Genomic DNA, 130,705 nt, shown 5'->3' with positions numbered 1-130,705 from the left:
ACAGTTATCTGCATTAGTTGGGAGTATCAGACAGATACTACCATTTTGCGAATCCTTCATGACCATCTGGGTATGATAAAAGTCAGTGCAAGATGGGTACCGAGAATGCCCACGCCGCTTCAGAAACGGCGAGTCGATGCGTCAAGCCATTTTTTGTAATTGTGTGGAGGCGAACTGCACAGATTTTGGAGCGGATTGATACCGGAGATGAAACATGGGTTTCAACTCTGAGCTTGAGCCCAAACAAGAGTCCATGCAATGGCACAAAAAGAGAACACCAACGCCTAAGAAATTGAAAGTGTCGGAGTCGGTGAGAAAGTTGATGGCTACTTTTTATTGAGATTGTGGGGGAATAATACTAATTAATTACAAGGAAAAGGGAAGGACCATAACCGGGGAATACTACGCAATGATATTAGGAAAATTAAATGAAAAACGTTGAGAAAAATTTACCAATTTTAGTCGCTCGTGGTTACGGGGTCGCTTAACAATCAACGCAGGTGTTGAGCTAATACAAAACATATATAAGGCCTGGGAGGAGTCACGTGACGCACTAGGCGTGTTCTGTGATTTGTCCAAGGCGTTTGATTGTGTTCAACACGAAACGTTAGTTAGGAAACTACACCACTATGGAATTCAGGGTATAGCTCTAGACTTAATGTGTTACTATCTACGCGATGGATTTCAGAAAGTGGATGTCAATGGAAAACGGTCTAATGGATCTGTTGTGAAAATAGGTCACAGGACACCTCATAGACCTCAGGACAGAACATATTAGGACCATTTCTGTTCCTTATTTACATTAATGACCTTCGTTACCTTGCCAAGGACAAAAACGGGATAGTTCTGTTTGCCAATGATACATCACTGACTTTTAAAATAAATCGACGTGAATTAGCTTTTGACGACGTAAACGACTCTCGCTGAAGTTGTACAGTGGTTTGAAGCTAATAATTTGGTTCTTAACGGAAAAAACAGAGTGTATAAAATTCATTTTACCTAATGTTAAACACGTGAAAACCACTACTACTTAATAATGAGGAACTGAAACTGGAGGATACGACAGTTTTTCTAGGAATAACGTTAGATTCTAAATTTCAATGGGGCCCTCATGTAAATAATTTATCGAACAGGCTTCTGCTGCCTATGCGGTAAAGATACAAGACAACGCGCCGGTTCACAAGAGCAGAGTTGCAATGGCTGCTCTGCAAACGCATGGCTTCGAATCACTTGTCCTATAGTCCAGATTTGGCCCCATGTGGTTTTTATTTGTTCCCCAATTTTAAAAAGACTTAAGGGGACGGAACTGGCTAATTTGGAGGCAATAGTTAAAAAATATTTCTACGATGGTTTAGAAAAAATAAATTCATAACTCTAATAAATAAGATATGCAGCTTACTATAAGAAGTAATGTTATGCTTGCGCAAATGTGAAGAGAATATGTCTGACAGTCAACTTATATTAGAATATAATTAATGTTTAGGGGTAATTTCACTAAATAATCCTTAAAGAGCATCAATCGAGCATAAATAACAGTGCTGTTATAGTAGATGATGCATCAAGTATGGTTATATTGCACCTTAAAGGCGAGGCGGTGAGCTAAAGGCGAACGCGCTAAGAAAGCTGTAACAAGTAATGTACCATCAATTTTAATAGCGTACTTTACTCGCTTTAATGACGTTCGCGTTGCACTAGGTAAACCTAATATAAATAAAAATCTTACGTTTGTTTCTGGTCGTTCCGGAGTCTAGTTCAGAACCTACTGCAATAAACGTAAGGATGAATGAATGAATACGCTTCGATTGCACACCAAACAAAAATTACAAAAAATATTTAAATACAACAACACAGAGTACAAAATTTGGCGGCCTTAACGCTACATATCGATCGATCTTTTCCAGGCAATCAATGGCGTATAGATCCCCAGTGCGGAAAAAAGGTAGGTGGTGCATATATATGCAATAGTTTAAATATATAGTATATTATACAATAAAATAGGAATACATATTATCACATAAATATTACATATATTATATCATAAGATAGTAAGTACATAAAGAATTGTAAATCCTCAAGACATCTACAGGTCCATAGACGACTGAGACAAAAAGTGATTTTCAACAAGTCTTCCAAACATTTTAACTGATTATGCCTCCCTGATAGTTAAAGGCAAGGCATTCCATACCTAAACAGCCTGCGCCAGCCAACCTGAGCGTACAGGTTATTCACTTTCGATTCGTACCTCAATATTTATTACTGGCGGAATAAAAGTCTGCCGTCCTCTATTAGCAATTCCAGAGCTTCCCAAGATCGTGCACAATCTTCCATGGTATTGCAGAAAGTCTTGCTGTAACAATTGATTTCGCCACGATAGCTTCGCGCTGCTCGGTATTCCTGCATATCTATACTTATAATAAAACTAACTGGAAGATTTCTGTACATTTAATATATTTTGAAAATTTTGATCGGAGGATGCTTTATAATCTATACTAAGTCCAAAACAGATTTTTATTTAATTTTTGTCTGTCTGTCTGTCTGTCTGTCTGTCTGTCCGGGCATCACGTGAAAACTACTGAACGGATTTAAATAAAATTTGCTGTAATGGTGTATATTCCGGGTCAACATAAAGGATACTTTTTATCTCGATAACCAATAAGTTTCCTCCGGGAAACGGGATGAAAATTTTTAATGATTTTACTTCATAGCTGCGTTTATCTAGCCTTTTTATCTGAAAGTGTAGACTATTAAGCATGTATTGTCTAATTTCAATGGAGATCTGATAAATATTGTCGGAGATAAAGGACATAACTCTTCACAGATAATAGCAAGTCGCAACGCATATGGGACAGCGATCGAATGCATGGGTACCATCCTACTAATATTATAAGAGCCATGAAAAGACATGTTGCCGGAATTTCAAGTCTGGGCTGAAGTGTACTTCGATATAACTTATTTCACCATCCAACTGGTATTGGTGATGAATGGAGCATTTGGATGCATTAAAATAAAGTTTATTCTGGTGGCTCCATTCGCTGACTGAATCTATGTCTGCCTGCAATTGGGTTCGCAGTGCAATTGCTAAATTGATGCAGCAACGGCTCCACCACGAGACAATCCATAAAGATAAACGGCGGTATTCCATCCGGTCCTACTGAGCGCTTTGACGGAAGTCAAGAACCTAGCAAATTCTTCCGACCATTCTTGATCTGATAGTCCTTTAATAATCTTTGTCGGTTTGAGTTACCTGTCTTTGTCCTCATGTTACTCCAAAACACTCTCACGCAAACAGCATCGCAGTTTACGATTTGACTGACTCTGGCGTAAGTAACATAGATTCTGGGACTTAGTTCTTTTGAATTGTAACTGGTACTTCCATTTTATTTCTTTTATAAATTCGGAACTATACCAAACCGGTTACATGTATCTTCCATTTGATATTTCTAGCCCGTTGCTTTTTTAGGGGTACACACGAGTCAATTATTAGTTATGCTATAAAAAAAATTAAAACAGATTCCGAGTTGTCGAGACTGTAAATTTCAGTCCTCTCATTCATTCAGCAAAATCAATTCAATTAATGAATCAAATCAATCAATTCAGCGGAAATCAGATTTGTTGAAGTTCTACTGTTTAAAAACCACTTGAATGTGTTAGTCAGGGTCCCTGAGGATATCAGGGTAGGTCGGTTTCAATATTTTTATTTATTTAAAAAACTCAATTGTGTTTTAAAACAACGGTCGATAAATCGCAAAATGCTAGAAGTACATACTACTAATTAATTAATAAAGATGTATATATTTAAATAGATATACATAAAAACAAATTAAAAAAAAAAAAACATTTATAACAACAACGTGTTTGCTAATTCTTCTTTCTGTTTTTCTGCATTACAAATTGTTGTTTGACCAAAGATTTAATTTGAAAATGAAATCTTTTCTATAGTTAAAAAATCAGAAGGTTACAATATTTTTATAACGTTTCTTGTTTTTTTAAGACAAAAAAGCAAAAGAAGAATATTTTTGTATGCATTTTTCTTTCTTTATTTTTCCCGTAGGGAATAGGCAATAGGGAATATCACCGTACAGCCACTGGTCATTATCCTAGTGGGTACGAATAATACGATAATTTTAATTCATGTACGATATTGCACGACTCATGATGCGAAGCATCAGAGAGTGCTTTACGATGTAAAAATTTTTTTGGCCTCATTTCGGCGGCTATTTTTATTATTATAGTCTTGTTAGTTCACGGAATCAAGATATTTTGCATACTATCGTCGAGATAATTTAATGGAGATTAATTCCATACTTTTAAAAAATTGATTTACTGCAATAGAATTGGAAAAAAACACCAAAATAGGTCAAAAAATTTTCCTGTCCGTCATGTGTGAAACCCGAAAACACTCTAACTTGTGATAAAATCCATTATATGAGTTAAATTTAAAAAAAAAAATTCTAATCGACGATTGTATGTCACTGAATGCGAATGATTAATTAATTCAGTGTAGTTTAATTGCAATTAATAAAAAACGAAAACTGCAAGACTGTATATCCATATATGGATGGTGATATATCTATATCTATAGATATTATGTACATTTTATTCCACCAGGGGCGCCTGTGCATCACTTTCCTAGTACAGCTGTTTTAAATTTTTTTGATTTTTTGAATTTTTTTTTTGTTTTTTTTTTTTCAATATTTGATAATTAAATGAGCATTATGAGTCGTGCACTTTTGGATTTTCCAATTTTACGGTTGTGAACACTGGTTGTGACTATGCCTATTACTCAAGCCAGCCAACGGCAATACCTATCTTAATGAAACAAGACTGTGGAAAGAAATCTTCTCCGTCGTCTAATTTTTTATGTTCCGGCATGGGAAACAAGTCATTGATATGTAGAATTTCATAATCTGTTTCTTTGAACGAACTCCGTTGAAATGTTAAAAATAAGTACCTTTTAGCCTCTCAAAAAAAAAAAAATCACCTCGCACCCTAATGATGTTCATTAAAAAAACTATACGTAGTAAATAGTGACTATGATGTTTACTAAACATTCGCCATGTTGGATTTAGACCAAAGATAAATAAATTGTCTAGAGTTTTACCACAGATTGGCAATGACGACGATGGAATATGCAGTTTATTAGGATGGATGTTTACGTAAAAGAGACCGTAGTCAAAAGTTACACCATTCATAATCTATACAGGTTTTTTTGCCTTATTTCACTTTTAAACCTCGAACTATTCTCACGTTTTATTTGTATCTTCTATGCCTCAATCTCAAGATTTATTCAATATTTAGCGGTGTTTTCTTTAGTACACAGCGGTTGTCAATAGGTTGCCTTCACACAAAACAATGACCAAGACAGTAGATTCCCTATAATATAATTATTGTTGGCAATTTCGTATAGAAATAACATGTCTGACGCAACTGTCAAGAAAAGTATTCATAAAAAAAGTATAAAAGGGATTGATCGTGACTAAAAATACGTCCCAATAGGCACGTACACTATAAGCTCGCAGATGTTTTATTTAAACTAGAACATTAAGGAACAAAACATCATATCTTAGCAGCGTACTAGGTTACTCGCTTAGGTGACGTTCGCGTTGTAATAACCTTCTAATATAAATAATAATCTTGCATTTGTTTCTTGTCGTTCCAGATTCTACTGCAGAACCTACTGCAATAAACTTAAGGATGAATGAATGAAAACACTTCAATTACTTACCAAACAACAATTACAAAAAAATATTTAAACACAACGTCACAGAGTATTAAATTTGGCGGCCTAAACGCTAAATATCGATCTTTTCCAGGCAACCAATGGCGTATAGAACCCTAGTGCGGAAAAAAGTAGGTGGTGCATATATACAAACGTATAAATAAATTTATAAATATACTAGCGGACCCCAGCGCCATCTGTCGGGCTGATTTGTGAATCTAAACATAATTTAAATCGGTCCAGCCATTAAGGAGGAGTTCAGTGACGTACACACGCACACAAGAAATATATATATAAGATATAAATGTACAAAATATATAGTATATACAATAAAATAAGAATACATATTATAACATAAATATTACATTTAATATATATTGGATCATAAGATAGTACATAAAGAATGGTAAATTCTCAAGACATCTACTGGTCCACAGACGACTTAGACAATAAGTGATTTTAAACAAGTCTTTTAAAAATTTTAACGGATTATGTCTCCCTGATAGTTAAAGGCACACTCAAAACACTCAAAGCTAAACAGCCTGAATATTGCAGGATTTGTGCAAGAAAGAAGAATTATGGGAAGGCACCTTCAGGATCAGTTCACAAAATAAAAATTAAAAATAACCTTAACATCGGGCCGCGGACATGTAAAGTGAAACGACGACTTGACTTCGGCTAGTGATACTCAATTAGATAATGGCGCAAACACACAAGTAGTGTTCACTGTTTACATTCTCTTTGGTAGCAAGGAGCATTAGGGGTATAGTCTGTGGTGCATGGCGATGAAGCTTTAAGCGTGACCAATTATTTTACGCTTTTATAAAACTACCAGTGATCATTTTTAAATAATAAAGCTGTTGCCTTGAAAAAAGTATCAAATGTAACTCAACGATACATAAAAGTGTTTTCTCAAAACTGCAGAAGTGATGAAAATGGATTTAAAAATTACCTGAACAGATATGAACAACGGCCATCTTATATTATCACGTGATAAACATTTTCCATATTTTTTAACAGACTGCACTTGATCACTTACCTTGATTATAAATGTAAGTACATTTGTAATTATTCGTAGGTTGTGAGATTAAGTAGCATGGAGTGATTTTTAAATACCTAAAATAATTTAAGACTACAGTTTCTGCGCAATTAAATGACGTGACGCGTGGTCGATACTGACATCTGTCAGTTCTTAACACAGTTTACACTTCACAGCAGCTGTTGGTTTGCTGGCGTACCTATTTTAGCTGTGCTTCACTATGCTACGGCACAATTTTTTTTTCATAGACAGATACATCTAAAAGTAAAAATATTCAATTCTACGCGAGTACAAGGAGTTTTTATACAAAAATAAAATGATAAAGTGGTTTATTTTTTCCAAACAAAACTGATTAAGGTTGATGTAACAACGTAGTTTAACTTTAAAGACTTTAAAGTGACAACCATTTTGAATTCAATTTTTTTTTCATCTTACCTGAAATTTGAGATTCTTTGTAGCGAGTGGAGCGACCAAGTTTTTCATAATCTTCATTTGGTAGGTGTTGCTTTCAACTTTTTCTAAAATTAAATTACGTAAATTAAGAAATGTTGGCTTAATGCACGAAATAGAAAAACCAGTGGAAGTGTTTTGTAGGCGTGGCGGTTGTGCGCTTTGCGTAGTTACCTACTTTTAGTCGGTGTCAGAATAGGCAGTATCTATTAGTAAGCTGTCGTGTCAGTTATATCCTATACGCTTTTCGACTAGGTTGTGTTTTTGTATTTAACGAAAAAAATAATATAATGTATATTGACTAGGGAGTGTAATCAATAAGATCAAAACAAAAAAATAATTTGAATGCCGAGGATTAATTCCCTAGGTAAGTACATGCATGAAGCGGATTATTCTAATATTCTCAGTAAAATATTATTTTAATAATAAATTTTATTAATAATAAATGAATAACATATATATATTTTTTTTATTCTTTGAAATAATTGTTTTAAAATATAACCTAAAATAAACTTTTTAAAACTAAATAAAAAACCACCGCAGCGAGGCACAGTTCCTAAGATGCTGGCAGCATTGCCCCTTTGGATGGCCAAACTAATTCGTTGGCCAAGGTAACTGCCCGCTCTAGGATCAGACTCGATAACCCTTTTCGATAATTATAATAATAAATTATATTAATAGTTTACTTTAGTGGGTATCTTATAAAAAAAGTTATTTGTTTTGATAAGTTGGCACTGTGATTTATCGGTAGGTACATCTAATACCCCTACTTCACGCCGAGTGACGCCGAGGCGAGAGGTAGCTCTCGACACGCTCGGTTAACACAGTTGCCGACAAACCGTCGAACATGATGCCCTTTGGTTAAAGGCTGATAAATGAGGTTAACAGAACATAAACTATTAAAAATGTATGCAGTTTTTTACAGCAAAATATCGATATATTATTCTTGACGTTATTATTGCCTACTTTACACAATTGAGTAAAATTTTCTCGATAGAAATAAATGACAAAGATTCCTATTTCGAAAATTTTAAGTAATTTTTTCTTATTATCTATTAATAACTAAAATAAATAATAGTATGTAGATAAATGAGGACATTGCTGAGTATTTATATGTGTTGAACACAAAAATACGACACGAGCGTGTGAAAGTGCCGCTCGCGCTCGCCACTCGTCACTTTCCTTTTTTCTAACTTTTTTTTCTATAAAACCGCCGTCTTGACGAGCGTCGACTAAGTGAAGCCAGTGTAGAACAGAGTGCTGAGTGTGAGTTACACACAAATATCAGTGGCATTCCTAGGGTTTTGAATTTGAGCAAGCCCAGTTACCTAAAGGACAAATTTAACTCGTCATGATCTCTAAGTCACCATTCTTGTTGTGCTAAATGACAAACCATATCAACAAATCTTTGAAAAACACTACGGCACGCGAATTATGATAAAGAAGTTTCTATGCAATGTTTGCCAAAATTAAAAAGTAATCATAGTAATCCCAAGTGTTTCTTTGAGTTCTGCTCTCTTTAATTCTTATGATGCCTGGTAATTTATGTCGTAACCAGCCGCGTTCCAACCATTATTTTCATTAGAAAAAAAATATGCAAAAATTTACCTGTTGTTCGCCAATTATTTTTTGATTTCGCCACAGTAACAATTTGCACACAAATTGAGCTCATATTTAACAATATTTACTATAATTTTTAAGAAAACAAACCAGTAAAATGCACTATTCAACTCAAAAAAACAATAATAAACTCCTAACTAAGTAGTTACTAATCAATAATAATGAATCTGTCAAGTGTCAACTAGTTGTAACGCAAACAATAACACGCGTGAAGTTGTTTCAATTCGCTCGCTGGTCATCTTCACTAACTTCAACTAGCAATCTGGCATTTGATCTCCATACTAAATTATTAAATAATCTAGATTGTCTCTGCTAAATACATCGAAATTTCAATGAGAGAGAGCAGTAAAATAAAAGCCCCATATAAGCAAATGAGTGTGAGCGAGACAAAGCGGGGCCTCCGGTCGCGTACGAAGACATGCGAAGAGCGCGATAGTGACAGTTCGGCGCGGCGCCGCGCCGTTCGGCTGGTTGCTACCACAGAGACTACCTGCCAGAGTAACGTAGTGCTTGCAGTAAAGTAGACAAAGAGTATATACATTATTAAGCAAAAGTTAAAACATTCTATTTATATCCTCATTGCTATCAAGTTTTAATTATTTTGTTAATTTCATTTCGGAATAGTCGAGAAAAATTTTAAAGAGATATTTATGTATGAATGAATGAATGAATGAATACACTTTTATTGTACACCACAGAGAAAATTTACAGACATACAAATACAACAGCACAATAAGGTAGAACGTACAATTTGGCGGCCTTATCGCTAAATAGCGATCTCTTCCAGGCAACCAAAGGCATACAAGAAAATGTTATAAGAAATAAGTAGGTTGTACAACAAACAAAATTAAATATTAGGATTTAAAACTAAATTAACATAAAAAAAAACATAAAACATAGTATATACTAAACATTACATATTAAAGATATGTACAAAAATATAAAATATATTCCATACATATATACAAAAATATAAACATACAAATACGCTACTATAAATACTTAATTAAAAAAAAAAAAAAATTAAAAAAAAATTAAAAAAAAAAAATAATATAATAAAAGAACCCTCAAAAATATGTAGAAAACGAAATAAACAACTAAGAATACAGTGATCATTCCCCGATCGTTTGCGCCTCACGAATCTCTAACGGCAGGGCGTTCCAAAGTGTAACGGCCTGAACCGTAAAGGATTTGTGGAAAAAAGAGGACTTATGACCAGGCACCTTTAGGATAAACCTCCTCGTAGAGCGAGCATCCTCAGGAGGCCCTGTGAATACAAATTTCTCTTTGAGATAAACAGGAGTAGAAGGATGGAACAAGATACAGTACAGAATAGAAAGAATATGCAAATTCCGGCGAAGTCGGATTGGTAACCACTTGAGACGAGACCGAAATTGGGAAATATGGTCATATTTGCGCAATCCAAATATGAACCGGATGCTACTATTTTGAAGTCTCTCAAGCTTATTTAACTGGTCTTCAGTTAAGTCAACAAAGCTTGCGTCAGCGTAATTATTGTAACGCAAGCCCGGCTTTTCGGCTTGTATGGTAGTACCGCCACTGACAAATATTCGAATGACTTAACCATCACGTAAATCGACATAACGTCAAACGCGTCGAGCAATAAGGCAATGTGAGTGTGAGTTACCATCGAAGCTCTAACGCTTTCTCGCTGTGAGATAAAGCGACCTAATTAAGAAAGACGTTAGTATGAAGGTATTCGTAATGGACGCCGCTGTATATAAAATTTAAGGTGGTTATATTGTCTATGCTAATGTTTTGTTTACGTTGCGGTGGATTGAAATATAAGTGTCTTCCTTCGGAATAAGGTATAACAGTGTCGTCGCGCAATTAAAATGAAGACGAGTCAGCCCGCATTTGATTTGATGGTGACATATCCCTTTCTATTCTTTTTCGGAGGTCTATATCTGAAGGATATATGCCTTCTCTTTGGAAATCTGCTTATATTACCCCTATTCATAAGAATGGCCCAAGAAATATGGTAGAGAATTATCGCCCAATCTCTAAACTTTGCCTTGTGGCCAAAGTTTTGGAACGTATTGTATATAATCAATGCTATAATGTCCTAAAGTCGCAATTTAGTCAGAACCAACATGGTTTCTTAAAGGGTAGATCTACGGTCACAAACTTGGCACTATTCTTAGATTTTCTTACTGATAAGTTAGATAGTCGTGACCAAGTTGATGCTGTATATACTGACTATAGCAAAGCTTTTGACAGGATTGACCACATCTTGCTTCTAAAAAAACTGGCCTCCCTTGGGATCAGAGGAGATTTGTTTCGCTGGTTTTCTTCTTATATTAATAACAGACTTCAAACAGTTGTGTTAAATGGTTTTAAATCAAATTGGATGGCAGTACCGTCGGGTGTGCCCCAAGGGTCCTTGTTGGGACCCTTTTTATTCACTATTTTTATTCATGATATCGATCTCTGCTTTATACATTCAAAATTTTTACTTTTTGCTGATGACTTGAAGGTATTTCGTACAGTCAATAATGTTAAAGATGCGGAACTTTTACAAGCTGACTTGTTTAGATTAGATGATTACTGCATTCAAAATAAACTTGATCTTAATGTCTTAAAGTGTAACTCTATATCTTTTACTAGGAAAAGGGAACCTTTTCTCTATGACTACATTTTAAAACATCAAAACCTTAACAGAACTGATATTATAAGAGATCTCGGGGTACTCCTCGACACTAAACTAATTTTTGATTATCATATAGATGCTATTGTGACCAAAGCATTTAAAGCTTTAGGTTTTATTATACGTGTTAGTAAACCATTCAAAAAAATGAAAACCATCAAAATCCTCTACTGTTCACTGGTCCGTAGTCAACTAGAGTATGCTTGCCAAATATGGAATCCTGCGTATCACATTTATATCAATAAATTAGAAAGTATTCAAAAGAAATTCATTACATTCCTTAAGCACAAATATCACCTTCCTAAAACTTCCTACGAAATATCATGTTCGGATTTACACCTTGTACCCCTTCATACACGTAGAAACATTGCCGACGTTTGTCTCTTACTTAACATTGTTAGAGGGTCAATAGATAGTCCGGAATTACTTACTAAGTTAGATTTATTTGTACCCTCGCGATTACCTAGGCATAAAAAGATTCTGCACGTACCCTTAACTAAAACTAAGAATAGATTTAATTACTTTTTAATCCGTGTCTCTCGCCTTCTTAATTCTGTTTACAATGACCCTGAAATTGACCTATTTTATGGTAATATGAATAGTGTACGTCGCAAATTAGTAGATAAACTGTTGCATGCTAGGTAAACTTAACACTTTGTTTTAGTTTGCTGCGTTTCTGCTGGGTTCTATCAGGTACCCTTGTTTATATAAGACTTATCTGTGGAAACCTGTTATTAGTTTTAAGTCAATCAATCTGTTAACTAGTTAGTATCTACAACTGTTGGTTTTCCAATTAAAGAAAAAATAAAAAATAAAATAAAAATATATGGAGCAGTAAACCAAATAAAATTAAAGTTGATTGGTGTGTTGTGAAATTACTTAGAACAATTTTATAATTCTTAGGCATGGAGACCTCAGCGTCCACTCATAATTGAATTGAATAGTATTGATACATACTTTATGTTCCAAGGAAACGCGTTGGGATGACCTTAAATTTTTCAATCGCCTTAGCTCTATGCATAAAAACTTGAATAGTTTTTTGGAGTAGCGGTATCTCTCTCTAAACTTCCTCTGCGTAAGGTCGTTGCATTAAACGACGCGCGAGCACTTGCTTCCACACTGGTATTGTAATTAAATAATAAATATACTACGAATATTTATTTATTAAATATTAAGTAATAAATAAATATACTACGTATATTTATATATTTAAGTAATAAATAAATATACTACGTATATTTATTTATTACATATAGTTATTACTACACACATTACCATCTAGCCCCAAAGTAAGCCTAGCTTGTGTTATGGGTAGTAAGATAGCTGATGAATATCTTTCTATGAATATAATACACATAAATACTTATAATATACAGATAAGCGTACCTTGTGTTATGGGTACTAGGATGACTGATGAATATTTTTATGAATAATATACATAAATACTTTGTAATATACATATAGACACCCAGACACTGAAAAACATTCATGTACATCACACAAACATTTTCTTGTTGTGGGAATCAAACCCACGACCTTGGACTCAGAAAGCAGGGTTGCTGCCCACTGCGCCACTCGGCCGTCATCTTGTGCTTTAGCGGACGCAAACATCCTCCAAGCAAAGAAATACCGCCCAGCCATACTTAATTATTAATTATTATACCACTATAACACTAAATTGGAATTATAATAAGTTCCTTTTTAATTGTTCTCTTTCTACTTTCAAGTTTCACTATAAAAATCTAAGGGACAACCTTCTCAATCGCGTTAACGTAATTTTGACTCAATTTACTTCTCCTAATGTCAAAATTTATAACTCTCACTCACTTCAAATTTTAATCAACCAATCACGTACGCTAAACGTTCTCACTCCCGAATACTACTCTGTGATTTATAGTCGGTACCGAGGACGTAAAAAACTTGCACTCACTTGCCACTCACCAATGACGTTTCCTCTACTGGCCCCTAGATGGCGCTCTTTCGACGCCATACAAATCATATTTTACGCGATCGAATAGATGAAAAACCTCGCACTCAGCACACTGTACACGAGGCGAGCCGAGCGGCCCACACAGTCGCCACCGCTCGCCTGCACTGCTCTACGCTCGGCGAGCGCGTCGACGCGTTTTATTGATATTTATTTGATTATTTCTTATGCTCGGACGAGGCGTTCGTTCCAGGCACTCAGCGAGTGGCGCCCAGGCGATTAGAAGCTCTCCACACGCTCGGGTAACACAGTCGCCGACAAACTTTATAGATGATGTACGTTCTTATAATGCAGAGTGCTTCTCATTGAGTTTATAAGTTTCATCCTCTAAATTTTTTCTAACTTGTCTTATAATGAATACGTTGCGGTTGGCGGCCTTACTTTATCTGCTCAGGCGGTAGCCGCGTATTCCATGAGAATATAAACAATTTTTTTGTACATACATATGTAACAAACAATATCGAAAAAGACTTACTTCATGTCAGCGTGTTTTTATTATTTTCTTCCAAATTTAAAATACGCTAAAAATTAACTCAAAGATTGTTTACAGTATAAGACAGGTAAGACTGAATATAAATAGACTTTAGTAATGTTTTATGTATTTCTTTTATGTTCGTTCTATGTAGCTAAAAAAAAAGATATGTTATTCTCGACCATACATTTGAATAAAAGACTCCATTTTGCACAATCCAGTAAAATTTTCTTGTGATTCCTCCACAATGTTCTCAAAGGCGTGCTAAGTCCACCAAACCGCACTGGGTCAGCGAGGTGGACTGCGGCCTGAACACTTCTCATCGTGGAATCCGGTTTGCGTCCCGTTCATAGTACAGCTACTGCTCTGATTAAAGTTACTGACGACATTCGTTGGGGCATGGATAGTAATCTGATCCTCCTGATAGAAGGCATCCGTTATTGCACATAATAATTTAAACTATTAAGTGTTACAATTTCAAATAATATAATTTTTTTGAAAATTACAAACTATTATATTTATTTAATCAATTTAATTTTTTATTTGAGTTAGGAGAATTGAGATATAATATATTGATTATATAATAAGTGTGGCGTACTGAGTGAGTGTAGGTGTTTGTATGTGTGCGGGTGTTTGTGAGTGCGTGTGTGTGTGTGTGCATGTCTGTGTTTTGCGTGCGTGTGTAAGGATAGGTTTAAATATTGATATGGTTAAATTTTATCTGGTAATTCTTAATAGCTTTTTCTTGCGTTGAAGAGTCTTATACAACTTGTTGTGGTATCTGTCTTTGTGTGCCTTAAGGCGGCGTGTTATCACAATGACTCTCGTCTGTTTTCATTAATTCTATCACTCCAAAATTTTCTTCTCCCTATGACATGTATGCAGATTATGTTCAAATTTACACTCAAGATCTTTCGTCTCTCTGGCCTTCTTCTCCTATGGTCTTACTGTCAACTCTAAAATATCCAGGCGATTATTATTGGTATTGGGAACCTAATCTAAAGAATTGATTCGTTTTCTCTGTCACCCATAGAATTATCATTACGTACTGTGACAGCGTTAGAAATCTCGGAGTAACTATGGATTCAACCCTATGTTGAGCTTATCACTTAAAGGAAGTCAACAGGAAAACTGTTGCATCTCTAGGCTCTTTGTGTCTTCGATTTTTTCTTCCAATTCCTACCAAGATTATGTTAGCACAGACTCCTGCCTATTCTGGATTACGCTGACGCAAGCATGTAAGCATGCAAGCTAACTAACGAACAGTTAAATAAACTTAAGAGACTTGAAAACATTAGCATTCGGTTCATATTTGGGTTATGCAAATATGACCATGTACCACATTTTCGTTCTCGTCTCAAGTGATTACCTATTCGACCTCGCAGGAACTTGGACATTCTTTCTATTCTCTACTGAGTGTTGGTTTTTCCTTCTTCTCCACTTTATTTAAAGGAAAAATTTAAATTTGTGGGTCGCCCGGTTGAAGTTCTCCGTCCTGCTAGGAAACTGATTTTAAGGGTGCCTTCACATATTTTATCTTTATACCACCAGTTTTTCACTACAGGCTGTACACAGCTGTGTCTTTTCAGGCTGTTAAGCTTAAGAATGCCTTGCCTCTTGAAATCTGAGAGGCACAGTCGATTAGCATCTTTATAAAATTTGTTAAAGATAATTTTTGGTCTGAATTATCGGAACCTTAGTAACGCCTATTATCTTCTGTTTTGTTTGGGGATTGACAATATTGTTCCTATTTCTTGATATTCGTTGTATAGATATTTAGTATTAATATATAAATATATATAGGTATATATATATGTGTATATATTTATTAATATATTTAACTTGCACCACCTACCTTTCGTCTTGAGCTGTGTTTTATGCCATCGCGTCGGTTGCCTGGAAGAGATCGTTATGTAGCGATAAGGCCGCTTATGTATAATTTTGCCTGTATTTTTATGTGGTGTACAATATAAGTGTATTCAATCATTCAATCATTAATCGGGCTTACGAATACCCAAATTACAGCACCAGGAAAAATGAAGTTTACTCTCGTTTGATATTACACGTTTGTTACTTAGGTATTATTTCCAACAGTGCGCACATGTTTGGAGACTGGATAAAACTGTGGGAGAAGATAAACATTTTGTCCTTTCCCCGTGGAGACAATGTCTCCTAATCAGAATCTGGTTAAACGAGTGGCACGAGTGACATCGTTTGGGTTGCATTTAAAAAACCTGCTCTCGAATTGGGTAAACGGAATCAAGCAGCGATTTTAGCAAATCTGACCCTGGTGGTCTTGCAATTAACAAAAAAATCTGAATATTTTATTCAGATTTTTGCGGTAATTGAAAAAAAAAATCATCTAGTTTTATGATATATACGCTGTTTTCCGTATGTTTTGGATCACTGTGTTGTTGAAATATGCTACTTACTGGTATGGTACGGTCATCACCGGTCATAGAATCATGATCTTCTATTATATATTTTTATATTGGAACTTATCCAACGACCCTTAATTTTTCTCATGGCACCAACCCCGTATCTTGAAGAACATCTCCATACTCTCTAATATTTTGACCACCATATTTAATTATATACTAGCTTTTTAACACCTCGTTGATTGGGCGACTCTTCGAAATCTTTTACCATCATATTTTCTATATTTCTGGATTACTTTTCTGGCAAGCCGTCCCAATAATTTTGCTTCCACTAACAGCCTGCAGACTAGTTTTATGATACATTTGTAAAACTAGTCTAGTGAGGGGTCTTTAGAAAATACAATCCGAGCCTTGAAAAGGATCCGTCTTAGTCTCACCAATTATAAGTATGCTCTCGCGAGTTGTGGTCTTCCTTTACTATTCTAGGGAACCTAGTTGTTACGTTAGTATGCAAATATGTACTATTGTTAGAAGACATTAGAATTTGGTTATAAAGGCATCTTTATAAATTTAATTTCCGTTTGTTTCATATGGTTGTACACGATAAAGGTTTTTTTCGTTATTAAATCAAAGCCAACCACATGGTTGCAGCACGGGTACCTTCGGAGCAATATTTTGTATAGACTGAACAAACATAATAACAAGGATTTATTGATGCGTACATAATAAAAGAGCACTAAGCGGGCGTAAAAGGTCACCTTGAATTTTATTAGTGGATGGTACACTCGGTAAAATTTCAGCTTTAATAACCTTGGGTCGCCAAGATAAGGTTCTTTCTGTATATATATAATTTGAACATTCTTTACATTACAAATGTAACGAATGTTCAAATAAAGTAGTCGACGAATGAATATTTTTATCATTAAATGTATAGAATTTTAATTTGAATATTAAAAGGTCGCTCGACAAAATCCAAAGTAACGCACTTCCAAATTTAAAAAAATTCTGAGCGACCTTTTGAAATTTGAATTTTTAATTGAAACTTTCAGGAACTTATTTTTTTTGGTCTATAATAATATACCGTAACGAGAAAAAAAAATATTCAAATTTTCAAATTTTATAAATTCTGCGCGACCTTTTAAAATATATCTTTTGACCTTTTAAAAAATTTTTTTGGAGACAGCTCATAAAACATCGAAAACCGATATTTTTTCACGTGAGACTAAAAAAAAATAGTCAATTTTTTTTGCGCCACCCTGACATATTTATGTAATCCAAAATAATCTTTCTTTTCAGATATTGATTATTTAACAATGGAGTATGATAGAAAAGTATTTTCATCAAATATCACCCGATCTAACAATATTTCAAAGAATAATTTGTTTGATTTACTTAAAATTGATCCTGTTCAACCTTCTCCACAAAAGATTAATAAAATTCTTATACGTAATAATTGTGACTTTGCGGCAAAAAGCGATAAATGTTATGTAACAAAGAAGAAAAATGGTCAAAAAGTCCGCACGGTTCGAGATATTCGAAATACTTATGAGAAAGACGTTTATAGTTATTTGCCATCTGAATTAGAGAAACAAAAAAATATTTTGTTGCGTAAGATACGATATGGGACTTCCAAGGACGAAAAAACTAGAGAACTTGCTATTAACATATTAAAAAGTAATAATCCTATGTCAAAATCAGCTTGGCAAATGTTAATGAATATAAATCCAGAAGAACAGATATTTGCCTCCCAATATATTCTTTGGAAAGGAAAGTGTATTCAAGTAAATGGCAGTAAAGGAGGTCAACACAAGTTCATTTGCAATTTCGATGTTGGTAAATATAAACTGACTTCTCAGAAAAAGTCAGATGCAAAAAGTACTATTTTAAATAGAAAAAGAAAACTTTTGCACCATTCGCTAAATGTTAAATTTAAGCCAGGTCCGTTGACGAAGAAAAAAGATTTAGATGTCTCATATCACAAATATCAGTTTGGTGAAATTGAATTAATTGATTTACCTAAAACTGGTTTAGAAGTGGAAACCTCATATGGCAAACCATTGGCACCAGTAATTGAAACATTTATTAACAAATCAGTTTTTCTAAATGATGGCTTCATAACATCAAAATGGGCAAAGTTTGCGTTATCGGTTTTAGGCAAAAATAAAAATGGCATTGCAAGTAAAAATGAAATCAGCGATGATTCTTGTGTGACCTTTGATTTAAGTTACAAATGTTTTCAAAATAGATTACTGATGCGTCGTAATGGTGATACTGTCAATAAGAGTTTTTATCACGACTCTACAACAAGTAGCTCCCCACGAAAAGATTTAATGACATTCTCTGATATAAAAACAATTTTGGACAATGTTATTAATGCTGTAGATATAAGCTTAAAACAAGATGACATGTACACTGGAGAGGACGAACCTCGCGAAACAATAACATACAAAACTTTAAACACAAATACTTACTCAAATAGCAAAAGCAAACGTAATGGGGAGTTGAGTAGACTTGATGTCACCGTTATAACGATTCCCGAGACCACTGAATCTAACAAAACTGTAATGTGTGAGAAGGATTGCTGTACTTTAGGATGTATTTGTGATTCTCTAAAATGTTCTTATAATTTAAAAAACCATTGTGGGCGAATCGAATGTATGTTCAACTGTAAGTGTGATTTTTCTAAATATAAATATATGAATTCATTTGATAACGAAGATTGTTCAGATATAATCCCTGGTTTAATCAACTTTGATAATACATTAGGAAAAACGTTAGCCAAAGAGGAACATAAATTTCACCAAACAGTCATAGTAACGAGTGATAAAACTATTTTATTGAAGTCTGACAGAAGGAACTGGAAAACCTCAAAAAAGTATGCAGATTTTTATAGTAATATGCGCTTAAAAACTGAGCGCAACAAAACTTTAATGCCGTCTATAGTTTGCCCAAACTTAGATTGTAAAAGTGTAGAGCCATTGTGCATGGTGCATAATTTATATAAGTGTTTTTGTAAAGGTAAATTCACAGAAACTTGTTGGACAGAGTTGGAAGAAAAGAAAACAATCGATAATGACATTGCAATATCAGCATTAATCACCCCAACCTTTGATACCCTTAATATGTTGAGCGATGAAGTAATTGACAATATCGATTTAACTAAGGAGGTAAACACTACTAAACAACACCGGTTCCGACAAGACTTACGATCCCATAAAGACAGTAAAAATTATAATGCTGTAAAGGAGAGTTGTTTTTCTTCTGATATTATTAATAGATCGACCTGCGCTAGAGTTAAACCCTATGGTGGTAGAAAATATAGTGACGAATATTATAACAGTACCCATAAAAAAGTTTTAGAAATGGAGAAGAACGATACGAGTTTACGTAGAAAAATTCTACATTTAATCAATATTGAAGATTTTGATAGAAATGAGATAATAAATGTAGAACATGAAACGCCTTCAACTTTAAAAGAATTACTAAGTAATGTAATTGAGCACAGTACTACTGAGGGCAATGTGAAGAAAATTTGCGATCGCTTGCCAGTTAAAACAAAGTTAGTAGCTTGGCTTGAAACAAGTTATAAGCAATATAAACAGCGAGCTGACAAAGGTTTAATTAAATTTTCTTTAGATCCACCAAGAACGGGAAGACTATCTTTATATTCTTGGGAGTTTATATTGAGTAGGTATCGAGAACGAAAAAATTATTTTCTTATTTCCAAACAAAAACCTTTTCGAATTTATATGGCCATAGATGCACAAAATGATTCTTTTGAGAACTGTACCAATATAAGTGATATTAATTTATCTGACATAGATAAATATCCTGTAACTATCAAAAATTTGCTAACAAATGCAACAGACCTTGAAGAACATTTTTGTATTTTATATGGATTATCAAGTTGCTGGGAACTTATAGGCTCAGTGACTAAGGTAAATGAAAACCAACCTACACTTCAGGAAGAAAATCAAACTGATAATTTTGAGATTGCTGACGAAAAACTTTCAGTGTTGAATACATCTTATGACGAATACAATCTAGAAAATTCGCCTACGGTTGTACATAACAGTACAACTGAATTGGAACAGAGATCTAGTAATGAAGTGCCGGTAGACAACGCTGCACAATCTGAAATAATAATATCTAAATGGTTTGTTATGAAAGTTGAAAATGATTTTACTGAAATTCAATTCTTCAGGAAAGGGTTTTTTGTTAAATATGAAAGTGTCATTAAAGCTATCAATGTGGCAAGAGTTTCCGGTAAAACAGTCAGGCTTTCATCACAGAAATGTTCCAATGATCAAAACGATCCTCAATTCGGCATTTATGCAATACCCCGTGAAGATGATTGTTGTGTTTTTATAGGACCTTACGAAAAAGATGAAAGCTTAGGTATAGAAGCTATTAAAAAAGTACAGAACATCGATACGGTTATTCCTAAATTTCTTACTAGAGGTATCTGGATAACAACTAATAAAATTGATAATGCAAAAGTTATTGATAACCCATTACAATTTATACCACCAGCTTGTTTAAACAATAACAGAATGGTGACATTAGACAGCGACTCTACAGTACAGTATAATGTTATTACTAATGATATAGCATCTAGTCTTCAGACGGAAGTTCCTATTACGAATAAAGCTACTGAAACTAACATTAAACAGGTTAAACCTATCAAGATTCGAAAGACCAATGGATTTTATCATCTTACCCCAAATGGTTGCTTAAAACCCATTCAATCTTCTAAAAAGAGTAACAAAAGATCTTTACTGATTAATACAACCATTAGTAATTTAAAGGGTTCTTTGTTGTCGACGAAGTTTAAGCAAAGATTTGCATCTAAACGTATCTCCAGTAGTAAAGCTGCCTTAGGCACAAAACCAATCGCAGAAATTTTCCCGCAGATCAAAAGTAATGATAATATACCTAAAAAACAAAATACAACATTGGAACGTGGTATGTTTATTTTGAATCCAGAAGAAATAAACAAGAGATCTAATGAAAAAAATAATGCGAGTGCACTGCCACAAACTAGTCAGCAACAAACTGTGACTTCACATATTAAAGAAGAAATCTCGATGGATGTTGAAAACTTTCTGGAACCATCGTCCGTTTGTACTCCAACAGAGGATGAAATATATGTTATTTCTGATGAGGAAAATGAAACAAGCTCCTGTTCAATGGAAGAACTTTGTGAAAATGTATGGATAGCCTGCAAAAATATTAAAAGCCTTGGTTGGATTGCAGGAAAAAAAAACATAAAAAACTGCATAAGTTTTGAATTCCCAGGTTTCAAGTCTAGTACATTTTATCCAGAATTTGAAGCGTTGAAAAAGATTAGTCAGTAAGTATTCATTTTTAAATAAGGTTGATCGGTGGCGTTGATAGGTCGTATAGTTCTGGTTAGCATTCTGGTTTACGATTTTCTACTGGGCTAATTTTTTGCATGACTCTATGGAGAAACTTGTTTGTATATATTATTTAGTATGCTTACCCTCAACTGTAATAAAAGTATTTTATAAGACAAAAATAAAGTTAAACTACCAAAGTTTGACATGGAATAAAACATAAATTTAGCTTTGAATTGGCTATTGAATTATAAATGACATTTAAGTGACTGCTAATTTGAAAAAATATAAGGACCAGGGTGTGGGCAAGCCATAATATTTAAAGCTCTTCAGCCTAAACATCGGTCTAATGGTCTAGCCATTCTATTAGTAACAAATCAACAATAAACAACCATCACTAGTCGTTGGAAATTTAACTAGCAATAATTCTTTATAAATAAACGTAGTTACGCGGTTCTAAACAAAATAGTTAATATTATTATACCATCGGGTCGGATCGCATAACCATTTATACGTTTCGTACTAAATTATCGATGTCTTGGTGTGCAAGTCTGACTCGCGCTGTGCCGTTTATCAACGCTTCTGTGATACTAATTATTTCTTAATATATTCTTAATAATTAATAAGTACATTTAGTTTTGTAATAGGAAGATACCTACTGACTTTTAGACATAGCTTTTAACCACTGTAGTTGACAGTCTGCCTTTTTCGCCCGGAATCACTGAATCCAATAACTTCTTAAAAACCCAACGATCCAAAGATAGAACTAGAATATCTTTAAAACTTTGTATTTTGGGTTACTGTTTCAAATAAAGAAGTGCCTATTTCAAAGTATTAGAAAACTCCACTGAGCACAGGATTTTATTATAAAGTTTCATCCCCTAACCTGTTTGGGGGTAGAATATATAAAAACTGAAACATATAACATGTTTCAGTTTTTATAGCTTTAGTTTTAACCGATAGTTAAAAACCAAGTTCCATGGTGTTTAACTTGAAAAAAATTTTCATATAAACTTTCATCCCCTTTAACCTATTTTTTAACATCCCTGGGGGTGAAATTTAAAAGAATATAAGAATTTTTCTCAAGTAATAAAAGAAATCTACTGTCAAAGTTTTGAATAACTTACTCTTATGATTAAAATGGCGGTGCGTTGATAGATCAATCAGGTAGGAGAAATGTTTTTTATGTCAAAAAAATATGGTACATGTCAATTTTTTTTTGTGGTCCTAAGTTCTAGGCAAGTCCTTTACAATGTTCCGTTACGATGCCGCGTAGAAACCGATAAGGTGTAATGGTTTAATAAAACTGCCAAAGCCCTAATAGGTAGGCCCATGTTTCATTGTATCATCATTAACCAACATGTGACATTACAGTCAAGGGCTAACTTGAAAAGGAACAAAAATTAATCTTTAACCACTAAGTGTATTTTTCTTTGCAGAATACTTGCTAGAAAAGTGTATGTGCCAAAGCACATTGAATTACAATGGCAAGTTGTAGAATCGGAAGCGGAAATTGAATCCGTTAATAAACTCGAGGAAAAATACTTAGCTCCAGATTATGTAAGTGTTGAAAAACCTTTGAATATAAATTTAATCAATCAACATCTTTTCGCGGAGTATAGCAAATTAAGCTTAATTTTATGGTACCTATCATGGAATTCCACAAAGTAACGCCTGATTCTATCCAATGGTGAAAAACTATTTATATTATTTAAAAATGAAAAAATAAACATTAATTTCATGTAGGTCTTTTCTATAAGCACTTTTAAAACGACAAGTCTATTTGTTTCTTTTTATTCTATCCCCGGTTTGAGGCAGTTGCTACCGAAAAGAGCCGAAATAAAACTCAGCAGTTGCTATTTTCCAACATTAATATAGGTAATCATTTTCCTATTTCGCGAGAGATGCGAGCGGAGCTGACTGCTTCCAAGCAACCTTGTCATTAATAGAGCCTTGTATTGAATGTGTTTTAACACACTGTTTAAACTTAAGCATTGGTAGGTCCCGAATTACCTACGGAATCCTAACTATTTTATATTATTATGAATGCGAAAGTGTGTTTCTTTGTCCTTCCTTCACGACCGAACTTTGCAACTAATCGACTTCGTTTTTAGTGTTAGTTGAAAGGAAGCAGAGTCACATAGGCTACTTTTAGTCCTGGAAAAGCATCCCATTCCGAAGGGTGGTTTACAGGAACATTCGTGTTTTGCACGAACAATTACGTTCACTACATTCACGTTCTAACATAATAACCAAATCGACTTGATTTTTGGCATTGAAAGGACGAAGAGTAACAAAGGCTACTTTTAGTCCTGAAAAGGAATATTCGTTTCATGCAAATCTACGGCAAAATGGGCAGAATAGAGTGCCTAAGGCACTCTAAGAATTTCTTGGGGCAATTAAGGCAGGTTTTCCTAACATACCGAGTAGGAGAGAACTTTGGCACAATGTCCATGCTATTCACACACGGAATACTTTTCACACACGGAATGCTATTCAAACACGTGAAAACCACTGTACTACTTAAAAATGAGGAACTGAAAATGGAGGATACGACAGTTTTTTTAGGAATAACGTTAGATTCTAAACTTCAATGGGGCCCTCATGTAAATAATTTATCGAACAGGCTTAGTTCTGCTGCCTATGCGGTACAGAAGATACGCCATATGACCGACGTAGAAACTGCTAGACTGGTATATTTTAGTTACTTTCACAGCATTATGTCATATGTAATTTTACTTTGGGGTAATGCTGCTGATATTAGCACTATTTTCGTGCTGCAGAAGAGGGCTGTTCGTTCTATCTACAAAATGGGTCCGAGAGAGTCATTGAGAGATAAATTTAAAGATTTTAAAATAATGACAGTGTACAGTCAGTACATATTTGAAAATTTAATGTACGTTCATAAAAACATTTCTATATTTACGATTAAATGTGACTGCAATAATTTTAACATTAGAAGTAAGAATAAACTTACAGTGCAATATACTAGGTTACATAAAATTCATAATTCGTTTAAAGGACAAGGAAAATACAATTCTACAATAAACTATCAATTGACATCTTAGAGATGTCTCTTAAAAAGTTCAAAGTTTGTATTAAACGTAAGCTTATAGAAAAGTCCTATTATAGTATAAAGGACTACGTAAACGATAAAAAAGCTTGGGTGTAAATTATGGCTCTAACCAGGTTGCTCTTCTAATAATTTAAAATGACATTGTGAGATGGTGATAACGAAAAAAAAAAACACCCGGCTAAGTTTGTTGTGGGCTTCTTCTTAGACCAGGAAGCGTTTGGAACCCTCGTAGCTTTAGTTTTAAGTTTACGAATGTGGTTATCGCCATCATCTCACTACCGTGTAATTCTTATGTACGTATCAAAAGTGCCACCTATGGGCCTACTTGAATAAAGATATTTTTAACTTTGACTTTATTCAAAATGGGCATTATTGATGACCCTAAATGTAGGACCTGCAACGAGGACGTTGAGTCTATGCAGCATTTGCTTTTTTAATGCGACGGATTCGCTAGGAAGCAAATGGGCCATTTGTTAGCCCTTGGCCTATCCATAACCAGAGGATTACTGTGCCTTCAACCTGAAATCTTCAACCAAATGAAATTGGATATTTGAAGCTATTTAGGGTGATCGAAATTTAAGGATGGGGCGGTAAAAAATATGTTACAAGATAGACAGATAGGAGTAGGTAAGGTGTAAGTACTTATTCTAAATTGTATTTTACAGATTTTGACCACGAATGGAATAAAACATAAATTTGAAATTATGGGGTCACTGGATGAGTTGACAAAATCTGGTGAATATGAAGACGTTAAGGATTATCTGAATGAATCCCTGAAACAAGTTAGTACCTTTTCTCAGTAGTAAGCATCTGCCAGCATTATAATTTTGTTACAAAGAACCTTAATACTAGGAACGTAAAGTCCACAGTCACGCGTGGACATAGCGTAGCGTACGTAATGTTTGTGTCGGGCAACAAGTACCTACGACGCAGAATGTAATTCCGAGAATGGCGAACTTCGAAAAGTTTCATTTGTTTACCTACTTGTGTACGACTTCCGGATGAGAATGTTCTAGGCCTCCGAAGCGATATAAATAGCGGAGGTCCGACGCGACCTAGTCTCCACACAGTCCGAGTTGGACTTGATGTTCGGAACAGTTCGGCTTCCAAACACAGAACGACGCAGCAACTCGCCAGAAGGTTACCAGCGCCACTAACAGGAAAGAAAATCCCACGGCGGTCTTCTGACACATGAAAAAACCTTCGATATAGTGTGGCACGAAGGCCAAGACCACCAAGTCAGAAGAGTAAGAGAATAGTGAGAATCGTGAGGTCTTTCCTGCAAAATAGAAAATTTAGGGTAAAGATAGACCAAACGCTATCCGAGGAACGCCACATACTCGATGGAGTGCCGCAGCGGAGTTCAGCCTCTCGCCTGTGCTGTAGTCCCAGTACTCCGACGACATCCTTCCAGGCGCCCCGTCACCGTGGACCCATAGGCCGACCACACAGCATTAATTTTGGACTCACTAAGACTCCACCGGCACAACTGAGACTCTTGGATCAGGATATCAAGTGGCAGTTACGGGTGACATAAATGGGGCTAGCGATCAACCAGTCCCTGACGATGCAGCGCATCAAGACTATCTCCGCCAACAAGCCGCTCAGGACCGTGGATTTTAGAACTCCCTAAAAAGACCCATTTTCAGCTGTGGACATCAATCGGTTAAAGTGATGTTGATAATGATGATGGTGAATAAGACGTTCGGATGTTCAAATATTTCGATACTTAAATGTTACGTATTTGTTATGTAGTACGTACTGAAACTAATTGCCCATAGGGTCTAACGTAACGTCCCGCATCCGAAGAAAGTTCTGTTCAAGATAATATCAGTAGTTTTATCTTGAACAGAACTCTCGCTTCATCGAATAACTGCATCCCAGTTGTCTGATTGAGGTTTTTTGCGAAGTATATTAAATAGAGTATGTAATCAACATAAGGCATTTCGTCTGGGGCACCTCTAAACTCAGGATTTTAAATGCTACACCCTGGCTGCGCTTGGGAGCAGTAACTCTAAAATCCTTAATTATAATGCTTGGGATTTATCTAATCTCCCGTATCGTAAGGCGTTATGGCTTGAACAATCTACGGGCAACGACAAATAATTAAGTTATATTTATTATTAACCCGTCGTATCCTTAAGATGCACCGAGTTAATTTAAGTCCCTAATGGTGCCAATTCTGTTTATTTACACTCTTTGACTAATCAAAATTGCCATGATTAAACGTAATGTATCTTTTTCAAAATGTTCCCCGTAAAAAAAAGAAAGATCTGTTTTATACCGTTTTTTTTCCATTGTAGTGTCTGTACATATTAATATACTAGCCGTTTCCCGCCCGCTTCGCTGGGCGAATTGAAAAAGGAAATAAATTACATTTTATGTTTCATTTTTATTTATTTTTTTCATATTTTTATTATTCTCCTTTTTTTTATTTTTGTATGAACATAAATAGGCCCCGCGGGTAGAACTGTAAGCATCAATATTGTTTAGACTTACTCAAATTCCAAATTCCATCGATTTAGCCTGTATCTTTCATCCAGGTGATTTTTCTCACTAATATTCATTGTAACTTTCAATGTGCAATCATTATAACATTTCCGTGCCTTTCTTCCAAAAATTAATAATAATTGACATGAAGAAAAAAATTTGAAATGAGCATTGAAAGTTTAAGTTAAAATCATTGCAAGTCTCATATGTGAAGTTGAAATCTGTCTAGGTTCAAGTGCGACGAATTTTCTGTTAACTAAAATTTTCTCCGTGACATCAATTTTTTATAGAAAATTAATTGTGAATGTTTTTTATGAATTCTATTGGAATAAGTAACTAAATTTCTTTTCCACATCTCATGTGCTTGGAAAATGCATTCATTTTAATCTGTTACATTTCCGCGATCCCGCAATAAAAGAATTCGTCGGTTATGTAGTCTGCAAAAGTAAAATGAATGTAAAATTCTTAGTCCGTTGATTGGATAGCTACATGTAAAGTTAAGTTTTTGAAACCTCTCAATGACTTTTTCTCCGCTGCCAAAAAGACGATTGTTGTAAGGAAATACACGAATATCCTACATACACGAAGATCCCCACCAAATTTGGAGTCTGTAGAAGTTACAGGTTAGAAATAAAAATTTTAGATTTTAACACCCATCCCCGCAATTCCTGTCGGAAGTAGACTTTATTGAAATCCATTTTGAGATGTTCTTTATGTGAATAATAAAAGATTCCTACCATATTTAGAATTTTTAGAAGCTATATTTCGAAATTGAATTTTTTTATTGTTAACACCCACCCCCGCGAACCTTATTGGAGGTGATTCATTGTAAAATCCGCTCGAAGATCATTTTTATATTACATATAGAACACTCTCACTAAATTTGGAGTCTATAGGAGCTATCGCTTGGAAATTGAAAATTTTCATTGTTAACGCCCCCGCAATCTTCTTTGGGGTGGGATATCGTAAAATTTGTTCATAAATCATTTTTACATCACTTATAGAAAATTCCTACAAAATTTTGAGCTTGTAGGAGCTTTAGCTGGAAAATTAAAAATATTAATTGTTAATACCCACCCCCGCAACCCCCTGTGGGGTGAGCTATCGTAAAATTCGTTCATAGCCTATTTCTACACCTCTTACAGAAGATTCCTACAAAATTTGAAGTCTATAGGAGCTATAGTTTAAAAACGGGAATTGTTCATTGTTAACGCCCCCGCAATCCCCTTTGGGGAATGAATTTCTTAAAATCTATTCATAGCTGACCTCTACATAGCAAAAGTAATATTCCTACCAAGTTTCACGTTTCTAAGTCTTATGGTTCCCGAGATTTCGTGGTGATTGACTATATAGATGGGAATTCTTCGATTACATCGAAATTTTTACATTTTTTCGGGCTTTTTTAAAATTTTCTTACATACAAAACTTTCTCCTGACAATTCTGAAGATAAAAAAAAAGCCCAATTGGTCCAGCCGTTCTCCACTACCGTGAGTAGATTCTTAGCTAAATGTAAAAAACCATAATCCGTTTAATACACTCTGTTGAAATCCATGAAAACAAAAGAATCAAGAGAAAATGCTTATCTTTTGTTTTTATTAGCGGGATAAATGTTCATAAAAGTAAAACAGCAATAAAAAAATGAAGGAATGTTGGAATTCAAAAAATAGATAGCCATAAACCATCTAGGAAAAATTTCGCATCGAATGGTGGTAGTTTCATGTCGATACGATCAGTGGTTTAGGCGTGATTGAGCCTCAAACGAAGACCATTTTCATTATGAATATATTGATGAACAAAAAAATTTATGGAACCAATATTTGTCAGTACGAGGTGTATGAACTAAGCTGTATGTAGGGGTTTGCCTCTATTATTCTTAATTTAAATTGATTTATAAAATGTCAATACTTCTTAACCTACCAACACTATTTTAATATTATTTCATCATCATCATCATGTCAACCAATCGACGTCCACTGCTGGACATAGGTCTTTTGTAGGGAGTTCCACAATACACGGTCCTGGGCCGCTTGCCTCCAGCGACTCCAAGCGACTCGCCTGATGTCATCCGTCCACCTCGTTGGGAGCCGACCTACGCTGCGTTTACCGGTGCGGGGTTTCCATTCCAGCACCTTAAGACCCAAACGTCCATCGGTTCTCCGAGATGTGTGCCCTGCCCATTGCCACTTCAGCTTCGCGACTCGCTGAGCTATGTCAGTAACTCTAGGTCTTCTACGGATCTCCTCATTTTTGATTTGAACGCGTAGAGATATTCCTAGCATAGCTCTCTCCATCGCCCGCTGAGTGACTCTGAGCCTTCTTATGAGGCCCATAGTTAGCGGCCATGTCTCAGTTCCGTAAGTCATAACTGGCAACACGCACTGTTCGAAGACTTTCGTCTTCAGGCACTGAGGGATTTTGGACGAGAAGATGTCACGAAGTTTCCCGAACGCTGCCCATCCGAGTTGGATTCGGCGGTTCATCTCTTTCTCGAAATTGGACCTTCCTAACTGGATCGTGTGTCCTAGGTATATGTACTCGTCGTCTACAATTTCGAGTGCAGAGCTCCCAACAATTACTGGGTGGAGCGGAACATGAGCGTTAGACATAATTTTCGTCTTGCTCATGTTCATACGAAGGCCCACCTATTGAGAAACTCTGCTGAGGTCATTGAGCATCACATTAAGGTCACCCAGAGTCTCTGCCATTATGACCACATCGTCGGCAACCCGAAGTTAATTGATGTACTCGCCGTTGATGTTGATGCCAAGCCCGTTCCAATCCAGAAGCTTAAAAACGTCCTCCAACGCAGCGGTAAACAGCTTTTAATATTATTTAAAACAAGTCAATTATTTGTTTTTTGCAGAAAACGAAAATTATGAGCGATCTTGAAGAAACCAGCAAAACCCTGGACGACGAAAGCTCGTTTCTCTGGGATGAAACAATTTCTAGGAAAGATAAAATATTGGAGTCGTTATCAGAAGCATCCGAAGAGGTTCGAAAAAATTTAACTGAACAATTAAACTGCATTATAACTGACACTGAAAACTAAAATAAGGGTATAGTAACAGGAATTCTGTCTGTGCTTAATTTAATTGTTGTTTTATCTAAACCTACTATGGTAAATGTTTTGGAAATGTTTCCTGTATTAAAAGGTCTTTAAAGGGTGGATCCAAGATAGATGATAAAAATATCATAAAATATTTTATGTTTCTTCAGTTATCGCATTTGGAATCGGATGTTAATATTTTGTTGGAATGTCAGGTCTCCATTAGATTACAAGTAGTTAAATACCGAAATTCGTTTCCCAGTGTAATTTTTCTTAGCGTGAAATTATTTGAGCCAATCATACTAACTTTGTGATCGGCTATTGTTGTGTTCGCGTCACATTACAATGCGCTTGTACTAGCGAGATAGCAAGAGTAATAAAGCAATAAGTAGTCGGTGTTAAATTAGTCTTTTAATATGTCGATGTAATTTATAATAGTGATAGTATAGGAAATGCTTAGTGTTTTATCATTCGGAATAATTCAAATATTGATTGCTTTTGTCTTATGATAGTTCTTGGAGATCGTCGTTAATTGAAAATTGGCAACAGTTTTGTAATGACTGCGGCGCAGAGTGAGATTTTTACAAAAGCATGCGAATTATTGCGTTTTTTTTCCTATTCACGCCTGTATAATAATAATATTCATATTAATTAGCTTATAAATCATCAAGAGGCTATAAACAGTCTGCCGACTAAAGGCCTCTCCCAAGAGGAGGGTTTGCGAATAAACACCACGCTGGGCAGATGGGTTTGTGATAGCAGTAGATGCAATTAGTACCACAGAGAACGCTGCTGATATTACTCTGTTATATTCCCTTAGTCGCCTTGTACGACACCCTAGGGTAGATGAGGGATGATGACAACTGTGTGTAGATCTGCCGTCACACCACGGCATATATAATAATAGCTAATATAATCGGATCTTTCACTTGTAATATTATCCCCTGCGCAGGGCATACCTCCATCAGCGCCCTTTATTACTTGATACCTAGATACAACAACAATGATTGTAGTAATGGTTCCTACTACGCCGCTCCCCAACTAAGATTTAGGTTAAGTTATTTTTTTTATTGTTAAATAAAGACTGTTAATTTGTAATTAGTAAATAGGTTTTCCTGCAAAGAGGTTTTCGATTCCGAAAATAATACAGCTCTGCAAAGTAGAACTAGTACCTAGTTTGTTATTTGGAAAAACCCAAAAATAATCCCTTTATGTTTCATTAATGCCTGACCAGGAAAATAAAAAACCTGTTCGGGGGGGCATTTGGCAGAGTAAGTGTATACAAAAAATAGATCTATTTGTATCCTTAACATGGAGAGGTTTTTTATTTTCCTAATCAGGGCTTAAAATTAAGAAATCATTGAATAACCGTAATCATTACCACCTAACAGCGTAATATGAAGTATTTTTTTCTGTTTTCATTAGAAGTGAATAAAAGGTCCCGTCAAACACAACAAAACTTTCAGAGGTAAAGCGTTTATTACAACAGACCCAGCGAGGTTGCCCAGTTCGAACTTCTTATGTATAAAATTAAACTATTTCTGTAATATTCTGCGCGCGCATCTGATTTCATAGCTTCATAAGAGGTTTAATATTTTTGTGATGTTGTAATTTCTTGACTAGTTTTCTCCTACAAACAGGAATACTCTGTCTGATGTTTTGTTACACATTTTACCATCTAAGTTCTAGTTTTATTTTGTTATCGGAAAGAAGGAAATCTGTGATACGTACCATTTGTTTTGGTTTCACAAATCAAGCTGGTTTTAATATTAAGGCTTTAAATATAAAGTACTAGGTACATTTAAACCACGTATTCACTAGATGTACCATAAGTGTAGTGAGAATATGATGTGCCAACTCGGATGCCCGACAGGGCAACGAATGTGTGTATTACGAAAGAGGCTTTCGCCCCTTGCCCAAGATGCCCAAGATGAGTTGTACAGCGGTATTTTGGATTTGCTTTACATCCGGTATTCTTAATGATTACCGTACCGAAGTTGACTCAATATTTATTTACTCATAACACATATGGTTATACAATGGTGCAAAAACAGTTTTATATAAATCTCTACATAACACTGAATTGACAGGCAGAGAGGTATAAGCGGGTAGTGCTGCAATTTTTAACCGTTTTCTTTTGGAATAGTATTTGTACCTACGATTTTATAGAGTTGAGTTTAAAGATTTGTATGCAACGTAAGTGGGCCAATTGTATAGGTTAATTTTAAAATTTTAGTTGCTTTATTTTAGAGTATCACATTTATTTCTATAACGTTAATATGATTGTATGACACACATTAAGTGCGGCAGGTAAGTACTTTTTACAATGAGAGGTTTTGTGGTGGAGTCCCTTTTCTCTTATTTAAAAAAACAAATTGGTTGTCTGTAAACTGCTTGATCGTTGCTATAAACAATTGACACCACATTCACTTTTCACTGCACTTCATCCTTGCCGAAAACATGTAAATGTATTATTGTATAGAAGCTGTCCACGCGGACGCATCGCTCACTCAAGTAGGAGAGAGACAGATGTCGAACGCGGAGGCCGACTGTGCCTTTTTGTCGCTCGTTCGGCGCTATCGCTTGCACTTCAAGCCTTGGATGGAACGCCTCAGAGCGAGGTAACGCCGCATACGTCATGTTTTTTCGTGCGTGCAGAGCCGGCTCAATCGAATTAGAAGACGTTTTCACGTCAAAATGACATTTTCATAATTTACTTTAAAGTATGCTTTTAAAATAATAAAAACATAAATTCATAAGGAGAATCTCTTTTCTTATTCGTTTTTTTTAATTTTGAAGAACTTACTAGACATCCCTTTTTTAAACATATTTTACACTAAAAATATTGTTGACTTATTACGAAAAGTTAGTAAATAATAAATATTGAGTTAAGACAAATCGAAATCGTGTATAAATTACTAAGACCCGATAGAGTTTCTTTATATAGTCATCAAATTTTAAATTGGTTTAAGCAACATATACCTACTTTATCCGATACTGCTCTAACTTTACTGACATCTGAAACTATGCTTAGGTACCTTTTAGAGAATACGTGACCTTATTATAACTTGCTGTTATAGGAATTCCGTTCTTTTATATTTTAATAGAACTGAAATTGTTTGAGATATCCAAACTACCAATTTTCGCATCTATCTTCGTGCAACGTATGCCGACATTAATATATTCTAAGAATAAGATTGTAAATAGTTTTCCATATGAATGTAAAATTATATGGTACTTAAGTATAGGTCGATAAGCGAAAGCTGGAATACGCTACATAGGCACGTTTGTTGTAAAAAATACTTTATAAGTACAACAATCATTTTTGTTTTGATAAAAGTTATTGTTAAAAATCAGTAGTAGCTCTGTAAATTAATTTCAGGATGTATCGAAGTAAACGTTGTACTACTAATGGATAACTGCATCAATAACAACTTTTCCGCAAGCATTGTAGAGTAAGGAAAGGTATATTGGTCTTATAGGTAAATTGGTGACATTTTTTAAAATAGATAGAGAGGTCTTATCGAGACGGCCCTAGCAGTGCGGCTTGGGTCTCACACTTGGGTGTGAGGAAGACAGTCATATGTCCCGTTTCGTTTTACTACTCGAGTGTTTTGGAAACAAAATTTTTCATTGAAGTTTGAAATCAAAAAGGCGACATCGATGCTTCGCATTTTTTAACAATTACTAGTGTTTGGAAACGAAAAACTGCAGTGAGATTGTTAGAGGATCACGGTAAGTTGTGAACTTAAATTCATAGTGTTTTTACGAAAGTTTATGTACATTTTTAGATAGGTAGTGAAGTTTGAATATGATTTGTGCTTTTGCTTTAAATAATATAGTAAAGTGTAATATAGCGTTCGAAAGCTACTATTTCTGGCAATCGGTAAATATTTTCTGATTTAGGTTTGAAGTACTTTTTTTTGAACGATAATAATTTTTACTATCACCAAATAACCTCATAATTTATTTTCATATCAACCATGGAAGACGATAATAAATCCTTTAGAAAATATAACCAGAAGGATCTTAAAGAAGCTGTCGATTTGGTTCAAAACAAAGGAATATCGATGTATAGGGCCTCCAAAGAAAGGGAGCATACGGGTAGAGCGGGAAGAGAATGCGTAAGAAAAATGAGAAGGCCTTTCGCACTTCCGTGTGATTTGGAGTTGGGGCTATACAACAGGCTTATACAGGTGGCCCAAAATTAAGGAAGGGGTTTGAATTCGTTATAATTTTTTATTTAAGACATAATTATTATTTTTTTTTTTATACAGTATATAAATTGGGAATATTTTTAGATAGACAAATAGATAGATAGATAGATAGATAAATTCTTTATTGCACACAATTAAGGGATAAAGATAATATATATTGAAAACATAAATACAAGAAAAATAAAAATGCGCAAAGGCGGTCTTATCGCTTTAAGGGATCTCCTCCAGACAACCGTTAATGAAAGAAGAAAATGATTATGGAAACGGGATAGTGCAATTTTAAAAATATGTCATAACATAAACTACATCAACAATAATACACAAATAGCTAATACAAATACAAATAATATACAAATAAATACATAAAATATATATAAATACATATTTATATACAAATACATACAGAGCAAATATAGAGCAAATATATAAGTTTATGACTCCGTAGATAAATAATATTCTTTTAGGCTTTGGAGTATGCTTAATTTTTTAGACTGTCTAATGTCTCTTGGCAATCCATTCCAGAGTATAACCACCTTGACTGTAAAAGAATTTCCAAACGCATGCGAGTTACTGGCAGGAACGTGGGCCCCAAGTCTGCTATTTTACAAGATTTGTCATTATGACACCATTCCATTGCAATCCAATTATCATTGTGCCCAAAGTCGGTAGTCTACTAAATTCACAATGGTCTTACAATTGGATTGTAATTGGATGATAATTGCATTGTGGTAGAAAGGGAATCAGTGTTGCCATTTGGTCAAACTGTGTTTGAGAAGTAAAATTAAAAAAACTACCATTAATTAATAATGTCCAATTAAGCGAATTTTTGATTAGAAATATTTTTAAATGTTATTGATTTGTGTTCTAAAGACGAACTTTGTATCACATTTGGTAAAACAATCGAAGGAACCCAAAAAACAAATATTTTGTGTGCCAAATTTTGTCAAAAATAATTATATTTAATCTGTAACTGTCGAATTGACATTAAATTTCATTGACGTTATTTTGTGCTAGTGAAAATATATAAATTATAATCAAAACAAACAAAATGCTCCTTATCGAGCAAACTTCGTCGCTGCTTTTGGAGTTAGACAGATCAGCCTGGACACTGCAGCTGTACCAATAACGGACGTTGCCCGGCGAAGCGGCATTGGGTTGCGTACCTACGCTCAAATTTTATAAATAAATTCCCACTGAAGAGCGAAAGTAAGTAATGCAATCTTGTACTGTTTAAGCATGATATGAAGTCTTAAGTAGGTATAAAATTGGTTGTTTCCAACAGTATCTCTGGTAATTTAATTAAAAAAAACACAAATATGGGGAGTAATCAAAAATTTAATAAAATTCTTAAATTCTTTATTCATGTACGCTTATCACAGGTGCTAATGAACTTGTACTTATCATGGTGGTGCTAACTACATTTTTTAACTTAAAACTAAAGCTAGGAGGTTTTCATTCCATACTATTTTCTTTTAAAAATTTTATCTTTAATTAACTTGTGGACCCATTTAAGGTATTGCACAAATTGTGACCAGCATCCCTGTAACAGAGTAAAAAATTGTTGTAGAATAATTAAAAACAATAGATTAATAGGACAAGACACTACGTTTTTATTGGAACACATATACTCATAATATATGCCTTTGTCCACAGTCTTTTGACAAGAGCCTGCTGCAGTGCCCAACCTTCAAGCAGATCCTGGTTTACTCGTTGAAGTCTCTGTGAACCAAGTCCTTATGTGATAGAGCTTTCCAACTCGGCTCTAATTGTGAACAAAGTGATTTGCTGTTATCTGTTGAAGAATTCTGTCCTCTATCTATAAGGAACTTCATCAGATAAAATAAATAATTCTTGGAATGAATATAAAAAGGGTAACAAGAAAGGTTTGGATTTCAAAATGAAATTTGCTAATTAAAGAAAAAATTATATCCTCCTGCTTTTATTGGAAGCCAGCTGAAGAGTCTTCATTTTTTACATGTATTCATTTGTAAACTAAATTACTGTAAATAAAAATCATTGTTCAGTGTCTTATCTTTATTAATTTGTATTATTTGTTTCCTCATAGATTTATAAAAATAATTTTAATAACACACAAAAGTTAAATGCCTCTTGCAGAAAAATTGCTTTAATTGTGTTGTGGCTTTTATATTGTGCCAAACACAACATGCATCTGCAGAAAAAGATATTTGGAAATAAAACACTTGACCATCAAACTATGTACATGATTTACTACAGTTTTCAATCTAGGAGACCCTAACATGCTATCTAAAGCATTTTATTTACTTTACCTGAAACATTCTTCCAATATACTTTTACAGCGCTCTACTGTATTGCATACAGTCACAAGTTTCATGCATAGAGTAGTGTGGTGTATCTCCCCTCTTTAGTATTTAAGTTGTGGTCATCATAGTTTTCCACAGAGGAAAAACTCACCTGAAAATCCAACCAATATTAACCTTGACGATTAAAAATCTATATTGGAATTAATTAAAAAAACCTAAAATAAGTAATACCTAAAAAAAACCTCATGCCCATTATCATTTAATGGAGTTAAGTGTTGGCTGAGTGGGTGACTCTGCCACACATTGGAGTTAAGAGCAGAGCAGAAATATATTGTGCCTGCAACCCAGCACAATATATTTAAATCTGCGTCACAGATTGTTAAATAAATTGAAGATTATTGGCTAGATATATCACATAATATTAAAATATGAGTTCAATATTAAAGTTACTATTATAACAGTTAGGGAATGGAATACCTTAGTGTTATAATATTGCCTTTCATGAACATTTGGCTTTATTATTGCCACATGTGTCCCATCTATGATATCTGAAGTAATTTTTTTCATAGAAGCTGAAAAAGCATTCTTCTTGGTAAAGTACTCAGCATATAACTGGTAAAATATAATTTCTTAACTTAGCCTTAATGGCATCCTTATCACTCTGGACATTTAACACTTTGTATTAAATTTGGTGTTAAGCACCTCCGTTATTTGTCCCACAGCTCTTGAGGCAGTGATCTGAGAAACATTGTGGGGGGCTCTCTGCCCAATCGTTATTTTTTAGAGCCAGATGCATAAAATGCTAGTGCTACCAGTAACTGCAACAGAAATAACAGCATTACAGCCATGCCATCATAACATATTCTGAGATATAGGTACTATACTTAATTAAAAAGCAACGAAAATTAAAGTTGTTTTCTTACCGTGGTTTGGGAATGCCTAAGTGGAGCGAGCTCCCACACTTGACTCATTACAGTCTGCTTCCCAAGGAACTCCTTTTTGTATAAATTCCGCATCGGGAATATCCTAAAGTAGTCTACATTGTTTCTTAGCAAGCTGCGGGCTCGACGGCGCCTGCTACGCTTAATCAAATGGTATTGAAGAACATCAATAGTCTTAGCCAACTTAAAAATATTCCACCTTAATCTGAATATTATGATCTCACACTTCACAATTTAATTGTAATCAACAATAATATTGCTAAAAGGCAATGACTGCAGAATTGCGTCTCAATGGTCTCACAATGATCAATAGAACTGTCAAAATATTAGCAGACTACCAATTCGTGCGATCATTGAATTGTCATTGTGCAGCAGACTAGCAAATGTTCATTGAAGTGTCAGTGGTTTTCCATCGGAAAATCATAATGACACCATAATGACACCATTGTGTTAGCAGACTACCAAATATGCCAAAATTGACAATTATGAAGTCACTGATCGATCACTGACACACAATTGTAATAGCAGACTTGGGGCCCTGTTGTCATCCTTAGCCCTCAAATAGCACTGAACATTGCTATCAAGAAAGTTGAATCGCTCTTTTAATTATGGCGGCGTCTGAGAATAAAATAAAATAGAATATAAAAGGCAAAGAGTGTGCAAGTTCCTACGGGCTCGAATTGGTAGCCAGTTTAACCGAGAACGATACTGGGACACATGATCAAACTTACGTATACTAAAGATAAACCGTATACATACGTTCTGCAGCCTCTCGAGTTTATCGAGCATGGTCTCTGATAAATCCAAGTAGCAAATATCAGCATAGTCCAAAATAGGTAATAGAAGAGAATTTTAGTTTTTAACGGTAGAAATTTTTTCCACCGTCTCAAGTATCCAACAGCGGCAAAAATTTTGCGACTCAATTCAGAAACATGAGGTACCAAAGACATTGTATTGTCCAAAATAAGCCCAAGGTCTCTGACCTATTTTGGACAATACAATGTCTTTGGGCTTATTTTGGACAATACAATGTCTTACTGCACTGTTCCAAGGTATAACAGTACCTTCAAATAGAACAGGTGGTAAACTGTTATATGAAAGACAGGAAAGGAAATAAGTGCTGCCTATTATAGTTGCTTGGGATATACTTGGATTTACCTGGAGACCAAAAGACCTACACCAAGCCGCAATTTTATTTAAATCAGTATTAATATTTTTAATGGCAACAGCAAAATTATCAATAGTAGTAATATTTTAGTTTAGTTATGAAAAACAATATTTCGCAAGTGGTGGCCACTGCTTCGCATATTCGTGCTCTTTCCAACACATTTTCCATAACTTTTCGCAAAACTACAGGTATTAGGTTATTTATTTCGTCGCGTATATTGCATTTTAATTGCTGGATGGTTCTAGGCTTATAATTCTAGACTTTTCCTTTCAAATAACCCCAAAGAAAACAGTCTGGAGCGGTTAAATCCGGTGAACGTGGAGGCCAATTAAAATCACAAATCGCGAAATAATTTTAATTAACCAAAGATATCCCGTAAAAAAGCCATTGTGTTCCTTGCAGTGTATCTCCATCTTGTTTGAACTATACTTGCGGAAGGCTTTCCACTGCTGGCCTTAAAAAAATTCCAACATTGTCCGATATCTGACACCATTGACGGAAAAGGCAACCTAGTGTTTATTTTCAAAAAAATAAGGACCAATTATCCTTTCCGATGGAACATCGCATCAAACCGTACCCTTAGATGGGTTTAATTCTCGCTGTTGAACTACTCTCGAATTTTCCGTAGCCCATATCCTGCAGTTTGCTTATAACCGAACCCATTTAGTTGGAAATGGGCTTCGTCGCTTATAATTAAATTATGAATAAAATTATGATTCTATTCTGCTTTATGCCGGAAAAAAACTGCATAATCAAGTCGTTGCTGGTAATCTGTCGGTTTCAATTCTTGAAAAAGCTGAATCTTGTATGGAAACATTCCTATTGTATGCAAAATTCTCTGCAGCGACGCTCGTGAGAGGCCAAGTTGTGTCGAACGTCTCCTGGTTGATGTTTCTCCATCTTCCCGAATACTCCTCTGTACCAGTTCAATATTGTCATTCGTGTGCATCGTTCGTCGTCTGCCAGCACCAGGAAGGTTCCTTACTGCCCCTTGTTGTCGAAAATTTGCAACCAGACGGTTTATTGTCGACTCTGAGGGTCCAACCGGCACATTAAAATTACGACGATATGCACGCTGAGTCAAAACAATGGATCGTTGATTTTAAAAGTAAAGCTCAACAATTTGGGCACGTTGTTCAATTGAGTACTGCTCCATTTTAAATTCCCCAAGTCTTCTTTACAAAATACTGAAAATAAAAGAAAATAAAAATTATAATTCAAAAGTTATGAGCAATTCAAACCCCTTCGTTAGTTTTGGGCCACCTGTTAGACATGCGAGAATTAAGTTTTATAAGGAAATACGCCTAACTGTTAACTGTTTTCCAAATAAGGAAATACGCCTATGAGCTTGCCACGGGTAGGGTGACCTTCTTGCCTTCAGCAAAACGCATTGCAAGTAAAGTGCCAGAAAATCACTCTGACACTTTAGAGCTCATATGGCTAATGAAGTGATGGTAAAGGTTTCTTTTGAAGAAGTTAAATGAGTTGTTAACTAAACTGGCTATCGAATACAAGCCTCATCTTATTTGGAATAATGACGAAACTGGTTTGTCAATTAGGTTGGGGAAAAAGTTTCTTCGCATTTTTTAAGAAAATATAAAACATTTTTTAATATAGTTTATTTACATTTAACTAGAGTATGGTACCATTTTGTTCGATCACTTTTTGCCATCTTGTAGGTAGGGACATAATCCCATTGCTATAGAAATTTTGGGGCTTCTGATCAAAAAACCGCGACAAGTAGTTTTGGCAGTCCTCTCGTGATGTTAACCTGACACTGCCTAAAGAATTCTTAAGAGGCCGAAACAGGGAGAAATCTGAAGGTGCAACGTCAGGACTATACGGCGGATGCATTAACACCTCCCAGCCAAACTAATTTTTGCTGAGTGTCTAAAGATGTGCAAGGTCTAGCGTAGCATTATCATGATGAAAAACCACACCCCTTCTGTTGATTAATTGCGGCCGCTTTCTATCAACTTCTTGCTTTAATCTCATTAGTTGTTTGCAGTAGAGTTCAGAATCGATGGTTCTACCTGGTGGTAACAGCTGATAATGAATAATGCTCTTCCAATCCCACCTGCTAATATTTTAACACAATCACGTCCCACGGAAAGAGCAGAAAACAATATAGCTCCTATAAGTTGCACAAAACAGACGCATTTGCTTCTATGAGGGCCCGATCTCATTCACTGTCTGATAAAAACAATCAACACCATAAAGTATAGGAATTATCTGACACCGGGAACTTAAGAACAATAAACAATACAAAGACAACGTTACCAAACAAGAAACAGATCCCTACACCCCCAAAAGCTTGGAGAGAAGCCTAACAAAAAACTCCACATAAAACACTGTAATTTTAAGACAAAGAAGTAAAAATAAATTTAATATAGCTACACTTAACACAAGATCAATAAAATCTATCTAAATAACAAGATTCTTTACTTAATTCAAGTACATGAATAGAACATGCATTGGAAACTGTCAACTGGGATATAATAGGCTTAAGCGACATGAGAAGAGCAGGTGAGAAGACGGAAGAACGCGACAAGTACATATTATATCACATTAACGAAAAGGCTGGAATATATGGAGTCGGGTTTATGGTCAAGAAATATTTGAAAAATGCTATAATGGAGTTCCGAGGAATTTCAGACAGGATTGCCATTTTGAATGTTAAATTCCATGGCTACAAACAACCAACTTCTATTGTCCAAATATACGCTCCAACTGAGGTGTCACAAAAAGACACCAAAGATGAATTTTACAACAAAAAATTTTGTGAGAATATAGTCTATTTCGTTTCTAGTTTTTCCATCCGGTGACGCCCATGCCCATTTTCTATTATGTTTTCTACTGTAGTAGCTATTCATGATGTGTAGGTTATTTTCTAATGAAAAGTTTATTAGTCTTTGTCCGTTATCGTTCCTTTTTCCAGTTGGGTACGGTCTAAGCACATTGTCTTTACCCTTATTTCTGTTACCAATTTGGCTGTTAAAGTCTCCCATTATTATGACTATCCTGTACAAATTGGACATAAGCAAGTTATGTCCAATTTGTAATATTGCCAAACACAGTTGAACAAAGTTGAACAGCCAAATTGGTAACAGAAATAAGGGTGAAGACAATGTGCTTGGACCGTACCCAACTGGAAAAAGGAACGATAACGGACAAAGACTAATAAAGTTTTCATTAGAAAATAACCTACACATCATGAATAGCTACTACAGTAGAAAACATAATAGAAAATGGGCATGGGCGTCACCGGATGGAAAAACTAGAAACGAAATAGACTATATTCTCACAAATTTTTTTTCAAACGTGGACGTTGTTCAATACTGATCACAGAATGATCCGAGGATGAAATGTACACTTCGAAACCAAAGATAAAGAGAAAACACATTAAAAGTAGTAGGAAACCAATACCCTTACCAATTGCAGGAAATATTCTAAAATTATTGGCAAGTAATTTAGAAACAACAGGGAATGCAATCGGTATTCAGGAGAAGTATGACATGCTTGAAATGGAACTTAAGAGAGTGGAAAATAAATGTAGAGTAAAAAATGAAATAGCAGACAAAATAGGCCCAGAAGCGAGAAAATTGATGATACAAAGACAGTCCTTATACGAGGACCGCAAAAGCAACAAAAAGAAGATAGCAAATATTAGTAATATAATCAATCTGCAAATAAGGAAACATAGACAAAACAGAAGAAACGATACAATAAATCATTATATAGGAAAATCGGGGGGAGTCAAGATAGCAATGGAACTATATACGAACAGAACAGAAATACTAGAAGTAGCTACTTACTACTACCGTGAGCTATACAGTGACGAAACAAAAATAGACAGGAATCATCCACTAATTGAAAATACTATAAGCAGTAATGAGGAAATCCAAGTATATTGAAAGAAGAAGTAGAAAGAGCTATTATATTAGCTATGAAATGAAATTAGAAAGATGGCTGGATTTACCTGGAAGAGGAAGACCTATAACAGGAAAGTGTGGCAAGCTCTAGGGGAGGTCTTTGCGGAAACGCAAGACAATCTTAAAACCGGTGTCAATTTGACTATTTAATATTTAAGTTTAGTATGAAGTAACTTTAGATTAGGATAAATTTCACATTTTATTTTTGTAAGATTGTTCAATAAAGGCTATTATTATTATTATTAATCCCACCACACACACATCATCACCTTGTTGCGAGTTAACCCGGGTTTCGCCCCCAAAATGGCATCCTTTTTATCCGTAATAGGGCGAGCGAGGTGTGTATATGACATAAAAATTTCCGGATTGAAAACGCTTAAACCAAGTTTGTGCTACTCTCACAGACGTTGCACTAGGTCCATAAGCATCGCAAATTTTTTTCGCGGTTGCGTTGCATTTTTACCTTTTTTGTAGTAAAATTTTAAAATGTATCGAATTCTTCTTCATTAGATTCACTCATCTTCACAGTACGAGAAACAAATAAAAATCACACATTTTCCTAATTTGAATTTGGAATTATCTTCTTTAAAATTTAAACTTTTAATGATACCAAAGCCAGCCAGATACAAATAGTATAGGCAACGAGATTTTATTACAAGTATTATTTATTTATGTATGAAACATACTATACCTCGAAAAGACTTTTTCCCCAACCTATTATATTGTAAAACCATCGAAAGTTGTAACTGGCATAGGTAAAGAGTATTTTTATGGAAGGACCTATGCTCAACGAGGCCAGACTCAATGTTAGCATGCATTTGTAGTGATGGAACTTGGATTCCGACTATGATCATATTCAAAGGTGTTCGTTGGAATGAGTCACTTAAGAACGACGCTCTTTTTAATGCAGTGGTCAAATTGTCGCCCAAAGGATGGTATGGATGGCTTATGGATTCACATTCTGCGCATATTGGACCAGAAATCCTTAAAACCGTCAAGGATAAGAAATTGTCCTGCTAATTGCACGCACTTATTACAGGCCCTCGACGTTGGTGTATTTAAGCCATCAAAAAGTTACTGGCGAGAAAGCATGACTAGTTATATGAATGATAATCCAACAGATCCTCCTAACCGTTATAATTTTCACTCCATTTTGAATCCCGCATTTATTAATTCATTTAATGCAAATAATCAAAACCTTTAAGTAAACAGGAATTTTTATTTATACACTTTATTTGTACACCACACATAGGAAAAAAAAACCATGGACACAACAAAAATAAACTTAAAAAGTAGGATACAACGGGCGGCCTTATCGCTTAGTAGCGATCTCTTCCAGGCAACCTTAGGATTAGGAAAAGCAAGGGAAACCGATTGGTGGGGTGTATTATTATTATATACGTACTTACAAACATTTACACACCAATACTTATCAAGATTACACACATAAAATACTAATAAAAATAAATATAAAAAATAACTAATTATATACTAAAACATACTTAAATAAGAGTAAGAATCAATCACTGTCTTTTTGAATATGCGTAGTGACCTTGACTGTCGTATGCTTATTGGGAGTGCATTCCACAGTTCAGTAGCTTGAACAAAGAATGAATGCTTATAAAACTTAGTTTTATGAAACGGCATGCTCAAAGTCAGCGTACGGAAAGAACGTAAATCTGACTGCACTCCAAGAAAATTAAATTTCTCCTTTAGGTAAGAGGGAGTTTTTGGGTTAAATAACACACAGTACAGAAGCGGCAGAACGTGCAAATCCCGGCGACGACGAATAGGGAGCCACTTAAGCTTTCGTCGAAATTCAGATACATGATCATTTTTGCGTAAGCCAAATATGAACCGAATAGCGAGATTTCGAAGTCGCTCAAGTTTGTTCAGATGGTTCTCGTTCAGGTTAAGATAGCTTGCGTCCGCATAATCAAGAGAGAATAAGAGAATGTGCCAACATAACTTTGGTCGGAATTGGAAGAACTGAACGCAGGCGACGCAATTACCTAATAGTCGCACAGACCATGATAGTTGTTTATCTAGATGTAAGCCTAGATCTTTAAAAGTGTCACAGTAGGGAATAGTGACACCGTTGTATACAACAAGAGGGAGATTCTGCCAATTAACTCTTAATACCCAATCCCGGGCTGCCAATAATGATAGCCTGAGATTTTACAGGGTTAACTTTAAGTCCATACTGCCTGTTCCACTCAGAAATGTTTGATATTATACTATTAATTGCAGAAACCAAGACCAAGACCAAGATTTCCAAGGGTTGAGTGACGATATATTTGAATATCATCTGCATACATGTGATAGAGAGAAGAGATACGATGAGTAATTGAGTTAATGAAAATGAAAATAGCAAAGACAGACAGACAACATGCCACCCTGAGGTACCCCAGCCATAACATCACACCTGGACGATGAGGTCTCTTCAATCCGAATGTGCTGTTGACGACCATTGAGGTAACTCCGAAACCATTCTAACACCGATGAAGATATGTTAATCGAGCGCAGGAGACTTAACAGGATGTCATAATCTACTATATTAAAAGCATTACTAAGGTCAAGTAGAGTCAGTACTGTGAGTTCCTTGTAATCCATCGCCCATCGAATATCATTGGTAACTTATACTAGTGCTGTAATCGTACTATGACCAGGGCGAAAGCCAGATTGCAAAGGACTAAGAATACAGTTTTTATTAAGGAAAAAACTAAGTTGCTGGTATTCTAGTTTCTCAAGGACATTTGAAAGAAGCGGCAAAATTGAAATAGGACGAAAATCGGAGAAAAATGCAGGGTTGGCCTTTTTAGGTAGAGGGATAATTTGAGCCTTTTCCAGGCTTCGGGAAATTTGCTAGTCATGATAGAATGATTTAGAATATGGGTTAAGACAGGGGAAACAACATCAAGAATAGGAATGACCATATTACGGCTAATGCAGTCAGTACCAACAGCATTCGAGGTGATGGACAGTATGCTTTTCTTAGAATTTGTCTTTCTAATGAGAATGCCATTCTAACAGAATTAGCTCAGTCAACAATTGAAGTACCTCAAAATACCGAAGTAGATGCAATTCTCCAAACACCAAAATCATCTAAACGCCCTGAAAGAGCAAGAAAGTTCAAGTGTCAAATGTTTGACAACTGTAATTTTGGATAAAAAAGAAGAGGTAATAGAAAGCTCTTAGCCTCAGCCTTCTACATCAGGGAAACCTGCGCGAAAAACTAAGGAATCTAAGGCTCAAGAGAAAGAAGATGATTGGGAGTGTGGGTTATGCGAGGAGTTGAACTAAGTGGATGTAAAATCGCCAAATGGATCCATTGTTCCTCACGCCGTACCACGAGATATGTGTGTCTTTTCAGGATATTGATCTTGAAGATCAGCTGTATTACAGATGCGACATTAATAAGTGTATTATCAGTTGTTCTAGATTGAATTTAAAAAAAATTGGACTTTAATTATCATCACCAAATTTCCTACCTAGCATCACCAATCTACCGAATCATATCACCAATATACCTAGGGTTAATTTTTAATTAATATGAGAAATATTAATTCCTTCAAGTCTAATAATTATTTATCTTAAGTGGTAGATAATTGAATGACAATATACGCAAATACTTCTTTCTCTTAGCCAAATTCCTATCAACTTAAATTCACATTTAACATTTTTATTACCAATATACCTTACTTTACACATTGTAAAGGGGTGCGGGTTTAATATATCTGGCATACCATCCTCTAACAGGTTGACTCACTTCTCAAATTGAACTGCAAGCTTAGCAATTTTATTTTGATCTTTTTGATGTAGTCCAGAAGCAGCAGTTCGATTTTCTATTCCCAAAAATCTTTTTTAAATAAAGATTTTAAATCACGGCATTACTAAAAACGATGTAAATATAGTGGGTTATATGACATACTAATTAATACTTACAAAATTAGCAAAGAACACGACAAAACGAAAAAAAACCGGGACGTAAAGAGTCTTTCAGCTTTCGCTTATCAAAGTTTGTCTTGAAGATTATATGTGTATTTTTACTGTAGTATCAGCATTCATTATGTGCATACCTTCTAGTATATACATATACGAGAAAATAATAAAGTATAATACGTACTTGTAAATTGTTTGGTTTAATACAATCAGTGAAGAAAAGTGCGGGCCCCAAAAGTGAAAACTTGAGGAATAACCACAACAGTTTCCCTGACTGATTTCGGCCAAGGTCGTCAATCTGCAGATATTCCAACTACGCGGGAGAACGTCGTGCCACCAACTCGTTCCACCAGTGGCAAGAGAAGGAATTGTCATTTCTCTTCGTACTAATGAGTCTGGTGTGCGCGATCACAGACGTGCACTCTATATTTCCTCACTTTCATAGTCCGACTGCACGGCTGGTCCGACACGACCGGAAAGAGATCAAGCCCAGGATCGATAGCCAGATTCCGGACTGGTACTATAAATTACTTGATACAAATGCCCAATAATATGTATTAACCCGACTAGGACTAAAAAAACGATTAAGCTTAGTATCAGAAGGTTAATACGTTTTTTTTTTATTAAATTCGAAAATCTTTTTTCATTTGCCGCCAGTCTTGATCAAACCATTCATCCACCTTACAGCAGCATTCGTTACTAAAAGTTATCATCTTTCATCGAGCTTGTACCTCGAATTCAGTAAAGAATGGAAAAGTTTTAGGTACTCTTTTTTCCTTTTACTTGTTAAACTCACATTTTTTGCAATTATTTTTATTACCAAACGTGACTGCATGTTGTGCAAGAAGAGGGTACCTATAGCACTGCATGTAGATGATATAAGATGTTAAAATGTACTGGCACGACGCACCGCGCTTATTTCTGCTGCCAAGCAGCATTGCTGTCTTCAGGGCCCCAAGTCTGCTATTACAATTGTGTGTCAGTGATCGATCAGTGACTTCATAATTGTCAATTTTGGCATATTTGGTAGTCTGCTAACACAATGGTGTCATTATGGTGTCATTATGATTTTCCGATGGAAGACCACGTCAATGAACATTTGCTAGTCTGCTGCACAATGACAATTCAATGATCACACGAATTGGTAGTCTGCTAATATTTTGACAGTTCTATTGATCATTGTAAGACCATTGAGACGCAATTCTGCAGTCATTGCCTTTTAGCAATATTATTGTTGATTACAATTAAATTGTGAAGTGTGAGATCATAATATTCAGATTAAGGTGGAATATTTTTAAGTTGGCTAAGACTATTGATGTTCTTCAATACCATTTGATTGAGCGTAGCAGGCGCCGTCGAGCCCGCAGCTTGCTAAGAAACAATGTAGACTACTTTAGGATATTCCCGATGCGGAATTTATAAAAAAAGGAGTTCCTTGGGAAGCAGACTGTAATGAGTCAAGTGTGGGAGCTCGCTCCACTTAGGCATTCCCAAACCACGGTAAGAAAACAACTTTAATTTTCGTTGCTTTTTAATTAAGTATAGTACCTATATCTCAGAATATGTTATGATGGCATGGCTGTAATGATGGTATTTCTGTTGCAGTTACTGGTAGCACTAGCATTTTATGCATCTGGCTCTAAAAAATAACGATTGGGCAGAGAGCCCCCCACAATGTTTCTCAGATCACTGCCTCAAGAGCTGTGGGACAAATAACGGAGGTGCTTAACACCAAATTTAATACAAAGTGTTAAATGTCCAGAGTGATAAGGATGCCATTAAGGCTAAGTTAAGAAATTATATTTTACCAGTTATATGCTGAGTACTTTACCAAGAAGAATGCTTTTTCAGCTTCTATGAAAAAAATTACTTCAGATATCATAGATGGGACACATGTGGCAATAATAAGGCCAAATGTTCATGAAAGGCAATATTATAACACTAAGGTATTCCATTCCCTAACTGTTATAATAGTAACTTTAATATTGAACTCATATTTTAATATTATGTGATATATCTAGCCAATAATCTTTAGTTTATTTAACAATCTGTGACTCAGATTTAAATATATTGTGCCTGCAACCCAGGCTCTGCTCTTAACTCCAATGTGTGGCAGAGTCACCCACTCAGTCAACACTTAACTCCATTAAATGATAATGGGGCATGAGGTTTTTTTTAGGTATTACTTATTTTAGGTTTTTTTAATTAATTCCAATATAGATTTTTAACTGTCAAGGTTAATATTGGTTGGATTTTCAGGTGAGTTTTTCCTCTGTGGAAAACTATGATGACCACAACTTAAATACTATAGAGGGGAGATACACCACACTACTCTATGCATGAAACTTGTGACTGTATGCAATACAGTAGAGCGCTGTAAAAGTATATTGGAATAATGTTTCAGGTAAAGTAAATAAAATGCTTTAGATAGCATGTTAGGGTCTCCTAGATTGAAAACTGTAGTAAATCATGTACATAGTTTGATGGTCAAGTGTTTTATTTCCAAATATCTTTTTCTGCAGATGCATGTTGTGTTTGGCACAATATAAAAGCCACAACACAATTAAAGCAATTTTTCTGCAAGAGGCATTTAACTTTTGTGTGTTATTAAAATTATTTTTATAAATCTATGAGGAGACAAATAATACAAGTTAATGAAGATAAGACACTGAACAATGATTTTTATTTACAGTAATTTAGTTTACAAATGAATACATGTACAAAATGAAGACTCTTCAGCTGGCTTCCAATAAAAGCAGGAGGATATAATTTTTTCTTTAAATAGCAAATTTCATTTTGAAATCCAAACCTTTATTGTTACCCTTTTTATATTCATTCCAAGAATTATTTATTTTATCTGATGAAATTCCTTATAGATAGAGGACAGAATTCTTCAACAGATAACAGCAAATCACTTTGTTCACGATTAGAGCCGAGTTGGACAGCTCTATCACATAAGGACTTGTTTCACAGAGACTTCAACGAGTAAACCAGGGTCTGCTTGAAGGTTGGGCACTGCAGCAGGCTCTTGTCAAAAGACTGTGGACAAAGGCATATATTATAAGTATATATGTTCCAAGGGTTAAACATAGTGTTTTGTCCTATTAATCTATTGTTTTTAATTATTCTACAACAATTTTTTACTGTGTTACAGGGATGCTGGTCACAATTTGTGCAATACCTTAAATGGGTCCACAAGTTAATAAAAGATAAAAAAATTAAAAGAAAATAGAATGGAATGAAAACCTCCTAGCTTTAGTTTTAAGTTAAAAAATGTAGTTCGCACCACCATGATAAGTACAAGTTCAAAAGCACCTGTGATATGCGTACATGAATAAAGAATTTAAGAATTTTATTGATTTTTTGATTACTCCCCATATTTGTTTTTTTAAATTAAATTACCAGAGATACTGTTGAAAAAACACACCAATTTGATACCTACTTATACTTCATATCATGCTTAAACAGTACAAGATTTCATTACTTACTTTCGCTCTTCTGTGGGAATTTATTTATAAAATTTGAGCGTAGGTACGCAACCCAATGCCGCTTCGCCGGGCAACGTCCGTTATTGGTACAGCCGCAGTGTCCAGGCTGATCTGTCTAACTCTCCAAAAGCAGCGACGAAGTTTGCTTTGTTGAGCATTTCGTTTGTTTTGATTATTCAATTCAATTCAATTCTTGTTTATGGATTGTTTTGATTATAATTTATATATTTTCACTAGCACGAAATAACGTCAATGAAATTTAATGTCAATTCGACAGTTACAGATTAAATATAATTATTTTTGACAAAATTTGGCACACAAAATATTTGGATTTGGGATTCCTTCGATTGTTTTACTAAATGTGATACAAAGTTCGTCTTTAGAACACAAATCAATAACATTTAAAAATATTTATTATCAAAAATTCGCTTAATTGGACATTATTAATTAATGGTAGTTTTTTAAATTTTACTTCTCAAACACATTTTGAGCAAATGGCAACACTGATTCCCTTTCTACCACAATGCAATTATCATCCAATTGTAAGACCATTCTGAATTTAGTAGACTACGAACTTTTGGCACAATGATAATTGGATTGCAATGGAATGGTGTCATAATGACAAATCTTGTAAAATAGCAGACTTGGGGCCCTGGTCTGAACGGCGTGGTTGCCGGTGTATTTTTAAGAAGATCACACGAGGCTTAACACCTAAGGCTTATATTGATAGACAAGAGGCAGAACTTTGTATGACGCGTTCCTTACATGCCCTGCGAAGTGTTGCTAACATAGCAAGTTAGGCGATGTTTTCCATTTACGATTTGGTGGACCATCTGTATGGATCGTCAATAATTACTACTGTAATTATGATCGTCAATAATAACAGCAAATCACTTTGTTCACGATTAGAGCCGAGTTGGACAGCTCTATCACATAAGGACTTGTTTCACAGAGACTTCAACGAGTAAACCAGGGTCTGCTTGAAGGTTGGGCACTGCAGCAGGCTCTTGTCAAAAGACTGTGGACAAAGGCATATATTATAAGTATATATGTTCCAAGGGTTAAACATAGTGTTTTGTCCTATTAATCTATTGTTTTTAATTATTCTACAACAATTTTTTACTGTGTTACAGGGATGCTGGTCACAATTTGTGCAATACCTTAAATGGGTCCACAAGTTAATAAAAGATAAAAAAATTAAAAGAAAATAGAATGGAATGAAAACCTCCTAGCTTTAGTTTTAAGTTAAAAAATGTAGTTCGCACCACCATGATAAGTACAAGTTCAAAAGCACCTGTGATATGCGTACATGAATAAAGAATTTAAGAATTTTATTGATTTTTTGATTACTCCCCATATTTGTTTTTTTAAATTAAATTACCAGAGATACTGTTGAAAAAACACACCACTTTGATACCTACTTATACTTCATATCATGCTTAAACAGTACAAGATTTCATTATTTACTTTCGCTCTTCTGTGGGAATTTATTTATAAAATTTGAGCGTAGGTACGCAACCCAATGCCGCTTCGCCGGGCAACGTCCGTTATTGGTACAGCCGCAGTGTCCAGGCTGATCTGTCTAACTCTCCAAAAGCAGCGACGAAGTTTGCTTTGTTGAGCATTTCGTTTGTTTTGATTATTCAATTCAATTCAATTCTTGTTTATGGATTGTTTTGATTATAATTTATATATTTTCACTAGCACGAAATAACGTCAATGAAATTTAATGTCAATTCGACAGTTACAGATTAAATATAATTATTTTTGACAAAATTTGGCACACAAAATATTTGGATTTGGGATTCCTTCGATTGTTTTACTAAATGTGATACAAAGTTCGTCTTTAGAACACAAATCAATAACATTTAAAAATATTTATTATCAAAAATTCGCTTAATTGGACATTATTAATTAATGGTAGTTTTTTAAATTTTACTTCTCAAACACATTTTGAGCAAATGGCAACACTGATTCCCTTTCTACCACAATGCAATTATCATCCAATTGTAAGACCATTCTGAATTTAGTAGACTACGAACTTTTGGCACAATGATAATTGGATTGCAATGGAATGGTGTCATAATGACAAATCTTGTAAAATAGCAGACTTGGGGCCCTGGTCTGAACGGCGTGGTTGCCGGTGTATTTTTAAGAAGATCACACGAGGCTTAACACCTAAGGCTTATATTGATAGACAAGAGGCAGAACTTTGTATGACGCGTTCCTTACATGCCCTGCGAAGTGTTGCTAACATAGCAAGTTAGGCGATGTTTTCCATTTACGATTTGGTGGACCATCTGTATGGATCGTCAATAATTACTACTGTAACAACCAAAGGCTACAATTCATTCCCAAATATACCGTTGGATGGCGTTAGTAGTCCATAATAGATTTTAAGATCACGCTATCGACTGTACAACTCCAAATGCATAAGACGTGAAGACTGTGAGAACCAATTGGCTACTTTTAGTTCCTAAATATATAACTGGATGGCGTTAGCAGTTGTTGATAGATTTTAAAATCGCGCTATCGACTGTACAACTCCAAATGTATAAGACCTTGTCTAACATTTAGTTTGCCATCGGATCACAGAATCAGATATTGCATTGACGGCGTTTCGGCTCTCAGCTGAACACCCTCGATCCTATCTGATAAGTACGGTTCTGTTAGTGCACATTGTGCCACGCGCGATTGCCTGACTACACAGCTCTCTCTGTACTTCTTTCTCTCTCTTGTCACGTGTACTCTCACTGTAACCAATAAAGTTACCTTCGTGAGACCACCGCTGTTTTCCTAAGTCTGAAACCCCGCAAGCCCTACTACAAGTGGCGCCCAACGGCAAAAATCTGCAACTCTGGACAACAAACGAAGACCTCAAGGCTCTCCGCCGCAGCCGAAATTTGTTGTCACACGGGCCTGTCGGAGTTCAACTGTACGTACGACCAAAACTTTAAAGAAGATGCCTTTATCAGAAGAACAATTTAAAACTCTACTGGCAGCAGTGGGCGGAGGTACCAAGAAAGGGTCTTTCGCAGCGTGCACTACCTTCTACGAAGGGGAAAGACAGAGCAATGCTGTGGAGGCTTTCCTAGCTGCTGTTTCAGTCTACAAAGAAGTTGAAAGGATATCTGATGAAGATGCAATAACTGGTCTCCCTCTTGTCTTGAAGAAGGACGCAGCAACTTGGTGGCAAGGAGTCAAGGAAGGCATCACACAGTGGAGCGATTACAAAAAGAGGCTCCGCCATGCTTTTGCTCCAAAGAAGCCGGCTTATATTATTTACCAAGAGCTCATTGGGGTAAAACAGGAGCATAATGAGCATACAGAGAAATTTATTGCTCAAAAACGTATGTTGTTAGCGCAGTTACCAAAACCGGAACACACAGAAGAACAACAGCTAGACATGATATTCGGACAACTTAAACTGTCCATTAAGGAGAAGGTGCCTAGAACATCAATTAAGACATTTGATGAATTATTGGACAAAGCTCGGGCAGTAGAAGAGGTTAGTAAGGATAGAGAATTCGTAAGAGCAGACAGAGATACGAACTTTAAGGAGAAGAAAGGTTTCATCAAAAGGGAACGGTGCAACTTTTGTAAGTTGATGGGCCACAAAACTGAAGAATTTCGCAAGAAATTAAAAGCAGAACAAAATTTACTCTCTTCTAATTCATCGGCACATACACCAAAAAAGCCTATTGCAACCACGTCTTCCCAAGTCCCTTCACCTACATCACCGAAATTTTCTTGTTACGGTTGCGGCACACCAGGCGTGGTACGCAGCAATTGCGAAACCTGCACGAAGCCGAAGCCAAAGGTACCGGACGAAGAGATTGGTTTTAATTCAGTCAACGTTCAAACAGACTCGCGATCTCGCCCTGGTTTTTACATCGAGATCGAAGGCATTACAGGCACAGCATATATAGACACCTGTGCAAAGAGCAGTGTAGCATCATTTGAACTGTACTGTCGCTTAAAAAATAAAGGTTACCACTTTGAAAAAGCTAATGTATGGATAACACTGGCAGACGGCCATAGAAGAAAGCAAGACGTACTAACAGTCAAGGCTCTGGTAACTTTAGATGGACGGACAATTCCTACAACGTTCATTGTGTTGCCTAATTCCAGAGAGAACAAGACACTACTTGGGGTTGGGTTTATACAAGACGCCAGAATGCTATTAAATATGGCTCAATTTACGTACCAGTTTCTGGACGACCCATATATTGAGCATGAGTTATACAAGGAAGATTTCGCTGTCTTTAATCGCAGTATTCTAATGGATAACTTACACTCACCTGTTGTCGATACCGAGCGAGCTTACTGTCCGGTAAGTAATATATCTGAAAGAAATTCAGATCTTACTTACCAAATAACGGAATCAGCAGCTACACCAACGGATAGTTCAATCCCTTACCGATTGCGACGTCTGGACTCGCCCGAAAAGAAAATAAAGACTTTTGATGGGTACTCACCACGATTTGCAGACGCAATGATGCGCGATGCCCAGATAAATGTGCATCGCATGTACGGCGAACTAGAACTGTCACCAGAATCAGCATCCTTGTTTCCAAACTCTTATACTAACATAGACATTGCTATGTTAGAAGTAGACTTCACAAATACAGTACTAGAAAATAGCCAAAAAGAAGCACTGAAACAATTGCTAGACACCTATGAAGATATTTTCACTTCGAATGGTCAGCCCACAACGATAGTCGAACACTGCATCGAAACCATAAATAATACACCGATTTCAGTACCACCATATCGTCTTTCACCGCCTCGTAAAGAAATCCTACGAAAGAAAATTAGCGAAATGTTAAATGATGGTATTATCGAACCATGTGCGTCACCCTGGGCAGCACCGGTTATCATGATACCAAAACCAAATAAAGAAGTACGACTTTGTTTGGATTATCGACGCTTAAACGCAGTAACCATACCAGATAATTACCCAATGCCTCGCATGGATGATCTGCTGCATGAAGCCAAACCAACACCATTCATGACGACGCTTGATTTGAAAGCGGGTTTTTGGCAAATTAAAGTTCGAGATGAAGATCAGAATAAAACAGCGTTTGTAACGCCGTTCGGAATTTTCAAATTCAAGAGAATGCCATTTGGCTTAAGAAATGCGCCAGCAACCTTTCAAAGGTTAATCGATGGCTTTAGAGCGGTTTTTCAAGACGTAAAAATGCTAGCGTACCTAGATGATATAATAATAATGTCGCCAACATTCGAATCACATTTGGGTGATTTAACCAAGGTGTTTGATCAGTTACGAAAATATAACTTGACAGTAAACATCATAAAATGTCGTTTCTGCTGCCCAACTGTAAAATATTTGGGTCATTTAATTACCAAAGAAGGTCTCACCATGGATCCATCAAAAACATCAGCAATAGTTAACATGCCAATTCCCAGTAATTTAAAGCACTTAACTTCCTTTTTACAAACCTGTTCATGGTACAGAAGATTTATAGCGGGTTTTGCCAAAATAGCAGAGCCACTAACACGTCTTACAAAGAAAAATGCCCAGTGGGTATGGGGAATTGAGCAACAGGTGGCATATGATAAATTAAAAAAACTTCTAACCTCAGCGCCTATACTTCGTCAGGCAGATGAAACAAAACCTTACCTTATAAAGACCGACGCAAGCAGCTACGCTATTGGCGCAGTCTTTCTGCAGGGGGAGGGCGAAGATGAGCGGCCAGTGGAATATGCCAGTAGGCTGCTATCCCCTGCAGAAAGGAATTAAAATACCACAGAAAGAGAAGCCCTAGCTGTAGTCTGGGCGGTATCAAAATTTCGAGGATATATCGAAAGCCTTCCAGTAACAGTAGTCACTGACCACCAAGCTTTGAGATGGTTAATGAATTTAAAATCACCAACAGGACGGCTGGCTCGGTGGGCATTACAATTACAATCTTACAACCTAACCATAAAATACAGCCCAGGAAAAACAAACGTTGTTGCAGATACACTTTCTCGCCCATCGTGTACAAAAGAAAACGAAAAAGATTGTGGAATATGCGTAGTAACGATAGATATGCCAAAGAAAGACCCAGCGAAAATAAGACAAGAACAAATAAAGGATGAAAATATACAAAGAATAATAAAGTCCTTAGAAGATGAAGTAAATTTCGAGAATGCCAGGTACTGGAGTGAAAAGGGATACATAATGAACAATGGATTACTATATCGCAACAGTCCATCTGTAGATACAGAAGATGCACAACTTGTGGTTCCTCAACATGAATGGATGAATGTTGTTTCAATATATCACGATGATCCACTGGCAGGTCATGGTGGCAGTGAGAAGACATATAATAGAATATCAAAGAGGTACTTCTGGTCTGGCATGAGAAAATACATTGAAGGGTATGTTAAAAACTGTGTCCCATGCCAACGCTACAAACCAGCAAATTGGAAACCAGCTGGTCTCTTACAAACTACAACGATGAATCAGAGATTCGAAGTCCTAGCGTTTGACTTATTTGGCCCATTACCACCGTCAAAGAAAAATAATACATTGATATTGGTTGTAGAAGATATAGCATCACGTTGGGTGGAACTATTTGCATTAGAAGCAGCAACGGCGAAAAATTGCGCTGCAACTCGGTTCCTAGAAGAATTTTGAGTGACAACGGTGCTCAATTTGTCAGCGCAGTTATGCAGCAAGTAGCATACTGTTTCAAAATTAAGCAATCATTCACGGCACTCTACCATCCTCAAGCGAATCCAGTTGAAAGGAAAAATCGAGATTTAAAAACACAGCTAGCGATACTTGTTGAAGGCGATCAACAGAACTGGTGTGAACATTACCGAGCATTCGTTTTGCATTAAATACAGCCATATGTACTTCGACAAACTGTTCTCCAGCATATTTAACTTTTGGTAGAGAATTAAGAACCCCTCATGATAATTTAGAAGACTTCAGACAAATATTAATAACTGAGAATTTCATACCAGAAATAACGCCAAAAATTAAACAACTGGCTCAAACTATGACAAAAGCGAAGGAAGTTCAAGAAATGAAAGAAGAAACCAGAAAACTCTATGCAGATAGAGCTAGAAGAATGGCTCCCGAATATAAGGTTGGTGATTTAGTACTAGTTAATACGCACCCAATCAGCAACGCAGCGAAAGGGTTCTCAGCAAAGTTTGCACCACGAAGAGACGGGCCATATGTAATATTAGGTCAACATGGCCCCAGTTCGTACCAACTAGCTACGAAAGAGGAACCAGATAAAAAAATTGGAATACACCACTCTTCAGCTCTCACGTTATTTCATAAACCTGAAAATTCTATAGAATTACCACAACCAGTACAACCGATACGAAGAAGAGGACGACCTCGAAAGGAACAGACACAAATATTGAGAGCTCCTAGAGGACGAGGCAAACCAGAATAATCAGCTTAATACTGTTCTATTCGCAGGGACGTCTTCGAGGACAGAGGGGGAGGTTGTAACAACCAAAGGCTACAATTCATTCCCAAATATACCGTTGGATGGCGTAGTAGAGTAGTCCATAATAGATTTTAAGATCACGCTATCGACTGTACAACTCCAAATGCATAAGACGTGAAGGCTGTGAGAACCAATTGGCTACTTTTAGTTCCTAAATATATCGCTGGATGGCTATGCAGATGGCAGTTGTTGATAGATTTTAAGATCGCGCTATCGACTGTACAACTCCAAATGTATAAGACCTTGTCTAACATTTAGTTTGTCATCGGATCACAGAATCAGATATTGCATTGACGGCGCTTCGGCTCTCAGCTGAACACCCTCGATCCTATCTGATAAGTACGGTTCTGTTAGTGCACATTGTGCCACGCGCGATTGCCTGACTACACCGCTCTCTCTGTACTTCTTTCTCTCTCTTGTCACGTGTACTCTCACTGTAACCAATAAAGTTATCTTCGTTAGACCACCGCTGTTTTCCTAAGTCTGAAACCCCGCAAGCCCTACTACACTACCTATTAAAAAAAATATCCCATATATGTTCCCTCATATATTTAGGTACGTCAATTAACATTTCAGTAGGTATCGGAGATTAGCTAGAATGAACGACAGACTTTTTTTTTAATATTTTTTATAAATTTAAATTATCCAATTTAAATTGTCCAAAAAAGCTGTTTTTATTACATTACAAATAACTTTTTATGGATTATGATTTATTTTCACCAAAAGAATATTAAAAGCATTTGGGCATCCTGTTTCCATTTTTTAAATTAGTATTATTTGATAAGAAATTATATTACATTTAATTTTTATCTACCTACATTTATTAATCAATTGAGTACTATGTTAATAAAATGGTAAAGCAGCAAATAAAACTAGGTAGTTTATACTCTATTGTTTTATCATTTAATGAAATAGATAACTCTTCATTTTGTCAACCCTGATATTTTTATAAATAAATAGACCGGTACAAGTTCACATACCAACGACGTGTAAATATTAAAAAATTAAAATGTGGAAGAACTTAATAATTATTTTGAAAGTAATTCTACATGATAGTATCAAAGACTGGACTCAGTCACAGAGATTGCAGGTTCAAAATTGAAAAATACAATAGGAATAATTAAAGTATTTAAAAGAAAGAAAAGTTATAGAACGTAATTCATTTATTGCGGTCAGTGTGACGATATTATTAATAACTGGCATAAAAAAGCAAAACTGCAGTCTAATAAAATCAAAGTAGTTATTGATTTCCATTACAAAGGCGCAACTTAATCCTATTAATAGACCTTTTGTATAAACATATAATCTATATCTTTCACTCGTGTTACATTACAATGAAAATGACGGAATTTGATCAATAGTATAATATTATTGTATCATCCTAGGTTTGTATCCCAGTGAAATTAAAGTACTAATCCACCACGGACATATGTCAGATTTTGCGGGACATGTATATTGGACGTAAGTATAGGTCGCGTCACGCAATAATAGGATTTTGACAAGATAAAATAGTCTTCATTGTAGGTATGTGATGAAATTTCGTTTCCTTGGATGCTAATTATTTCCTTGTTTGTTATTTGGATTTAAATCCAAACTACTGAACCGAAATGGAAATTATAGTCTTGCAAATATAAAATTAATTTACCAAATCGGTGTAAATGTCAATGATCTGGCTTCTAAGGTAACAAAAATGAAATAATAGGCATTTGAAAAAATATAAAATAAAGAAATCATTTTCTAAATCAGTTTATAAATGAACTCTGAACTCTTGCAGAGGTAACAAACATAAAACAACCGAATAAAATACCTCCTCCTTTTATTGGAATAGATTACAAATACCTCTAACGGTCTTATTATATTCAGTAAACAATACGATAAGCACTTATCATACAGTTTTTATAAATCACAAAGAGTAGGGAGACCCTCGAAGCTCTTTTTACGTGGCATGACCTATACTTAATAACATCTCAATTATTGCGGTTATACCTCTATGTGTATTGAAAACGATAATAAATATTTAAATCTGTTGATCTGCTGAAAAGTTTAATCCATTGAGGCATCCTTTAATTTTATTCAGATTATTCACAACTATTCTAAAATGCACAATACACATATACTCTCTATACTTTAATGCATTTATGTAGGTGATTTATTTATATATCTAGGATAACTTACTTATGCTATATCTTTTATTTTTAGGTATAGGTAGGTGCCTACTTAAACAGTTAATCCTATCTCTGAAAAATATAACTTGTCAAATATGTTCAGTGACTATACTACAGGCAGGGTTATTAGGTTCTCTCCTATAATTAACACCATTATGAATTAATATTATTATTATCACCTATTGGTACTGGTTGAGCTGTAGGGCCTGTAGCTGTAGATAGTAGGTTTTTTTACTAAGCTACCATTCTCCCTATGCACACTATGACGACTACATAACAGATATCAAAGTCAACATATACGTAAGGTTTCTTAGATTTTTTAAAGTAGGTACAAAGAATATTATCACGGGCAGGTTAATAAGAAGTAATGGACGTTGTTGCACAAATATTTATATAAGTAAGAGGTTCGGGGATTTCAAAATTTTAAAGATAATACATTAACGACCAAATAAAACATTCAGTAAATATAAAAATACTAAATCGTTAGTATTTCCCAGAATTAAAATACACGGTAAAAAAACGCTTGACTTTTCGCTTGAATACAATTAAATCCTACTTCTGTAGAAATGGGGTTACCATTTCGGAAAAATCGATATTATCATGGCGACAAAGTTCAACATTTTCTTTAGCTATGGTGAAACATAGTTGTACGGTTAAAAGAAATTTCACTTTATTATTTGTTTAAGAAATATTCACCTTTTATTCTTTATTTTACTTAAGCTGCCCTCGGATGAATTTCATTGCATTCATACCTACATAATTATTATTGTCAGGGTAAAAGTATTTCACTGTACAAATAGTTTGGTTAGATCTATTTAGCTGCGGTCGGAGGATTGTCGGCGCGCGTTGCTGCGTTGCGGGATCACGAACTCGGCGTGGCGGGTCGCGGTGAAGGGGTTGCTCGTGAATGGCGCCGCTGGGGTGGCGGGTACGGCACTTACAGAGCCCTGCCGGGTAAGCCCGCCGCGTCGCACTGGACTCGATGTTGGGGAACTTCTGAAATACAGATCATCAATATCAGCCTTTTTTTATTCCACTATTAGCACTAAAAAATAGAAATTCTGAAAAATAAGAACAAAGTGTCTGGAAATTCCTATATAACGGAGGACCTATCGAAAGAAACACTACAAAAACGCAAAGAACTAAGGAACTAACTCAAACTAGAAAGGGAAACGATGCCTATATACGCAACAATAAGGTCATAGTAAAACTTCACTCGACAAGGAAGTGGTAAACCTGCCCCAGGAAAACTAAAAAGGACCGATGCATTTGCATATCTGAGGTCTAGATCGCATTCGTTATTAGAGACAGATACATATAAGGCTTAGGACATAGTAGACACCGGTAAACGAAGAAAAACCATAGTAAGGAAAAAACAACATAATAATATAATGAAAAAACAAATCACCAATCCGGCTAGTCGAGGGGATTTAGACCCAAACCCCCAGATTCACTCTTGAAAAATAAAAAAACCATTACATACAACGATCACATAATATATTTATCTCAACACTTAATACTAGAACACTACGGACACAAGAATCACTATTTGAATTAGAATATGCTTTAAAACCAATTAAATGGGATATAATAGGCTTAAGCGAAATTCGGAGATTAGAAGAAAAAATCGAAGAATATGAAGATTACATATTCTACTATAAAAATGAAATAGCGGGGTTTTATGGTGTAGGATTTCTAATGAGAAAACACCTTAAAAATGACATCCAAGAGTTCTTTGGAATTACGGACAGAATAGCAGTCCTAAATATTAACCTACCCTGTAATAAACATCCCATATCCATAGTCCAAATATGTGCACCCACAGAAAACACAAATGAAGAAACCAAAGACACTTTTTATAACCAACTAAACTTAACAATGAGAACTGTATACAACTCAGCTATTGTAATGGGCGACTTCAATGGTCAAATAGGTAAAATAATGAATTCAGAAAGAAAATTGGTTGGACCTCATTCTTCTGAAAAACGGGGACTCATAGATTTTGCTCATGAACATAACCTATGCGTCATGAATACCTTTTATAAGAAAAAAGCTAATAGAAAATGGACCTGGATTTCTCCAAATGGTAATGTAAGAAATTAAATTGACTTCATTATGACTAACATACCAAAATATTTATGGATGTTTGTGTCATTAATCAACTCAGCTTTAACACTGACCATCGGATGGTACGCGGCAGACTCCATGAATCACAATTAAAACAAACTAGGAAAAATATAAAATGTATCAAACAATACGTGAGCCTTAGGATACCAAAGCCTGATTTAAGAGATTTCGAACAGGCGCTACAATCCAGAATAATAGAAATGAAAAGTACACAAGAAAAATATGATATCTTCGAACAAACTATAAAAGAGATAGAAAATAAGAATGCCCAGAATAAAGCAGTTCAAGATAAAATGGGAAGAGAAGCAAAGGAATTATAATGTAACGGAGTATTTTAAGTAAAGAAAAACCAAAAAATATAGAAAAGAAAGAAATAATATAAGTAAGATAATTAATGAATCAGTTAGAAATCATAGGAAAAAAGGTAGAACGGAAAGGTTTTTATTTCATATAGAAACTACAGGAGGCGTCTGAAAGGCATTTATAGATTTAAAAGAAAACATTACCTGGATCCAAAAGATCAGAAACGAAATAAAGACAAAACGAAAAGGCTTGAAATCCTAAAATCAGCAACAATTTTCTATCGCAACCTGTACAGTGACCAAAGCGCAGACACAGTATCACATTTTGATCGCGACGACAATGAGGAGGAAATTCCTCCGATTATGATAAATGAAATAGTCAAGCCTATCCTATCCAAAAAAGAAGAGTAAATCACCAGGGGAGGACGGATTATCTAACGCACTTATAAAAGGTATATCTCATGTTATACAGAACAATCTGTTACACTTGCTTAACGAAATTTTGGAAAAAAAGAAATACTGGCTCAATAGGCTTCATCAATGATTATCTAACTTTATAAAAAAAGGAGACGAGACGAATGAGACGATATCAACAATTGTAGGCCCATTAGTTTTATGTCTCACCTATATAAAATAAATGCAAAAATTTTACTCGATCGGATTACTAAAGTATTAGACGAAAACCTAGTTATAAAAGATATGTTATTCATTTTTAATAGATCTATATTGAAATCTCCACAAACGATTATTTTCTTATTTTTAAAACATACCTTATCAAGGATGGCTTCCAATATATTAAAGAAAGTCTCATAGAGATGTAAGCTATTATTAGGAACTCTGTATACACAAATTATTATTATTTGGTGTTTCACTAATTCTATTGAACTTATTTCAGTTATATTTGAGATGCTAAGCTTATTTCATTCTTTAATAATTTTAAAGACTAAGCCGTTTTTAACTAGTATACAAGAACCTCCATTTCTTTTGTTTGTGGCATAAAAAGAGGCTAGTGTATATATATAAAGCACTAAGGTTTCGTGTTGTCATATTATGTTCCGTTATACAAAGTACGTCTATTGGTTTACCGTTTTCATTCAACTCATCGAATTGGGTTGTAAAAATATCGGATTTCCGCAAATATAAGTAAATTTTTGAATTTTGGTTCCGCAAATATAAGTCAATTTTTGAATTTTGGTTTCATAAGTAGACAATATTTTTTTAAGTTCACTGTTTTCGAGCGAGATATTTTCAATCTCACTTTCGGCTACTTCTAGCTTCATTTGCAGACTCTTTACCTCATTTTCTAATTGAGTAGTCCACTTGCAAACCACGTTATGTTAAAAAAAAAACATTTTTTATCCAATGGCGCCAATCGGTTAAGGATTTAAAATATTAACGTCAGCATTTAATATACTGTGTTAAAACTCGCTATGATAAGAATAAAATGGGATTGAAATCTCAATACTTTTGCAAAAGTCGTTATGTTGATCGGCAGTCCACTTTCAAAAATCGCTAAGTTTGTATTAACTTGCAAACGACGCTAAGTTGCGTGGTGACTTTTGCAAAAGCCGCCATCTTGAGTGCCAGTACGCATAATACTGTCGAAGTGCATGCACGCGTTGCTTTCTTCAGATACTGCAGGCTTTTAAAAACGAGGTATTTTCTATTAAAATTATCATGGAGTATCAAGAACAAGAAGTTGTTTTGGCACCAAACAGAAGAGGACGTAAAAAGATAGCTGATAAATCTACATGGAAGAGAGAACTTGAGAAGTCGAAACGGTAAGATTATTATTTTATGGTTACCTTTTGTAAATAGGATAGATACCTGGTTATTTGCTGGGGATTTTTTTGCTCTATTGTTATTTATTAATGTGCCTATCTGTTTTGTTTTAGACATATGCCTAAGGGACTGCCAGTTATACCACAATGTGTACATGGAAATTCAAAACAGGGATACAAGTGTAACGACTTAACGGTTCAAGACTACAGTAAATTTCATCGGAATTTTTATTCAACTTCAGTTAAAGTCACCCAAGATACTTTTTTATTAAAATACTGTACAGCGCAAACTCCTAAAAAAGAAGGAAAGAGAAAATCCCAGACTATATGCTATTTTATACCAAAGCACGAAAATTTGGCTGGAAGACGCCGCGTCAAATTAATTAAGGTGTGTCAAAAAGCAATGACCACAATTCTGGGAATCTCTAGGGACAGAATTCAAAGAATTTGTAAACAGCATTTAATCACGATGGCAATGCCGAAAGAAAGAAGAGGAGGTAATAGAAAGTCCAATCTGTATTCTGATCGCACAGAATCCGTAAAATCGTTTATAAAGGGACTTGAAGCTTTGGAATCACATTATGTTAGAGGAAGATCTACTGTGCAATATCTGAGCAGCGATCTAAGTATAAAAAAATTGCATAAACTTTACAACGATGACGCTCAGAATGTGTCAGTGAGATATGAATTTTTCCGACGTATCTTTAACAAGTACTTTAATTTGAGTTTTAAGTCTCCCGCTACAGATGCATGTTCTAAATGCATTCAATTAAAAGAAGTTATTAAAAGAGAACGCGACACAGCAAAAAAACAGCTGCAAATAGCTCAGCTTCGTATTCACAAGCTAAAGGCCAAATGCTTTTACACTAGCCTCAAAACACAAGGCGACAACGAAATAATTTTCTCTTTTGACTGTCAAAAGAATTTGGTTTTACCAAAAGTACCAGACCAGAGTGCCTACTTTAGCCGACAATTGTATACGTATAACTTAACAGTATGTCAAGGGCCATCTCGTGGGGCTCAAAACTGTTTAAACACATTTATTTACACGTGGTTGGAAACTGAGGCAAAGAAAGGATCTAATCAGATTGCTTCGGCGGTATTTCATCGGCTAATGAATACCAATTTTGAAGACACTGTTAGTCATATTAAATTATTTTGCGACGGTTGTGGGGGGCAAAATAAAAACTCAATTGTTTTGGGAATGTTGGCATATTGGCTAAAAACAAAAGCTCCACGTCACATCAAGAAACTTACGCTGATATTCCCTGTAGTGGGGCATTCATTTTTGCCCCCCGACCGTGTATTTGGAAATATCGAAAGAGAAATACGTCCTTTAGAAGTCATTGTGGAACCCCAGACATATTTTGATATTTTTAAAAAGTATGGTACGGTTCTCAGACTAGGCAGCGACTTCCATTTTTATGATTGGAAATCAAGCGTTAAAAACGTACTTAAGTTACCTGGATCTTGGCACTTTCAATTTAATGCCTCTAAAAGATTCTTTTTAAGAAAGGATAAAAATAATAGAATTGCCATTAAAGGGGAACCTAATTATGTATCTGAGGTAATAAATTATGGCAACGTTTGCAAAAGAGGCAAATCATTCGAAAATATTGTGCCCGTTATGATGAATGTTGGAGTTCCAGTAAAACCAGTAAAGTTAAATGATGTGCGAAATCTTTTGAAAAAACATTTCGGTGAAGATTGGGCTTCTTACGATTATTTACAATATTACAATTTTCTTCAAGAAGAACCAAATGAGACTGTTATAGAAGAGACTGATAATGAAGAAACCATAATACACGAAGAAATAGACTTAAGAGTGTAATAATAGATAAAAATTGTAATTTCTTAAGAGTAGAGGAAAATAGAAGCTTATATTTGATTATTTCAAAACTGCCTATGTTGATTGCATACAACTGCAAAACTATCTATGTTAAAAAATCTTTTGCAAAACTAGCTATGTTTAATTTTAAAATGCAAATTAAATGATTATTATGAAAGAGTGATTTTATTTGCTAACATAATTTAATTCGATGTGCTACTAAGTTCATGTAATACACAAAAAAATGCATCTTAATATCGTAATTTTAAGTCTAAACATTTTAATTAGTTTTCTCAATTAATTGCTGCATAAACTTAACGGGGTTTGAAAGTGGACTACTCAATTCTTCTATTCTATCATAAGTGTTGATATTTAGGTCGGGACAACTCCTGGCAAGCTTACTATTCGGGGACGAGATGTCAGAGTCTTCATTCATCAGCGATTCAAATGTGTTATCAGTTGACACATTAATTATGAATTTGTTTCTAAGAGTTACATTTTCGGTGCTTGTGGGAGTCATTGTATAATGCTGAGGGGATGATGTAATTTTCATAACTGGTCGTAATACGAAAGGTGGAGTACTAATACAGCTTTTACATTGTTTGGTGCAAATTTTGCATATCCAACTGTTTTTCTTTTGCAGACTCAATACACAATACTTCTGGCCTCATTACACAACAGGCCATGGAGGTTCACAGGGTACCTGTTTAAGCTGGCCCAGAGACCGTTCTGTGTTTGAGTCTACTATTGAAACAATAGAGCATATAATTTTAGAATGCCCCAGATTTGTAATCGAAATATAAAATAAAATAAAATAAAAAGCCTTTATTCTACTACCAATTATTACTAAGCATTATTACAAATTTGAATTTATTTGATAAAAATTATAGATAGTTAATTTTGTTATGTCTTTTAATGTCTAATTCTTAGGTCTTATTTAAGGTAGGAGTCGCCATATCGGCGTAGGCCTCCCCCAAGTGTTTCCAAAGATCCCGATCCCTACACTAAGTCCTCCAGTCTGTGCCAATTTTCTGCGCAAAAACGTCTCTCCACCTTTTCTTTTGACGACCTTTTTTCCTTTTCTTGTCTCTAGGTATCCGTTCAGTTAGTCATTTAGCCCACCTTGAGTCATCCATTCTACAAACGTGACCAGCCCATTTCCATTTTAGTAGCCTAACTCTTTTTGTTATGTCATATATTTTTGTTCTCTTTCTAATATTTCTTGTGCTCACTCGATCCTTTATTCTAATTCCTAGTATACTCCTTTCCATCTTTCTTTGACAAATTGCTATTTTAGCCTCGTCATCCTTTCTAATTGACCAGGTTTGGCAGCCGTACGTGAGTGATGGCATGATTATATTTTCATATACTTTTCTCTTCATGCTAATACTGATTTGTTTGTTCTTCAATATTTCCTTTAGACTCCAATATTAATTTCAAGTTTTTGCAATCCTTCTTTGTATTTCCTTTCCTGGTCGATTTTCAAAGGATAATAATTGGCCCAGATTATTATTTGACAAACTCTATTTTTCCGCCTTCTAAGATGATATCTTTGGTTTTACCATTGTTAGTTTTTGTGGGGTTTATTGTCAGCCTATGGTTTTGCTCTTAAGTTCAAATTATCGTACCATTCCTTCCAGCGCATTTAAATTTTCAGCGAAAATAACTATATTATCTGCAAATCGTAAGTGACTAAGATAAAGTCCGTCTATTCTCACTCTTTTATCTGCCCAGTCCATATGTCTGAAGACTGATTCTAGCACGGAAGCGAAAATTAGCGGTGATTAAGGATCGCCTTGTCGGACGCCTTTTCTAATGGGAAATTCTTTGCCTTCCCTTTCTAGTTATATCTTTGCACTTCATTTACAGTATATGTTGTGTATAATGTCAACGTAGGTTGCGTTCACACCTTGTTGAAGAAGTGCCATCCATATTGCGTTATGCTTTAAGGAGTCAAGGGCCTTTGTAAAATCTATAAAACGCAAGTAAAGAATTATTCCATATTATCCTTAGCTTTCTCTATAATTTGCGTTACCGTTTTCAATGGTTAAAAATTTTTTACTTTAACCTGCCTCTTCAGTTGGTTGATTTTCCTCTAGTCTTTAATATTCTGCCCAAGGTTATCTTTGAAAATATTTTATAAATGTTCGATATTAGGCTAATTGGACGATAGTTTTTTAAGTCACTTCTGTCTCCTTTATTTGTGTAACAGTATAATTTTTAATTTCGACCATTGTGTAGGTGTCATAGCAGTACTCAGGATGTTGTTAAATAACATTTCGAGTGGTCTCTGTAAGATTTCCAGAAGTCATTTTAATATTTCATTTGTAATATTATCTCCCCAGGTGATTTGTCATTTTCTGTCTTGTCTCTTAGTTCTTTGAAAGCTTTGCGCAATGCACCGTTTTTTGCTAATTACTTTTCAAAGATCTGTTTTCTGTGTTGTGTGAGTTTCTTTTCATCGGTTATTTTTCGGTTAATTTTCTTACTAATCTCTGCTATTTTCAATTTAACTTCTTTAGTCCTTACTTTTTTGTATAGAGAAATTCTTTCTTTTAAAAGTTCTAGGGTATCTAAGCTTATTAATTCTTTTTCTTTTGTTTTATTCCTTAGTAATTGTCTAAGCATATCTGTAATTGCATTTTCAAAATTAGCTTCGAAGGGACTCCAAGAGTTTATTTTTCCAATCTATTCTACTTTCTTTGCTAATTATTGGTAAATTTCTTGTAATTTTAGGAGCTGTTTTCTTTTGCAAAGGATCTATTTTTCTGCACTTTGAAGTCTAACCTCAGCGTATCATACGATGGTTAGTGTTGAAATTTAAGCTTATGACAATTTCAAAGCCAAGGACGTGCGTTGGTCGATTGGTTAGAATAAAGTCAGTCTCGTTAAAGGTTTTCCCACCTGGTGAACGCCAAGTCCACTTTTTATGTGATTTTCTTTTGTACATACAATTCAAAATCTTAAAATTATTTTCTAAAGGAAATTCTATAAGTTTTTGTCCACGATCACTTCTTTTGCCATGCGAGAAATATCCAAATATCCTTTCTTCTCCTTGTTGTGATTCACCTATTTGCGCATTAAAATCGCCCATTAGGATGACATTTTTGCTATGTGCAGTGCATGTGTCCAGAGCCGTCTCCACGTCTTGGTAAAAGAAGTCTATGTCCTCATTTTTACAGATTTCGGTTGGGGCATACACTTGTATGACTGTCCATAATGAATCCTCGGCTTTTATTTCTAATGTGGCTACTCTGTCAGAAAAAGCTCTCAGACTCAAATTGCTATTTTTAAGATGTATTTTAATTATAAATCCAACTCCGTTCCTGAATTTGAATTTGCATTTGAATATTCTTCAATGCCTTCATTTTCTCTTCTAAATTCACAGATACCAATAATGACCCATTTCAATTTTTCCACTGCGTATGTAAGTTCCATGAGTCTGCTATCTGATAAAAGTGTTCTTACATTTAAACTAGCTATGTGCCAGGATGTGAGTTTCCATTGGTTTTTTCGGCGTAATTCGGTTTTCGGTTGATGGGGAACTTTTTAGGGGGGTGTTGTTGGTCCGATTCCTCCACTGGGACCAGCCGGCTTTGCTTTGCGACTTTGCTGAGGGGGTTATTACCATCTCACATTGTCATTAGAAAAAATTTAAGAAGCAACCTGGTTAGAGCAATTGTTTACACCCAAGCTTTTTTATCGTTTACGTAATCCTTTATACTATAATAGGACTTTTCTATAAGCTTTCGCTTAATACAAACTTTGAACTTCTTTAGTGACATCCCCAAGATATCAACCGGTAATTTATTGTAAAATTGTATACAATTTCCTTTAAATGAATTGCTTATTTTGTGTAGTCTAGTGTACTGCACTGCAAGTTTATTTTTGCTTCTAACGTTCAAATAATTGCAGTCACATTTTCTTTTAAATTTTGATATATTTTTGTGAACATACATTAAATTTTCAAATATGTATTGGCTATAGAGTGTCATTATTTTAACATCTTTAAATTTATCTTTCAATGACTCTCTCGGACCCATTTTATAGATCGCACGAACAGCCTTCTTCTGCAGCACGAAAATAGTGCCAATATCAGCAGCATTACTCCATAGTAAAATTCCATATGACATAATGCTGTGAAAGTAACTAAAATAGACTAGCCTAGCAGTTTCTATGTCTGTCAAGTGGCATATCTTCTTTACTGCATAGGCAGCAGAACTAAGCCTGTTCGATAAATTATTTACATGAGGGCTCCATTGAAGTTTAGCATCTAACGTTATTCCTAGAAATACTGTTGTATCCACCGGTTTCAATTCCTCATTATTAAGTAGTATAGTGGTTTTTACATGTTTAACATTTGGTAATGTGAATTTTATGCACTTAGTTTTATTTTCATTTGAAACCAAATTACTAGCTTCAAACCATTGTACTACTTTAGCGAGATAGTTGTTTACATCGTCTAAAGCTAATTCACGTCTCTTAATTTTGAACATAAGTGATGTATCATCAGCAAACAATACTATCCCGTGATTGTCCTTAACAAGGTAAGGCAGGTCATTAATGTAAATAAGGAATAGAAAAGGTCCTAATATAGAACCCTGTGGAACACCAATTTTCACAAATGACCCATTAGACCGCTTTCCATTAACGTCTACCATTTGCACCCTATCACGCAAGTAGTAACTAATCAAGTCGAGAGCTACACCCTGGATTCCATAGTGGTGTAGTTTTCTGACTAACGTTTCATGTACAACACAATCAAACGCCTTAGACAAATCACAGAACACACCAAGTGCATCATGTGACTCCTCCCAAGCTTCAAATATATTATGTATTAGCTCAACACCAGCGTCGATAGTTGAGCGACCCCGTGTAAAACCAAATTGTTTAACGTGGAGTAAATCATACTTATGAAAATAGGAAAGTAACTGATTTAAAATAAGTTTTTCAAAAATTTTACTGAAAGTGGGCAGTACTGATATTGGTCTGAAGTTAGTGGGGTCAGAAGTACTACCCGATTTAAACAAAGGAATTATTTTACTATGTTTCATTAAGTTAGGAAACACACCACAATCTATACAGTTATTAAATATTAATGCTAAATCGGGTGCAACGATATCAATTAGTGATTTGAGAACTTCAACGGAAATGCCCCACAAGTCACTTGTTTTTTTATTATTTAATAATTTAAAGGCTTTAATAACGTCAGAGCCACTAACATGGCTGAATTTAAAAGCGTTTTTACACTCGGGCACGTTATTCTTCAATAGAGAGAGAGCAATATCTGGTGAAGAGTTCAATGATTTAGTGGTGGAGATAGGAATGTTAGTAAAAAAGATTTCAAAATTAGTAGCCACCTCGAAATCAGATGTTAAGTCTTTATTATCTACATTAAGTTTAAAGTTATTATGCCGCGGTGGTACTCTTCCCGTCTCCTCATTAATTATTCTGCTGCTGCATATAAGATGATATGTTGTATTTAGCCTTGCTCCTTTTATGCATCGGTTTATGGATTACTTCCCTTACCAGACTCGAACTAGTTTGTGTTTCAGGTGATATCGACAAAAATCTCTTATTTGCATTCTTCGTATTCGATATGTCAGAAGTAGCTGCTCCTTACCCATGTAAAGTTATAATTTTATCATATCGCAGAGCTACTTTCTTTCCTTGTTCACGTTCGATTTTTAGTTGTTGCTGAAGTTCTATTCGTTTCTGAATAACCTTTGGTGGGAAGTCTTCCTTAATATAAATAGGAAAATTATCCAATGCTTTTTTATTTTTTTTTATTTCCATTTTCTTCCATGTCGTTGTCAGAGATATTATTATTGGTCTGCATTTATGGTTTTCCTTACCAATTCTTTTTGCTATATCAATTTCCTCTTTTGCGCAGGGTACTCCCATAATGTTGTTTATTAAGTCCAATACCAGGTCCCGTAACGTTCCGAAATTATATTCTGACTCTTCGACTCCAAAAAACAAGATGTTTTTCCTCCTTATTTCTTTTTCAAAGCCATCAATAGTTATTTGTTGTCTTCGATTCAATCAATTTGAACTTTTCATCTATGTTCTTGTTAATAGCTTGTTTTCTTCCATTTCTTTCATGTCACTTTTTTGTTTCAACATTTCTCCTTGAATTTGTCTTAACATGTTTTTTAAGTCTTCCATTTTGTACAGTGATGTTTAGTATAGTTATGTATATACATACAATTATTTAAGTATTTTGCAATTGAATAAATTAACGGAATTAGTATTTTGCTTTAATTCGGTAGGTAGCATCACTCTCTCTTAGTTAAGAAAATTTAAGAAATGAAAAATACTCATCGTATGTCGTGGATCGAACCGTCGACTATAGTTATGAAGTTGACGTTCTATTAACAGTACGATGAATTTTGAAACCAGTATGCACTTCTGCCGTTTTTTGTGGCGAAATTATGTTTTACCCACTCTCAATAATTTTTCTCGAATATATAAGTAATCGAAATACTCGACTTTAAACACAGAACGTAGTTGATAAATGTTGAAAAGGTAGTCTGAAGATGGCCAGGGCGAATGGCTCTACGATTTAAATATGGACGTCGGTCAAGGATGCTTATTAATAAATAGTAGCAGTAGCTTTCAGTATACCAATAAAAGAAAAAACCCACCTGGGGCTACAGCTGATGTCCGCGGCAGCAGACATCTGTCGCGGAGGTAGGGCGGGAGGTGCACCGGCGCGGGGACTCGCGCCGACCCGCGGTGGAATCTAAGCAGGAATAAATATTTCACACCACTTCTTCGACAATATTTTATTACACCTTTATTTATTTATTGATACAAAATATAACATATTTTATAGGTTCACATTCCTCTTAAATAACAGATTACATATTTAAATTCTAAACTTAAACGAAACAAACGATATCATGCTCGCAACGGAGTTATACGAGAAAAAACATTGTTTGTAGGGTATTTTGCAACTTAGACAGTTATTATTATTCATTACACTAGTTTAGCTTAGTGAAGTTATATTAACTTATAGTTGTGTTAACATCCACTAGGCGCTAAAAAGTGTGTGGCGAGGTGTTAAAAGTATTACATGCAGCGGTTGTGACATATTGGGGCTTTGTTTAGGAGCGCCGAACCTAAAGCTCACTTGATTAATGAGTCGAGTATTCTCATCGCGTCGTCGAGAATAACGGCTGAAATATTAACATTTATTGTATGGTTTATTGCTTCATTAGTAATGATTATTGCTCTCTATTATTATCACTGGTCAGGCTGCTGTCACTTTGTTGTTGTCTACAATAGGTTGACGCCATTTTGGCGCTAACTTGAATTACTAAATGAGGCTTAACTTACGCTTCCGTTGATGGGAACAGGGTGGCGCTATGAAAGACGTGTTCCTTGCATTCCCTGAGAAATTTGCTCTGTTTACAGGCGATGGATTTCCAATTCTCCACGACAAAAGTGGGGGGTTTCCATTTAAGGGTATAGTGGACATTTGCACGACTATTGTCTATGGTCTACGCCTTTGTCTGTGGTAACGATACTAATTATGTCTATATATTACGGATACTGTTGCGTACCGTGGGAGGCTCGTGCGGGCGCGGCGGACAGGCTTGCGAGTGCGCCCGCGACAGACGCTGTTGCGGCGGCGTAGGTGGTGGCGGCCTGCGCGGTGGCAAACTCTCCGTTCTTTGCGCAATAGGCTTCGTACCCTCCATCCTCTCCGCACTCTCTTTTCTCCCGCATTCGCCACTCTCCGAACTTTCCCGACTCTCAACGCGAACGGGTTGTTCTGGGAGTAACCTCGGTCTCTCCGGAAGAATGCGCGGTTGCCTATCCGGTGGTAGTCGTTGCCTTTCGGTAAACTCCCCAGTTTTTATTTCTGACGGTCTCCTATCCATCTGTACAACAGATTTTAATTTAAACATTAACAGTCTTTTTTTTTGTTTTAACACTACATTGCCTGAACCAAATGGGACACAGTTTTAGTGACAAAATTTTGACAGGTTTTAATATCCTTAATATTATTTGTTTAAAAATAAAATATAAGCCTTTGTCAGTTACAAAGTTAGTTGGTGCGTATGAAGTTCATCATAAAATAATGGGAGCTTATTTAATTTTTTTTAGCTTTGTAGACTTTGATTGATTATTTTTGCTAAGAAGCTTAAGTAATGGTAGCAGTTAAATAATATAGAGAGAACATTGTGCCAGTAGTGATAACAAAACAAGTAGTCCAATCTAAATATATTAAGGTTGCTTAAATCGTACCCCCTAAGGAAATTATACTGTAATATTCAGTGCGATTGAAATATAAAAAAATGTTCTACTTTTATTGAATCTTTATTTAGTTGGTTTTTAATCGACAATCATAGAAACTTGAAAATCTTTTATTAAAATAGGTATTTTAACGTTTTTCAAAAATATACCTTCGGTACGATTAAGGCGTCTAGATGCCTAATTCGTACCACTTATAGCCTAAGTCGTACCTAGAAAATATAGGTACATTAACTTAATTGAACGTATAATAAACTATATAGAAAAATACCCTATAACCAGAGATCATATGAACAACTTACAAACATAAAGTCTGAGATAAACTTAAAGCATTTTTTTTTTGCTGATTATCAATTATAAAGTCAAACCTAACTGCTAAGTAATTAACCCATAAACAACAAAATTATAAAATCTTAAAAAACAAAATAATGTTTAGAAAATTATTGAGATTGAACACAAATATCACCCATATATTTTTTTATTTTATTTTCAACTCCAGCACATAGGTCATGCATCCAACCTTTACATTTTATACACTGGATCATGTTTTCTTCACGATCTTCTTTACATAGTTGGCATAAACAGGATCCTTTAGCTTTTATGTTTTTATTCTTCTTGCAAATTTCATCTGTATTCTTTCGTTTTATAGTTTTATGTATTCCTTTTTCTGTTTTAATTTTATTAATATCTAGTACAAGCTTCATGTTACAACACAACAGTTTTAATGAAAACTGTCCAAAAAACTTACTTTTTCAATAATTTTGCTTCACGAAGCCGGCCGGCCGTCCACTTGAATATGTTTGCTGGTTCGACTAAATAGTTCCGATCAACGTCACAAGAGGGTGCAATTTGTAATTATTAGGCAAGTTATTGCCGGGGTACGACTTAAGCTGTGGTACGACTAAAGCAACCTTACCCTACAAAAACGGATAACAACGGGGCCATTTTATATGTTCGTCTTTACTACGATTACTCAAAGCATTATTATTTTGAACTGACAGGTTTATCATATCCTGTAGTCATAAGGATTATAATTCAGATACAAACGTCATTAATATTAAAATATTACTGCTTCAATCCAGTGAGCCCCACGACGGACAAAGTTTTTATTAGTAGGTAGTAGAGCTTTCTGTTGCAGAACTCATCCGGAGAGGTACCGCCATTGTTACTTCTGCCTCCAAGCAGCATTGTTGTAAAGGATCTTTGGCTGTTTGCGTAGCCAGTGCAATTACAGGCACATGTGGCTTACCATAAAAGCCCCAAGTTGATAGATACAGGACAGCAAGTCGCAGGACGTGTTCCTGTCATACCCCCAAAGTGGATTCCACACGCCTTTACGAACATTATAAGAATTCTGAGGCATGCAGGTTTCCTCATGATGTGGAAGCAAATGATATTTTAATTTCTTAAAATGTTTACTCGACCCCCTAAAAGTGAAGCCCAAGTTGTAACCTTCTGGGCTATCACCGCTTTCAACAGTCAATTGTTAGTTAGTTACCTGTGAAGTAGACTTTTGTTGCACGTGGGTTGCGTCAAGTTCTGGGTTGTACGCCGCAGAGCCCGGTGTGGCGACAGGCGCGCTATCCGGCGGGGGTTGTATACGCGCTGCTTGCTCTAGAATGGCTTTCTTCTGCTCTTGGCCCGCAGCGAAATACGAGAACACGCATAGCACCGCGTAACATATTTGATCCGCCTGATATTTAAAATCAAATATATTTGATGTGTACTTAGGTAATACCTAAAATAATAGGTAGCTTTTTGTTGACGCAGGTTGATATGAAAAAAGTGATAGTAAAAAAATAATAAAATAGTTAGATCACAGATTTGTAAACTTAAGTAGGTATAAAGTAGTATAGTAGGTATCCTAAAATAGGATTATTAAGTGTCAATAAACTTTTACTTTTACACAAACTTTTTATGAAGGAATCTTCATAAAAAGTTTGTGTGTGTATTAAAGTGTACAAAGTTTAAGTGCGTTATCAAAAGTAGAGAAATATTAAATAACTTTTAATAGAAGCTTCATTTGTCGTTCCGTACCTTATAAGATAAACTAAAACACTTATTGCGAGAATAGGATAGCAAAGCGAGAAAAAGAGAAATAGAAGAAAAGTAAATATAAAGATATAAAATAAAAAACAACACGTGTAGGTACATACATCAGAGTGAGTTATGAAACGTAAGGTGCATAATTCAGTTGGTTTCCATTGATCTCGACAACTAGATAGTACCGAGTAAGCCATATTGAGAAGAAACGATGGAGATCAAGCACTACTTTCTCTGCCTACAACATAAAACAAGGATTCATGAACTAAATAAAAATCAAACAAAAAAGAAGATGAGGCGATGATTGAACGTATAAATAAAGTGAACAACTTACCATTATTGACTTATATTTTCTCTGTATTATCTGTCTCGTCTTGGGATCTGCATGAATAAAAAAACAGGTTTAATATTCCACAACCCTAATACTGTAATTATGACAGAGAAACCGTTTACCTTCAACGTTGATAACGTGAACTCAGTATAGTTTAGGAAAGTTACTGAATAAACCAAAACTATTACCAAGACTATTTTCAATAGAATAAAACGCAACGAAATATAAATATTTTGTACAATAGTATTATAAAGTAGAATAGTTTTTTATTATTCGGAATCATCCGGATTTCAGAAGGCTCAATAAAAACAAGACACTGCAGGTAAAATATAATGACTACTAAATTTCAATGTTTAACATGTTTAAGAAACACCTAAAACCTTGAGCAGCGACAGGACTTTAAATATAAGAAGTCAACGAAATAATAACTAGAGTTATTCTATTTAAAAAACCTAGGCGAGTATAATAGTTTTGTACAAATATGCCCCCTAGATAAATAGTTGATGCGCTTAATTAGAGCATTCTATCTATTCTGTTACGATAAAAGCATTACAATATTCATATTAAACAATATCGTTAAATAGTTTAAGTTTAAATTAATAAAAAACCAACAAGTCATGTGTCAAAGGTTAAAGAACACATATTGTGCCGACTGCCGACCCTACATAACGTGGGGTAAAAACAAGAAGAAAAAGTGTAATAGTCTTAAGACAATAGAGAAGTAGCAACTTACTAAATTCTTCTAAAACGAAGATTCCGCCATTCTGAGTGAAGCATTTGCGTATGTGATCGAGCCGCACGAAAAACTGAAACACAGAAAGCCATATGCTCAGTAATTTACAGAATCTGAAATTATTGTTTTGTCTAACACGGTCTAAAGCTTGCTGAGTGATAGGTACCATTTAACTGAGAGACTACAAATTATACCCAAGCGAAGAATAAAATTACTGTTAGTGGGCATAAAACATGGTGGCAACCATAGTAAGGGTAGTTAGTGTAGTTTTTATCAAACTTTTCAGGTATCATCTGAAAATTCCCCATTTTAGTGCATTATAAGCGTACCTATTGATCACAAGTGAATTTCTAAGTTAGTGTACTATTTTCTTGGAATGTGCATTTTTGTATTTTTTAAGAATAACAAAACACTCTCGAATTGTATAGCTTTGTATCAAGTTTATTTATTAGGGAACGGGGTTCTCCTTTTTTGATTTTTCTGTAAGTTTTACAAAACCTAATAAGATAAATCAAAGCTTTGATCAAACCGAGAAAGTGCGTATGTGAACACTTAAGCGCTTTTATCTTCATTATTAAAACACACGCTGCTTAAACGGTGATTTCTTAGTTCAAGCCGTATCCATGAAAGTGAAAAACATGAGTTTTCACTCCATAAGTACTACCTACTTATGGAGTGAAAACTCAAAGCAAATAAAATTGGTAGTTTTGACGTCTTATTCTGCTCTTCAGTAATCATGTATTTTTTTTATAATAATATGCTGACCTTTTATGTAAGTAAATTATTTATATTTTATAAGTCAAGATAATGTTAGTAAACGTGCGAAGCAATAGCATGACTGGATTGGTTCTATATTACAGTTGGTGTGATAATAATTAGTTGTTGGTACAGTTAGTTATATCGAAATAAAATCTAAGACAAGTGCATAAATTAGGTGGGCACCTAAAGGTAGGTACAAGAAAAATTATTATGGTGAGTACAAGTACCTAAGTAAATTATAAAATGTCGATTGAACAAAACGTAGCAGCCTCAAAACAAAAAACGCACAGATACTTAGATAAACATACATTTTGCCAACAAGATTTTATTTAAGTACTTAGGTATTTTTAAGCATTAAATGAAATGTATACTTTATTTGCTAAATTACTGGGTCACCATTCGCTTCATAGGAGTATTAAAATCAAACATGCAGGAATTAGTTAAACGGACGGGAAACTTTTTACACTCGCTGCAAAATCCTTCTCGCCACAAAGCGCGAGTTTAATTGGCAAATTAAATTTTATAACACATACAACAACCACAATTCGCCTTGTGACGAGGCTTTCAAGGACGAGCGTCGAGTGGACTCGAGGTTGGTGGTGAGTGAGGAGGGTGCGGTCGAGGATGTGGCGAGGCAGAGGGCGGGCCGGAGGGCGCGCCAGAACTTGTGAGATGGCAAATGCTCTACGACTGACCTCATGACTGCGTCGGTGAGCTTAGCTTGAGTGACGCTCGCTCGGGTTTAGGTGGAGGGGACCGACTAATATCAGCACGTGGTGCGAATGAAAGATCGAAACCGCTCGCCGGACGATCCGTGATACGAATGCAAGCTATCGGGTGCGATAATGAACAAATAAACAAAGGGCTTCTATGTGCATGCACGAACGCGCGCACGGGCGCTCGCCGCACTCGGGATAACTAAAACAACGCTAACAACGGCTAAAACAATCGGAAAGCCTCAAACTACAAGTAAAGCCCTACGACCTCGGACGATCATCGCTAACGTGCACGCAACGCGACCGCGACGACGATCGCGAGGTCGCAAAGGTCGCGTCGATCGTCGTAGGAGCCAGCCATTACTAGGTTATGAACCACTGAGTACCTCGAAATCCTTCAGCGCAGCGGCGCGGGTTCGGCGGGTCCGGAAAGGGTAGAAACAGACAAAAAGAAGATATTAGTTGAGGGCGGCCGAGCGCGTGTCAAGGACCATCTCAAAAGTTCCTAGCGTAGCGGAAGGGCGCGGGGGCCGGCCGTTGCAGACAAATAGCACATGCACAAATCATATATGAAGTAGGTATATACGTAAATCTGATGGACAACGGTTACCTTAAAATGTAATAAAATAACTAACTATTACATCAAATTAATAATTGATAAAAAGATGGTAAAAACACGATATCCGTCCAACATAAGCTACATTCAATTTCGAACGTATAAAAGTCCGTAGTTTAAAAAAGGAAATACGAGAACATGATTAGCACAGTGATATTAAATAGTTAATTGAAGGTAAGATACACAAAAATAAAAATAATATTCGAAATAGGAAAGTTTGAGTGGTCCTTGCTAGGTTTCTTATCTTTTAATATTTTAAAGACAATTTAAAATGATGAATTCGTTTGGGAGTCGTTCGTCTAAGCGAGTCGTATGATGTACGGAGGTGAGAAATAATGCAATGCGCTAACGTCATCTGCACAATATTCAGACAATAAAGCAGTGGCCAGCGCAGGACGTCGGCAATTATGATAGATTGTCGCACAAATTCCCTTGCACGACATTCTATTTTAACTTGGTTCTTGAAATCCCAAAAATAAAGCATAAACACTGAAAAAGATACCTTACCTGACGTGTTATTTTTATGACAATACCAAAACTGAAGCAAAGTTGACAAAATTTGATTAAGTATTCAGAATTTGGTTTATCATTCAGAATATACATAAATACAAGCTGACGAAAAATATTTTGGAAATCCAATGTAAAAAATTGAAGACCTACCTTGCTGTGGTGGAACAGGAGTCCAACGCCTTCCATGCACACCTTTAAGAAATCGTAATAAGATTATTATTCACCATTGCGAGAATAAATGATTAAAACCCTTGTTTTGCTGTGAGAGTTCAAGTGAACAATCCTCATTCGGCGTTTTCGTAAATCTATTCTATATAGTCAACCAACAGGTCACGATAGCTATACTACAATCTCCTGACACGGATTTCTCCTGACATTTTTATACTTAATAGTAGGTCTCCATAACATGTATCTTTATAAATTAATAACAGTCTAAGGAAATAAAAAAATCATCTTAATTTTTGTATTAGGGGCCCTGATTGGGAATGATATTACCTATTGCATTCTTTTATTATGATACATTAATGATGAGATGGCCTAAACATCAGAACATTTTTTTTCGGCAGTTACCTTTGTAACTTCTATTAATTAATCTATGTCCACCTAACCAAAGCTAGAGCCTTTGGATAACTTAAGATAGAGCATAAAAAATGTTTTTATGACCAAGGGTCATAAAATTGAAACTTTTTTAGGGCAAATCTAGGATTTAACTTAATTAATATGAACCTGAGTTTTCAAATATCGTTAAACTATAAGGTCAATTGAATCTTATTATTGCTATTTTACAGAAGTTCATCTACAATTTTAAAGAAAGCATTCCGGAACGTCTGTAAATTAAAGTCAGTAGACAGTGAAGCGGGCGTAATAAAGCTTACTTTACTTTGATTTGGAGCACATGAATGACACCGATATAAGAACTACGTTAAACCTAGACACTGCTTCTCAATCGTAGTTCAGTAGAGATGATAGGCATCCGCCTATCAACTCTACTAAACATCGGCGAATTTCTCATTCGGCATATTAACCCATTACCAGCCCACTACAAAGCACGGGTCTCCTCATACAAGAAGAAAAGGGGTTAAAGCCGTAGGCCAGAGGTGGATCCTCAAACCATTATTAAAAATCCATTTAATCTCATCATTAATTGGAATTACTTTGTTCATTTTATTTCTTGTTTTTGTGTTCTTTTTTAATTCTTTTTCTCAATAAATTAAAGTCTTAAAAGGTATAAGTTTTGTTTGGTTTACCTACAACCGTAATAGGATAACTTTTAAATATAATATACCTGTATGAGACCACCCTCGCCTGTGGCACAATCCTGAACAGGAAACTCGCCTCCGAGCTCGGCCGCATCTTGCCGTCTTCCGCTTTTTTCCATCGCCTCTTTGATACAGTAATATAGCGCTTTGCACTGCATCAGTTCATCGATTAAATATTAGTAAAGTTGTAAAAATACTTCTTCTACGCAAAATTTTAGAAAAATAGACTCAAGCATCAAGAAATGCCCGAGAAGAAACCCTTGCGCATGCTGGGACAATCGTATAATCTATATTTTTGTAGTACCATCAAGTGTTACAATAATAGAATTTGTAAAGTTAAGACCACTAGATTTTAGTTCCAGGACTAGAAAGGTTGATTTAAGAGGAACTATATCTACTAAAACTGAAGAACTTGATAAATTATTTATTGACATCATTTATTATAAAATAATATTAAAAAACTGTTTTAAAAAATATCGTTCAAAAGTGATTCCATCTAAATAGTAATAAATTTTTAATCTAGCAATTGGATTATCACTCTTAATAAATTAATAATAGTTTTATGCTATGTGCCAAGAAAGAGTTTACCTACCTTTTTAGTGTAATATTTATGTAGTTGCGTCTGACCACCATTCTTCCTCCAAAGGCACAAAACTCGTATTTTGGGACTATACGTCATGTTTACCAAGCGTTCGTACCACCACCTTTCTACTATCGTCCCTATAAATAATAATTGGAATAAGTTATCAAGCCAAATTGGCATACAACTTATATAACAATAGAGAACCGATTATATATTTAGCGGATTCACAGATTCTCGTCGTGTTTCTAAAAAGTTGGAACGAACCTTAAAGATATGAAAGACCTCCGTGGACCCGTCAGGTTTCCCGGCAGGGGCATTGATAATTCTGAATTTTATCTGGTCTGGATTTGGCAGTATGTACCGGCAAAGGCACGCTGCCAGCGATTTAGCGTTCTTGTATTCCACTTAGCAACTGATGTGTGCAATGTGAAGGTATGTGTTTCCCCGTGTTAACCCGCTACCATCTTAACCTGAATCATCACTAACCATCGAGGACAGAACCACCGGGGAGATTGAAGATTGGAGATTGAATTGTGGAATAAAACAACCATCTAGTTTGTCTACGTACTGCAAAATATACGTGTCAGTAAGGTTACCTTGCGTGGAGCGCAGTACGAGGCCATCATGTCGAACTTCCATGAATCGCAACGCGCCAGTCGCGTCGCCTTCATGCACAGTGAACGTTGCGCGCCGCACCGCACGCGAACCCAGCGTCTTCAGACTTATGTCGTTCCCATGCTAATGATTTACAAAGGGTGCATTCTATTTTCAAATGAGCTGTTTTATGCCGAGCGTATTCGCACGTATACGCGCATTTTTAAATTAGTAATTTTCCTAAAGTGATAACTTCGAATACATACCTACTTAAGATACCTACCAGTGAATAACATATAAAAAATAAAGGCTAATTTCTAAAAACTTGAGCGAACCTAAAACTAAGTATTTTAGTCAGTTTGAAAGCATTGTCTTAATTTACTTGAAGATGTTCTAAAACTGCTTTATTTAACAGGGCTATAATGCAAATAACTTGACAATAGTTATAACTTTGAACTTACCAAATTGTGAACCACGTCGAGCAGATGATTAACTTCTTGGCTGTACACTAAGCCAATATGACTCTTAGCCAGTAACCGTCTTACTTTATTCCGAATTATGTCCGCTTCCACACCGAATAGTACCAACGCAGCAGTCAAATTATACAAAGCAGTCGACAAAAGCCTGTCTTCTTCGTGCTCAAGGCGTTTCCTCTCTGTCTCGCTCAAACACTTGTAACGTTCCATCATTTCGTTCGGACCTTGATCCATACCAATCATATCCCGCTCTTGGCTTACTGCATCAAGGAATGCATCCTCCCAAAACTGCATTTGGTCCCATAGATTCGATCTTTCTTTTCCTAGAAAATTTACAAAATTTATATATTTTAGTGATCGATTATAATTGATCGATTCTTTAAAATAAAAAATCAATAATGCAGCAAGCAGTTAGAATTAGTTATTATTGATAAGACAGATATTGTAAGGCTGTAAGAGACAATACTTCTCATCTTAAAAGTTTTATTCGATCATGATTGTCAATTTATTACTTATTTATTTTATTTTGAGAACGAACGTATTAAAATTCAGAAAAAGGTATATTTTCCAGGTACAAAACATAGGTAGGACATCAACATCGAAATTACCTATAAGTCCCTGAAAGAGGTAAGTGCGTGCTGTTTCAGGCGAGGTGAGCGGTGAGGTTGTGGGCACTCCTGCCATTGGACGCCCGCTCAAGGACGACTTGGACGAATACGCACTCCCAGGCCGACCTTTGCTGCCTGGTCGTTCCACCTAACAATATCACATCATTTTATTAAAGTGGTCGCACAAATACTTTGGAAGATATTCAGGACGATCCATATAAATTTCTGCTTCAAAATACTTCATTCCATTTTTCACCAAACACTAGCAAACATACATTTCACAGCGCAAAATTTAGCTAAATGAAAGTTAACAAAGTATATTTAAAAATTATGGGAGTGGGTGTAAACATAAATGTAACAACAGAGTTGCCAGCATTATTTATTTTCGTCAAACACAGTACAGTATGCGTGATCTAATTTGATTGAGTAGAATAAATCACGAGTGTGTGTGTGTGTGATTGTGCATCTTATGTTCTGGGCAATCTGTACTACAAAATAATGCTGACTCAACAGGCTGAACGCACACAAACCAGAACGCACCACGGGCAAGCATTTTTTACTCTTTTGTCATGCGGCGGAAAAACTTCTGTTTTGGTGTATTTGGTATCCTCGGCATATATACTTTGCATAGTTGTGCGACAACGGGCAACGCTTGTTTTTTTTTAGGTACAAAATAATTTAAGACGGGTCTTTCCTGCTACCCACAGATGTCCACCTTTAATGTGCACCGACCTTTGTAGTTTACACAACACGGACAAAACCATAGTGCTGAAAAAATACGAGTGTGCGCGTTCTAATTGATGTGTGATCATAGAAGAATATGGGACACTGCTAAAGCAAACATGAATCTACACGGGACTAGGACTTACATTGAGGAACATGACATCAGTATCAGAGAGATTAGACTTAAAAGAGGCGCGGTGGTCGATAAGAGTGGCGCGGTTTGTGGTGATGGACCCGCTGTCATCCGGCGAGTCCGAGGACGCTGCTGCCTGCGCCACAAACACACCTTACCATCCACGGAGCCGGGAACATTGACATAACTACTCTCCAACATAGCGTAAAGCTTGTGCTATGAAAGGGTACGACAGTTACGCAACCGGAGGATTTGAACGATCTATAGAACTTCAGCCTGACACCTTTCGGCTATTGAGCTTGGCCTCAATAAGGCCTGCCGACACCAATAACTTAAAGTCTCTAAAACTAATTTTGAAATTTGAATGTCAATCTTCATAGATACCATAATTTTAAGTGTAATTTTAATTTATTTTTTTACACAAGTTTTGATATAAGTATATAAATTTCATGACTAGCGTCGTTCAGAGTTCTTCACACAATTAATAGTCAATTCATAATAAAAAGAAAGGTCATACGATTTGCGTTATTAGCTGAAGCACACAACTTTTCCATTATGAACATATTTCCAGGGTCTACCAATAGATAAACTATCTACTTAATGAATATAATTTACGAAAATTAACTTTTACATAAATACATCCATTTTCCAATTTTAAGTAGCCATGCGTTAGAAGGAGATGTTTATGTTGGTATAATGGACAAGAAGTTCCAGCATTGAAGACTTATGACCTTCGCACACTTTATTGACTCAACACCAACATAGCATTGCAATGTGAGCTTTGTTTCTATTGATATAACACTTGGCTAACGCGTGTTCTATTGCGTATTGCGTAATCTTCGTATTCTACTGGCAGAAATATATTGTTTTTTTTATGACTCAAAAACTTAAAGCTCACATTCCCATGCTTTAATTGCAGCCAAGGCGGTGTTCCGTCGATACGGTGTGCGGAGGCCATGTAAAAACCACTGAGATTTTACATTTTTTATGTCTACCATGCAGTATTTACTTTATAAAAACACATTAAAACATTGATTGCACTTGCATTTTATTGTGATATACTTACATCTGAATCGAAGGACGATAATTTGCTAAATAGAAGATTCCTTTTCTGATTCAACATATCTTTGAATATCTCGGTTGTACTTTGTGTTTCAGCCGGACCCATATCTGGATAATTTACCACAGGCACATCTAAACAAATATAATACAATCTCACTTATTTATATCCTTAGTAACGTTGATTAAGCTGCAATATAATGTGTAAGTATAAAACACTTGTAGGATAATATTTTGCATACCTGATGACGAACTTTTTCTGGAAGACTGTGTTGACGATGGTGTTTCTATATCTTGTCGCCCATAATGTTCCGATAGAGCAGAGCCCGCCATGCCACCATGCTCTAGCCCAGCTACTTCTTTGCTCCAATAGTGAGTGTGTGCCATCTCCGCTAGTTGGAAGACTGAAGCCATTCCACCGAGACCAAAGTTGGAATAAGTAAGTTCTAAACCGTGAACAACTGCCTGAAGGACTTTCAGCATCCCTTTCCACACTGGCTTGCTGATAAACTGTAGATATGACGCAGTACATATTAAAGGATTTATTGTAGAATAAATAATAGAAAGTTAAAGATGTGGTAGAGATTAGTAATTTTGGGGAATGGGTAATTTAAGTACATTTTAATTATTCACGGCTGAAAAATAAAATATATAAATTTGCTGTTAAAAGTAAAAACTTATTTTGCCAAAATGCAGACTTTTTCAAGCTTGATAATCCTTCCTGATGTTAAAATTCCCAGCAGTTCTCCGTCATGTACGGAATAAATTACTCAATGGCGATTTGTATGAACTAGCTTTGGAGAGTCCAGACTGAGACTCTTCAGATCGGAGAATTTGCAATCTAGCTTTAAAAATTGTCTCATTATTTTAACGCCATCCAGTGGATTATGTGTGACACTATCCTTATTGAAGTATACTAAACATACAGGTGCTGATTATTCTGATATGCGTGAACACTAAATATAACTTTCTCCAAGGTTCAGGTAGTGTAGCCTAGAATGCTCTGTAGCATGACCTTATCGTATACTTAGTTTGACGTGTCATTAAAGGAATATAATGTTAAAACTTACTGCATCATCTACTTTGTCATTAGGCGACGTCTTCCTGTTGAAATTCCTATTCAGTTTGCTGAGCACCATGTTTCTGTACGATTCGTCCTCCATTAGTTTCTTTAAGCGATTTAGTTTAAGCCAACCTACGCCCTCGCCTTCAAGAGCGTGTTGAATTAACTGTAACCCAACAATAGATTTCATGAAAATGAATATTATATCAAGAGAGTTGAGAGAGGTAAAATATTGTTAATGAATTTATATTCTAATTGTCAGTATAATGAATTTCATAAAACAACATAACAGTGTTAGTGTTACGCCAGAAATTAATAATCAATCATACATTTTTGATGGCAGATTGAATACTCTTCTGGAGTTTGCAGATAAGCCAGATTATAGTGCATTCGGCGTATTGACCGTATACGACCTGTATATAACCGAAAATTTCCAAGCGCCATATGCAGCAACGTTAACCTATTACGGAAATATAACGGATCAGAATAAACGGCAGATAGAGCGACGTTTGGATTAGCTACATTTTACGACAGAATAAAATAGTGAAACACGAAAGGTCTTCCTATCATAACTGAAAGCATTATTATTATAATATTGTTGAAGTTTTGTTTCTGAATGCATAACGCGGTATTAATTTAAAATCATAATTTATTTGACTTTCTATTAAGATTCTAAAACAAAATGTCAACATTATTAAAATAATTCTACTAAGGGATGATACTTAAGGGATGGTGGTAATCCTCCCGAATTGGAATCCAAAGCGACGAAGAAGGAAAGTGGTCGGCATACGGTTCTAGGAGGTTAAGCTGGTTAGAACACCATAGAATGAGGCGAGGGATTCAGCTCAAATCCGCCCGCAAGTCGCACTAAAGACACCTTTATTAGTTCCTACTTACATCGTTAAGGAAAGCCTGGTTTTCACTGTTGGCGGATCGTGTAGTGGGTTGCGGCGTAGGCGGAGTCGGGGATGAGTGACGTATGAGCGGAGAACGCTGCACGAGGCCGCGAGCGCCTTGCGAGAAGGGTCCGAAAGTCGCTGACAGTGGGGCCTGCGCAGGCGTCTCCGCGGGTTTCGGTTGCCTTCCTAACCACGACATCAGAAAAACGGTTCCTTTATATATAACTCTAAGATGTGTTTCTATTTGAAGTAGTCGTAGAGCTTTTTGTGATAGAGCTTGTCTGGGGAAGTAGGTACTACCACTATGTTTATTTTTACCGCTAATCAGCGCAGGGTCTTAGGTTGATGGGCACCAGGCGGCACGTTGTAGGTGTTCCTTGCACGCCCTGCGACCTGTTGCTCTGTTTTATGAGTTGGGTAGAATGGTTCTCATACAAAACATATAGCCCATTAGGCAATGGCAGGCTTTCTCTCGACACATATTGTATTTGTTGAGAGAAAGCCTGCCACGGGTGGGCCATCTGCTTTGTGCGTGAATTATGCGTATAAAATAAAATAAATTAATTTTTTATTCAGCTACAGCAACTACAGTTTTTAGAAGTTACCACAATGTGCCTTCACAGATTTCTAATTTTGGAATGACGTGTAAATATTGGTTGTTGCCTATCCGCCATGTTAGGATATATAATGAATCTTTGTTGTTCACTACGTATATCAAATACACTTTGTGAATTCACATACCTTTTGATCCAAAAAAGTCGCTAAACATGCTGGATGTCGATGCAGCAAGGCCGTTCAGATCAGAACTAATATTAGAAAAGAAATCTCGATGGGTTGTAGCCAGCAAATTTGTTGTCTGTAACGCTGTTGAATCTCTTCTTGCATTTTGTCCCGCAGATCCGTCTTGGCTCTCTCCCTTTGAAATAGGAAATGTCAGGTTTGATAAGGTTAATAAATTATTTAGAGATGTGGCAATAACTAAACTGTTATTGGTGAGTTTCCTAGCATTCTATATTAATTAGACGAAAAAATTGACATACTATGAAAATTAAGCTTAATTTGCTTTACTCCGCGCAGGAGAATCTGTACGGTGTAATTTATAATTTTTTCCATCTTTATACTTCACACCAAACAGATCTTGTAAGGCAATTTACTCTCTAAACCGGAACATGCTAAGGAGATGTTGACTTTACAATAAACAATTGTTTAATAAATACATACAGTAATCACCTTTAATAGACCTTTCTTCGCAGCAACTTCCTTGGCGCTCTTTGTGAGATCTCCAAATGTTGATTTACTAACGTACGAAAGGTCTTCGAAGGTGTTTTTGCTCACAGCTGTAGCTGTCTTACTGGCCTCTAGTGCGGATTTCGACGCTTCTTGCACACTCTTCGAAGCTTCTTCGGCAGCTTTCTTAGCGTGTAGCGTAAGCTGGGAAAATATCATTGATTCCGTTACAGATCGTCAACGAATTAAATTCGAACGAAGCTGTCTAACTTTAGCAATGAATAGTTTAGACATTTTGAAATGAAACTATTTTAAGGCTAAGTATAAAAATATACTTTTGTAGTAACAATTTCCTACCGCGTCAAATGGAGTGAGCATAGGGAGCAATAGAAGTTTTAAAAATCATCCATCGATCGTGACATGCATATATCAATAGGCTAGCCCAGCCTACATTAAAGCCTATGTTAAACCGTGGCCTTCGATCTGCGTCTTTAGCGGCGCTCTTGTTTGCGTCTAACTTGCGACCAAACATAAAAGTAGCTATTTGAGTAAGTCTTGTGATTGCTATTGGACGCAGTTGTAACGCCACGGCGTGGTATTGGCTTAGCTAGAGAATTGCCCTTGACTGGTTTTAAATTAAAGTTATCAAATAAAATAAACTTTCGTTTTATTTTTAAAATTAGCAATTATAAATTGGATGAGTTACATGTTTATTTTTATAAGTAAGTATATCATTATTCAATAAGAAACATCTTTTGTAATTTTTTTAGTATTACCTATATCAATATCTAAGAGTAGTTTGTTGGTTCGTGTACCTTAGTATACATTCGTGATGATTAATGAATGTTTGAATATAGCAATACAAAATGATAATAAATTCAAAATTTCTCTTTTTCTATAAAACCATAAAGTGAGCTAAGTAAGTTTAATGCAGTTACATTACATATATTCTTAAATCTATTTTCTACTGATGCAGAGTGCTTTTGCCTCTATGGTGTAAATGATACCCCTAATTATGTATGTACGTGGAATATCTATGTAGCGGCTTGGAAGATATCTATGATATTGACTACATGTAGATGTAAATATTAAATAGGTGCTGCAAGTATGGCTTTCTACAAGAAAATTCCTTCGTTGCGCCATCGGTAGAGATACCTTGTCAAAAGGCGCAAAAATATTCTTTTCCTCCACTTGTGCAACTTTTCCTTTCTTGAAGGTTTCGGATAAAATAAAACAAATTAAAAAATATTATACAATTGGTGTGTCTATTCATTACCTCGCAACACAATTTGATAATTAAATCAAAATCGGGCCGGGCCACTGCAACCAAATATAAAGACTTATCCGATTTTGGCCCGAATCTAGTTTTACAACCGTTTTTTTTAAGCCACATATTCTCCTTGTACTATTTTAATGCAAGATTATAAATAACATAATCTGTTCAATATATTTGTATGATAAAAACAGTAATGGGATGGACATTAACCTTGTCCATATGAGCTAATAATCCTTCCTGACTGCTTTGACGTGTGGTTTCCCGCACAAGTTCCTTTGCTTGCGCAGCAAACTGTTCGAGGAGGGAAGTCTGTGATGCCTGTCTCGATACACCAGCGTTTGAACCCTAGAAGCAAAGACGTTAGTTAAGATGTTATTATAAGAACGCTTAAAGTAGAACAAAAATGTAAAAAACAGAAGTATCAGAGAACTATAACTTAATACGAAAAGCATCTATCTAATTACATATTATACTCTTATAAATAGATAAGTGTAAAATCATAATTGGTAAAACTTAAATAGCATACTATTTCATACGTGATACTTTGGGATAAGTGAAGAGTACTGAAAGTTTAGCTGTAGAATAATTGGACGTAGGTAAGCAAAAATTATCCAATCCACAAATACGATTCAAGTGCAGTTATATATGTAATATTGCGAGGGAGGGTTGACGTCAGGCAGACCATAATAAAAAAATATCCCAAACCAAAATAACAAGTCTGTCTTTCAAGTTTGAACAAGACATGTTGTGCTATTGATAACACACAACGAGGGATATATGCTTAAACAAGAAGAAGTTATTTATATCTAACAAGAAGATATCAAAGGTCGATGCACCAACCTGCGTTGCAACGGCATGGTACCCACCACACTGCTTCAATGCGATGCGCTCTAAAACCATCTCTAGGAGTGAAAAAGCCTGTACCCAACAGTGACAATGATAGGCGAATATTGACGATGATTATGAAAGGTCCATCGGCTAAAACTTTAAGTCAGCAGAAAACTTCATAGATAAACATGTACACCACGTTAATATCAACACAAGGTACCATCTCATTAGTCATAAAATATTTTTGTCAATAGTACGAATCCAAATTAAGATTTTCAGAAAAATAACTTAAATGTGGTTTGATCCCTTTTTGATAAACTACGTCCAATTGTAGTACCTTGGGTCTTGTGCTGTGCTGTGAGGGCTGTGCGGCTTGTGATTGCGAGGGGTGGTGCGGCAGGGGGGCGCGGTGGGGCGAGCGTGGACGCCGCGACGCCACGGTGGCGGGGGTCGTAGTCGAGTTGGAGTCCGACTCCAACCCTAAACTGCCGCTGTCCGTGTCCTATTTGACAACCCCACTACCATCACCAAGTGTTTAGGTAAACTGTTGCTAAACGACTTGTATTATAAAGTAGTTAGAAATTAAATAACGACTACCTCTTAGTATGCCCTTGTTTGTTTGTCCTTCCTTCACGCCCTAAGTAGGCGACCTAACAACTTTGATTTTTGGCATAGAGTCAGTAGAAAGGACGCAGTGTAACATAGGTTATATTTTATCCCAGGAAAATAAACGGTCTTCACACAATAAAAAAAAAAACGCGGACGAAGAACGCGGGCAACAGATATAAGTTTAAAATATGCATTCAAAAATTTAAAGTACTGAGCAAACTCATGTACTAAAATAACCCAAAATTTTTGAAGGAAACATTATTTTAGGATCAAATTGCAATGTGAGGTAATAAACTTTTTCTATAAGTCAGTACGTAGTTACTAAAACGCATTAGCAGAAATGGCTGAAATGACCATGATTTCGGGGCTTTAACTTTAGTTTAATATTAAACACAATAATTAATGGTATAGCTTGATAAAACTAGCATTGTTAAATGGTCAGCGGAGAAGTCAATCTATCTTTAGTTTTTCCATAAGTGATACTAAAGCCTACCAGATTATTTTAGAACGATATCTATTCCTATAGTATATATATATTGAAAGAATGCTTTCCTGCCAGATCAAAATTATATCACTCTTTTTTTTTAAATAAATATTTCGCTATATTAATCTTTATTCATATTATAAAAAGTAAAGCAAAACAAACATCCGTTCAAAGTTTAAAAAATTTTGGATGGATGTTTGTTACTTAATTACGCCAGAAAGGCTGCACGGATCCGGATGAAATTAAGGACATAGATAGATTGTACTCTGAAATAGCGAATATGCGAGATTTATCTTGGAAAATGTATGGGCTCCGTGGGATAGATTTGTTTTTTACAGAGAAGATAGAATCGCCTTTTGCATAGAGGAAATAACATACACATAAAAAACGAAGTCGCGGGTAAGTATAACATAAATAAGAAAAAATTATGTATGCTAAAACTGCGCAGCTATGTCAACTGTTATCTTCTTATGGTCGCTTGTTATTGGTATATGACCAACTCACAGATGTCAGGTAAACATTCTTCCAGCGGCCGGATTTTATTTTAGCGAATCACATACCAGACATGAAGAAATATATATAAACTTTAATTACACTCTTTTTCACAGGTGCCGGTTGACTATCAGTCACATCAGGTCTATCCATGGCTCCTGGAACTTCATCATCGGATAAATCGCTGTGTTCTGAACTGGAAGCAGACGGTGATGGGGATGTAGATTCCCGACCCTCTCTTCGGGGTACCTCTTCTTCTCCGAACATTAGAGACGAAGGAGGAGTATATACCTGTAATAATTTATAAAAGGATTATCTTAGAATTTAGTATGCAAGTTCCCGCTCCGTCGACGTTAAATAAATTAAAACTAATTGAGCCAAAGCCAAAATGCATGATGATTGTATTTAATTAACTTTACATGTACGAAAGCACTTTTTTTTGCATAGTTTGGTTGATGCGCAGGAATTAATTGGTTATTTAAATAATGAGGTTAGAAAACCTATGTCATACCGTTTTTGGGTCTAATGAAGACGATAGCGTCATTGGAACTTGTATAACCGCGTTATAGGTCTCGCCAACTACATGTTGTTGATGAGCATTTCCTCCTGTAGATTGATAAAATAAATAAACATGAAAATAAATATTTTTTAAAAGAATTGATGAATTAAAGTTTAGTTTTAAATGTACCTGGTGATAAATCAGAGGAGGCCATTTCAGAAACGAAATCACTCAACGAAGAATACGAGGAACTTGTACTTTCTGCAGCTTCTGAGTCTGATCCACTCTCATCTGCAATTGGAAAAGTTATTGTTTTATGAACATTCCGATGACGAAAATAATAGGTAGATGATTGCACTTATACAACTTTTATAATGAATTTTAATTTTGAATAAAATACCTGTAGGCTGATTTTCTAGTCTCTGAAGCTGTCGCAATGCGCCGTTCAAGGAACTTCCGTCGTCCCAAACAGCAAATCGAATGGGCTGGAGCTGGTCGGCAAACCACTTGGGTTTGTCTCCGATTTGCCGAGGGTCAAATACACCAGTTTGTACTCGTAGGAAGGCCACGTTACATGGCGTTAGTGACCACTCTGCTAAGAATTCTACTGCCTAAAATTAAACATCATAGCGTTTTAATAACAATAATGATTTGTAAATTTACCCGAAATACTTTGTTTCGGATTTTTTGGATGTTAATAGTGCTGTACTCACCTGCGTTCTAGCGAATTTGTTCAAAAAAGAGCTAGTTCTCGGTCTTGACCTCAAGAAACTATTGATCTGAAACGCTACTACAGGGCGTGGATATAGGCGCAACGTACGAGTATGTTCCATGAAATTCGCCAAAATGTTCTGTGAGTTGAAAAAACGCACCTGAAATATGAATTATATGTATTATTATCAAATACGGTAGTTAAAATTAACAATATCTGTTAAGTATAATGCCCAGAAATCAAGAAGAAGAATAACTTATTTAATAAAGTACTGACAGAATTAAGATTAAAGCGATAATGTACGTGGTCAAACCAAATCAATCAATCAATCAATCAACCAATCAACATGTTGCATGTACAACAGATTTATAAAATAGTGCTTCAATTCGAATTTTAATTTTGCATTTGGATTGTGTTTCAGATTGTGCCTAACCAGGATTGGCCAACATTTGCACCCTAGACTGTTAGACCGTCTAACAGGGGAAATATACCTTAGGAATTCGCCTATTTGCATGGCCTTGTACTTACCATAGCAACTCTAGTAGCAACGTCCACGGAGTCAACGTCGTTGCCATATATGAGAGGGTTAAAGGGCTGCGGAGGGGAGTGGGGCGATTGCGATGAGTGCGGCGGCTGCGGTGACGCAAGCGACAGTCGCTGCGTGTGTGCGCTGCCCACGGAAACACGCCGGCTCTCCGGCGTGCTGTGTGAACCCTCCCTGAATGAGGCTGGTTGCACTCTACACCGATATAATGCCAAATCAGTTGCTCTATTCCAAATTACGGGAGCATTTACATGATACAGCATTCAACAGTGAGAAATACTTTTGAATTTAAGTTGGTTTAATCTTGCCTCCTTGATCATGATTGCTATTGATGGCGAGATCCTTGATTAAATTCCAAGATCGGACGATAAAATATACTGTTAGGATTTTGGTTTTAATTCTACCTCAGGATTCAGTGCCATCTCGGAGTCAGGAAATTGACCTTGGCCTCTAAGAGCACGTTAAAATTTTGGTCAAGGCTCAAAAAATTTCGTCCTGCATAGCAGAAACAATACAGATAATATCGAGATTTCATGGTCGCTGACTTGATTAAATATTCAAGTAACTTAAATATTACTTGACTTACTTAAGAAAAAACATCGTGAGGAAACTTGCATGCCTGACAGTTCTCCACGACGTCCTCAAAAGCGTGTTATGTGCACCGATTTGCCGCCGGTATTTTTTATAAGAATAAGAAGTTTAAGACTACGGCTTAAACTCCTTATTCTTATTCTTGGAGCAGACCCGTGGCCTGTAGTGGGTTGATAATGATGATGATTTTGATGACTATTCATATTCAAATTCATTCAAATTTGTCGTAACTTACTTAAGAGTCGCTCCTCCGACGCTATCTCTTCTTGAGGGCATGAGTGGTGCGGTGGCATGCTCAGCAGAACTGTTGGTTAGACTGCTTAGGGCCTGATCAACAAGTAAAAATTAATTATAATAATATTATTAGTTACAATGCTTCAACATTAAGAATTGCTCAGTGAGAATATCTTTATTACGTACACGTATAAATGAAAGTATATTTTTTTTATTAAAATTTATATTTTACACTAATTTCCAAATTTCAGTATCACTGAACAATTCCATTTGTACTATATTACTTCTTTAGCGAATAACTACGGGCGCGCCTACTATCCAAGGACTTTATTTTGTTTATCATTATTATTATCAATACTCAAAATTTAAGCTACTACATACATTCCTCTAAATACTACTTAATGTTTCAAAAAAACTTCGATTATAAATGTAGCCTAAATTTTAATATTTCACACATTTCATGGTACGACGTATTGTCTATTTAAAAAGAAAACAATTGACAAATATATAATAATAGGTACCTATAGATTGATCTCGTAACGAAATAATCATTTCTCATAAAAAACTTAAATATATCTCTTCTATATACTTAGCTATACTGTGTATTTTATACTGCTATTTACAAACTGTAATAAAAGTGTAAATAATTTTCTTTTAACATATTATTATTATTTTTCTTAACTGTTTAGGTTAAGGAATACTTCTTATTCACAGCCTGTGGAAAATAAGTATTCATTAACGGTCATAAAACCGAAGAATTGGATTATAGCATATTAAATTTAAAGCTTAGGTACTGTAAAACTACAACACTGGCCATTACCTTTAAGTGACACCCAACTCCCACGTAACACACAATATAAAAATAAATCAAACGAGAACACTTTTACAGAAATGTGTAAGTACTTAATATTTGTTGCATGCTAAATATAATATATTACAATTTACGATATTTATATTCATGCTGCATATCAATTTAATCTCTAGGTTACTTAACCGTTATGATATTCGTGGGCGTAAGCTGTCATGACATCCCATAAATAAATATTTCTGCACATCCACAAAGTATAAGGCGCTGCGCAAACAGACACTTTTTGACACTAGAACGATGTCTAGCAATTAATAAATAAATAATAATAAATATATTAAATATATTACGACAATACACACATCGCCACCTAGCCCCAAAGTAAGCGTAGCTTGTGTTATGGGTACTAAGATGACTGATGAATATTTTTATGAATAATATACATAAATACTTAGAATATACATATAAACACCCAGACACTGAAAAACATTCATGCTCATCACGCAAACATTTTCCAGTTGTGGGAATCGAACCCACGGCCTTGGACTCAGAAAGCAGGGTCGCTGCAAACTGCGCCAATCGGCCGTCGCAATTGCAACTAGACACAGTCTCCAGTTTTCTTGTTCCACTAAAACTTTGCCCGTAACTGCTCGTTAATGTTAAACACCTAAACGGTGTTCACGCACCATCGTACCGCAACGCCAGACCAGAGAAAATTAAGTAATTATAAATTTTCAAATTGCTAATAAATTGTCAGGAATATAACCAGGGATCGCCCACTGTCACCACTGCAACAGGAGCGGCCTTGAAAATTGTAAATTCAAAGTGTTTTCTCATCGCCACATAAGGCATGATATATCATATAATACATTATGTTATAATGTGCCTTATGGACCTTCCGACGAAGTGCTAACCACTGTGTCATGCCAGTAAATCGTAAAAAAGGGGTTGCTTCTTCTTTAGATTAGAGACAATTGGACTCTAGGTTACATGCTTCTTTCTCGGTAGTTTCACGATATATTCTACTTGTCGTGACTCGTGTGCACAAGTAAGTTTAAACTCTTCTAGAAATGCTTGTGTCTTCAACTGATGATATTAATATTAAATACATAATACTAAAACTTACTAAGTTGACTGGCAATTTCGGTAAATCAAGTGGAAGCGACTGGATTCCAACTGTGTCTGCGCGCGCAGTTAGTGGTTCATTTAATACTGATTGTATAAAAATAAAATTATTCTAAGGTAGCTTATTTCCAGCACAAGACTCAAGTGTATCTGTGTGCGCAGTACCTACCTTACATGCTAAACGATGCAATAAAAACGATGACTGAAACTGTGTAACACATGAAAATATATTTTAGATATACTGCATGATATCCAATTTTAATATATGCATTAGGTTAACGGCTTACGCTCATTATATCGGCTCAACGCCAACAACGACTCACTTAAGCAATGAAATGAGAGTTTTATGTTCTGTGGCATACTTTTGTTTAAAGTGTGTGACACGTGGTCTACAAGTGGTCCAACTACTGGTACAGACATGTAAAAATTTTTCTTTTTGTCTTTTTTTTTTCAATAATAGCTAAACCTTGCAATATAGCGGGATATACTATTAGGGGTATATCAGTTATATGAGATCCACACCCCTACGCGACATCTTACCGGAAAGCTAAATCGCTTGGCGGTATGTCGGTGTTTGTAGGAAGGTCAACCTTCCTAATGAGAGATTAATAGTTCCAAAATTGTCCAAAAATAACACAAAGCTCACATTCCAATGATTTTATTTGAGTTGAGTCGATTTTGAGTCGTTGATATGTGCGCTTGCCATTAGATTATATTTAACTATATTAATTACACTCATTTCAGTAAAGCTTTTATTTTATATGCCCCCTCTTAGAGATAAAACAATGTGTTAAATTTGGGACGAATTGTTTCTAATGCATAACCGTATATAAGTATACCAAATTTCTGTTTTTGTGTGATTTTTTCTAAAAGGTCGGCACATGTTTTAAAATTGCTGGCACAAAACTGTTTAAAATTTGTGATTAAATAGTCAAATTGTGCAATGTAAAAATAGTATATATTTACACCAGTTCCGGCGGTTCCCATGACTTGCATAGCCTAGCGAAGTAGGAAAAAGTGAGTAGAATGTTAGTGGAATTGAGACAGTAAGGTAACAGACAAGTTTCGACTAAGATATAGTGTGAATGTGAAAACGTCATCCAAGTGAATAATAGGTAATATTTTATTCACCAAATGCAACAATGCGATGTTTATGAAAATCAATCGAACTTTCTATTTCTAAGATTTGCATTTGAATAACAAAATATTGCCGTAGTGAAATATACATATCAAAGACATATGTATCATACCGTGGCAAGAAAATACACACATTGTTTGAAACTTAAATCTAACAAGTGAAGGAAGATATAACATTATGCGTATAATAAAAAAACAGCTGCCACAGTTAGCAACACGTAAAAGATAGGAATGCGCACGAGTCGCGTGCATTATAAGTAAAATTGGTGATAACATCAAGATATCTCAAATCCGGGAAACATTTAGTATACCCACCTGTTTTAAATGATTTTTTAGGACCGAGCTTTCCGGCTCCGGCAATGGTGGCAAGTCTTGGTCGTTGCCGGTGGGACACGTCAGTTTGGTTGCATCTAAATCTACCACCCAAATGTCGTCTGGAAACCTACAAAGAAGAAAACACTCTATCCTTACTAATATTATAAATGTGAAAGTGTGTTTGTTAGTTTGTCCTTCCTGCACGCCCTAAATATGCAACTAAGCAACTTGTATTTTGGTATAAAGTTAAGTGAAGAGGTCTTCCTCTTGACTTAAAAATATATATAGCAAAATAGGCTATATTTTTATCCCAGGAAAACAACTATTCCCACGGGGATAGTTAAAAAGAAAACGCGACTAAGAACGCGTTCTAGTTGAACAACAATGAAAAAATTAAGCTTCATTTTTAATTAGTACAACATTCATTTATTTTAATAATTCCAATAAAACTAGCCCTTGATCCACCGGATGAAATGCAATTTCATCCGGTGGATCAGTATCAGGTGAAGTGGTAAGAGATTCTAAGATGGTAGCCGGCTAACCTATTAGAGATATGGCAGTTACGAGTATATTAAGCCCATACACCGAATCGGTTCCAACGTGGCATCGTATCGGAATGCTAAATCGTTTGGCGGCACATCTTTGTCAGAAACGTGGAAACAACACCAGACGAGAGTAATCAAACTCAGAAATTAAATATTCCGAAATTGCTAAACATTATTTAAAAGACCACAGTCACCACTGAACAGGGGTGATCTTCAAAATTGTAAAATCAATAATTTAAGTTTTCGCAACCCCTCTTCTTTCCGCGGGTCTCGTATGGGGCAACTAAGGGAACATAACAGAGAACGGGTAGCAGCGTCCTCTTGCGTTTACCATACACTGCGATCACCAACTCGTCTACCAGCGTGGTGATTATGGAAAAACCCTCATGGGATAAGACTCAAGTCCAACAGTAGACTGTTACAGGCTTTTGATGAATAAATTGATAAGATACCTGAAGCTCTTCTTGTAGGTGAGAAAGTTAGCCGGGATTCCAATGAGAAATGGCGTCGGTGCCAGCAAGAGTTGTTCAGCGCAGCTCATACAACTTGGCAATAGGGGTATTGCGGGGAACATATACTCCAGTGGGTACAGCATCGACACCAGCGCCATCACTGACATCGACAAAGCATTGTAGTCCCGCGACTGTACCACTACTTTATTCTCTAACATGATCAGTGTTAGAACTTTTAAGCATGTGTCGACCCCTAAAAAATAAAATAAAATTAAGTTTATTCAGGTTTAAGTACCTAAATATTTTATATTTGTTATTTTTTAAGCGCCATGTTGGTAGACTCCACATTATGTAGAAAGAGGACATCCAGATCAAATTCAAAATTTATTTATGTTAAGTCGGCATACTGCAATCCAGGAATCGATATAAAGTTTAAAATCTCGATACTAAAAACAAAAGCCGATGAAGTATTAGCCATCATCTAGTTAATAATAATACATAATTAATACAAACTTACCGAGTAACTCTAAAGGTAGATGTAAAGGGAAATCCACGAGCGTAAACCTGGTATGGTCTGGCAACGCAAAAACTAGGGGTGCATGAGCCGTGGGCGATAAAACTTCGAGTTCAAGGCGCGTTTTCCCGGGAACGGGCACAGGCGCCGATAGCAGACGTAGAATCCATGTTTCTATCTCTTTTACATCGTGAACCACTATTGTTGGTGTGTTATCGTACGCTTGGCCCGTTAAAACTGACCATACCGTATCTCTGGTGAAAGCAAAATTTATATTAGACCCGCATTCCTTATTTTAATTTCCTTGAGATAATTAAGCATCAATCTCAAAAGTATAAATATATATAAAAACTCATTAAACTAAATAGTTTTTGTTTTAGTATGAAAAAAATGGTGGAATATTATCACTTTTCTAAATGTTTTAAGCATCAATTTTTTTTTAAATTTTTTATTTATTCTGGACTTTTCTTAACAATAAGAATGTCAGCTCCATCGTTCCCTTTACGAAAATTAATTCTTCCTTCTTCTCTTATCTTAAATTAAAACCTAATAGAATTCTGGCTACCTCTGAATAAGGTGCCGCCAGGATACTTTACTTTTTTGATTCATTTTAATATTTACATATTAATTGGTCCCTCATTGGTCTATTACGAACAAACCCAACAAATGCTGGACATATTCGTCTATATCAAAAATGTCACACTTAGGTGAACTCACCCATTTCATAAGATATCTTAGAGGGCCTTTGAAAAAAGTAAAGTAGAGAGTCTCCTCTTCTCCAGTAGAGTTTAGAGGCTCTAGGAAAACGATTTGATATGGGAAGTAGTAATACAGGTAAAAAGTTAGATTCATAAAGCGCAGTTTGATTCCGATAAGTATTTATTGATCAAAATAGTGTCAATGACCTTGACAATTCCACCGTGGCCTGTGTATGTATGTTATATCAGTTCGTGGGCGTTATTCGGATGCGATAACTCGATCAAAGCTTTATTACGAATAAAATATATTAGCCCATTTAAATTCACAATTCTTTTGTGATTGTCAATAATCACTAGAATATCCTCAGGTTCATAAAAAAGTACCTTACTACTATTCTCCCATTTTGTGCTTACCTAAATGTTTGTCTGGACGCTCCGACACGCCTAGGACTGGAAGACTCATTACAGGCATCTATTAATTTTTTAAGGATAAAGAGGCACTCTCGGAATGTTGAGAAGAAAGGGTGGTGTGATAAAAGGCATATGGACGTTAAAGAATGATTTCTCACTCGCTGAAACAAAGAAATGCCTCGTTAATAATTATTTGTTTTAGTTTAAGTTGGTAAATCCTTTGTGTGTAAAAAAGTGTGTTTACTTATGGTTTTAGAATTTTTTGAGCAACAACGGAGAAACGGATCACCGTTATTTTACTATTTGGAGTAAATATATTCAGTAGTGCTTAGCAGCAAACAATACTACTGCAATCTAATATCTAAACCGACGAACAATAGTAGTATAAAGTACAGGCGCTTAAAATACCAGAAGATCGTATATAATTACTTGGAAAATTATGCGTCGTAAAAGAATGTTATTATGTAGGTATGGCATGACATGAACAAGCTTGAAACTCAATTAGAACTTCAGTGGTTTCTATGAGGAAAAGTTATATTGAAAAAGTTGGTTCTCGTAAATTAAATATAGATATCTCGTCGATGAAATTGTTCATCGTTTTACAGACCGTACGAAACGAAATTATCCTAATACCTAACCAGCATTTGTTTTCTATTTCTTTCAAATCAAGGAGGAGCAGGAGTCTAGGTTTGGGCTGCTAAAGTAATAATTTTTTTGAAAAATAATGTTAATTATTTTGAGTAGATTTCTCCAGTTCAGGTGGTCAGAAGCAGCTTCCTTTCAACTTCGAACTCCTAAAACTTTCGAGACCCTCTCTACTCCATTACTTCAACAAACCCTAGGTCGTCCTCGACCTCCATCAACCTCCTTGGAGCTCTCGTACGGTCCATGCGTTGCACATGTTCCGCTACTTAACAGTTCTATGGTTTTTATGGTTTTTCCAACTTCCGGCGCTTTTAATAAGGCCAAGTATCGGAGGACTAATAGCCGTTGGAATTCCAAGATGCAAGAGTGACGACTCCGCACCGAAAAATCATTGGTAGAAGAAATCAAGCTGGTCCCTGGACGTATTACCCTAGAGCATGAAAGTTTCTACAAAAAACCTATGCCCAGATTAAGAAGGTCTATCGGTTAAGACGATAACATTATTAATTTACACACAATAATGATCTAACCTGCCGCTTTCTAGTGGCACGAGGGCTAGGTGAATGGGAGCCGCCACTTTCAGAGTCGGGAGGTGCGGGCGCAAGCCGAGGTGCTGCGCTGCAATCTGAGTCACTCGGCGCTACATTGCTGCTCCTATAGTCACTGGAACAATCGCTACGCATTAGTCTCTAGAAAAATTACAAGTTCAACGTTTATAATCTTGAAGAAAATGGAGCTTCTTTCTGAGTCGCTCGGCGCTACATTACTGCTCCTAATAGTCACTGGAATATTCGCTTCGCATTAGTCTCTAAAAAAAAAACAAATTCAAACTTTTATGATCTTGGGAAAAGAAGTTTCTTGGGTTCGATCTCACGTTATGTGCCGTATGTATATATGTGTTACTTCTTCGCCAGTTATATTGGAGGCTAATTCTAACCAGTCTAATTTAGAAAATGTATTTTTGGGAATTGGTCTCGTAACCTTCCATTACTACAAGACCGCAAACCAAACCACTTCATCAGAGGTGTGGTCAAATTCTCGAAATATTTTTTGTAGGATTTCTACTCTATTTTTCTATTTCTATATTATTTTTACTCACGTAGTAACGCCCCAAACAGGTAACGTTGCACTGTTTTGTTATAAAACAAGGAACTTGTTTTACCGTTCCGAAGTTTGAAGCAATGAAATGATAATAATAAATGAAATACAAATAGGAAAAAGTATCTAAATACTTGGACCTTGCTCACGAGATTACCGCCATGTGGAGTGTTGAGTCGACCGTTGTTGTTCCGATCGTCGTTTCAGTCAATGGTCTTCTCGCGAAAAGCTTCGACCAACATCTCAAGAAGCTTTCGCTTGGTTGTTGGATCAAGGGTCGGATACAGAAGACAGTAGTCCTTGAAACGGCGCGTATTGTGAGGAGGTTTCTCACTCTGGAGCCCTGACCACCGGTTGCTTGGGCATTCAAAAGCCCCGCAAGCGGAGGGTGGAAGTTTTTTTTTTTTTATAAATTTTTAATAGTGTTTTTTAATTTATTCTTAAGCATTGTTAATAATTAAAAAAAAAAAAAAAAAAATTAATAAATGATAGAAAAGAAAAAATGAAAGATGGAACTTAGTGTCGGGGATTATCTTTACCACTGGGCTATGAACAGACGAAGTCAATGTTAAAAAGCAGTAGTAGTGACTGGTCACCTGGAGAAGGCAGAGTCAGTGCTTCTCTCCATGGACTTGCGCCACGATTCGCGCCGTAGCCCGCTGCGCTCACGCGGACCCGGCGTCGGAGCACGCTCCACCGCACGGTAGAAGTTGATGCAGATCCCATAGCGGGTTTTACCTGCCATTGTTCAAGTAGGTATATTATACGGCTAATAGTATTGGGTTTTTCTATAAAGAAATTCTTCATTCAAGCCCCGAGTTTGAATATTGGCGGAGATTTACTCCCGTGCCTCGGCGAGCACGTAAAGCGGTCGGCCCTGCGCCTTAACTCTTTCTTGTCGTATCAAAGCTGCAGTCCCATAGGACGGATTATAGTGCACCTGTAGTTCCACACACATTTTCGAAGATTTTCTGTATCTATTGAGTTTACTATTTTAAAAAACATTGTGAATATTTGGTTGTAAAAGGTACAAAATCTTTTCCTCGAATCTTTAGACGTCTAGCTTTATTGGCTTGGCTTTAAAGGAAGATTGTTTTAGGAATATCTGAATAAAATAGTTAATCTACTGTTTAAAATCCACATAATCACCAGTGGCGTACTGATCTTGGGTATGAGCAGGAAATTTGCATAAAGCGGCAAATATCCTCCTCCTATAAACAAATAAATAAATATACTACGACAATATACACATCGCCATCTAGCCCCAAAGTAAGCGTAGCTTGTGTTATGGGTACTAAGATGACTGATGAATATTTTTATGAATAATACACATATATAAACATCAAGACACTGAATAACATTCATGCTCATCACTCACACATTTGCCAGTAGTGGGAATCGAACCCACGGCCTTGGGCTCAGAAAGCGGGTTCGCTGCAAACTGCGCCAATCGGCCGTCTTATACCAGTTTTATATGAATTTTAGGGTATGCAGTGCTTTTGTGCATGTATGAAGTGCACGCCACTGATCATCACCAACATCCTGCCCATCGTCATCTCGGATAAGGAGCAACCAAGCATGCCCATCTAGCGTGGTTTGCCAAATCAGTCAAGTGCTCAGGTAACAAATTTGTATGTACCTATTAAAAAATTTCACAGTTTTGCAAAGGGAAAGTAACCTGAATCCTTGTCGGTGAGTGTAAAAACAAACGAGGTGGTGTCCCTGGTGGTGATATGCGCGAGTTGTCTGCGGGGTCCCACGGACACGCAGCCCTCGGGCTGACAGAAGTAAACCATGTCCAAGGGCAATGGGAAGTCATCGTGATTTGTGAGCGGATACCGTCTGAGTAGTTCGGGTGCCTAGATCAAACACATTACTTACTCAAGGAGAAAAGAGAATATAAAGGCCGGTGAGATAAAAAATGACGTCACTGGTTTAATTCTGGTCTACCTACACAAATCAAACTGAACTAAAATGAAAAGTTTGAAATGGTGATTTCTTTTTCAAAGACTACAATGAAAGAAAAGGTACGACTTTTAGACTTGTCACTTTATTTTACCGATATGTGTACCTCGGTACATACAGAATTAGCACGTCCAATGCGTTCTCCAGTATGATTATACTTAAAACAATTTTATTTAAATAATCGTAGAACTATTTTAGTTACATGTTTGAATGATCTAATCTGAATTACTAAAAATCATGTCTGTGCAAGCCGTTCTCCTAAGAAAAGAAGAACTAAAAATCTAACTTTAAAAATATAATAACCTGTAAAATGACCATTGCGATTAGTAATATTCGGTAGGCAAAGGTTATTAAATTTAGATATAGGTTTTTATTTTATCAGTCGACAACTAAAAACTGTCTAAACGATAAAAACAATATATCTACAAGTTGAACACACACAAGTATGTGTTTATTTTTTATATATTAATAAAATTTACCTGTACCGGCGCCAACCCTTTGCCCGATGTGTAGGGCTTTGCACCAACAATAGTTAGATAATCCACCAACCGTGGGCATAAATGCTGTTTCTGAACGTCCATAATTTGATATGCACAACTTTATGTTACTTGGAAGTCCATTTTATCCATTATTCATTATATTTATATTCTATTTTAATATTGCTTGTCATAATTATCACGTTACTTTATTCCTGAAACAAACTGTTCACGTAATATGATGGGATCATAATATGATGCTTAGTATAAAGTTTACATGAAATCGCAATCGCAATTTATGTCTGCATTTCTACAGTAATTGCTCTGGGCAAAATAAATAACAAGACTAAAGAATTAGCGATTTAAAGACCAGATCTATTTTTCTTTGATGTTACAGTTGTCTGATACTCCAAAACGACTACATCTCGTTTTCGAGTCGGATCGATCAACTGTAACCGAAACGCTATGAGGTCAAAGTAAAGAGGACTTTATTTGACGCATATCTCATAAACTATATGAGGGCCAATTCTGTTGTACCTACACAAATCTCTAAACTAAATGGATATGTCTAAAAATAACGATATATTTTTCTAGGGGATAGCTAATCTTTTAAGACAGCAATACTTATTGACCTTGCAAGTGTCAAGTTAGTTTTTATTTAGAGATTTGTGTAAATCAAAATCGGCATCAACCTACCTACATACGCGTATGCTGCGTTTAACGTCCTTTTTCTATATTCAATCTTTAATACGTTGATTAGTTGGTTAGCAAAGTTGCTATTTATTAAAAAATGCATGGAATTCTTTTTTGAGTAACGATGTTAATAAGTAGTAAATCTATAGATAACGGATAGATTGAATAGGTATCGAAAATGGACGTAAGTCGGTACCTACTGCGGTAGGTAACAGAACGTCACAATATCTCTCGACTCGGCTGGTCGTCTCCGTATGTCATACAATCTATTCCATGGTCTCCACGCCTAGGTCGTAATAGCGTTGCGCGTAATTGCAATATTCTATAGGACAGGCCATTTATTTATGGCTACTGCCATAGTATCTATCACCTTTAAATTATTATATATACATAAGTATTAAGTGAGTGAGTGTATCTAATGAAGATTTACCATAAGTAAATTTAAAATTTTTTAACAAAAAAGGAAAAAGTAACGCTATCCGCAAAAAAAAAATGTTTATGGGCGTTCGTAAATAATTCATCAAACAAAGTATATATTAACATTTATATCGTAGTTGAACATAATTAAACTTTGGAAAAATATTTTGAGTTTTCATATAAAATTTTCCCCCGAAACCCCCAGAAACTTTTTCCCCTTGACCTAAAAGACGAATATTGAACGAGAAAAAGAAAGTGGGATCTTTAACAAGACTCAATTCATTAGATTCAACAATATATACCTATCTACCTACTCTAACGAAGTTCCGAGAAGCATTTAGTAAATTATTATACAATCTAACCTTGACCTATATACCACTATGACCTAATTTTATAGCAGCCCGTTCACGAAGCCGGGCTTCACACCGCAAAACATTATAGGTAATATCGTTTATGGACTAACTATAAAACTTTTCATAGGTAGATAGATAAAAGCTTTTAGTGAGCGCATCCGACGGTGGCTATGTTATTACCAGAAGAGATAAAGCTTTTGTAGGTTTTGAAAGCTTAATAAAAGTGGATACGTATAAAAGTTAAATTCTACAATAAACTACCAATTGACATCTTGGAGATGTCTCTTAAAAAGTTCAAAGTTTTTATTAAACGTAAGCTTATAGAAAAGTCCTATTATAGTATAAAGGACTACGTAATCGATAAAAAAGCTTGGGTGTAAATTATTGCTCTAACCAGGTTGCTCTTCTAATAATTTAAAATGACATTGTGAGATGGTGATAACAAAAAAAAACACCCGGCTAAGTTTGTTGTGGGCTTCTTCTTAGACCAGGACGCGTTTGGAACCCTCGTAGCTTTAGTTTTAAGTTTACGAGTGTGGTTATCGCCATCATGTCACTACTGTGTAATTCTTATGTACGCATCAAGAGTGCCACCTATGGGCCTACTTGAATAAAGATATTTTTGACTTTGACTTTGACTTTGTTATATACCTTAAACAGCTACTATTTTCTTCAGCATATGAGCAGTGGCGTTACTACCAGCTAAGCGGGGCACGACCCTGTGATGTGATGTGATGTGTCAAAATGAACCACGAATGCCATTCGAAAATGGCAATCTTTACATTAAAAGCCCATATTTAATAATTATTTTTAATGCGCATATCGATGCATCATATAATTATTTATGTATGCCCACGCCAAGTTAGTACTTCGGAAAGAATGACATGGTGAAAACTATAAGGGTTACTGAAAACCTGGAAAGCAGTTGCGTGCACTTCATACATGCCAAAAGCACAGCATATCCTATTTTTTTATCTTTATAGGAAGAGGGATTTTTTCCAGTTATTTAATCTTCCTGATTTATTCTACCTGGGTCACCCAACTCCAGAAAAGCTCATTGATGCTTATGATAGACCTATTTGTATAACATATTTTTAATTTAATTTCATTTGGGAAAAACAGTCGTTACGTTACGTTACTATAAGTTACACCTTTACTGCAACCTTATGACGCAATTTGGCAATATACTAACTACATGGATTTTACGCCGCATCGTACCAGAACGCTAAACCACTTTGCGACATGTACCTATTGTTCCATCAATACCGTCAACTCGTTTTATAGTTTATACTCAATTAAACTCACATTAAAAATATTTAATACCGCATGCGACAGTTGGAGTCGATAATTATAATATTGTCGACGTCAGTTCAACGTTGGCTAATAACGTCATCGCGTGGGCGGATGAGGGAACGAAGGCCTATACTTATAGATAGGCATACCTACTCGTGGCTTTCAAAGTGACATTGTGGAAGTAGGTATTTATATAAGTACTTATGTATTGTAGATAGAATAAAGTAGACAATGCTTGGATCGAAGGGGAAACTATGGAAATATGAAACTACGTATCCAGCGAACACTTTGGGTTCCGTTCCAATACAAAATTACATATAAATATATTTCTACAATACACACATCGCCATCTAGCTGAAAGTAAAGTTAGTGTAGCTTGTGTGTAGCTAAGATGAATGATGAATATTTTATGAATAACTTACATAAATAGTTATAATATACAGATAAACACACAGACACTGAAAAACATTTAAGTTCATCACACAAATATTTTTTAGTTGTGGCAATCGAACCTAACAGACTTGACTCAGAAATCAGGGTCACTACCCACTGCGCCGATCCGCCGTCATAATGGAATATAAAAATTCAAAGAAATAATAAAAAAAGAAGATATTTTACATTCATTTTAAAAGGCGAGGTATTTGCGAAACTTTCACAGGCAGATAGAGATTGGTGTGTTTTTCAGAAATCTTCCCTAATCTTTCCCTTAATAGGGTGAAATGTGGGTTGAAAGATTCAATGAAAGTCTTATACAAAGTTAGAGACAGTACAAGTATGTAGGTAGATTTCTTTTTGGGTGTAAGGTTTAAGGTTATTTAAAAGGTCTATAAAGAACCCCAAAAGGGTTGAAACGGGATTTAAAAGGTTGTATGAAAGTCCTATAATTGCAACATAAGAAAGAGTTTTAGCGTTAAATTATAGCGTAGCTTTCATTGTTTACGTATGCCGGGTCAAACGATAGTTTGGTCAAAGAGAATTCGTACCTATGTGAAAATACAATGGCGCTAGTTTTGTTATACCTACCTACATAAATCTCTGTGCTAAAGTGAAGGTCTAGAATTTCTAGAAATAATTCTTTTCCTTACAATACCACTTCTCAAAAAGGACGTCACTTCGTTGTAAAGATTTATACTAATTTAACAGAATTAGGTAGGTACCAACATTGTAGTAGTTGCAGTAGCCTAGGGATTAGGGTTTCAAACCCCCTTTCAGAGGAGATCGAGTTCGATCTCCGGCGCGCGATCTCTAACTTTTCGGAGTTATGTGCGTTTTAAGTGGCCTGTGGTGGTCTACGACCTTCTCATCCTGAGAGAAGACCCGCGCCTTGTAGTGGGCCGGTAATGGGTTTATTTTCGTTGTATTATTTACATACGAAGTCCCTTGCGACCAAACTATTTAGAGATTCAGAAATTTGGAGTTAGTTTAACATAGTTTGAAGGTTTGAGTACAAGTAAACTGACACCATTACTATCTACCGTAATAACATGTAAATTTCGCTCTACATGCAAAGTAATTGGCACCAGCATTATGTGATACCTGTCGTACTACGTTACACTGATAAGAATATAGATAACTGAATGAGCAGAGCCGAAAGTGTGCAATAGTTATATTAGGTACTAATTGGCTTTAACTACATCACTCTATAGTCCTCGATGGAATAAAAAAAATGGAGTCTTGGGGTTGTGAAGCTAAGGTGAGGCATTCTACCTACATATCTAAGAATTAATTTGGATAAAATGTCTACCAGCGTAAAAAACAAATTTATACAGCATAACTTCGAAAGGATTATTATGTTTATAAAAAAAAAAAAGGCAAGGTACTCTACAACTTATTTCGGATCGTTCGATTTAAAAAGTTTTGAGATAAAGTACAGAAATCGCTGTTAATTTTTTTTTTTAAGTTTTCAATGATAATTATGCGTCTAAAAAGCGGGCAAAATCGTTTAGGCCTCTTAGTAACCATACATAGAATTTCTGACCTCCCATATTAAATTTGTTTTCGTATTTTTTTCTTCACCAGTGATAAAAGACCTACCTTAGTGCCATATTGCAGGAGTAGGGAGAGGTCACTAGAAGGTAACTTATCTATAGAAACATATCCTAGAAAGTTCAGGGAACTTTCAGTATGAAAATACGCTTGCAAAGGCTATAACATTTTATTGTTTTAAATAGAATTTTGACTTAGGTAGGTACAGAAACAAACCCTAGAAAGTACCTACGTTATAGGTTTTGATGGCATTCATTAAAGTATAAAAAAGCGCTTTAAAGGCTAGGTATATCTTTGGTTTTAAATAGAAATTTTACTTTGGTAAGTTTTAGTAAGTTAAGTCTTTATTGAGAATATGATCTTTAAATATTGGTAGGACTCGCATGATTCTAATTTATTAAAAATCTAGTTGCCTTAAGTTCCTTGCAACAATTAAATTATCTGAAGAAAGAAAAGTACAAACTAAATCAGTATTGAGATTTCTGTATTGAATCAATCAATACTGAATCCTAATCCCAAATTAATAACACAAATATACACTGTACATACCTATTATAAAATAAAATAAAATGATTAGCCTTTCAGACATCTTACGCAGAGCTTTTATATTTTCTGTAAGTTGTATTGAAAGACGTTCATGTCTAACCAGACTGGCATCTTGCCGAAATCAATAAAACTGGTTGAGTAACTTAAATATCAATAGTTTGTATGTAAGTACCTAGAGTTGCATAAACTTCTAGAATAGTATTTCCAATACAAATCGAATTAAAAATCGAGACTGAATTAAACTATAGAAAACGCAAAAACGTCTCTCGCCCCCAAAACCTGAAAAGGAAGAAATTGAAGGAAGTTTTATTTTGATATGATTCGCTCGTTAAATATTAAAAGCGAAATATATAAGTATTATTTCAGATACCCTTAAATGTTTACTGCATTCAACCTACCTACCAAGTATTGAGTACATTAATTAGGTATGCTAAGATTTTAATAATTAATTAGGTACTTATTAGTCTATGCCTAGTTCCCAATTATTTCTCAGAAAATCGACATACCTATTAATTTGCGTCCTATCTACGGAAATAATCTGAGTCATTAATTGGTCGAAGATGAGAGAGACTACGGCAGGTTTGTAAATAATGGCCATGAGCCCTAGTAATATTTTCATCGCAAAAGAACATTAAAACACTCGCTTGTAAAGTTGAGGTTTCCCCTTTTGGCTGGTATCGATATCAACTTTTCAAGGTCACATCGTTGTGCTATGTCGCAATATTGATACGATTAGAACTTATACATTATTTAATTTAAAACGAATTTAAGGTACTTTACACATTTTTTTTTTTGTAAGTATTGAAACATATAGGCAGGTAGGCTATTCTAAAGTATTTTTTTAAGTCCAGGTGGACACCGAACTAAAATTAAATTGTATATAAAATAAGTTACGTCCATTAATCAGCAGGGTAAGTGGTTACGTCATTAACTTTTATGTATAAGTAGTAGAAATGTGAGTGACGTACTTATTTTAACACGATGTTGCTGTAACAGAGGTTTAAAAATCGAAACACTCAATTTATCTTTAGCAAGAAATGAAAAGCTTACCTTTAGTTTACATCGAGGGTGAAGGGTGGCACTGTTTTCTACATAACTCTTGTCGCACGCAAATGTGTAATTTCGCGTATTAAATTAGAGAGCTAGGTCGTAACAGTGCTCATCGTGGGAGCGCGGCACAGTCGGAGGCGATAGGCGACTAGCGGCGTTGTGCCATGCGCAAGTCGCAACCGCCCACGCTCGATACAGCCACCCGTACGCCCGCCCTCCGCGCATACCGCGCGCCCTTCACACACTATCACGTATTCTTACTATCACGGCTAATACTAAGCACTAGCCCACACTGCGGTAAACGTCCGCGCGTTTTAACAGCTTTTTAGTATAGAGCTTGTTCGGGTAAGTAATACCGCCATGCTTATTTCTGCTGCCAAGAACCATTGCTGTGTTCCGGACTGAAGGGTGTGGTTTTTATGGTGTATTTACAGGCACATGATGCGGATCATTACCTGCGATTCAATGCGACTATTGACACTTTGTAGGACGTGTTGCATGCTCTGCGACGAGTTGCACTTATCATCAGGCCCATCTGTCTGGCCCACCAATTATTGCAATAAAAAAAATACGCGTACGGAATTTCGTGTATCGGGCACTACAAACAAAATTTCCCGCGATTTTTGTTAGTATTTAAGTTTATATGACACAGCGTGAAAATTGATTCAAAATACAGATTTTTTTACCGCGCGAATTTTAAAACTCATGTGTGCATTTTGCTTCATCAGTCTAGCAAATATAATCGCGCGGATTTTTTCGCAGCGCTCGTTAGTCCTAACGGTCACTACTAATTAAAATATTGAACATAATGCGTTTCGTTAAAAAAAAATACCAAATATAGTATCTACAGAACGTACAAAGTAGTTTTGATAAGGGCCAAAAAGCCTAATATAAAGGCGTTATGATAAAGTAACTGTGTTCTTTGGTCAAGTTGGTGTTGCCTTACTACGAAGGTCTTAAAGGTCAGGCAATCTCTAAACCTTAGTACACGCAGAGTCAATTTCAAATTGGTTTCTGATTTTAAGGTCATAGATACTACTCATTACTACTGTACTACTGTACCTACTGTCGATACTACTCATTTTTACTTTACTTTTAACGTTGGCTGAAGATGAGTTGAACGGATTAGGTATAGCTTTAAAACAATTTTATAATAAACAATTTACTGTGATGCTTTAGTGTATGTGTGTTGACTATTATTGCGAGTAAATAAATTTTATAGCAAGGGTTAAAATAAGCTAGTTAGTATAAATCTTTTGTTTCCGCGGCAATATTTATCTCTCTATTCGGCTTTATTATTCGCGGAGCCAGTAATGCGCTAAGGATGCGGTTTCAATATATCACTAAACTAGCTGTTGCTCACGACTTCTTCCGCATTTGTTTTTGTTTTTAAGGCAGGAACAGTTCATTCGAGATATGTGTGGAATTCAAATAAGGCAGATCTACAGATAAGTTCTTATTTTTAAAATCGGACAAGTTATGAATTTTATAGGCAAAATTTTGGTACTTTGTGTTACATTATTGCAATTTTCTTAAATATCTCCAACTTTTTTTTTAAACTTAAGCTTTTTTTGGCGAAGGAATGGTTTCAATTCGGTCTAGTACGGAGCTTACAAACAAACAAACAAAAATGTTTCGAGATATTAGTAATTTTAGAGTTTCTAACAAAAAAATAAATGTTTTTTTTTTTTTTTAATTTGTTAGTAACAGTCATCAGTAAGTAGTAAAATAAATAGCAACTATTGAGATGCTAAATATTTCAAAATGACGTTGTAACAACATATCCTTGTCTTTACTATTAAATCCATGAGGTTTAAAAAAAATATGTTAAAAATATCTTTTAAAAATATCTGGATCAAATTCGTGTCTAAATTGGTAAGCATTTAGTCACAAATTTTGTATTACTCATGCGGGGAAAGTAGTATCTTGACGCTCGCTGTTGCGGTTGAAAAAGAACCGTTTGCCCATTTTAAAACAAGTAAACTTGTCGCACTCAAATTATTCTTGGCACACGCAAATTGAGGTTGACGCGTCTGATAGTTTAATTTAATAAATAAAATTGTAATTATATTAAAATTAGTTTAAAAACTTTCCCCGCATGAGTAATACAAAATAGTATGTGCAACAAGTGCGACATCGATTACCTACTCAAGCGAGTGACCGCACTCGCTTCTCTCGTGCGTTCAACTTCGCTTTCGTGGGCAATCGACAACTTGTCGCACTTGTTGCACAATATACTTTTACACACGCTATAAAATATTTTGGACATTATAAAAATGACTAAGGTATCTCGTAACGTTTTCGTAGTTATTAATTAAAAATTTGAAATAACATTAAATTTTAAAATATGTAGTTAATTACTGATTATTTAGATTTTCGGTTATAAAAAATAATTTAATGGAAAATTGAACGGCCACGTAATGTTTTAGTTTGCGAAGTTGAAGACGGCTGATTGGCGCGGTGGGCAGCAACCCTGCTTTGAGTTGAGTCCAAGGTCGTGGGTTCGATTCCTAATACTGAATGTCTGTGGATGAACACGAATGTTTTTCCGTGTGTAGGTGTTCATTTGTATATTAATAAGTATTTATGTATTCTCTTTTTTTATTTATATAATTTTGTTCCCATAACACAAGCTACGCTATATACTTTGGGGCCAGATGGCGATGTCTGTATTGTCGTAGTATATATATTTATCTAAGTTCTGAAATCGAATCTGCTCATATATTTTCTTAAGGATAGTAAGGAGGTTAGACCAAGGGAATTTATTCTGTAATTATGTTAAGACGCTGTGTCCGCTTGGCCTGACCCAAATAGCAAACACGCAACGTACGTAAGAATACATGGTTCGTCCCTTAGGATTAGCGAGGGTAGGTACAGTAGGTTAACATACTATATTTATGGTACAGCTAACTAAGCAAGATAGGAGGGAATGAGATAAGCTGCTTGCTAGGACTGCCAGCTCTATTTATTGGTAGCAATAGGGAATTAGCTTGAAAACAAGATACCCACTTCTTGGAGGCGAAATAAGTTTATCGTAGTTAGGTTTTAGTAGCACTAGAACTTTTTGTGACAGAGCTCATCCGGGGAGAAACAACTGCCATGATTATTTCTGGCGCCAAGGAGAGTGCTGTATTGTTCGGTCTCGATGCCGTTCCGTTTCCGGTATACTTAATAACAGACACATGAGCATCAGCCTTAACAACCGCTTGTTGATAACCACGGGATGGAACTCTGTAGGACTAGTTCCTTGCCTACCATACTGTATACTGTACACGGCTGCTCTGTATACCAATAGGCGATGGTTTTTCACTTAATATCAGACCAGGGCCATATCCTCCGGGCCCGTCAATTGTGACTATTAATAAAAAAGGATTTCTGCGTGGGGGTAGAAGTCCTTTTTAACCGACACAGTTCATTTTAGTAGGCTTCGGGATCTCCTTAGAACGCAGCGGCCTTCCTTGCATAACGCTTTTAAAAGCTCTAATCAAGTAGCAGTTTTATTTGGTAATTCGTAGGTATCCTTTCACTCATGTTCCGCTCTACGCAGTATTTGTTGGGAGCTCTGCACTCGAAATTGTAGATGAGTACATATACTTAGGACACACGATACAGTTAGGTAGGTCCAATTTCGAGAAAGTCGTGAGAAGACCGCCGAATCCAACTCAGATGGGCTAAATACCTCAGTACCTAAAGAAGTCTTCGAAAAGTGCCAGTTATGACTTACGGATCCGAAACGTGGTCGCTTACTATGGGCCTCATAAAAAGGCTCAGTCACTCAGCGGGCGATCGAGAGAGCTATGCTCGGATTATCTTTACGTGATCAAATCAGAAATGATCGATGAGATCCGCAGGAGAACTAGAATTACCGACATAGCTCAGGGAATCGCGAAGTTGAAGTGGCAATGGGCACGGCACATAACTCGGAGAACTTAACTAACCACTAATGGACGTGGGGTCTTAAGGTGCTGGAATGGCGACCCCGCACCGGTAAACCTGGCGTAGGTCAGGTGGACTGATAACATCAGGCAAGTCGTTGGGAGCCGCTGGAGGCAAGCGGCCCAGGACCGTGAATTGTGGAAGTCCCAACAAAAGACCTATATCCAGCAGTGGACGTTAATTCAATCAAGTAAAGTCAAAGTAATCTTTCCGAAACATAGTTACGCGGTTCGGTTTTTTCCAGACGGTCGACTACTATTTAACCGAATGTCTGTGGACGAATCTATATAAATAACTATTTAACTGTATAAATAACTATTTAAACATTTATTTCCAAGTTTACCTTTAGGGCGCAAATCCGACTTCCACCTAGCAGTATTTACCCTGCGAAAATAGCCTTCACCCTTCATTATGTGCCCTACTCTGTCAAAGACGAGACAACCTGTAAGACAATGCCTTTGTTTCGGTTTTTTATGAATCCCGCAGGAACACTTTGTATTCCGAATGCTCTCTAATCCGATCTTGGCGAAATCTGGCATATTGAAAGAAAGCTGTAAGAATAAAAAGCTGAAAGCTTAGCGTAGGTAAACAACCACTATTTTTTTATTCCAGCCTACGTTTGCGGGACGAAATTTATAATACTATTTCAGTTATCTCTAGAAGAAGCGATATATGTATTTATGTATTCCATGACGCCCAACATTTATGATTTACATAGTTTACAGGATAACATTTTTATACAAAAAATTATTCTTTGACACAAGATTAGCAATTTTCATTAACAAACTGGCCTCCTAAAAATAATTATTTGATGTGTAGCAATTTGATAAATTACTATCCTGAGATCGGTGAAACGTTACTTTTAGATTGTTATACTCAGTACTCATTGACTTAAAGTTCCTTAGAACAAATCCGAAGTTCCTATTTATGCATCAATTTGGTTCTGGATGATCCCCTCGGCCGCTAAAATCACTTTGCTTAAACAATAGAAGTCAAATTACGGACAGCCTGAAAACATTGTGTAGTAGATATATTGAAAAATAATACAGTTGTTCAATTTAATGAATAATTTATTTTATAAATATTAAAAAATTCGTAACAAGCCTTGGATTTCATACATAATTTATTTATAAACCTATTTATTTTCCAGAATCTTCTTTAAGCGAAACGGTTCTGTTAAATACCATCTGAAAATATCGAAAAAATCTGGTTAAAAGTGTATCAGAAGTCATAAGTCATAGTCACTTTGTTCCTGGGTCATGATAATAAAGTATCTATCTATAATATATTCTCTAGGTATAGTTTAATCCAAGTATGTATCGGTATTTACCGAATTTGTCGAAAAGAAGAAGTCGAAATAAGTATTGTCTTGGTTGATAAAAATTTTATTAACTCTCACCCATTGTGGTGTTTATGTTTATAATTTGATATATCATTTTGATAGGTTAAGTCTTGCCAGACCACTCACCCCTGTCGTCAAAAGTTATTTCAACAAAACAAATCTTTTAAAAATCACTTTTCAGGTTTAAAAGAAACAAAAGCTTTAATAGACGCCTATGTTAAAGTTAAAAGTTTCTTTAAATATGACTAATACACTAGTGTGACAGAATACACTTTGTGACATACAGACAGACAGACAGAAATATTTCACTATACGCTGCCTGTTTGACTAAGTGATCCTTAAAATGACGCCAAATATACATACATAAATTTGAAGATACAGGAAAATAGCCACAGGATTTCGTTACATTTCAGCATACTTATTTAAGTCGCAAAAATATTTCATGATTACTAGAGATACAGATATAGTATAGTATAGCCAGTATAGTATACACAAGATTAAATTAAAATAGTTTATTTGATTTTGAATAAAATGAATTCTTACCAAATACAATCCAAATGTACTGCGTTCAGTTCATTATTTATTAAAAGTGGGTAAAACATACCGTTATATTATTTGAGTATGATGCCACGTAGAAACCGATAAGGGGTATGGGTTTAATATAACTACAATACCCCTAACAGGGTAGCCTGCTACCACCTCTGACGGTTTCTTTACGATGCCGTACTATGGGTTTAATAGAATGCCATACGTCTAACAGGTTAGCCCGCTACCATTTTAGACCGCATCACCACATACCAGGTGAGATTGTAATCAAGAGCTAGCTTTTAGTGGAATAAAAAAATGTCTCAAAACAACAACTAAAATTAAATAAGGCCTGCAAAGTGTGAAAGATGAAATATATAGCATACCATTGTTGAGCTTGAGTCTTTATCTACAGAAAAGAAACCGATTCTTTCGAACTGGAACTTGTCAAGTACTTCAGCGCCTTTGATGGATGCATCAGCAAAAGCTGCTACTGTCTTCAAGGTATCCTCGCGACAGTCGGACAGAAACCCACCTGGAACTTCTGCTGGGTCTTCTGGGTTTTTGTGTTTAAACCTACAAAGAATACAGAGATTGAGGACTCGAGTAAAATGACGCATCCCAATTCCTAGATTCGGTTTATTTGTTGCTAACTAGATGACCTGTTGTACTGGCAAAAAATCTTGTCAACCTATTATCTCTATTATCGCTATAGAAATGAATACGAGTAACACAACTATCTTTGGCCACGCATAAAATAAGAACCTCAATAGATAAAGTTTGAAGAAAAAAAATTATTTGAGGTATTATTGATTTCACCAATACAAAAGTACGGTAGAATTTAATTTTATTACGAGATTATAGCTAAAGTGAAAATGGGGGGGGGGGGGGGGGGGGCACACACAATCTTAAGACTATATTAAGACTATATAATTTCCATAAATCCAAATATTTAACTTACAGTGGCTCGTATAGACGAACTTGTACAGTGATGGGTTGAGATACCCAGTGTATGAACGCTTTCGGTTTTTCAGATGATTCTGTTGACTCCGCGGTGCATTCTACCTCACTGATATTGCCTGCTCTATCTTTAATTACCTTCGCCACCTAAAAATAAAATATTCTGCGTGAGAAATAAGGTTGGGCCTATTTTTTGGATAATTCTAATAAATTAAGATATTTTAAGATATTACTCGCTATTGGTTTCAAAAAATAACAACCTTATTAAGATTTACCACATTATTATAGAATAAAAAAACACTATTTCTTATTATTAACTATCTGTATTCCATATCTAAATTGCTATAAAGCGATAAGGCCGCTAAATTGTATACGTTGTTTTCTTATACTTTACTTTTTATGTACTTTTTGTGGTGTGCAATAAAAGTATATTCATTCATTCATTCATTATTTCTTAATTAAGTAGAATTAGATACAATTTAAGTTAGAAGACATTGAAGAACTGATAGAAGTTGGGTTCCCAAAGTTCTGGAGTTACTTATCACTGGATAGTGAGGAGAAGTAGAATACAATACAAAATGAGTAGCAGGGAGTAGCTGGATACGAGCAGCACAAAACCGTAGCGTGTCGAAAACCCAAAAATATGTCCAGCAGTGGACGTCCTGTGGCTGAGATGTTCATAATGATGAATATTGAAGCTGTCTGTTTTGGAATCACTAATAAAGCATGATTATTACAAAATGTAAATTTACTTTAATAGATATACCTTTAACACATATCCAGCGTGTCGCAAGCCCACTGACTGCGTTGGTGTGAGGCGTCGGTAACCTTTCTCGGGAGTTTCTTTAAAGTCCGTTGCTTCAATGTAAAGTACTTTATCCAACACGACGTTATGCGAACCTTTCTCCGGCTCGTTGGGGAAGTCTGGCACTTGTATCGATATCGGTTTATCACTCGGGAAATTAGTAACGGTAATTTTCAACGGCTCAAGGACAACCATAACTCTGTGAAATAAATAGTCTTATCTATCTTGATAGTCTGTATCACAAATAGAATAAATATATAGAGAAATAATAAATTTATCTTGGATACAGACTACCTAAGGTTAATAGAAGTAAGTATGAAGATAGAAAAGACCTCCTTTTTGCAATGTGTCACAAGAATTATGAACTTTGACAGTGAATAATTAGTTTTTTGTGAGTCCAGGATGCTCAAGCCATAATTAATCAAAAACCATAGATACCGCGTAACTACACCCACCACAATATTTAGGAACGATTTTACACGGGCGTCAGCTGTCTTATACAGTTTGCTATACTCCCTATTGTATGTGGCAGTTGAAGGTTTTAGTCGTGTGATCGTAACTAACCACGGCAGAAGCCTCTCACCAGAGAAAATCCAGAAAATATAAATTCCCTAATTTCCTCTGCCGGGGATCGAACCCGGGACCTCCCGCTTAAATCCATAGCGCTCACCTCTACCAAAGATAAATAAATATACTACAACAATACACACAACGCCATCTAGCCCCAAAGTAAGCGTAGCTTGTGTTATGGGTACTAAGGTGACGGAATATTCATAAATATTTGTAATATGCAGATAAACACCCAGACACTGAAAAACATTTATGTTCATCACACAAACATTTTCCAGTTGTGAAAATTGAACCCACGGCCTTAGTAGCCCTTAGCACAAGTTTTGCAAGCTCACAATCGAAGAGGCGTTTTCGAGTGTCGCTATACTGGAACATCCGGGTAAAATGGATCGCATCAACCCGTTCATTCGTTTTTCCTAACGTCAAAGGTTGTCTGGAAGAGATTGCTTTAGTGATAAGACCGCCTTTGCACGCTCTATTTTATTTTCTAAGTTTCTTCTGTTATTGTGTTTAATATGTATAAAATGTGCGTGTGCAATAAAGACTTCAAACAAACAAACACATATATGTTGTTTTAAAACTCAAATATGCCTAAAATACAATTCAATCAAGGCTTGTGGCAGAACTTTTATAAAATAAAAATCATAAGTACTGTATTTGCGATTCTAAAAAGAGTGGCATAAGTATTTTACTCTGGCGGTAAAGAGTTTGATATTCGAAAACGAAATCACAACTGCAAGCGAGCAAATCATACATTAGTACATGATGATGATGATGATGATGTCCTCCATGACGTATCCGTCAACGGCGACACCTTGGCTTTATCGTCTCGAGTGTGCACGGATATGACTAGCGTAGCCAAATTTAGTTTTGAAGATTCGATTGCACGATCCGCAGTAAAGTTGACCGCTGTTATTATAACTATACGTATAGGAATGCTTAGGCCTAATTTTTTTGTTGTAGCGCTTTGAGTCAATGTGCTCTAGACGTTTCATTTCGAAGGTTTTACATTTTTCACTTATCAGTTTGCGCCATTTAGACCACTGCGTGGCAATTCGCTCCCAATTGCTCCATGGTATATTGCATGATGTTAGATTGCGTTTTAGAACATCCTTAAAGCGCAAGTACTGACCACCAGACTTTCGTTTACCATTACTGAGCTCAGAGTAAAAAACTGCTTTCGGTAGCCGGGTGTCATTCATGCGCGTCAAATGTCCACACCATCTGAGTTGACCTTTCAATATCAATGCTTCCATGCCGTCCATGCTCGATCTCCTCAGAATTTCAGAGTTTGTGATTTTATCCTGCCACTTTACATTAGTACATATTACGTACATTACATATAAATCGTACATATTACATACATTGGTTGAGTTTTACCTGGGAGCAGTGACATTGAGTACATCGCGTACCGCCGCGTCCAGCATGGTGGGGTCGACCGCCCCCACGGCGCCGGTGACGCCGAGAGCCGCACAGAACGTATTGACGGCCGCCGCCGGCACACCGCGGCGCCGAAGAGCCGTCAAGGTGAATAGACGAGGGTCGTCCCAATCTAACAATCATTGCTTATCGTCAATTATCTAACAATACCACGCCAGTTATAAAACTTAAGGTTTCATCATTATCAAATTATGAAAATTAAGCTTAATTTGCTATACTCCGCGAAAAGCAGGAGAATCTGTGTGGTGTAATTTATAATTTGTTCATTAAATAAAATAAATAAATATACTACGACAATACACACATCGCCATCTAGCATCAAAGTAAGCGTAGCTTGTCTTTTGGGTACTAAGATGACTGATGAATATTTTTATGAATAATATACATAAATACTTAGAATATACATATATCAAAAAATGCACTTGAATGTGTGTTTTTTCTTAGATTAACTTTTTGTAAATGAGCAATCATTTTTGCGTTATTAACTTATTGTAACTAGTATTACTTAGTATAAGTTACTTATATATAATAGAACCAAACTCCCGTATCATTATGATAATTTTAATTAATAGTGAAAACTTTATTGGCTTGTGTAAGATCTATAATTAAGTTTATCCATTGTAGAAATTTATTTATAGCTGTTTGTTTTCCAAATAAAAAAAAAATAAAAAAAAAAAATATTCATCATTGTTATTATTATCAACGTCATCATCAACATCATACTAAAACTGAAACTGATGAATTACCATTAAAAAGTTTTACAGTCTCACTTATGGCGCTGACACGTGGACACTCACAAAAGGTATGAACGATACATTTAAAGTCATTCAACAAGCTAAGGAGTTTATCTAAAGGATAAAATTAGAAACAAAGAAATCGGCCAGAGAACGAAAGTCACTGGCACAGCCCAAACCATCAGCCAGTCGTTAATTGTTCGCACTCGTTACATTGAATTATTCAAGAAAAGAGCGTGTACTGCTGATCGGAAGCATATAGCTAAATCTTCTTTGAGTATTTGTTGCACATAACATCGTACTGAAACGCTAAAACGCTTAGCGGCACGTCCTTGTCGGTAGGGTGGTAAGGAAGGTGGTAGCCACGACCGAAGCCACCCTCCAGAACAGACCAGAGCAAAATTCTGAAATTATAAATTCCCAAATATGCTCTGCCGGGAACCGAACCCGGGACGGGACAGAACTTAAAAACACAGCGCTCACCGCTGCGCCGAGGTAGTTAATGGTCATGAAGGCTGTGATGTACAGAGCTGCAGCAGAGACCAAGCGGATGGTCCAGCTGAAACAACCGTCGCCTTTATTTTACATCTTGTTAGTACGGCAGGGACACTTACACTAACTAACTAATAGCATAATTAATGGATAACTATAAAACAAATGAATGAAAGATGAATATATAAAAGGTTTTTTTCAATCACTCAGTAGACACAGTTGCAATAGCAGACTTGGACTCCTGATGGTGGACCAACCGGAAGGCTGTTCATCAACCCAGTGGCCAGCTCAACTTTGTAAAAATACCCCATCTTTTAGTATTAGTAACTTATAGACAGTTGCTAACCAATGTTGATCTACCAGCGCCATACAAAAGTTGTGTTGACACCTGGGATCTTCCACACATAAGAACATTGCACTCGGCTCGACGCTATAACATACTCTTTTGAGGCCGGCTTACGCCATAGACCCAAACATATAAAACATCAATGGCATACTTTAAATAATCGTACAATGTTTGCCGTTGGCGATTGTCAAAATTTGTTTGTGTCTAACATTTAATGTATGAATTTTTTTTTAATCAGTAAACATGAAACTATCCTGATAGCTTACCTTTAACAATACCTTCTTCAATGAGTTTTCCAATCTTTCTCTTAGAGACAACTGTATAGTTAACGTTCAATCTTCCATACTCCCATTGAACTGGGCAATATATGTCTAATGCATTACAAAGCCAGTAATATGAGGATCTGAAAAGTTTAATGGAGTGGGTTTCAGATGGTAAAACATGAAATTGGTAGTAGAAGAGCAATTTGGGTATTGCACTATCCCGTTTTCTGTAATACGTTTCTTCAACCAAAGGTTGTCTGGAGGAGATCGCTTGAAGCGATAAGGCCGCCTTTGTGCATATGTATATTATCGTTTTTTTTTTTTGTTAACCTGGATTTATATTTGTATTATAAAGACCGAGTCCTGCTACTTATATGACAGCGCTTACCGTTGCACCATCTACTGCAATGTACCCTGTGTAGCATTGAGATTATGTGCAAACCATCCCTATGGGATAGGCATTTAGTCGAGCAGAAGACTTAAACAGGATATTGATGGTATATTATGATACACTTGTGTTGATGGTTGCTCATACTTGGGAGACAGCTTTGATGAATCTTTTTGCAATGAATGCATTGATTATATTATGTAGCCGACCTAGTATAACTAAATTGAAACACAATACTGAGATCTAGTTATTGGATTTGCATGTTCAATTAACGATGACAAAGTCCTGGATTTGATTCCCAGCAGGGCTAGCACAGGCAGGTGTGTCCTGACTTTGAATAAGGTATTGTCACTTTTATTGCTTTATTATTAATAACACTGTGATAACGATTGTAACAGCCCAACTACTTGTATTAGAGCAGAATAGCGGTTCTAACTCTTAATGCTATAAATCCTTTTCTTTTATAGTGGAGGCCAGTGCAAAGCAGTAGTTAATTTAATCTGATGATGACTCAATATAAATAGCTTATTTTCGAGTTCTATAATTCAACCAATTTGTTAACCAATCAACCAAGTCAACCAATTTGTTAACTATTTAGTATCTACAACTGTTGGTTAAAGTAAAATAAATAAATAATCGCAGCCACAGAACTTGGCTGTCATTTTACTGGGTTGATGACTTACCTCCTTGACTGGAACTCCTTAGTACACAGTGAGTGTGTGATATTCTCGATACTATCACATAGGCAATGAGTGTAATCATAAGTGGGGTAGATGCACCATTTGTTGCCAGTCCGGTGATGCGGCTTGAACTTTATTCTGTATGCCACAGGATCTTGCTTACCCTCTTCTAAAGTAATCTTCATTCTCAGCGTGGCATCACCTTCATCAATTTTACCATTTTTCATATCCTTAAAATTAGAATACAGAAGATGAACTTAAAATATTTATTATTTGAATTCTATTTTTATTTTCATTGAAATTATTTGAATAAGAAAGAAAGAAAGAAAAATCATCTTTATGGTCACAGATTTGTGTAAAATGTTACATAAATTTTTAAAGGAATAAAATTAAAAAAATGTGTAACAAAGGAGCTGGCTCAGTATAGCTGCATACTAAAATGTGCAGCACTGGTTTTTAGCCAGTCACATTATTTTCGTCGTCACTGAATCCTCGAGAATAAACAATAACAAAATAATCATAAAAAAGGACAATAACATAGAATATATAAACAAACAAAAAATATTTTTTACCCCTGAAGGACATCGTGAAATACAAAATCATCAAAGAGGTAAATAATAAACTGAATCAAAAATTATGAAATTAATAAACATGAAAAACTAAAACATAAAATCAAAAAATAGACATTTAATATCCATTATTAAAACACTATTTTATTAATACCTCAAACAGTTGAAGGCTCTCCTCAACAGGCCTATTTCTCCAAGGCGAGGGGGGAGGATTGAAGCCTTTAATTTCGTCAGACTTTTGATGACACACATATGCCAGATCCTTATTAATCAACTTTACAGCCCATTCATATAGCTGATCAAAATAATCGGAGGAATGCGTAATTTTATATGGCTTGTAGCCTAAAACCACAAATAAGCAGTACAATTTATAACAAATGTTAAGTTATTTTACACAAATAATTATTATAATCCACACCATGTTAGAATGATAAAAACTTACCTAACCACTCCACCATATCTTTGATACCAACAAAGAACTTTTCTTCTTCTTTCTCAGGATTTGTATCATCATATCTCAAGAAGCAAATACCATCATGAGCTGCAGCATACCCAAAGTTTATATTAATAGCTTTAGCATGGCCTATGTGAAGAATACCATTAGGCTCGGGAGGAAATCTGGTCCTCACTTTACCAGATGTAATTTTAAGATGTTCTTCTATCAACTTCTTTGTGTTCGGTGTTACAATATAACCATCTGTCCTATAGTTTTCACCAGGTGCATGAAAAGGTAATTTTTTCATTAGTTCTGGCATAGATGTTGCACCTCCAATATCACCAGAAGCTGCAGATACCTGAGATTCTTTGTGGCCTGTAATAAAATGAATAAAAATCATTTTAGTTATTGTGTATTCATATATAAGTTCTAGAAATACTTCCATCTACTTGTATCATAATATATGCATTGCAAAATTTATTTGTCATACAATCCCACCCAGGTAATCTGTCTACTACTACTATTAACTGGTAATAAATAATAATAAAAAAAATTAAGTAATAAATAAATTTGGTTAACTTAACAAGCATCCTATTTCAAGAGTAAAAGCTGGTGTTGTTATCAATTAAATCAATAGCTGTTGTTTCATGCAGCAGAAAAAAATAAACGCAGCAGAAAAATGTATGTATTAATTTTTTGAATCTCAATACAGTCAAAAATCAAAAAAAAAATCAAAAAATTGTTTATTACATTTCAAGATACTTGATACAACAGTTGTCGGAGCCCCCTTTTAAGCTTGTAATTGCCTGTACCAGGGGATTCCGCTCTTCCTTAAATATAATACATAGGTATATATTTTATTAACATTTTACTTTTTTATTTAATTAAAAACAATTTTAGGTAGGTAGTTAATTTTAAGTTTCACTACAATAATTTTAGTTATAAGTAATATATTACCAACTAGTTTTATAATCATTTAAGTTTGACTTCGATTTATAGTTATAAACAATGTTTTAAGAAAATAAATTTTACAATTATTTGAGTTATACTACGAGTTTTAGTTATAAACAATGTTATCTAACTTTAAATTTTACTTAGCCAAATTTATTAGTTCACCGTGTTATTCCATAAAATGTATGATATAAGTATGCATGTGTGTGTGTGTGTGTGTGTGTGTGTGTGTGTGTGTGTGTGTGTGTGTGTGTGTGTGTATTTATGTGTGAATTTGTATATGAACATGAATATAATATAGTATGCGTCTTCGTTAGAATATTTATTATTATTTATTATATATTATTGTGCATGTGTATTTATATCTGTATATTTAATTATGTATAAAATTTTCAATATCGTCGTAGCTTAAGTTTTTTACCCAATTACTAATTATAGATTTACACTCATAAAAGGATTTATTGTATATTAGTGTTGCTTTGTTTATTTTGTTATATAGAACAGCGTGATTCAAATTGTACCTTAGCAAATTTAGTTTTTCTATGGGGAACATTGACTATATTATTCTTTCTTCTCCTTAACGTTATACATGGTTCATAAATTAGATTTTTGTGTTTTTTTAAAATTGTCTGTATAATGTACAATTTGCGTACCGATGGTAGATTACTAATTTGGTATAAATTATGTGTTGAGAATGTCCTTTTTTTGAAATACATTATTTTTAGTAAAGTACGTTGTGCTCTCTCTACTTCTAGGAAACGTGTCTTGAGTGCTCCACCCCAGATAGGGATACAATAGGTTATTATTGATTGGACTAGCGAGGTGTAGATTTCGTTTAGTAAGTTTCTAGATTTATTCGAACTACTTGTCGTATCTTTTGGGGCTATATATCTTAGTGATTTAAATATCCAGTTAAATTTACGTATTCTTGATGTAATTTGTTCAATTTGTGGATACCATGATAACCTTTGGTCCAACATCACCCCTAAATATTTTACATATTGTACTTTATTAATTTGAGGACATCCACACCCATCATTGAAGCCATCCAATGCCCCACAAGTATGTATTTTTATGTTGAAGTCTTGGCAAGGCTGAGAGCTATTATAAATACTAAAGCAAATGTAGTTAGTCTTTTCAGTATTGAGGGTGAGTAGATTATTTCTCATCCATAAGGCCACCTGGGCTGTACCCTTCTCCGCATTCATTTTTAAATCAGGCCAGCTGCTACCAGTGAAGACGATTGCTGTGTCATCAGCGTAAGAGTATATTTTCGCATTAGGAATAGACATGTTGCAGAGATCATTTATGTAAATGAGGAACAAGGTAGGGCCCAGGACACTTCCTTGTGGGACGCCACATGACACGTCAATATCATCACTTATGCAGTTATCAAGTTTAACTTTCTGTTTTCTGTTAGTCAGGTAATCTTTGAATAAAAGTAACTGGGTATCTCTAATGCCTATTTTTTCTAATTTTTGTAAAAGAATTTCATTTGAAACCGTGTCGAAGGCTTTTTTTAGATCTATGAATACCGAGAGACATTTTGTGCCTTTATCGACTTGTTCGGTTATTAGTGTAATAATGGCCGTAACTGCGTCTTCTGTTGAGATTCCGTGTCTAAATCCAAATTGATTTGGTGATAGAATATTGTACTTGTCAAGGTAATTTAGCAAGCGCGTATTTATTAGCTTTTCTAGAATTTTAGCCAAGACTGGAAGCACCGAGATAGGCCTATAATTACTAACATTCTCTTTGTTACCACCTTTATGAATAGGCGTTATAATAGATCTTTTTAGTGAATTGGGAAATACACCTGTCGCGAAACACAGGTTTGCCAAATGTGTGAGAATAGGTATAATTTCATTTTTAACGTGTTTGATATAAGGGGTGGAAATATTGTCCCAACCAGGGGCACTGTCTAATTTTAAGTTATTTATTATTATATTTATTTCGTCATGGTCTGTATCCAAGAAAACAAGTGATTGGGGATGGGTTTGTAATCGATGTAAAAATTGGTTTAAATCACCTTCATTTAATGTTGTACTAATATTTTTAGCTAGTTCGTTGCCAATATTAGCAAAGTAACTGTTTATATAATTTGCCGAATCGAGTGTGGTTAGTTTTACGTTTGTGAGTTCTGAATTTACGCTAGTAGGTTTATTTGTATATGTTAGTGTTTTAATATTTTTCCATAATAACTTATTATTGTTAATAGATTACATAATACAGTGTGTTTTAAGTTCTCGCTTTAATGGGAATTAAAGTCCGGCAGCCAAAGATGGCTGGGTACTTTATTTGGCTCAAGTATAGGCAAAAGCATAACATAATCTAATAATGATGTTAAATAACTTGATGCAATTTACTTGAAAATATGTAATTAAACAGACCTTGGGGTTCTTCTTTAACTTTTTTATTGCTATCCACACTTTTGGACTTCTTTTCAGGCTTAGGTGGTGGCGCCAAATCAGTTTCTGTTTTAGGACCTAGTAAATCTAAAATCTGAAATGCAATTTAAAAATATTATCGTGAAAGTTCTGATTTGTGAACAAATTATTGATATTTAAAAACAATGGTCTTCGAACATGCTACATTTTTGCTTTTGCTTTTATAATACGGTTGTACGTATTGCTGTACGGTCAATAAATAAACTTAAATCACGTGAATCCCTCCGTGAAAAATTGAAAGAAATAGGTATACTTACGGTAGCCACACAATATATTTATGACAATATAGTATTTGTAAGACGACATATTAGTCTTTATAAACAAAAAGTGGATATAAACAGTCGACTTACAAGAAATGGTCATAAATTAGTGACATCTGCATATTGTCTGCGAAAGGTGCAGAAGTCATTTGTGGGATTGAATATACGCTTTTATAATATGATTCCTAAGGTAATTTTGGACCTACCAATGCATAAGTTTAAAGAATGTGTTAAAACACATTTATTACTGTGAGGTTATTATACAATTGATGAGTTTCTTAATGACAAGGTTGCTTGGAAGCATCCAGCTCTGCTTTCATCTCTCACAAGATAGAAAAATGAATGTTAAAATGTAAAATGTAATTTTTTGATGTTGGAAAAGAGCAACTGCTGAGTTTCCTGCCGGCTTCTTCTTAGTAGAATCTGCCTTTCCGAACCAGTGGTAGAGTCACTACACATGGACAGACTTGACGTTTCAAAAGTGCTTGTATTAGGCCTACTTGAAATAAATGAATTTTGAAATTTTGATATTTTGAATTTTAAATATGATGATAAATGTAACAGCCCTATTCATGAGAGCTTGGAGCAGTTTTAATAACCCATTTTGATCTGTTACTATGATGTTACCTCATCTCCGCTGAAGACTGGACCCTAAATTGAACCGTCTTAGGTAGACTGTACTGTGTAAGGAGAGGTTTTCAAACCCATTTGGGACTCTTAATCATGAGCTTGTTCACACAATGCAGCACAACTCACTGAATTTGTGTTGCATTATTAATACTACAATCAATGTTTCTGGTGAGATTATAATTCTAAAGCAATCTTTATTTATACCTCACCTGGACTGCAACTTCATTTTGAATAGCTTTTCCATCAGCCCATTTAAGATCAGCTCTAACTGCTTGCATAATTACACCTGAATTAAACCGGTACCTTTTTTCTATCAGCTCCTTTTTATATTTTTCCATTTGCTTTTCGACTGCTCTCTCTACCTGTTCAGGTGATACTGACACACCAACTCCACAAAATTCCTCAAATTCACCCAAGTTTATATTTTCCTCATTGATGTGACTCAATAAATAATCCAACGCTGCATCAACCCTCAAGGTGGAATCTAACTTTCCGTTAGCTACATATTTGCAGATCAACGGCAGTCTGTTTTCAATTTGAGGCTTTATTTTTGTAGCCAGATGGTAGAGCAGCAAGCCAGAGCCGGTTGGTATATTACCAATATTTACCTGAAATATGAGATGCGTAATTAACTTAAAAATAAGTTTAAATTGAACGACAATTAATTTCCAATAATAACAGCTCTAACCTCACTCAATGCGGCAAGTAGAAACTTAGTAACTTTCGCGTTTTTTAAGGTTTCCTTTGCCTTTTGTTCACTTAGGCCTAAAAGAATAAGCTTTTCTATAGTTTCTTCGGGCGCCATCGTTCGTTTCTGGACAGTCCACTTTAAATAAAATATAGAATTGCTAAGATCACAAAATTTAAAATAAAATTTAAATAATGACGTCTACACATAATACATACTATTGCAATCTTTGGTCTACAGTCTACACCACTACCACAGATAAAACAGCACCTTAATATTTATTTAACACAGATTAATAGTACCTTTTTTTTAAATTTATTTTACGGTAGTTAAAATTAAATTTAAAAGTTTCAATAACGATGGAGATATCCCTAAGGATGGCATGAATAGAAACTTAAGTCTTTGTTGAATATCCGATGTATATAATTAATAATTTTGCTTATTTTGGTATATAAACCTAATACCTACAACATTAGTGTTGCTAGTGTATTATTTTCAAATACCTTTCTATCCCTATAGCAACAAATTTATCGATGCATTTTTATTTATAGATTTTCCGTTGACCCAGAAATAAAACTCGACAACAAAATTTGAATCCAAAAAATTACGCAAAGATTTAGATATTACCTTAAGTCATTTTGAGACAAATTCATTTATTTTTACTCCCAAAATGATGTAATTGATACCAAATGGTGTGCTGATGTTATTACATGTGAGGGACACGAAAATATTTGGTCACTATATTTTCTTCAATTGTTTTCTTGATAGACAATTTTAAAGTTATTGTAAGGAATATAATTAAGAATAATTTATTATATAACTGATTTGGATTTATTTTGTTAGTTTGGTGTGTAGTATATATTTTATTGTGTTAAACTTTCTTGTGAATATGAAGTTTTTTT

The 130,705-nt window shown here is 35.5% G+C and overlaps 4 protein-coding genes across 15 annotated transcripts; 2 read left to right on the top strand and 2 right to left on the bottom strand.

Annotated features, from left to right (window-relative positions):
* Nucleotides 1-6,499: 6,499 nt before the first annotated feature.
* Nucleotides 6,500-32,716, top strand: LOC120623637. Its single transcript, XM_039889736.1, has 5 exons — nt 6,500-6,771; nt 17,630-21,686; nt 23,130-23,250; nt 25,432-25,548; nt 30,121-32,716. Exons 2-5 carry the CDS (start codon nt 17,647-17,649, stop codon nt 30,304-30,306), a joined length of 4,464 nt encoding a protein of 1,487 aa, XP_039745670.1. The 5' UTR covers nt 6,500-6,771; nt 17,630-17,646; the 3' UTR covers nt 30,307-32,716.
* A 13,449-nt stretch (nt 32,717-46,165) lies between these two features.
* LOC120623938 lies at nt 46,166-57,694 on the top strand. Its single transcript, XM_039890230.1, has 5 exons — nt 46,166-46,239; nt 47,090-47,302; nt 53,091-56,005; nt 56,174-56,660; nt 57,109-57,694. Exons 1-5 carry the CDS (start codon nt 46,166-46,168, stop codon nt 57,692-57,694), a joined length of 4,275 nt encoding a protein of 1,424 aa, XP_039746164.1.
* A 1,216-nt stretch (nt 57,695-58,910) lies between these two features.
* Nucleotides 58,911-111,477, bottom strand: LOC120623596 (MAP kinase-activating death domain protein). Of its 12 annotated transcripts, none has more exons than XM_039889642.1 (40): nt 111,342-111,477; nt 105,007-105,218; nt 104,241-104,421; nt 103,159-103,300; nt 101,995-102,127; nt 100,823-100,980; nt 99,714-99,964; nt 99,197-99,449; nt 98,200-98,326; nt 97,714-97,746; nt 94,819-94,910; nt 93,977-94,187; nt 93,450-93,608; nt 93,137-93,347; nt 92,926-93,027; nt 92,749-92,843; nt 92,340-92,528; nt 90,990-91,154; nt 90,035-90,169; nt 89,704-89,757; nt 88,552-88,752; nt 88,063-88,237; nt 87,320-87,507; nt 86,430-86,588; nt 85,602-85,869; nt 85,367-85,494; nt 84,314-84,436; nt 83,445-83,592; nt 82,822-83,159; nt 82,363-82,504; nt 81,776-81,903; nt 81,210-81,335; nt 80,075-80,116; nt 79,185-79,193; nt 77,324-77,396; nt 76,594-76,640; nt 75,715-75,909; nt 73,523-73,843; nt 72,602-72,699; nt 58,911-60,912 (listed from the first exon to the last, which is right to left on the bottom strand). In XM_039889642.1, the coding sequence occupies exons 2-40, from the start codon at nt 105,106-105,108 to the stop codon at nt 60,732-60,734; spliced, it is 5,883 nt and encodes a 1,960-aa protein (XP_039745576.1). In that variant the 5' UTR covers nt 105,109-105,218; nt 111,342-111,477; the 3' UTR covers nt 58,911-60,731. The 12 variants fall into 12 exon arrangements, with proteins under 12 accessions (XP_039745576.1, XP_039745580.1, XP_039745578.1 ...); XM_039889646.1 differs by having other exon boundaries at nt 93,977-94,151; XM_039889644.1 differs by having other exon boundaries at nt 101,995-102,118.
* Nucleotides 111,478-116,366: 4,889 nt separating this feature from the next.
* On the bottom strand, nt 116,367-130,026 carry LOC120623754 (probable glutamine--tRNA ligase). Its single transcript, XM_039889962.1, has 12 exons — nt 129,804-130,026; nt 129,325-129,723; nt 128,169-128,280; nt 124,834-125,202; nt 124,546-124,733; nt 123,826-124,052; nt 122,758-122,894; nt 120,860-121,031; nt 118,871-119,108; nt 118,106-118,251; nt 117,531-117,720; nt 116,367-116,464 (listed from the first exon to the last, which is right to left on the bottom strand). The coding sequence occupies exons 1-12, from the start codon at nt 129,918-129,920 to the stop codon at nt 116,417-116,419; spliced, it is 2,343 nt and encodes a 780-aa protein (XP_039745896.1). The 5' UTR covers nt 129,921-130,026; the 3' UTR covers nt 116,367-116,416.
* Nucleotides 130,027-130,705: the final 679 nt, after the last annotated feature.

Source organism: Pararge aegeria, chromosome 5, assembly GCF_905163445.1.
Source record: "Pararge aegeria chromosome 5, ilParAegt1.1, whole genome shotgun sequence".
NCBI classification, from domain to species: Eukaryota; Metazoa; Arthropoda; class Insecta; order Lepidoptera; family Nymphalidae; genus Pararge; species Pararge aegeria.
Note: the sequence above shows the minus strand (reverse complement) of the source record. Positions and strands in the feature narration are given on the sequence as shown.

Coding starts and splice junctions, on each gene's coding strand:
- LOC120623938 (XM_039890230.1), top strand. CDS start 46,166: ATGGATCCATTGTTCCTCACGCCGTACCACGAGATATGTGTGTCTTTT. Junction 47,303..53,090: donor GATAGCCAGATTCCGGACTG/GTACTATAAATT, acceptor AAACCCCGCAAG/CCCTACTACAAGTGGCGCCC. Junction 56,006..56,173: donor GCGGCCAGTGGAATATGCCA/GTAGGCTGCTAT, acceptor AATCACCAACAG/GACGGCTGGCTCGGTGGGCA.
- LOC120623637 (XM_039889736.1), top strand. CDS start 17,647: ATGGAGTATGATAGAAAAGTATTTTCATCAAATATCACCCGATCTAAC. Junction 21,687..23,129: donor GCGTTGAAAAAGATTAGTCA/GTAAGTATTCAT, acceptor TTTTCTTTGCAG/AATACTTGCTAGAAAAGTGT. Junction 25,549..30,120: donor TGAATGAATCCCTGAAACAA/GTTAGTACCTTT, acceptor TGTTTTTTGCAG/AAAACGAAAATTATGAGCGA.
- LOC120623754 (XM_039889962.1), bottom strand. CDS start 129,920: ATGGCGCCCGAAGAAACTATAGAAAAGCTTATTCTTTTAGGCCTAAGT. Junction 129,724..129,803: donor TACTTGCCGCATTGAGTGAG/GTTAGAGCTGTT, acceptor CTCATATTTCAG/GTAAATATTGGTAATATACC. Junction 116,465..117,530: donor AAGACTCAAGCTCAACAATG/GTATGCTATATA, acceptor CGATATTTTCAG/ATGGTATTTAACAGAACCGT.
- LOC120623596 (XM_039889642.1), bottom strand. CDS start 105,108: ATGGACGTTCAGAAACAGCATTTATGCCCACGGTTGGTGGATTATCTA. Junction 87,508..88,062: donor CGACTTTTTTGGATCAAAAG/GTATGTGAATTC, acceptor TGTCGTGGTTAG/GAAGGCAACCGAAACCCGCG. Junction 84,437..85,366: donor TATCGTCCTTCGATTCAGAT/GTAAGTATATCA, acceptor TTTGTGGCGCAG/GCAGCAGCGTCCTCGGACTC.